Genomic DNA, 144,179 nt, shown 5'->3' on the forward strand with positions numbered 1-144,179 from the left:
AAAGATCTTCGAAGCATGACCTACACTATGGAGTACCTCAAGCTCTGTATTGGGATCGCTTCTTTATGTTCTCTATACATCACCTCTGGGAGACATCATGCGGAAGCACGGCTTTTCATTCCACCTGTACGCTGATGATTCTCAAATATACTTGTCCTTCACGTTTTCGGTTGTTACTGATGTTGAATCTTCAAAACGCATAGTTGAAGAGTGTGTTAAAGACATTAACCTTTGGATGTCCAGTAATAAACTGAAACTCAACAACGATAAAACTGATTTTCTCGTCTTATACGCTCACCACCGACCTTCGCCAACTTTGGATTCAATTCTTTTTGGTGACGAATTAATTCAAGTTAAGGACAGTTCCCGGAACATTGGTATCATCTTTGATAACACCTCGACTTTATACAGGCAGATTACTGCTATTTGTCAATCATGCTTTTTTTCACGTTAGAAATATTGCGCGTGTGAGGAGATTTCTTAGTTGTGATGGTACTAAGCTTTTGATTCACACTTTGTCAGTGTCTATACTTGACCAAGGAACATCCGTACTTCGTGCACATTTTGGGGTGGCGGCATGTATTGTATAGCTTTCACCTTGTCTGGATCTACTTCTATGCCTTCCGAACTGAGTATGTGACCAAGGAATTTGATTCTGGGTACACTGAACACACACTTTTCTTTGTTGAGTGTCATGATGCCTGTTTTCTATATGCGCTGGAGAACTACTTCTAGCCTGTCGTCATGCTGCTTTAGGCTTGCGGCGTGTACTAGCACGTCGTCGATGCTGCACTCTACTCCTTCTGCACCTTCAAGGATTTATCGTTCATGGTCTTTTGGAACTTTTCTGAGCCAGAGCGGATGCCATATGGCAACACGTTAAACATATATCGGCCCCATGGTGTAATGAATGTGGTTAAGGGTCTGGATTCCTCTGACAATGGTATCCGCCAAAATCCAGAGTTCGCGTCCAATTTCGTGAAGACTTTTGCTCCGGAAAGTCTTGCGAGTGTTGTTTCTTCTGCTGGTAGGGGGTGGTTTTCTCTCTCCACAAATTGGTTCAGGACTGCTAGGTCCACACACAATCTTACTTTGCCGTTAGTCTTCGGGTTCACTACCATCATGGGAGCGCACCATTGGGTCGGTCTCTCGACTTTCGACATGACTCCTGTTTCCTTATCTTCTCCAGTTCTTTTTTTGTTTTTGTTTCCTTGTACAGGGGGAGGGGTACCTTTCTCGGCACTGTTACAGCGAACGGCTTGACGTCTTCTTTCAGGCTTATGCTGTAGCTGTGTTCGTCCTTCATTCTTCCAAGGCCGGTGAACAGTTCTGGGTATTTTTCAAATACTCTGGCGTTCTTGTTCACATTGTCTACTTGCATTATTAGCTTCAGTACCATTGCTGCTTTTCGTCCTAACAGACTTCTCTCTAGATTTTTCACTACGTATATTTCTTCATTCGCTGTCTTTCCCATGGATGAAGCGTGGAGCTGTGCTTTAAATTTCCCTGGACATTTCATTCCGTGCTTGCACGGTCCCGCCCTCAGAACTTTGTTGGTTGTTTCTAACTTCCCCAGGAGTTGCAGTTCTTCAAACTTCTCTTCTGGTATGACGGTGACGTCAGCAACTGTGTCTATCTTGAACCGGCTCTAACGCTTTCTTGCCATTGAATTGAAGCATGGTTTTCATCGGGTCTTTGCTTGTATTTATTTTGTCAATATCCACTATTTCTCCAAAGTCGAATGATTCTTTGATGTCGCTGTCTGAGGATACGCTCCTTGTGTTGGCGGGCTTGGTTGTTACTGATAGTCAATGAACGTAGGACAGGCGTGATGTGATTGTATTTTGGCGTGTTCGTTACTAATAAAAAAGGGAGCCGCCGCTTTGTTCTTTCTTTGGCAATAATTACATTCATTACGTCAATTTGAATAATACGCAGAGAATTTAAAAAACATTTCCTTTTCGGCTTGTCAAAGTAACTCAAAATAAAGTTCTGCGATTATGTTTTGTCTTTGTTGTATGTGGATATAACTGTTCACAAGTGAAAACCGCTAAAACAGAGCGAAAAATGTTCTCAGTGATTAAACCTCCACCTGAAACAATTAGAACTTTGGACAACAAATCCTTTCATGAAGAAAAAGTAAAAAAAATCTTTATAGAACTGACTTTTCGTTTTGCCAAACAACGGAATGACGTCACATTCAGTATTTGCATTTCAATAGACATTTCTAGCTTGGACGTGTCCTTGGACGTAATATTTTCCCGTTCATTCATTCATGGGATCCCACAACTAGATAGTGTTGACCAATTCTGCAAGAAACTCTCTTGAATGTTCACCTTATGAACTAACAAATCCTGTTTGCGTGATTTACTTGCTTACAAATGCTTTACTGGAGAAGCCAAAGATATTGTTCACAACTTCTGCTATTATCAATGACTTTTAGATTGAAGTACTGATTGCAAAGACTGATGCAGCAGAACTTTGAAAGAAGAAAGCATACGAGACTAATATTTTGTCATTAGAAAGCTTTAGGAGGAAGCCGTGTTGACAAATGCTGTTTGTGATTATCCATAATTTAAAGGGCCACTTGGACGAAAATCGCTCCAAAATTAAAACTCTTTCATTCGAACTGGAACTTTGCTGAAATAATCTTGAATACATTAAGAACCACCCACTGGAATATCTTTCTGATATTCGAAAGGAAAGGGCCAAAATTTTACGATTTATTTTCGTCCGTCATTAATTTCTTTGAATCACAGAATTCGACTCAAGAAGACTGGCACGAGTACTTATGACGTCATTTACTCAACCCAAACCAAAACATTGGTGGGTAATGTATGTGCCATGTTCGTAAAACTCGGTTTATTTGGTTTATTCAGAAAATATATAATGTTTCATTCGGTTTCCTAACTACTATATGACCAAACAATGTCTAGGCGCTGAAATTTTTCAGTTTCAATAATACTGACGATCATAATTCGAAAATTTCAATACATCTCGGCACGCCAAGAATCACAACAAAGTAGGACGCATGGACGAGATTCTAGCGGTTCCATCGCGCGAAGTGACTGAGATATTCGGGATTTATTCGAATCATTTTAAGGATAACAATTTTTCAAGGTATATTTACATACAAGGGCAAAGAGCAACCCCACAATTTGGGTCCGCGAGACATCCGACACAATGAAAGAAAAATCTACGAGCTGAGTGACAGACGCCGCTGTCACGCGAGTAATAAATAAGAAACCTTTGACATGTTCTATTACAAAGATGATATTAGATAATCGTATGTTTGTACCTATTCAATGCATAATAAACATTTTGAAGCAAATAATAACCGTTCTGTAGTAAATCAGCTAAGGAAGTGGCTGACGATATAAAGTCCTCAAATAAATCAAATATAACTTACCAGACTTATGAGTCAGATCTTAACTTCGTCTTGACAAGATGTTGAATAGCGAACAAAATAACTTGCGTCATCCCTTTCTCAGGGAAGTTTACCCTGGCTGATTTGGCTGATTTTTTATCGTGCAATGTGATTGGCCTGACGGTGCCGTGACCTTAGCGGGACATTGTCCGCGTCGTGTTTATGCCATCAATGTTCCGGGTATTTGATGTTACTTCAGACCGTGAAACAGTTACCACAAATAATATGAGTTATGGGAAAAATGCAAGCTCGCAGTAGGGGGAGCAAATAACTACGTAATTTGTAAACTTTAAAGTGTATGTCAAGTAAAAAATTATATTTTCAAAATCACTTACATGTGAACAGTGTAGTAGTGTGGTTGCAGTATTTTTGTATGGGGTCTTCTCTTTTCAGAGATATAAACATTTGAAATATCAATATGCAAATGAGATGACGAAAATTCCATAATGTGTTAAGACCGGTTTATACGGTATGATTTTCGCCTACAGCTATCGCATACAACACGCTCGCGCCATCCTACAAGCTCAAGTCGTAGCGTGTAAATCAGGCCTACAACTCGCCTACGACAGACGTGAGCTTGTTTTATACGATGGTTGTAGGCGAGAATCGGCCTTTACATTTTGCAGTGTAATTTACGACAAGTGTTCTGAAGTGAAATAACCTAAGCGTGTACAAAACCCTATATTTCAGTTATAAGGATGAATTGCAAGCATTTCAAGTCACGAGTGAGCCATGGCACGGAATATCCACGAACTCTGCACACGGGAGCGTGCTTATCAACAACGGTTAAGAATAAATCAGGTCATTGTTCAAATCATTTTAAAATTATGATGGGTCGTAATTTTTATAATTTCTTGCTTCAATAAGTAAGTAAGCAAAAATATATTGAGACGAATTTCCATATTAATGTACTTGAGCACGGATTTACAACTATCAGAAAACCCGATTGGAATAACTCCCAAAATATAAAGTTCCGGTCTTGAAGTGAAAAATAAATCTATCAAAGTCCTTGAACTTTGAGTTATTCTTGTAAATCCAGTTGTGGCAAAGTAGGTGTGATATGTTCGAGCGGCATTTCCTGTCAAGTTTACGATCGTGGAGTAGCTAGCCTGGTCTTGCCTCCACTGTCCATTTACTCATGGGCTTATCACCGCGTACCTTCCATGGCGCCAGCTGATTGAAAGGTCAGCACGATCCGAGTATTAGGAAAGTGGTGTATTCCCCAACCAGATTTCTTCTAGTCATGAACATTAGTTCATTAAGAAGTGTAAATTTGTATCTGCGAACTGCGTGGTTCTAAGAATATTCAACTCATTATATGTAGCACTGAAAATAAACAGAAAAAAACCTTGAACTAATATCAGGGCAGATTTAAAGACAATTTTCAAAGCACTTAGTTATAGACAAGGACTTAAAACCGTAGGCCCCGTCTGTCTTTACTATACGACCCTGTATAAGGCGAACGTAAAAGACCCACTGAAGACGCTGATGACGACCATCATGGGGAAAAGCTAATAAATAAAATAAATAAAAAATAAAAAAGTAGTCCTTCACTACAGCATACAATAGCACTGTGACCCATGGTTCCCTATTTTTATAGTCACTTTGTCATTTCCAAGAAAAGTAATCAAGAAAGTTGTTCACAAATAACAACATTAATCTCAAGCTTTATAGTCAACGATTCGATCCCGGAATTAGCTGATTTGTGACAATGTGATTCGATTTTCAAGTTGCTTCTCTCCTGTGCTTCGAAGCCCGGAAACTCAAGTTTTTTCCCTCTGAAAAAATCCACTTCTAAATTCCATTTCGATCATGGAACGAGGGTCCCAAGCCTAGGTTTGAATAAAATACGAAAAAAAGTCTAGGTTTGTTAGCGACTAGCTATTAAGGATTTGAGGTCTTCCCATCGATTAAGATCTTCAGCCTTTTCGTTTACTGTTTTAGAAAGCTTCTCAATATCTTTTTTCAAGGTTGCAACTTTGTAACTCCTTATGGGAGTGAAGTAGCCGGGAAGGAATTTCTTGTAGAACTCAGCTTGTATTTGTAGCCACATTAGTAATATGAAAGTACCAGTGCTGCATCAGGATCATGCGGATTCATTGTGGATAATCAATTAGATCCGGATTTTTCCCTCGGTCGCCTTCGGATTTCGGATTCATGGGGGTTTTGATATCATATTCTACATTTATTTTTGGGGCTCTTCATACAGAGAGAAATTTCAAAGTGTTTTTCTAGATTTCGCTTGATCATTTGATCTGCGTGATTGCCAGCTGGATTCGCCTCAGTGTAACTGCCGCTACGATATGCAAATAATGAATAAACGTCATGCATCATGAGGAGTTTGATTATATTATATTCATTTCGATCTCGTATTTAAGAGAAATGTTTGACAATATTTTAGTTATACTCTAAATTTTCTAAGTCGCCCAAAATCGTAAATTATGTTCTCGATTACGCAGTTTGCGGTTTCTCTGGTCGGGTAGAAGATCATGCAGACAATGATTATCATCAGACGTGAATTTGTTAAAACTTGCTTTATTGTTCATCATATTATGTGTAACATATTGTCGAGGTTCGCTGAACGCAGTAAATATTGACCACAAGTGCTTTTCACTCAAGTTTCTTTATTTTGTGCTGGACAAACAACCGGTGAAAATCCCTATCGTCTCCTTCAAACCGAAAGCTACAAGACCAATCACTAGTTTCGCGTGAAAGCTGTAACAAACGATTTCCAAAAATTTCACAAAAGGTGACATCAATCTCGTTGACCAAGTGCCGACACCGCGTTCCTCCAAACTGACCAAGAGGAACGTGGGCTCTGGGTACGAGGTTGGTCATATATAAGCACAAGTGGCGATCCACTGGGGATAGGAGAGGATAATTTTGATTTTTGTCGTGGCTGTTTTGTTATGTTCAATTCCTTGATCTTGTAAGGAGGAACGAAATAAACACTTTCAATTATTAACACGCTTCGAGGAAAAAGCCAATCGGAAAAATATCTGTCAATGTTCCAAGAAACGGCCTTCTGAAATGAATCCCCTGGCCACCCCCCGAGTGGATACTCAATACTAAGAAGTATACCTACCCGTTTCTCAGTGCTGACCAAAACGTAGCCTTTGGTTACGAGTTTGGAAATGTTATAGCAGTTCCGCTTCGGCTTATTGATGTCAAATATCGAAGTACGTTTACACTGATTGCAGTTAAAAAATATCAAAATGTATATTTACATAATCTTGAATTAAGATATTGTTATCATGATATTGCAAATTATGTTACCCGAAAAGATTTAGCTGAACCTTATATAAACCTTCACTACTTCCGCCGTCCCTGCTAACCAATGATGATTTTGAAAAAGAAACAACGAGACTTTCTACAGGTCGGCAAACTATTGTTTTTTCAAGAAAACGAATGTGAAAAATCCAACTTCCCTCGTAGGCACTTCGATAATATACTTGTCCAAAATCAAAGCGCTTGTTCGAAATTGGATAAAATCACTACGTACAATCGTCCTTCGATCACTGATATCTTTATTCGACGAATTCCAAGACAAGATACTCGATTAGACTCCGTTCTGAGAAACTACACTCCTTTTGAAAGACTTCAATGTAATGAAAGCTAAACTCCGTGACTTGAAATTTAATGAAAGCTTAACTCCGTATAACTTGAAATTACTTGATTTTTTTTGCGAACGACCTTGTGCTATTACAGTAGAACTCTCACTTCTCTCACCTGACTTCTCTCTCTCTCTTGAGCCTTATCGCGTGACTCTAAATTTACATATCTGTTTTTACAACAGCGCTACTGAAAATGGTCACTTTGGTTTTGGAGTGATCGAATATCGAGCCACAAGAAGTAATGCACTAAACTCCTGTTGTGCGCGATCAAAGAAGGACGTTTCATGATTTGGCACTTTTGACTCTTCAACGGCGAGTGTAATCTTATATCACCAGAGCATGCGCTACCTGTGGTCTGTGCCTTTTCGACAAAACGTAGGACATACATTGGACTGCCTACAAGTTAACTTAATTACTTATGCCTCTGATAAGAGTGATTTTTCTCAGTCGACCGTGAAACAGTTTCTAGTACTGAGTTAGTGTATGATAGTCAAAGAGACATAAAAGAAGACAATAGAAATAAGATCTAACAACCTAGCTCTATTTAGCTGCTTTGCAGACTCGATTCTTTTTACACTCGGTGATCTCGCCAAAATCCAGCATCTCCTGAGCCGAACTACTAATTAATTGCCATTATGCACGAGCTTTTGCCTGAACCAGCCAATCAGAGCGAATTTTCCATATCCAGGGAAGTAGCTTCTGATTGGTTAGTCGCAGTCGAAATTCCAAATGGCGTTCGACGAAGCATTAAAGCCATGAAAATGTAAGAGCTGTGGCTGTGGATGAAGCCCATATTGGTAATAAGTTTAAACATTTTTAAAACTAGTTAAATAGCCCTCAGGCTCTAACAACAACTAAAACGATAATTCTGTAATATGTATAAAGTTAAATGTAAAATATGTTCAGCAAAATAAATTGATTGTGTTTAAAGTGCACATAACTTATTAAATAAATACATACATGTATAAATTGATAATTTCACCCCGGATTTCTTTGAATTAAGGTGGCTCGACCCCCTCACGCTTGACCGCTACCTTCCACTTTTGGAACGCTAGTGCATAAACGTCTTTTATTCGATTGCAAATCTTTTTTGCACAGAAGTCACATAAAGATTGAATTAATATTTGATGCAATTTTTTGTGAGATCGGACGTCATAACACGTGATTATGATGAAATATTTGTTTTCGTTTAGAAAATAATTTTAGCCTTGCAGAGCGTTCAACACTAAAATGCTTCGTACCACATAATTATATACTAGATGCCTCCATTTGTGGGGATTTTTGAAAAAATCTATTTAGCTAATAATGAGATATTTGAGATTATTTAAATATAGTGCATAATCTACTTCAAAACTAAACAATGGATTTCATACGGCCGAAATTAATATTTCAGAGCTATATATTCACAAAAGTTATTGCTCATTTAGTTTTACTCTGTATCTAGTTTTAAAACGAACATTTTGAAGGTAATCGACTTATGCGGTTTTGTGAAAACGTATAGTGCAGAAGACGGGGTAAACATTTGATGCGCACTTTTCATCGCTGTTTTCTAGTCAATCTTACTAGATCTTCCATTATTCTAAAATTCGCTGATCATTTCTCTCAAAATTACATCAGGATACAAATTTGAACTTAAACTAATATTACACAAAATTGCAAGACTATTGAACTCATTTAAAGCGATCTAAAGCGAACGAGAAATACAGAAAACATTGATCGTTTCCCAACGATTTGATGCTCTGGGAATTCTATTGTTTGCTAATAATCATAACATCAAATTATTTCGCACCATGCACGGTCTCATCTCGCTTGGCTGCTTTCCGATTTACTCCCGAAGTATGGTTCTTTATCTAAACTCAAAAGTCTTGCTCGCTTCTTTCTTGAAGTTTTAATTTGAGGCATGTTCGCCGATTCTATTCACTCACACTGACAAAGTACATCATGACCAACGTCCCACGTTTGAATAAAAAAAACAACTGTTTGTTACCAAGTAATCCAGTATATAATTATGTGGTACCAAGCATTTTAGTGTTGAACGCTCTGCAAGGCTAAATATATTTTCTAAACGAAAACAAATATTTCATCATAATCACGTGTTATGACGTCCGATCTCACAAAAAATTGCATCAAATATTAATTCAATCTTTATGTGACTTCTGTGCAAAAAAGATTTGCAATCGGATAAAAGACGTTTATGCACTAGCGTTCCAAAAGTGGAAGGTAGCGGTCAAGCGTGAGGGGGTCGAGCCACCTTAAAAGGCTGCTAAAACGCGACCTTCCTACATAGGATTCTCTGATTACTTTATCAGTCTAATAAAGATTAATTCATATTAATATTTTAGATAACTAATATTATCTATTGTAACCAAGTTGAAAACTGGTTGAAAACAAACTGGTTGAAAACAAACTGGTTGAAAACAAACTGGTTGAAAACATACTGTTTGAAGGTTTATTCGAGTATGTTGCGTTACGTTTGTACTAGCCATATTGGGAATGATGATGTAAGTGATCACGCAACAGTGTTCGTAATTTGAAGAATAAATCAGTTCTGCTCCAGATTTTGTGCTGTTTAGTTGTGTTTTTGTTTAGTTCAAGTTTTAGTTTTAGTTTCACTTATTTTCCTGCGATCTATCTTGGAAAAGACCTGCAATGAGTTTCATCATTCTTGCCGTTCAACATCCACTTGGTCACCCTATAATATATTATTACTTCTCACACCAGTGACGGCGTGTCTGTCACTGACGGGCGAAGAACAGACTACAGAGAACCGAGTCTATTCCTGCGAAGGAAAAACAAGCTAAAAGGAAAAAGAGAAACAATAAACAAGGAGGAAGTGGCTCAGGGAATGACAGTCTTGAGCGCCAGTAATCCGACTGGGAAATTAGACTCCCTTTCAAAATTGTCATCCTAGATCGGGAGGGCAAACACGTTTTAGACCCAATATCGAAATACAGCAATTTTTATCGCAGCTATACAAAAATGGAATGCTCCAAAGAGAGCCTTGCGTTCCTGGAAAACGAAAGAAAAACCCGTGCATAACTTGCACGAGGGACCGCGAAAGCTTAACGGTGCGCAAAGCAAACAAAAGGCCTTGAACAACTTAGGGTGCATGAATTACCACAACACAAATATTATTATTAAACTTACAAACGAAAAACATGTAAAATGCTTCACAACCGCGAAGAACATATCGAAAAAATATTCGCCCTAAGACCACTACCCCACTCAAGGGTTTAAAACACAACCACAGAGTCGAAAGGCAAAACTTTTCACAAACGCCACTCGAGGGTTTTGAAACACAATCACACGAGGCAAAAAGCAAAACTTATTTCCACAAACACCACTACGTACTCCGTTTTAAAACCCAACCACACGAAGGGAAAGGCCGTAAACACCTTTTTTTCTTGACCGGAGATTAATATATAAAAAATAATAATAATAATAAGAGGGAAAATATATTTGCCTTAACAAGCGCTGGAGAGTCTGCCCCTTCGGTCGGTGAAATCTTCCTGGGATGTCTTGAAGTGGTTCTTCATTTTGTTTGCCTCGGACAGCTCCAAGCGCTTCGACGACCCTGTCCTGCGGTACTTTCAGAGTATTAGACATTGTTCAAAGCCTCAGTAAAGCTCGAAGTCTTGGTAAAGCCTGAGCTAGAAGGAACACGTCCGAACCGTAGCAGGCTTGGAGTGGAATGATTGATATGCTAATCAATTCTCATACATTTATACCAGTGAGACCACTGACAATAGTAGAAACGGCTTCTACTTTCCGCAACAGCTTTTATAAAAATTTATGTGTGACATGCTCGTGCAGCTTGTCTCTGTCGCACGAGAAATTGTACCGTGTGACAGGGGCTTAAGATAGTACTGTATGATTCCCACTAACACGCTAACTATTCTTATGGGAAGTCATTTCAATATTACGGCATACCATAGACCGTGAACGTGCTTTAAGTCAGTACCAGCCAAAATTTTAGGGGAGGGGGGGGGGGGGAAGGCTAATTGAGTTTCTTTCGTCAACACAACGGAAAACAATATAAAAAAGCATCGTTTTTCTGCTGAAGGGGGACTTCAGCCTCCCTTTGCCCCCCCCCCCCCCCCCCCCCCACACCCTGGATCTGCCCTTGTCGTACGTTTCCCATACACACGATAGGGTGTTACTAAAACGAGTAACGGAGTAATGAGTAAAGAGTAAACAGAGTAACCAGAAAACGAGTAACATCAAATGTGTTATACATTGAAAAATCGTAAATAAATAATAATGTATAATAATTAATCATGATTTGTATTCTCGGTTGTGCTTTATGTACATGCTGTAAGTCAGTATGTTTCCCACCCATACGATAACCATTCTTATGGGAAGTCATTTCAATGTTACGGCATGTCGTACCGTGTTCGTGCTGTAACTCAGCTGTACCGTATGTTTCCCACTTATACGATAACCATTCTTATGGGAAGCCATTTCAAGCTGTAAGTCAGTACCGTATGTTTCCCACTCATGCGATAACTATTTCCATTTCTTTAATGTCGAGTCTAGAAATCAAATCCCTAGACCAAACAGCCGTATGTGAGAGGACAGTGCACTATCTGCTACGCTACCCTTGATTCCTAATAGCTCGTCACGTCACTTCTTACCCCTGCAACCTTAATTGTGGGGGAATAACTTTATTTTTCTTCACAAATGATAATATAATATAGTCGATAGTGCAAGAAAACACAGAACAGATTTCACAAGAAGACATGTGACTTTATTGCACTTCATTTGGTGATTCTTATTTATTTATAACGACTCTTTTTTCTGAGACAGGACGATCAAAACTATGAAAAATTACATGGCTTAATCTTATTGTGACTTGCACAAGAGGCTTACACTGATAGCTAACCTTTTTGTAAGACTGCTTTTTTTAGTCTTGTACTAGTAATTATTAAATAAAAACCTTAGAAACAACAATATACAGTTTGGTAGAGGGACGCACCCAGGAGGGAATTGAGGGGCAAACCCGCGAGATCTAGTGTTGAAATTTAAGTGTATTCGTATGTGTAACTCGTTCTTGAAGAAAATAGTTCTAGTAGTGTGGAAGGTACTGAAAATAGCACCGAATTTTCGTTTCTCATTTTAGGAAATTGGAATTTAAAATCTTACGAAATTTGTGTGTGTAACTGAATTAAAAGTCGAAATTAGGCTCTCGTAGTACAAGGGTCCCTTGCATAACCACATCTGAGTACGTCCCTGGTAAACCTATAGTCAAATATCTTATTAACAAATTAGATAAAAAATAAATGAAATAATAAATGAATAAGTTCTATAATTCTAATTCGATCTTTGGGCTTTCGCTACAGGTGTAGCTTAGGGCTCTGTTGTGATTATTGCCCCATGCTGTGATATAACAGCCGCAGTTTGCATCAAAAAGCTATGAAATTATTACCATGATCCTTAAAGATCCATTTTAGGTTTCGGCTACCGGCTTTTTTTCTGACTAACTATATTAAGCTGTTTAATATTCATAATTTGATTTGTAAAACACATATAAGCATGCATACGTAGAAAATGAAATCAAAAATGGAATTGACGAATTTGTTTAGAGAGGGTGACACGTGACAGTTTAACTGATAAACTTGTGGCCCTCTTATGTTTAACGTCTCTGAATGAGACGGGACCGCCATTTTTATCCGATCCACGGCAAAGGTTTAATCATTTGCAGATATTTTTAGTGCTAACGGGCAGCACCTTATTGAGCTTCTACTCAAATATTTTAAGACCCTGAGCGTTGGTCTCGTATAGTACAACAAACTAACTGAGCTAACTCAGTCATAATTATTACTAAAAATGGAAGCTGCCATTCTTAATATATCCTCTCGGACTATTTTAGTGCAGCCTTCCTGTGTATATAAAATCTAAAAATTAAACCATATCTAAAAATATTATCTTTACAAAGCTTTTAAGTGACGGTCAATCACGTATGGAAAAAGACTTCCGTGTCCAAATAGAAGTAGAAAGATTTTAACGAAAGATAAACATTACCAAGAGAAATGAACTAAGAGAAGGAAACTCTGTTATTCATGATTGTCACCAACATTGGCACCGTTTGATGCTATCTTTTTTTTCTGCACGCGCATACTGAGCGCGCTCTATTCTGTTTTTTTTTGTTTTTGTTTTTTTTGTTTTTTTCGAAAAGCACAAGAAAACATGAGAAAACACCATAGAGCGCAAGCAGTACGGGTTCGCAGAAAAGCGAATAATGAATGATTCTAAAAATAACAGAAATAATCCTAAAATAGCATCAAAGAGTGCTGATGATGGGGAGCTGGGATTCCTTCTTTCAGTTCATTTTCTCTTTACGTTACTCAGAAGAGGATCCAGGGTTATCCCATCATGCATTGCGAGCGAGATATTACTTTTTTCCATTTCAACAGCTAAAATTTATATTTTCGAAATTTTAAATAGAGTGCATTTTATACTTTTTAGCGTTATTTATTTTCTAAATTCTTCAAGACATTTAGAGAGATACTTGTTAAAATACTGGAGTACTCATTTTAGAGTATTTCAGGTTCAGCATAGATCCTACAACTGACTACTCGTCAGATTTTTAAAGGCTCTTGGGATAGCCCTGGATGCTCCTATTAATAGTTACACGCGAAGGCACCGTCCGCGGTGCTATTGTCAAGCGCAAGGTCTAATGGCAAACAAAAATGACAAAAGTTGTATCTATTAATTATTTTAAAGTGCATGATTCAACAATTGTAATGATTGAATTTAAAATTAAGAATTTGAAGACGTGGTTGTTGAGTTTTGTGGCAACGCATTTTTGCATTGTGTGTTATCGGTTGAATGCTTAATGATCACCGAAGTAAAATTGAAATAAGAGCTGATAATTAGATAAAAATTGATGAATGATAGAAATATTGATAAAAACTTATACACTCAATTGAAGAATCGTTGTCGGGTTCAGAAACAAAGAACATAAAAGCTGAGACCGAAATGGCACATGGGAAATGACATATTGATATTATAATGTATTCATTTGCGCCATCCATGCAGTCGGTTTGGAAAGCCGTTTGGCTTCGCAATTTTATAGGTTGCAGCGTAGACGAAACCGCTTATTTACTTGCGTTATCTCGTATCTATCAAACGTATTCTTGTTTTCCTGTTTTAGTACCTTCAGCACAACGTTAAAGTGCTAGTCTTACGAAAATGACACCATCCCTGGAAATTGTACCATATAAAACTAGATATGTAATATATCTTACTGTCCAAATTCTTTTTCGATACGAGACTGTGAAGATGTTGCATTTAGCCGGTAAAGTTTGGCCGTTTGAGTCCGCCATTAAGCGATTGCGTTCCTGGCAACTTTTAGTGATTCGAAGGAAGTGACGTCATACGCGCCACCCTCCAAAATTCCCGACTTTTCACAATGTGTAATTACAACCAAATTTCGACTATTTTTGATTTAAAAACAAGCCTTACTTAAACCAAGTCATGCCTTCTTACAGAGAATGCTGTAGAGTCAGTGTGGATAAAAAGGATGCCAGTTGCGCATATGACGTCACACAAATTAAAAATCGCTGCTCATAGAAATGGCGGACGAGCTTTTAACAATTTTCGGAAGAAGAATTCAAACGGGGAAAGTTTTTTTTTCGAGCCAATTATTACTCATTGGTGAACATTATAACCTATTTAAGCATATACAAAATCGGGGATTTTTTTTGCGTCATTAATATTTTCGTAAGACTAGCACTTTAACAACCTCCATGTTTTTAAAAACATCGGATGATGCCACGGGTCGCCGGTCACAGCATACATCTAATTAACGTATTTCCCATGTGCCATTTCGGTCTCAGCTTCTATGTTCTATGTTTCTGAACCCGACAACGATTCGTCAATTGAGTGATACGCAAACATTAAAAAAAGTCAGAGAAAACAAGTATAAAATTCATATACATGACTCCTGACTGCAGTATCAAGATAAGAGCTGAAAGTTTGTTTCTTTCACTCAATGCCATGGCAACTAAGTGTGTGAAAATGTAATTGCATCGCCTTTTTAAAAAGTGGCTGATCCTGAACTGGTAAATTACTTGCAATATCCTGTAATTCTTCTTCGTTCAATGGACAAGGATGGGCCTCTATGTTCCTCTCTTTCAACTTGTTTTCCATGAATTCAACTAACTTCTTAACCTTTTTTTCATCTGGATCAATCTTGTCAGCTTGCAATTTCGTCCACCTTTCTTGAGCTTCTTTTTGATCGTCTCTAGTTTCACACAGCTGTTCAATGTCTTTATCAATATATCTGAGATGTGGCTGTTTGTAATCATTTCCTTTCTTAAAGTAAACTGGCAAGACTTCCCAATATATTGCTTCCATCACATTCGCACACAACTGACCAATGTACAGCTTATTTCGAGATTTTTCAAGCTCATCAGTTTTAGCCATGTATCTGTTCAAGTCGTTTTCCTGCCTTACCACTTTGTTTTTCAACTGATCGGTTTCAACCATGTATTCTTTTAACTTTGCTTCCATTTTCTCAAATTTATTTCTAAATTCTTTACTGTCGTCATTCGGGTTTCGGCCACTCATCTTCAGCTCCTGCTATGGCTTCTCTTTTACTTATTTCTGCAATAAATAGAAAAATAAAATTAAACTCTTAGCTTTAAAGAGCATGTTTAATTTTAGATTTAAATAATGCTGTGCCACATGCAGTACGCGTCGTGTTTCTTCTAACACTTCACTCTCCAATCCGCCAATCAAAAACACGCTCGCCCTTTTCTATTCCTTGAATATTTCTGTAAAATTGATGTTTAAAATACAAGCATGTAATGCGCATGATAGACACTGTAGATTATTGCAACAAATTAGCTAGGACTGCGCGTTAAAGCTTAACATAACAACGAAGAGAGATTGCAGGCGTATCTCAGCAGCTTCATGCATATGTATCAAATCAGCTTTAGGCCTTGCATGGCTTTTGTTGAGTATTCAACTTTTGACAAATAAACAGACTGGAAACTATTTATTTGACACTTGTTGAGCAGACTATGTCATTTGTCTAAATCAGTGCAAGCTGCATGCTGAAGCTGTGATCAGCATCTCGGAAAATCAATACGAATTGAATAATCAATAATAATCTTTAATAATTATTTATAGCGCGCATGAAACATGTAAATATGATCACATGCGCGTAACAAGAATAAATAGAATAAGTCATAATACATACTCAAGATGTCGATACAATATTTAAAATGAATTAATAATATATCCACTACTATAAAATGTAAATCTATGATAAAAGTTATATACAACCTAGAAAGCCTCGAAAGCACGCTAACTACTAGTTACACAGGGAGCCCGGCTTAGTGATGCTAAATCGGTAAAACGATCACGTTTCATATGTTGATGACATTACATAATAATCGTAACTCAATACACACATATACAAACGGTCACTACGTAATAGAACACCAGTGTTTGTAACGCGTAACTTAATACCGTAATAAATTCAAATTCAAATTCTATTACGTAGTGACTGTTTGTATATGGGTGTATTGAGTTACGATTATTATGTAATGTCATCAACATATGAAACGTGATCGTTTTACCGATTTAGCATCACTAAGCCGGGCTCCCTGTGCTAGTTAGCGAAAGAACAGAAGATTTACGGGTCATTTAGGATGTTTTGTCACGCAGTTTACTTGTGCTATATAACTTTACTTTTAAGAACAACCTTTTGCTTTGGAAAGAGAGGAAAAAGACCGAAAAGAGCAAATATTCCAAATGTATGGGCAATTTTTTCCAATGATTTTTGATGAGAAAGAACGAGGCATTGAACTAAAATCTAAAAACATTCAAACGAGTGACTCGACAGAACATAAACTCATATGCTCATGTTATGTAAATTCATAAATTCAGCTTACTTCAAGTTTCGACAAGGGAGCACGTTAAAATATTGATTGTGTAATCAATGTGCATAGCAACCAAGAGCAATAACTTTCTTTACACAAGCACAATTTTAATGTGCTCCCTCGCACAGAGTATAGCATTTGCACAGAGTATGACATTCGACACAGAGTATAGCATTCAACACAGAGTATAGCATTCAAAACAGAGTATAGCATTCAACACAGAGTATAGCATTTGCACAGAGTATGACATTCGACACAGAGTATAGCATTCAACACAGAGTATAGCATTTGCACAGAGTATGACATTCGACACAGAGTATAGCATTCAAAACAGAGTATAGCATTCAAAACAGAGTATAGCATTCAACACAGAGTATAACATTCAAAAGTACATTCGACAGAGTATAGCATTCAAAACAGAGTATAGCATTCAACACAGAGTATAGCATTCAACACAGAGTATAGCATTTGCAAAGAGTATGACATTCGACACAGAGTATAGCATTCAAAACAGAGTATAGCATTCAAAACAGAGTATAGCATTCAACACAGAGTATAGCATTCAACACAGAGTATAGCATTTGCACAGAGTATGACATTCGACACAGAGTATAGCATTCAACACAGAGTATAGCATTCAAAACAGAGTATAGCATTCAACACAGAGTATAGCATTCAAAACAGGTATAGCATTCAAACAGAGTATAGCATTCAAAACAGAGTATAGCATTCAACACAGAGTATAGCATTCAACACAGAGTATAGCATTTGCAAAGAGTATGACATTCGACACAGAGTATAGCATTCAAAACAGAGTATAGCATTCAAAACAGAGTATAGCATTCAAAACAGAGTATAGCATTCAACACAGAGTATAGCATTTGCAAAGAGTATGACATTCGACACAGAGTATAGCATTCAACACAGAGTATAGCATTCAAAACAGAGTATAGCATTCAAAACAGAGTATAGCATTTGCAAAGAGTATAGCATTCAAAACAGAGTATAGCATTCAAAACAGAGTATAGCATTCAACACAGAGTATAGCATTCAACACAGAGTATAGCATTCAACACAGAGTATAGCATTCAACACAGAGTATAGCATTTGCACAGAATATGACATTCACACAGAGTATAGCATTTAACACGAAACCATTGGCATTCAACTCGGAATGCAGCATCTTTAAACAGAAGGAAAAAGGAGTGTAAGATTCTTACCAAGACGATTCAATAAAGTAACAGCGGAAGAAAACGAGTATAGGTATCTTTATAACTATTTTCGAACATGCAAAATCGGGTGGGGGGGAATGACGATGGGATCTTTTTGCCTATGAACGTCCTTAAGAGCAGGAGAAAAGATAAATTTTAATTTATAGATCTATCTCGGCTAGCTCTTGCTGGTATACCAAACCAGGTTTTATACTGTTTTATAGTTAATTTTTCAATTCTAAGAAATAATCCTGGAAATAATTTGAAAAGAGATTTTTTCCATTCCACAAATGCTGTAGTAATCTTAAAGGGACTCTGAGGTGCCAGACACATCATAGCTTAAAATGTACATCAAACCTTGTTGATTTTGAAAATCGAAATGAAAATTCCATGAAATGCGTTTTTTGGGGTGATATCGTCCGTCAAAGTTGCGAAATGACTTAAGCTGGGCTCCCTGTGGAATATCACGGATTCTTATCGTTTATTCGAATCATGCAAATGTTTGTCGAACCACGCTATAGAATATAACGTTGACCCTCATGATTATCCAAACGCGTTATAGATTGTCAATGAGTATGCTAATAGCACTAATGAATTTTCACTTTTGGGTAAATGATTGTCTATAAATGCAATTGTTTGTCATTTGGTATTATTGAAGTTGAATTTCGCGCACAAGAAAATACATTCCGCGCATATGAATGTACGAACGCGCTATTGATTGTCCATTGACGCCTATGAATGTACACGTATATTCAATTGTCGTTATTGAAAGTTGATCCGCGCTAATGATGTTACTTGTGGTGTTGATGAAAGTACATTACACGTTATTGATACATAACTATTGGCACAAATGAATGTACATTTTCTGTTAATGAACGGCAAAAGGTGTATTTTATTTTTAATCATGATTATGAAAAAGTTATCTCAATAAAGATTATTATCTTTTTTTTTTTTTTTTTTTTTTTTTTTGTACTAGGAAGTATTTTTGTACTGGGAAATATTTTTGTACTGGGAAGTATTTTTGTACTGGGAAATATTTTTGTACTGGGAAATATTTTTGTACTGAGAAATATTTTTGTACTGGGAAATATTTTTGAACTCAGTAATATTTTTGAACTCGGTAATATTTTTGCACTCGGTAATATTTTTGCACTTGGAAATATTTTTGTTTTGGGAAATATTTTTGTTTTGGGAAATATTTTTACTGTCTGGCATACATATATCTGTGTGCTTAAATACACATTCTTGTACTGACATTAATACATTTGTACAGTACTGTATTTGATATTTTTGTATTGCCCCGTTGTGGGCTACCGTACAAAACAGTTAAAATAAATACATAAATATAGGCTATAACAATTCTTGGTTTTCACCTACGTCATTATAAATTTCAAAAGCGTAAATTCGCACTATAATGAAATAGAAGTTTTATATTCTTGTAAAGCGGTCCAAACTACATATACTGGCCAAATTTTAAGGCTGTAAAGCATTTCGTTACGGAACTATAGGCGAGTAAACATAACGCAATTTTTGGTTAATATGTATGGAGCGGCCATCTTGGCGGTTCCAAGTTGGTACATCATCATGGCGTGACATTGATTGACATCTGGTACATGACAATTGATTGGACTATAGACGGGAACCCTATAGCAACTAAGTTCCTGAAGACCCCTGGGTACTGTTGCGCAACTTGTTCAATTTGTGGAGCAGGAATCAGAAGAAAAAAACACAAGACGCTCTGAGATCGTAAACTCGGCTGTCTGGGTGCATGAAGACATAATTTAAGACCGATAACTTCGCATACGTAACACTCTTGTGCGGAACAACTTTAATAGGTAGATCAGCATTTGTCACCATAATAGGTAATGATTATTTTTTGCCACAGTGGGCTAGCTGTGACACATCCGTAATTTTCTTCGTAGAAAATTCCGGATGTGACGCAGGCTACAGTGGGCAATCGGTGTGATATATTACGTGCGTAAATGATTGACTCTTTTGTTTCGTTTTTAGTTTCTGAGCTCTACCACAATAGGAGTGACTACTATCCCATAGTGCTTTGCGATTGCAAAGCATTTTCAATATGGGGGCAAGTTGACTGAAAGGCAACACGAAAATAGCTTTTATTCTACTAACAAGGGATGTTTCTACTTTGCTGCATTACTAGGTAAGTTCTAGAGATAATAATTTATCATTTGTGTAATTTTGGACTTGAATAGACGAGTTTAGAGTGTATAATTTTACATTTTCTTCAATGTTATTGTCATTCGGGAGATTTTTTATTTTTGATAGTTTGGTGTATGTTTCTCTATGTATAACTTAATAATTTGAGGGTCAATCTCATATGTTATGTGTTTCCTACTTTGTATGTCATTGTAGCTTTAAAGTGAACTTAGTTTGACCCAGATTGACCAAGGTTTTTAACAAGAAATGTTGCATTATATTTGACTATTTTTCACGTTTACTGACTGAAGATAGTTGTCGCGAAGCGTTTTGCTTCATGCTGATAACCACAGATCGCTCGCCATCGAAACTATTCCAATTTTAAGTAAGGAATCAATATCACTGGTCATGTGGTTGTTTTAGCCTCTGTATCTAACATAGATTTTAATTTTGTTTTTCAGAATAACCCAAGTCGAACAAACACAACTTGAATCAAATTTCTTTGACCGCCTCAGTCGGGCTTTGACCTTTAGTGGCGGACATTCCAGTTACAATCAGAAAATGTTAGGCTGTTAGAAACACAGCAAAGCTGAACGTTTATCATTTGAATGGCCTATAATTTTGCTAAATAAAAAACATAATTCTCTAATTCTATGTGATGCTTGGTTCTAGAATTCTCTTGAAATAAATATTTGTTTAGCGTGACTTTATAATTATAGTGTTACTTTGGGCAGCGCCATGTTCAAGTTAGACTAAAACAATAGCCCATGCAGAAAGCCTTACAGAAGAAAGTTGATGCTCAATAAGAGGCAAATATGCTTTAAAAACTCTTCTTTTTGAGCACAAAGGAGCAGAAATTTGAAACAGTCTTCAATTCTAAAGAATATTTTGAAAGAAATCTCTTGGTCTAAACGCTTCGGTGACTTGAACACAATGATCCGACGTGCTAAAAAATTCGATAATATACTTGCTTTCGCAATGCACTGTGGGATAGTACTCACTCCTCCTCTGACCAGAATAGGTAGATCAGCATTTGTAACCATAATAGGTAATGATTATTTTTGCCCGGTGGGTAATCAAATTGTTTTATGATAATGCGAACATTCCATAACCTCGATTTTGCTCACAGTTTTCATAGATACATTAAATATGTGGAACCAAGCAACGTAGTTTCAAAGTACACAGAAACGTCCATCGACTTTAGTTATGAACTGTAAACGTTTGATTGGAAATAATGTTTTAGTAGCTGAGTAATAATTTTTTACGTAGAGTTTTTCTTGCAAAATTATGACCAAAATTCGGACTTTTTGTTTATTTTCGAATTTCTTTGAATCGGCAAGATAACTTTTTTTTGAAAATTATGTAATAATTTATATAGGATGTACAAATCCTATGCGCAAAAGATGGGTTTGATTGATTGCTTCTAACATTTAAAAAAAGACCCGTCAAGTTAGGTGCATCGTAGTTTGTTTCGTTAACTTAATCTCCAAGAAATAGTGATGAACAATGTGTACGAAACAGTTTTCCCGCTTTACCGCGGTCAAGGAACTATATTTCGATATTTGGATTTGTCTCGCGAATTCTCGAATTCAAATTGAAAACTGCAAATTTTCTTAAACTTATACTGTGACTGTAATTTTAAGGGAACATATTAAATCTTAATATTTTTGAGCAAATTTATTGGTTTTACGAATTCCTTTTTCTAGCAGTTTTTTTTTAACCATTACTTATAAATTTTTAGAAAGACTTTGAAGAGAGACTTTACCCGGTTTCGCTCGAAAAGTTTCTCAAAATCATTAATTAACTATTCCATCTTTACCATATGAGATAGGTTACTAAACTTATTGTTAAGTTAGTTCAAACATTTTGTAAAGCTAAGGAAGTGGCTGACGACATAAAGTCCCCAAAATCAAAATAGCTTACCTTATTTTAGTCAGTTCTTAACTTCTTCAAACAAGCTGTTGATTAATACTGAACGAAATAACAGGCGTCACAACTTAAAAGCCCGTGTCAAATAAAAGCAAAGTTTTTTAAAAAAATTTTCGCCAATCAAATTTGTCAGCTTGCTAGGTGTACTTATCTTTTGTGGGTCGGCTCATCCAATCTTGCCAGTGCTAAATCACTAAAATTTATAACTTAGCGGGGGTGTAAATATAGCTTTCTTCTTAATTGAACTGAGCAAATATGCCTGAGCATGTCCTAAAATCCTATGTCCGATAGATATTTACTAGTTACCATTATTACCATCATCATCTTCCTCGTCACCACTACCACTACCACTACCACTACCACTACCACTACCACTACCACTACCACTACCACTACCACTACCACTACCACTACCACTACCACTACCACTACCACTACGACTACCACTACCACTACCACTACCACCATCGCATTTACTACCATCACCATCATCATCATCCGCCATTATATCATCATTATCATCGTCCTTGCCATATCATCACCTTTATCATAATGACATTCACCATCACCATCTATCCTATGATTTACTACTATCAATCCTTTTTTATGACGTTATTGCAAAAGCGGCATTGAGACTACGGTTACATAAGTCGCAAAAAAAAGGTTCCCTCACGTATTATTATTCCCTCAACCAGATTCTTCTACTCATCAACATTAGTTTAGTAAGAGGTGTTTCTGCGAACTGCGTGGTTCTAAGAATATTCAACTCATTATATGTAGCCCTGAAAATAAACAGAAAAAAGCCTTGAAATAATATCAGGGCAGATTTAAAGACAAAATTCAAAGCGCTTAGACATAATAATGCTTCACTACAGCACACAATAGCACTGTGGCCAATCATATGGCACGCCCTATTTAGTCACTTTGTCATTTTCCAAGAAAAGTAATCAAGAAAGTTGTCCCCCCACCCCCATTCACAAATAACAACAATAATCTCAAAATTAGTTCAACGTTTCCAGGACAAATTAGCTGATTTGTGAGAACGTGATTCGATTTTCAAGTTGCTTCTCTCCTGTGCTTCGAAGCCCGGAAACTCAAGTTTTTTCCCTCCGAAAAAATCAACTTCTAAATTCCATTTCGATCATGGAAAGAGGGTCACAAGCCTAGGTTTGTTAGCCACTAGCTATTAAGGGCTACCCCTTAATTTAAACTTTGAGCTCATTTTTCTGATATAGTCCTTTGTTTGGCCGGCTACCACTATGCTTTTCACCGTTAATAAACAGTTTATCCTAGTTCTATCTTAGCCTGTAAGGTTGCATTCTTGGATTCTTGGAGAAGTTTCATCTTCAAGAAGTAAAAAAGTTTTATTTATAAAAAAAAAAAAAAGCGGTTTCTTCTCAGCAGGAGTCCGCACCAAATTATCTATCTTCTTACATGTTTTAGGTTGGCTAAGAATGGACCTTTGAACTACTTTCATTATTCTAATACTGCCTTAAATAAACTAGTTCTGCAGATCACAAGTGGTATTTTATTCGAGAAATTCCCCTAAATCTACTAACGAAATATTGAAAACAGAATAGCATCATCAGCACAAATATAATAAGAGGCGCAGCTGTAGTTACAATTCTATAGTACGAATTTCTTGAAATCTAACCTGCTAAGACTTATAGTTAAAAACAAGAAACAGTCAAATAAAAATAAGTACGAATAACACGGAAGTCAAGCGTGAATAATCAACAAGCAGCCGTGAGCGAAAATAGTTGTGAGCGTACTTATTTTTATTTGACTGCCTTAAAACCCTTCAATGCATATGAAATTAAAGGAGAATATTTGTAAAAGATACATCTTTCAGTGACTTCATTTAGAAAAAAATCGTTCGACGATTTTTTGAATGCCGCTTTCATCGATATTTTTGACAACAAATGGGGTCGATCATTTAGCTTCATATCAAAAATTCCATAATGTTAGAAAGAAAGTCACAATTTGATTCATACTCAATAAGAACAGTGTCTATATCCGTACGTATATTCTAGCTACTAAAAATATTGAATCCACTAAATTAAAGTCTAGTTTTCGAGAAAATAAGCGGTAAACGATTTCTATGATGTCATCATTATGTCATAATGAAAAGGCCGCTTTAAACTAATTCATCATTTTTGAAACCTTTAATCCTTTCCTGACATTGTGTAAAAAGTGCTTACAGATCGAGGTATTCAAGACGAAGTTGTAGCCGTTTCAATGCGGCTAGGTGTGCCACACCAAAACTACCCAGAGCCTCCTTAAGAAGACGAAAAACATGAAGAATTAGAAATACGCCGTTCATCTACATGAAATAATGATTTTGCCTGAAATCATACGAAATGTATTCCTTATTTATACTTTTTATCCTATATGTATGTTCATTTCGCTATTTCGCTTTTCAGTTACCCGTACCCTTCGAGTTCATTGTCAAAGGGAATTTGACCGATTTATCTGAAATTTTGTGGAAGTCATCTCAGGTAGTTGTTCTTCAAAAATGATTGTGTCAAATTTTTGTTGTTTTTTTTCCCTGAGTTATCTTCAGTTTTGTATCGGATACAGCTATTTTAGCGGCGTTGTAACTTTAGGAACGCAGAACAAAGCAACAGAGCAAATTATCAAAAATAGGAGACACACTTTTGAAGAGTGATATCTCGTGATCTCGGCAAGGTAGTAAATACTGGCTTTCGATCAATAAAGAGACCAATGTGAAAATTTGAATACATCGCTCTAACTTAAAAACATTAATATATTTGACAAAAAGAAAGAAAGAAAGAGTTTCTGGATTTATTCAGCTTTCAGAAAATGTTTACTTTACTTTGGGTTTTTGTTAAGGTTTTGCGCTATACCCAGTTGAAAGCACACCGGTCGCTAGGAGTAGCCTGATACCTTAACTTCTTCAAAAGTAAAAATAACTTGCGTCGTCTAAAAATAATTTTCTTTGTAAGGTCTTCCAAACAAAATGTTTAAAATTTCGCTAATCAATTTTTCGCACCCCCTGTTGGCCCGAATTGCATGCCATGGTTCGTTTTGTTGGGTATGTAACCGGGCAGCATGGTCGATTTGTCATAGCGTCAAAACACTATATGTTTCTATTTCTTTATTTCAGTTTATTCATTCTTGTTAGAGCTTTGAAACTTTGTAGAATGCTTCTAATAAAGTATTATCATTATTATTAGTTATTGAGCGCTTTGAGTCTGGTAACCGAAACAAACACAAACTAGAATATTCTGAAACACAAACTGAAAATATTCTGAAACACTATTAACTAATTGCGATTTTGAGACGACAATACCAAGAAATAATGACGGCAGGTTTATGGTTATTACTCGATGGTTCCTCATAGTCACTTTGTCGAAATGGCATTTCCAAGAAAAGTAATAAAGAAAGTTGTTCACGAATAACATTAATACTAACTTCAATATCAAAGATACTAATAATAATTTCATTCAACGATTCCCGGAATTAGCTGATTCAAATAAGTATGGCTACACCTGGCCAAGTATGAGTTTTGCTCTTAATGTTCTCCAGCATTGTTCGTCAGTTGCTTTTTCTTTGCTTCTACTTTTCAAAATTGTATATTTTTGAAAAGCGTTTCTGTATTCGGAAATTATTTAGCCTCGATTTCGCTCGCGTACACTTCGCGTAGACTAACCGACGATTTCGAAAGGGACTTTCATTTTGAGGTCATGTGAGGAAATTTCAGAAGTGTTCTTTGAAAACTTTGACTTTGACCCAAACATTTGTAATAACATAATAGATAGCTAGCTGACTAGCTTGGTGTAGCCTGTACAGGTCATAATTCCAGTCAACTTACACCTTAATATACTAAACTATATATTATCGTACATTCTAACGTATTACGTCTTAAAGGCACCAAATAAAAAAGTGTCTATTCAGATTTCGAAAAATAATTTCCAACTTCAATATCATAAATAATTAGCGAATTCCGAAATTTATATCCCAATACGGAAAATAATTTTTAAATCCTGAAAATAATTCCCAAATTCAGAAATCCTGAAATGTAATTTCAGTTTGGCCAGGTGGTACACTGATCGATTGATGCCGGACCGATATGATGTAAGTAGAATGGTTCTCTCCTGTGCTTCGGTACACTTTTCTCCGGGTTCTGCTTTTCTCCTCTACCCCTGATGTGTCGATAAAACTTCCTTAACACGCACTTTTATAATGATAAATATTGATGAGCTTGCATTAATGTTAGGAAACCCGATCTTTTTTTAAGCTCTTACACTACATAAAATTCAAAGATAGGTATATTCATCATTTACAAAGACCGTTAGACTTTCTTTCCTATACGTGTCTTCACGCTTTCGTCCGCCATTCGGAATTAGGGCAAACAAATCGAGGCAAATCAGTGCTTTGACTTCTTGTAACTTCGCTCAGTTTAGTTGGATTCTCAGGATCATACCTTTTAATTTTTTTGAAAAGAGTTTGTTTTGATGTCTGTGACGCTTAATATACAATCAGAATTTTACGTTTAGTTTTCAAGATAAATCATTCGGAACGTGAATATGCAAATGAGCTCGAATTTTTAAAAAAGTCCATTTTTGTGAAAAGAAGATCGCCTTATAAAAGGTAGTTCAAAAACTTACATTATTGGTTATGTTTTCAGTCCAACAATTTGTATGCATTTTTGCTCAAAAAAGTTAGTGGCTGACGATATAAAGTTCCCAAATAAATCAAATGTAACTTACCAGACTTATAAGTCAGTTCTTAACTTCTTCAAACAAGCTGTTGATTAATAGTGAACGAAAATAACAGGCGTCACAACTTAAAAACTTCTAAGACTTCAAACCGTGTCAGTTAACGGAAATTATCATTTTAATTAATTTTCGCCAATCAATTGCCCAAATTGTTATCAAATAACATTAATATCAACTTCGATATCAAAGATACTGATTCCCCTAAAGTTACTAACAAAAAATTAAAACAGAATAGCACCATCAGCACAAATATAATTAGAGGCGCAGTATGTCTACCAAAACGAAAGGTTACTGGGACACGTTGAACTTTGGTAAACAAAATCTAATGAGTTCTAGAAAATAATGTAGAATTAGCATTTTGTCCATTTCCCCGCGCATGTTCTGTAAAACTTCGAGTACAATATTTCGAGATTCTAGTAAAGAATTTACAATATATTTAATGTAGCAAATCTAGTTATTGCATGATATAGTGAGTTAGATTTGTTCTGTTCAAGTTTATGGTATTAAACTTTCAGAAATTCCTAGTGTGATATGGATCACAATGAAAAACTGCCGGCAATCTACTAATCCCTAGCGTTATATATGTTGCTATAAAAGCGGTCTTGACCGTTTTCTTTTATCCCATCAGATTTCCAAAAGCAGCAGTAAGGGGGACTCGCGGTCAATGTCAAAGATTTACGGGTTTTACAGGCGGTTTAAGGAAGGCGCCGGCAGCGGGAAATACCCGCGCGACAAGTCCTTACTGCTGCTGTGTTGGGTACCGTAAACGGAGGTTAAGATATTCCTTACATATAGATGGACACCATCACGAGCATTCGTAACAAAACTGTGCGCCGACTGCGAACTCAGGTGTTGGATCGCCTGGATGCTGACTTTGCCTTCACGACATTTATGGAGGGAGATACGGACGAGACGATGACAGAAGAAAGGGCTGAAAGAATAATTAACTTAATACCCGAAGGTAACTACCGGTTGGAGCTAACGTTCATAAAGTATTTAGACGGCGAGTGGATGATAGAAAAGGGGCGCAATCCTATCAGGGCGTCTGGTAAGAAGGACCTGTTCGTCTTAAACGAAAACACACGCCCGGGAGCATTGGTAGGAATAGACATGCTGTTCTACGAGGTTGCTTACCCGGTTACCGTAGTCATTTACGGTGCGTACGAGATAAAGACGCCAGACGTTAAGAAGTTGAAACCGATGCGACATCCCGGTAACTGCGTAGGGAAGTTAGTAAGAGAGTTCTTTGAAGACTCCTCTCGGGGCGGTAAACTGACTTTAAAGAGAAGAGAAGCCATCAGGAAATGGGAAAAAGATACTAATAGGACCGGAGGGTCGATAGACAACATCAAGAAGTTAGAAACGGCGCTGGAGAGGCGAATCCATGTGAAAGATATCACCGACGGCTTTATTTACCTACCCCAAAAGAGTTCGGAGACATAGCCAAAGCCTGTGTAGAACACGGTCACGGTGGTCTGTGGAACATGGAGTACGGCGAAGATGAATACGTGTCGCTGGATATGAAACACTGTTACCCCGCCAGTTTCAAAGGCCTTGGAGATTGTAAGGAATATTACGACCGCTACGGACATCCAGACTCCCAATTCTTTAGGGTGTCACTACCGGGTCACTACGATGCCCCAGCAACGGGATTCGTCAGACTGACCACCTGGGAGCTAGCAAAAGACTTACATCCGATAATCTATGCGTGGTATGGAAAGCACCTGCAGGATAAAGAATGGATACCCGTGCCTCTACTGAAGTTCTTCGAAGAGCGCAAGCTTTTAAAATACACAGCGCATGAAGCCATACTCTGCCATAGCGCCCTTACACAATGGCTCCCAGAGCACAACCCCACAGCGCGGATTGTTATAGGTAAATTCACACAGGGCGCTAAAGAAGGAGAAAAACATATGCAGCGTCGCTTGATAACAGACGAAGGCGAACTAAGCTTCCTTATAAAGCGCGCACATGACCAAGGAACGATGGTGTCCGTGGAGAAATGGGATTATTTCATAGAAGCCGAGCAGAGAGAACGTAAGTGGAATGCTTTGTGTTACTACCAGGACCATCGACCGCAGTATTACCATCTGCGTGCCAGCATGTTAGCCTACGCGCACATTAACCTTCTCGCGATGCTGCTGCGGTTCGACAAAGAAGACATTCCGCGTGTAGCCACGGATTCTTTGTACGTGAAACCGCACGTCTTAGAAAAGATGAAAGAATTCTACACAGAAGACGAGTTAGCGGAAAGTGGCCAATGGCGCGTCAAAGACGAAGAGATCAAAGCTTGGAGAGGCCGCGTAGAATATCACGGCGAGCACGCCCAGGGCACCGTAACGCCTACCAAAGAGCCTCTACCTTCAGTTGCGGACCCAATCTCTTACCAACGCTTCTCTTACCTTTACGGTACGGGAGGCAGCGGTAAGACGACGCGCGTACTGCAGTTATTCCCAAAAGTAAAGGTGCTAACGCCAACGCATCGTTTGGAAAGAGAACTCTGCGAAATGGGTTACGACGCTCAAACGTACCACAGCTTCTTTCGTTGGAATGGCCAAAAGTGGGTACCGGAAGCTATCCACGACATACCACCGGTAATACTTTGGGATGAGATTTGCACCGTGCCTTTGGAAATCCTGCAGGAGTTCGTAGAATTCCTCCGTGGAAAGTGTCAAGTAATATTCGCCGGAGATCCATGCCAGCCTCCTCCAATAGCCGGAGAGATGCCCCACGAATGGCTAAAGGGGTTCGTAGACCATGCGGAGGAAATTAACACCGACTACCGCAGTAAGGATCAAGTAAGAAACCTGAAAGCGGAATTAAGGGGCCTTAGTGATGCCAAGCAATGCAAGACACTGCGCAAACGCGTACGAGCGAAGTCCTACGAGGACTTTCTATACGCCTGGCATCCCAAAGATTTGGTGCTGAGCAGCAAGCGCGCAGCACAGTCACGCATACAAAAGGATTTGCTAAATATACACCGAGAGCGCTTTCCTACGCATCCCGTACCCGTTTGTTATAAACCCCACGACACCCGCATGCAAAAAAGAGACGTCTGGGTACCTGGTACCGACATCCAACTGCAGAACGCAGTAACGCATGACAAAGCCTGGGTACCTATAGAAAAGGTGGAAAGAATTACCTCCCATCCAGACTGGCGCTTAGGCTATTGCATGACAGTCCACAGCGCGCAAGGGCTTACCATAAAAGAAACGCTGTGGATCATAGACCAGCGGCTGTGTTGGAGCAACCTTATCTACACCGCCGTAAGCCGCGTAGAATATGCCAAACAGTTAAAAAGAGCCTGGGGGCCGCAACTGCGCTACGACCGCACCCCAGAAGACATAGCAAAGGAGAACATTGCCAAGAAACTCCTTCGCTACAAGCGCCACGACGAAGAAAAGAGTACGGATCCCCGCTATGCGGGGGTCAAATTCGACTTATGTGTGGACGACGTCTATAAGAAAGGGGCAAGGTGTGCAAAGTGTAACATACCGCTACTATGGAGGTTTGACCCAAATGACGATCAGCAGTTCTCCGTGGATCGTATCAACAACAAACGCGGGCATTGCAGAGGCAACGTAAGACTGACATGCCTAGAGTGTAATCGGGCGCGTGGAGCAGCACTACTTTGAGTCTTTGGGAACTATGAGCAGCTCTTCCTTGACGAATCCGCGACTTGGGCCATCTAGGTAATACAACACGGGTTGCCCTTCCTTGGTGACGGACTTCGAAATCTCATACGTTTCCAGGGACCAGTTAGGATCCGTGGCTCTCTTACTGCCACCTTCGAGTTCCCCCGGCTGATAGAGGTATCTGACCACTATGTTGCGGGGGAGCTTTTTTTCCTTCAGTCCGACCGCCCTCGAACTTCTGACGTAGGATTTGTGCTCCACGTGTTTCTTTTTTATGGCATCCCTGGGTTTCATTCCCGTAGCCCTGGCCGCCTCGTTGTTCAAAGCCGCGACGACCTGGGGGAGCCTCTGAGTCCATTCCCTGTTGCGCTTGGAGGGATCTTCCAGCTCTTTCCAATACTGGTATCCAAAGAGACGCTCAGCCAGGGTTTTATTGAATCTTTCGACAATGCTCTGACCCCTGTGGTACTCAGCTTCGGCTCTCCTAATCTTAGTGCTGTGGTCTTTCAGGGTCTTAGTAACCACGCCCATGAACTCCGTCCCCGCATCCACTTGCAGCAGCTTAGGCCATTTCAAGACGCGCTTATAAATCCTACCTAGGGCTTCTGCGACTTCCCCAGAATCCTTGCTGGTTATGGGTTCGGCGTCCTTGTATCTGCTTGCGATATCAACTACGGTCAAAGCGTATCTATAGGTCTTCTTTCTCACCTTGTCGTGCGGCAAGAAAAGCAAATCCGCTTGATGAACTTCATTGGGGGCATTTACGGTGAAGCTGGGCCTGGGAATGTACTTGGGCACGGGAAGATAAACCTGCCAGAGGGTTTGTTTTCTTAGCCAGTTCTTGGCCGTTTCATCTGATACCCTGGCCGCGGTCGCGAGTTTCTTGATGGCCGACGCTCCTTTCCAATAGCCTTCAGGCCCATAGTAAATCCTTTTGAGTTTGTCCTCTACGCGGCCCATTATATGAATTCCAAAACAAGATTGATCTTGCGTCCGTTAAAATCCACCGTCTTTCCGTCCACCTTAATGGTGATGTTTATGCTTTCTACCAAATTAGACAAGTCATAGCTCAACGAAATGGGAGTGTATTCTACTGGGTCAAATGGATTACCTTTGGGCAGGAACTTAGACATAAGAGAAGACTTTTCTCCATTGTTGTAACTATGGACTAAATCGCAATAGACTTCGTAAGAGGATGCGACTTTCCATTTCACGGGTATGGCTGTGTCGGTAATTGTTTTGCCCGAGGCACATAATAAAGATCCCAATGGGTCAGACTTTCCAAAAGTTACGGAATAGTTTGGCATATTATGTTTGAGGGTCATTTCGTGCGGCAATCCTGTGGTGAGAGTATAACCGTGTTTTGCTAATTCCTTGGCCAGTGTGATTGGTGTATAATGTCCATCGGGCAGCAATACGGCTTGATAGTTAGATCCTCCTGTATGCTCAGTGACTATGCCCCTAATCAGGTTATACCAAGAATTGTACAAAGAGCAACTTATGAGCCGAACCTTATGGGCTTTAATGGGGGGATTTAAATAAGTGGTAAAGTTATTTTTATCGCTTTCCAAAAAGACGATCATTATATTAGATACGCCAAAGCTACGCCTCCCGCCAGCCCTGCGACTCCTACGAAGACCAACTCATTGTCTTTTTGTTTCTTAGAAGGCTGGTAGTAATTCTTGAACTGAGGCTTTCTTAACCCCGTTAATGCCGCGGGGTGCGCTTGCGCATAGAGCTTAAAGGCGTAGTCTGTATTTTCGAAGTTCTTGTCTGCCTGCATTTTGTCTTGGTAGTTCTTGTCCAACCAATCCCTATAAGCTTGTCTTTTTTCATTCCAAGCTGCAACGTCTCGCTGATATTTCTCCAGCGCTAAGTCGTGTCTCTTCCTTTCGGCGGCCAAATCTCCGCTGCGATCACCTCTAACTAATCTATCCAAATACTGACCACCATAATTAGCTCCAGTGAATGCTAAAGCTGCAATAACTCCACCTGCGACCACGCTAGCCATTATATATTAGAAAATCACACCGTAGGTAGGTACTTTTCCTTCCGTAGGTAATCCTTTACCATGATAGCCCCGCCTACGGCAGCGGTCATCTTAGCAAAATTAGCGAAGCTCTTGCTTGGGTCTTCAGTAAAGTCTTCTTTGAGCACTTTCTTACCTACCCAACCAATACCCGCAACGATGGAAGTAATGATAGCTGCTTCTTCAACAGTTTTCAATAACGCGGTTGACATTATATTACAAAGCGAGAAGGTTATCACTCCATTTCAGGGATTTTGCTTTTTCTCACGGGCGGCTCCGCAGGTGCGTAATGTGCTGGTTCCAATTTTACTTTTGGCTTCGTAGCCCGCCATTGTAAGTAGAGGCTGCCTGCTGCTATAGCGACTCCTAACGCGCCAATGACGTACCCAGGATTAATGAAGGATTCCTCTTCTCTTTCCTCCACCTTTTCCTCCTTCTTTGCTTTGTTCTTTTTATTCATCTCCGCGAGCTTCTTTCCGGCAGCGACTCTGCCCGGAGATTTAGCCTTGGTAATCTTGGTATCTTCTACGGGAGCCTTTTCTGGTTGTTCTTCGGTGCCACTCATCTTATATTAAGGGACTTGAAGGACTTGACAAGTAACTTGATGACGACTTGACAATGACTTGGCAATGACTTACGGACGACTTAATAATGACTTGGCAATGACTTAACGGCGACTTGACTAAGTACTTGACGACGACTTGACGACGACTTGACTAAGTACTTGACAACGACTTGACTAAGTACTTGAGGTGACTTGACAACGACTTGACTAAGTACTTGAGGCGACTTGATCAGGTACCTCAGCAAGTGCCGCCTGGAAGACCTTTTCGACTTCTCTGTCCTTCTTGAAGTCCTTCCAAGAGGCACCAAAGGTGCCCGCAAGTTCTTTCAAGTCGACGTGCTGAGCTACGTGAAGTGCCGCAGAGGCGACTGCCATTAACTTACCGCACTTCAAAGACAACCAGCCGCAGGTTATCTTAAGTTCTTGGGCGATGACATAGTCATCGCTTATGTCCTTCCGCAGTTGCTCCACGTCGTCTATGGGCAGTGCAAGTCCAAGTAATTTAGTCGCAAGTCGGATAGCGGAGTCTGCTACGGCGTCCGTGGTCTTACTTGCAAGGGCAGCCTCATACCTCTTATGGAACTTCTTAACTTCCTCTTCTGACAACTTATTAACCTGCTCATGGGTAAGTTCCTTGCCTATCATTTCTTTACACTTCCCAGAAGACACAAGGATGTTAAGTTGTTCCTTGAGGTTACTTTCATCTAGCTGCGTGGGGACTTCATCTAAGAGCTGCTCAATATCCATATATGTTAATGGAATACGGAAACCTCAAAGAGAAGATCATCTTGGAATGTTGGTGCGTTTTTAAATGCCGCATGTATTCGTGCAACTGTTCCTTGGATATCTCACCGCCGTAGTCGCTTAAGATGGTTTCCAGATCACTCCGGCTCGGAGTATAAAATACGACCAGGGAGCCTATGTTTTCCCTGAAGGGCTTAGAGACGCTGGTAAGCTGCTGCGAGAGCAACCAAACGCTGATATTGTCATGCCTGCCGCTAAAGGCGAGCTTAACGAGCTCGGAGGTGCGTCTTTTTACGTCGTCCCCGCAGGCGATGTCATCCAGTATGAGCAAGGTTTGCGTATCTTTAGGGAATTGCTTATGCCAGAACTTAAGATGGCTGGATAACTCGTTAGGATCCAGTATGTCCACAAAGAAGTCGTCGTCTTTCACTCCTATGCCCGTCCAGGTGCGGTTATTCACGTAGGTGGGGCATAATAGCACGATGTAGTCGAAGCGGTATCTAAAGGGTCCTAATAGCTGCTCCACGACGAACTGGGTCTTTCCGCAGCCGGTGGGTCCTACTATCAGAGCATTGCAGGGAATATGGTTCGGATCCATTATATATACGATGGACCCAGTGGACGCAGTAAGAAGGATTGCCACCGACGCAAAAGATAAAAGAGACACCATAGAAATGCAAAGGGAGGAGATCGATCGGCTGAAAGAGCGCGTGCAGGAATTGTACGATGAAATGTGCGGTCTGAAGCGCGCAGAACGGTTTGGTGCGCTGATAACGATGGCGGGCTGGGCAAAAGAGTCCATTAAGGACTTTATGCGGTATCCCATATAAGGGTTATTAAATCCTTATTATATATGGAGTGTGAGCGGTGTAACAAGGAGTTCAGCAGCAAGCAAATGTAAAAATACCATGTCGAAAAGAAGGTGTGCGCTAAGAAGGCACGCGAAAGACGTTGTAAGGAGTGTAATCGCCTCTTTAGCAGCGCGCAGATGTTGGATTACCACGTGGATAACCGCGTTTGCTTAAAGAACGTATGTGAGCGCTGCGAGGAGGACAAGAACGACGAATGGCATCGACATCGGTGCCGCGGCAATTACGACCTGCTAAGCGTGGCTTGCGAGGAGCACGGCGACGTTGCTGCACGATGTTGCCCAAAGGAAACCCAAAGGAAGTTAACGCGCCGGAAGAAGGAAATTGACCAGCGCTTTGCGGAGTTTGACTGCGTCGAAGGCGTAAGGTGGGAGGATAGAGAATATTGGGAGGCAACTTGTGAGCGCTGCGGCTGTCAAAGAAGTGACCAACATGTTTGGCAGTGCCTCTACGACGACCAAGGCGGTTTCAAGGAGTACTTAGATCGCTTCGAAGCTTGGCATGCCGGCAATGAGGCGGCAAGGAAAGCCCGTAATGATTAGTAGGCGGCTTAAGATAGTAAGGTAGGGTTTGCGCAAAGAGTCTCAAATCCCATCCTTATTTTTATTTATTATTATTAAGAATATTTAATAATAATAAATAAAAATAAAGACCCCTTTAAAGGGGCCTTGCAGAGTCCCCTAAGTATATGGTAGCCTACTTCATGGCATTCTTTGGAGGATTCCTAATTACCCTTTCAATATATGGACTGTATTACTTGCGAACTACCTGCCGACTGCATTACGACCCCCAAACCGCGTAAAAAATACACCTGCCTTCATTGCGACAGGGTATTCTCCGAAGGATCCTTTGTGGGGCATTGGTGCTCCGCGGATCCTAAAGCGCAGCGGACTTTAGCAGACGCGCTTAACTACAAAGAGGAGATGGAGTGACTCTTCTTTCAATGTCAAACTTCCATCGGCCATTTACCTTACCATAGCTGCGTAAGTGGGTGAATTCCTCGCCCTGAATTACGTACCGCACGCAATCCGGCGCCCAAAGGGAATATTCCTTGCCTTCTGAGTCTTTGAGGACTAACCGTAAACGGTCGATGTCTTCGAAGACGACGTAATTTTTTATTTCGTATGCTTTACCGCAAATCAGGTCACGCCAGTGTATTTGGTTGACGATCATTATATCTATGAAATATTCTTAAATGCGTTGCCCTTGTCTCCGTAGTCTTGAAGCGTTTGCAGCACCACCGACAGGGAATACGGATGCCTTCCGCGTAGTTGCTAAGGGCACGACAGATGACGTCATAATCGTTGCTAACCATGGTCAGGTAACCATTCGCGTCATACTGCGAAATTATCTTGCGTTGGTCTGCGGAGAGTATGCCATTTCCTTTCGGCGTCTTTAATTCGATGCAAAGCCCTTCGTACCTTAAATGCGCGTTCAGTATTAAGAGGTCGGGTTGACCCCTTTGATAACCCTTCTGCCAGCATTTTATGCGTTTGCTGTCAGAATCCTGCAATTCCCCTAAGCCGGGCGCTATGAGCATCTGTGGGTAGAAGCGGCGTATGTAGTCCACGACTTTCTTATGCAGGTCAAACTCATTTTCCATTTTGAAGACTAACTTGTTAGGACTATCGAACCGCCTTTCTATTTCATACTTACCTGTCTTTCTCAATGCGGGAAGAACGTCCTCGAGGACCCAATCCTGGAATGTCTCTGCCGTTGGCATCTTAGAGCTAAATATTAGTTGATACAACCCAGATTCGGTTACGTACAGGGAATTAGGCTGTGAATACGAGGGGAGGCGATTCACCTCCACTCTAAGTTCGCTAAGCTTTACCTTATACTTTTCACGAACATGCACCTTAATTGCATCTTTTGGGCGTTCGTAACCCAACGCAGCCGCCACTTCCTTTGCTTTGAAGTATAGTTTATCGCCTTGCACTATGCATTGCAGTTTGGTTTCGTTGTTTTCGAATACGCGAAGCATTATATACCAACGATATTTTTTTATCAAAAGGATGAGCTAGTGGATCAGTAGGCAACGCTCTTTAGCTGATTCATTTCTACGCTCAGTTGCGCGTCAGACACGACGAAAACGTAGCAGTTTATCTTATCACCGTCGCCGGCACTGGCGTTTTTGGTGCGCTTGATCTCCAATGTTATGCCATCCTGCGTATTTACTAGACGTAAACCCTGACCATGCAGGTCTTCGTCCTTAATGGTGCGCATATCAATCCACAGCGTGTACTTATCCTTAAAGAATTCCTCGGGGCTAATTTGGTCGCCAAACTTACGCTTTGCCTCCCTGTAAACGTCTGCGGGCTTTATTCCCTGGGAGTAAACCTTGTTTGGAACGCCGTTGACATTTACCCCCACGTTAGTAATGTTGGGGTTGTGAAAGGCCTCGGAGTCGCGCTTACCGGCCTCGTAGGGCTTAGCAAACACCAACATTAACCCCGTGAGACTTCTTCGGGGGAGGTTGATGCTTTGGTTGATAACCTCATCCGTCTTATCCAAGAAGCTAAATGTCTTATACATCACTACGTGGTCGTAAAGGAATGCCTTGCCAGAGCTGTACTCCATGCCAGCGCTACGGGCCAGCTCTTCGCTGTACACGGTCTCATACTGCAGCTCTAAGTTGGTGATAGAATAAGGATCAACAGCCCCGCTAATTGCGCTGTCCATTCCTCCTATGACGTTCGTGGTGTCCGCCAAGGTTACTTCAAACTGTAACTCGGATAACTGTCTGGGGTAATACGCGCCATGGTTCGTAATTACTTCGAAATCCAAAGGGATAACGTACTTGCTACCATAGGCGGTCTTTACCCTCGTTGCGTCTGCTACTGCGGTTGCTCCACTGGAGTCCGTAGGCGCGGGGTTAGTATCGCTGCGAAGCTTACGAAGAATAACGCTTCCAATTCCCTGCTCTATCTTTTGTGCACGGTCAAAGGCTGTTAGCCACAGATCCTTATACGTGGTGTACAAATCGTACCTATTCAAATCCAAGAGGGATTCCCCTGCGAACTTGATTCTCATCTTAGAAACGAGGTTCCTACCCACGTTATTGACGGTATAGCGCTTGTCCTTGGTGCTTGGCTGCACCGCTAGGTCAAACCTTAAAGCCAAGGTGCCAGGAACCAATACTAGGTTATCCGTTAGGCGGGGCACGCCTACGTACAGCGTCTCCCCTGGCTTTGCGCTAGAAGGTGTGAATGTGACCCGGTGAAAGGTGCGTTCTGCCTTTAGTCCGCCAACCTGCTTAGGTAATACGTTTGGGTTTAACTTTGAGCTTATCATATATAATGGAAGTAGAAGGAACGGATTTTGACCCCCTTACCGAAGAAGGCCAAGTCGATATTAACGACGAAGAATACGAGTCTTTACTTCCTAATGACAACGTTGACGGGCGGGGCCTCTTTACAAAATTAAGCAACAGGTATGGCAGCAGGGCCCGCGAGGCCTGGCGTTCCTTAGAGGATAAGTGGCAATCAAGGAACCCAGGGCGACCTATTCCAGAATATTTAGAATTGCAAAACTTGGATTCCACGGACCTAAGAACCGAAATGCTAAGGGGGCTTTTAGACGACGTAAGGGAGAAATTTCCAAATGTGGACTTGACCCGCCTTAATTTCCAAACCGGAGATAAGGGGCAAATTCAAATCCAGTATCAAGGAAGGGATAAGTGGTATAATCTCTACCAAAGGAGAGACTCCGACAGGCTCACCAGTAATCTCCCAAAAGAAATCAAAAACGCATTAGGAAGACCTAATTTGGTGGAAAGACTAAGAGAAAACGATGAAAACACCAGCGAAGCCTTTGAAAAGTACAAGACCCTAATGCAGCGGCAACAAAAGGGCGCTGAGGCGATAAGGGAAGTCGAAGGACTAAAGGAAACAATGGAGGAAAGGGAGGCAGAATACATGCGACAAAACCAACTACTTCTCGATGCTCAAAAGAGAGAACTTAACGATAAAAACCAAAGAATAATAGAAATGCGAGAACAAACAGACAAAGCCCTACGCGATAGGGACCAAGCCCAAAAGGCCTTCGAACTTGCCCTGCAAGACCTAGACATAAGCAAGGAAGAAGCTAAGAACTTACGTGCCACCATAGCTGGCTCTTTAGAGGAACGGCGGCAGTTGGTTGCCGAAATTAACACTAAGGAAGAACAAATCCGGCAAAGAGATCGGGCTATTGAAGACCTGGAGGGACAAATAGAGCGGCAGCAGGAAATAATTAATGACCAAACTCGTCCCGAAGAGGAAAGGGAGGCAGCACAAAAGGAATTAGAAGCCCTTCAGGAAAGAGTCGCGGAATTACAAGCGCAAAAGGACAACCTGGAAAAGGAGTTGGGGCTTACCACCAAGGAAAAGGTAAAAAGAGCTCTGGTGAAGTATGGTATTCCGCTGGCATTTGCGGTTGCTATTAGCACCGTAGTAGGAGTCATCCTATCCACGCTTAAGGCTACAGGCGCGGGCGTAAGCAAGTTAGGTAAGGGACTAACGGACTTGGGAAAAAAGATGGCAGCCGGTCTTCCTGGGCTGCTGGGTTCGGTTGTTTCCTTGGCACTTAGGGCCGGCGGAGAACTGTTAAAGTTCGTGGGGAATAACATTTGGATCCTCGTAGTAGCTATTGGGGTGGTCCTCCTGAAGAAGATGAAGGGTTAATCTTATCCTTGTGTATTACTGGTGGCTTATCGTCGTCGGGCATCCGAGGCGTTCTCGACTGGGGATAAGTAAAGATAGTATTCGCACCGCCTTGATAATTTGGCACCAGGGGTAGGGCAGTCATAGTAGAAATGGGCTTATGGCACCAGGCAGCATTAGGGGAACTAGAACCAAGGCCATTTATTCGAAGGTAGGCAACGTCATTGGGAAGAACCTGAAGCTTCGCATACTGGCAATTAGCTATCATATGAAAAGTTATCGACGTTATGTCCTCTGAGCTTTGCGGTGGGGGCTCCGACGAGAAATGGGTTGGGTTCCTATTGTTATCTTTTTTTCTGTAAGGCAGTAATGGATGGCCATTTTCATCGACGATCCTAAACCCAGCATTGCACGAATACCCCGTGTTAATGCTAATGGTACACATGATCAATCCCAGGCCCCCAACCTTCACCCACAGCCCGGTGTCATACCAATGCTGTTCTAAGTATTCCTTTTCCTCTAGATAATGAAGGAACCAATCTTCCTTTACATGTGGATTCATATATTTAAAGACTAATCACCGTAAGAGTGCTAATGGTCTTATGATTATAAATAGTATCCCTTTGATTTTCTATGCTATTTACCGTAACCTTTCCCGTATCGTCTACGCGCATTTGCAGCTTTACCTTTCCATGCATGGCAATCGGCGACAATGTGAAAAGTCCAAACGGAATGATTTTCGGCACTGCTGGGGTTGGGCTCTACGGAGAAATGCGCAGGCTCCCTGTTGTTTGTCTTATTTCTCATAGGCTGCAGTACGCCATTCTCATCCAGGAACCTAAAGCCGACGTTGGCGTGACTACTCGTACCAATGCAAATACTACAAAGGATCAATTTCTTTCCTGAGTAGTTCAAATTCACGGACATGCCCGTGACATCAACCCAAGACGCCTGGGTGTATTTTTTCTCGCCTGTGTAAGTCGTATAGACACAATCTACTCCAGCTACGTAGGGGTTGTTCATCGCCATATATAATAGCTCAGACCAATGCTTGCAGCTGCTAAGCCGGCCTTTAGTAAGTTATGGTCATATTCCTCACGTATCGCAGGCATAACCTTCTTTGATGGTTTCTTAACTACGGGTAGCTTCGTTTCATGCGACTTTTTTGACTTCTCCACGAAATGGGGAATGTTCCTAAGAGTGTCAGAGTTCACGTCGTTCACCCCAAACTTCATATCCTTAGTAGCTCGTTGAAGTTTGTTGTTGTATCCTACTACAGAACCAGTATTTATAGATAAATTACTAGGCATTAACCAACAACCCGGGGCTACTGCATAGTCCAACCTCGCCTTAGAATTTTGTATAGCTAGTTGGTAACGCTGTACGCCCTTGCTAATGTCGCCCTCCAAGATTGAACTTTCGAATAAGATCAAGGCTTCGGCTCGCGTTTCTTCTGCGGCGCCGGTATTCCCCACTATGCTTGATCGGGTATTTACTTGGGCTCCAAGGATAGAATACACGTAAGCTTCTATGCTGCGGTTCAAACGGGCAAGGCCGGCTTTGGTTAGTCCTTTACCTTCTGGGGGTATGAAATTAAAGTATTGCTTCGTTTGCTCGTCGTTGGTAATCTTAATAATCAGCGGGTTAGCCCCTGCATACTTACCGCCCTCGTCTTTGAACAGAGGTCCGTCTCTGACTTCCTTAGTGGTCTTAGCGTTTGGTTCAAAGAAGGTGCTACTGTCGTGAGTTTCCTTATGATATCCCGTGTTCCACCGTAGCCGCAATGCATGAACTTCCTTATCGCTTAGCTCGTGTCCACCAATCCCCCAATAAGCCCAAATGTGCCCTAGACCATTGTTAGCACCGACAGTGCATCTAAAATCCTTCCCTACAACACCGAACTCCTTACAAAGCCTGTCATAGGCTGGAACGTCGTATTTGTTATCTCTTGGATAGAACGCAGCATCTCCTGGTAATGCAGTAACGCCCATCTCATGCAGTATTCTTCTAACCGTGAAGTGAAAATGAAACATAAATATCGAATTCTTCATCAAGTTTGCGCTTACCCCACAGCCGCTAGTGGCACACCAAACCGCAAAGTTTAGTTGCTGCGGCCAATAACGCATGTTAGGACCACTTAACCATTCATGAGATTCCTTAGCGGTGGTATGAACAATGGGAACTTCTTTGAAGATATCTCGCACCTTTAACGGAAAGGAATGGTCGTTAGAGATCCGCATATTCAATGTCAAATCCAAACTTGGATGTTCATCAAATGAAACCGCGGGTATCGGATAAGTACCGGTACCAAGCAATAATTCCTTTGACCAACCTTGCACGGGCTTATGTTCGATATAACCAGAATTCTTCAGTTGATTGTCTATCTGATCGACCAGCGTAGGTTTCAAATCCTCGTTGCGGTACATCCTAGAGCCGTTATAGTAAATCCCATCGGGCCTTCTTTCGAACTTACTAGGGTCTGCATGCGGAAACATCTTCCTAAAGGCCCTCCAGTTGGCATAATCCCTGTTGTCGTGATGTGGCTGCTCCTCAATATCATTCCCAAAAGCGTCGTACATTAGTATATATAATGGATGTTATACCATCAGCACCTCCACTTTATCCTGATCTACCCAAGGAGGGACCTAACGAATTAAACGCGGAAAACTTTCGTCTGAATAAAGCGAACTTAATCTTGGCTTACTTGGAAGGGCAAACAAAACACTACGAAAAAGTTAGGAAGAAATACGTCAGAGCCCGGAGTACGCTACATAAGATTGCGATAACTTCAGGATCCATATCCGTTGTGTTAACGGGCTCCGGCGTTGCTACTTCGCTTACTGGGCCGGGAAAAATCGTTGGAGTTCCTTTGGCCGGCGTTGGGGCAGCTTGTGGTATTATTTCTGCTGTTGCTACGGGCATTATGAAACAGTTGCCAAGCAAAATATCCAAGCATGACACGACAATAGCTCTGTCAAGGGCTAAAGTAAATACAATTACCGATCTTGTCTCAAAGGCTTTGCGTGACAGAAAGATAGACGACGTAGAATTCTCGCTTATTCTGGCCGAAGAAGACAAATACGAGAAATTAAAGTCGAACATAAGGAATAAAAAAACAGTCGTAAAAGATCTTTCCGAGGAATCTCGCAAAAAGATCTACCAAGAAGCGAAAGAAGAGCTTCAAAGAAAGCTTGCTCAGTAAACATCTGCTTCGAAAAGAGCGTGACGGGATTCTATTTACATATCGAACGTCAGTCTAGAAAAGATGCAAATTAAATATAATAATTTTCACATACATAAGCGTCCAGATGTGTCTGGCGTTCGCTTGTGATCGTGGACTTTGGAGCTGGGGAGGCCTAAAGTCCCGAGTTCGAGCCTCGCTGTAGATGCATTTGGACCGGTTGCTGTGAGTGAAAAAAAAAGCCTCCCCACACTCACAGCAACCGTGGGGGGAGGGGTAGAAAGTGCGATTCAACCCCGCGATGGGGGGTTTCGCGATTGGAAAAGTCAGGGGGTGTCTCGGGACGCTGTCCGGAGTTCACCCTCTGGTGGAAAGATATATGTGTATGTACTAGAGGGCCTCTGGCGCGGGATGAAATAAGCCCCGTAAGCCCAAAATGCAAAAAACCCCACTGGGGATAGCTTGGTGTTCTGCGCGATGCATTCCCCAGTGGGGTTTCTGGCAACGCCAGTTTTGCATTTTTATTTTCTCGGAATCCATCCTAACAGGGGGTGGTTGGGGTCTATTTTGTAAAATATTTCGTAAATTACGTCAGGATAATAAGGAATATCCTTATCCAGCCGACAAAACATCCACTCGGCTCTGCTCATATCAGAAACCTCGGGAATAGACTTACCGGTAATTTCAGACAAAAGGTAAGAGATGTCTTTGTAATATTTTCCTAGCTTTAATTTTTTCAACGCTTTCCGTAGACTTTGCGGGGTTGGCTCTTCTAAGTGGTCTATGATTTTCTTCTTTACTTCGGTGTCTAAATATACCGGTCGTAAACCCTGGATATGACTCATCCAGTCCCTAAAGTATTTTATTCTCTTATAAGGTGTTTTCTTACGACCTCCATTGGCGTAATACTGCTCTCAGTAGCATTTGGTACGGCATTACGAATATTCTTACCACACTCGTAACACTGTGCTGACGTGTCGTCTTCTATTTGCATTTTCTTACCACAACACCAGAAACCTTGGGGCTTTGGTATGTTAACTCTGGGTCTTAGACAAATTATACAGAAGTCATTGGTGAACTTTTTACATTCATGCATATATAAGACAAATATTCCTAACATAGCAGCAACAAATAACGAGACGCGGGTATTTCCCGCTGCCGGCGCCTTCCTTAAACCGCCTGTAAAACCCGTAAATCTTTGACATTGACAGCGAGTCCCCCTTACTGCTGCTCCAAAGCAATATGCTTGAGATTTTGTAGTTTTTAAAAGGCTTACTACTTAGCAAAGTTTCAGTCAGATATTGCAATAATTGTTCCAAATATTTATCAGACCGTTGACTCGTTTCAGAGAGATCCATCCCTTCGAGATTTTTTTGCCTTTCCAATGACTCAGCCGATCCTTTTAGCACTTTTACATTTAGGTTTGGTGGTTTGAGTTGTGGCTTCGGTTGTATTCTTCCTGTAGAGCATCAAGAGCTTCTTCAAAATCTTCCTCCCTCAACTGTAGAGTGGATTTGAGGTCTTCCCATCGTTTAAGAGCTTCAGCCTTTTCTTTTACTGTTTTAGAAAGTTTTTCAATAATATCTTTTTTCAGAGTTGCAAATTTGTAACTCCTTATGGGAGTGAAGTAACCGGGAAGGGTTTTCTTGTACTCAGCATCATTAAGGCATGGCTCTCAGATGAAAAACTGTTTAGCTATATCATAGCCAGTTTTCTACGAATCTTATCCAAACTTGGCAAGTTAATGTCTTTTGTGAAAAGAAGGAACCTTAAAGCCTTGGTTGCCATGAAAACTAAGTCACGTGACAACCAGATCGCCATCTTGGATTTTTAAACAAGCCGTTTGTAAACGTACCGAAACATCTTTAAAAGTCATGAAAATGCAGATTACTATTCATATTTACAATGCCTATATGGATCTAATTGGATATCTTGGAAAATATTTTAAGTTTAATTTTTAGAATATTTTCTATTTTTTCCAAAAAATTAAAAATATTCTAAAAATTAAACTTAATATAATTTCCAAGATATCCAATTAGATCCACAAAGGCCATAACAAGCCGCAAGCCCGTTTTTTTTTGGCGATAAGCGGAATTGAAATCCGCATACTTGTGGTGGGCGAGGTGTTTGTGCCACAGAAGGGTATCCACCTTAGACCGAAGCAGTGTTTACTTTAAGATTGTATTACACATTAGAATGATTATGTTGCTCTGCTATCCTCTGCCGGTAACTCCATGGTTAACAGCCGATTTTAATGAATTCGATCGCTGTAGATCGTTACTAAATATACTGGACAGCTAATGGAATCTACACGATTCTATTCTGATCATGAAATTGATCTATGTTGTTCGAAATATGCCGTCGAATGGTCAGCGTTTGGTAAGGTACAACATGATTCCCGGCTCAAAGCTCACATTTTCGATCTAGCAGAAAATTCCAGGTAGATTATGGTACAGCAATGTTTCAAGAACCTTTACTTAGTGTTTGATGGTATTGATCCAGGAATTTAGAGTATAGTTGATGATATATGATCGTATTCTAGGCCAAACGTCTAAATATAAAATGGCGCGAAAACTGAAGTCTGGCAAAAAATTCGATGTCATATCCTATTTAGAGATGCTCTTTCTGTCGAATACGTCTAAATTATAGCTATAGAAGATCCTTCACACTCGTGCATGCCAATTTTGAATATATAGCCTTAGCTTTTATAATAAGATGTTCTTTAAATTTGACAATGAATGCTGCATTGTTGCTGCATATGTTCCCGCGCAAATTAATGTTATATTTCTGTAATAAATTTTTAATATATAGCTAGAAAATGGAACCCTCTCTCCTTGCTTTCTCAGGCGGCTCGCCCGAAAGCAACAGAATTGCTCAGGTGGCTCGCCCGTATTTCTGTGAGAGGCTACATTTTAAATTTATATTCGATCGTAGTCTAGTTTTAATTTTTTTTGTAGTAGTTAGAAAATGGAACCCTCTCTCTTTGCTTTCTCAGGCGGCTCGCCTGAAAGCAACGGAATTGCTCAGGTGGCTCGCCCGTAATTCTGTGAGAGCCTACATTTTAAATTTCTAATCTCTAATCGTAGTTATAAAACATTTCATAGTTAGAACAAAATACGAAGAGGTAAAGAGAATAACAGCACTACTATTTGATCATATTACGCTGCTTTGTATCGAAGTGTTAATCCAATTGACACGATACTAGAATTTGTGGTAGTAACCATAGTGATACTGGGAACATGCTGGCACAAATATTCACCAAAAAAACGGCCTTGCGGCTTGTTATGATGCAAATATAAAAAGGAATATGGATTTTCAGGACTTTTGAAGTAGTTTCAATAGGATTTCAAAAGGCTTGTTTAAAAAAATTAAGATGGCGGCCTTGTGGTCACGTTACATGGTTTCCATGGTAATAGATATGTGGTAATTGCTTGCCTTGAAGAATTACTACTACGAGCCAAAATTGGGAAAGATTCATTATAAACTGTCAAAGATATGAATAAATAACTGATTTTCCGTCACTTCCTCAAAAGAGCCATGCCTTAATGGTGCTGAGTAGAACCCAGCTTGAATCTGTAGGCACATTAGTAGTATGAAAGTACCAGTTCTGCATCAGGATCACGCGGATTCATTGCGGATAATCAATTAGATCCGGATTTTTCACTCGGTCGACTTCGGATTTTGGATTCATAGGGGTTTTGATATCCTATTCTTCGATTGCACGTTACGTCATCGCGGCATCTCGGGGGAGGGATGATGCCATTTAACAAAAGATTTCTTATTAGAATCCATTGTTAACGGCACCACGATGGCCAGAATGCTTTTGTCTTTTGACTCTCTTGGGAATGCTTGCAACCATCAATTCTACATTTATTTTGGGGCTCTTTATACAGAGAGAAATTTCAAAGTGTTTTTCTAGTTTTCGTTTGATCTTTGGATCTGCGTGATTACCAGCTGGATTCGCCTCAGTGCAACTGTCGCTGCGATATGCCAATAATGAATAAACGTCATGCATCATGAGAAGTTTGAATATATTATATTCATTTCGATCTCGTATTTGTGAGAAATGTTTGACAATATTTTAGTTATACTCTAAATTTTCTAAGTCGCCCAAAATCGTAAATTATGTTCTCGATTACGCAGTTTACGGTTTCTCTGGTCGGGTAGAAGATCATGCAGACAATGATTATCATCAGACGTGAATTTGTTAAAACTTGCTTTATTGTTCATCATATTATGTGTAACATATTGTCGAGGTTCGCTGAACGCAGTAAATATTGACCACAAGTGCTTTTCACTCAAGTTTCTTTATTTTGTGCTGGACAAACAACCGGTGAAAATCCCTATCGTCTCCTTCAAACCGAAAGCTACAAGACCAATCACTAGTTTCGCGTAAAAGCTGTAACAAACGATTTCCAAAAATTTCACAAAAGGTGACATCAATCTCGTTGACCAAGTGCCGACACCGCGTTCCTCCAAACTGACCAAGAGGAACGTGGGCTCTGGGTACGAGGTTGGTCATATATAAGCACAAGTGGCGATCCACTGGGGATAGGAGAGGATAATTTTGATTTTTGTCGTGGCTGTTTTGTTATGTTCAATTCCTTGATCTTGTAAGAAGGAACGAAATAAACACTTTCAATTATTAACACGCTTCAAGGAAAAAGCCAATCGGAAAAATATCTGTCAATGTTCCAAGAAACGGCCTTCTGAAATGAATCCCCTGGCCACCCCCCGAGTGGATACTCAATACTAAGAAGTATACCTACCCGTTTCTCAGTGCTGACCAAAACGTAGCCTTTGGTTACGAGTTTGGAAATGTTATAGCAGTTCCGCTTCGGCTTATTGATGTCAAATATCGAAGTACGTTTACTGATTGCAGTTAAAAAATATCAAAATGTATATTTACATAATCTTAAATTAAGATATTGTTATCATGATTTTGCAAATTATGTTACCCGAAAAGATTTAGCTGAACCTTATATAAACCTTCACTACTTCCGCCGTCCCTGCTAACCAATGATGATTTTGAAAAAGAAACAACGAGACTTTCTACAGGTCGGCAAACTATTGTTTTTTCAAGAAAACGAATGTGAAAAATCCAACTTCCCTCGTAGGCACTTCGATAATATACTTGTCCAACATCAAAGCGCTTGTTCGAAATTGGATAAAATCACTACGTACAATCGTCCTTCGATCACTGATATCTTTATTCGACGAATTCCAAGACAAGATACTCGATTAGACTCCGTTCTGAGAAACTACACTCCTTTTGAAAGACTTCAATGTAATGAAAGCTAAACTCCGTGACTTGAAATTTAATGAAAGCTTAACTCCGTATAACTTGAAATTACTTGATTTTTTTTGCGAACGACCTTGTGCTATTACAGTAGAACTCTCACTTCTCTCACCTGACTTCTCTCTCTCTCTCGAGCCTTATCGCGTGACTCTAAATTTACATATCTGTTTTTACAACAGCGCTACTGAAAATGGTCACTTTGGTTTTGGAGTGATCGAATATCGAGCCACAAGAAGTAATGCACTAAACTCCTGTTGTGCGCGATCAAAGAAGGACGTTTCATGATTTGGCACTTTTGACTCTTCAACGGCGAGTGTAATCTTATATCACCAGAGCATGCGCTACCTGTGGTCTGTGCCTTTTCGACAAAACGTAGGACATACATTGGACTGCCTACAAGTTAACTTAATTACTTATGCCTCTGATAAGAGTGATTTTTCTCAGTTGACCGTGAAACAGTTTCTAGTACTGAGTTAGTGTATGATAGTCAAAGAGACATAAAAGAAGACAATAGAAATAAGATCTAACAACCTAGCTCTATTTAGCTGCTTTGCAGACTCGATTCTTTTTACGCTCGGTGATCTCGCCAAAATCCAGCATCTCCTGAGCCGAACTACTAATTAATTGCCATTATGCACGAGCTTTTGCCTGAACCAGCCAATCAGAGCGAATTTTCCATATCCAGGGAAGTAGCTTATGATTGGTTAGTCGCAGTCGAAATTCCAAATGGCGTTCGACGAAGCATTAAAGCCATGAAAATGTAAGAGCTGTGGCTGTGGATGAAGCCCATATTGGTAATAAGTTTAAACATTTTTAAAACTAGTTAAATAGCCCTCAGGCTCTAACAACAACTAAAACGATAATTCTGTAATATGTATAAAGTTAAATGTAAAATATGTTGAGCAAAATAAATTGATTGTGTTTAAAGTGCACATAACTTATTAAATAAATACATACATGTATAAATTGATAATTTCACCCCGGATTTCTTTGAATTAAGGTGGCTCGACCCCCTCACGCTTGACCGCTACCTTCCACTTTTGGAACGCTAGTGCATAAACGTCTTTTATCCGATTGCAAATCTTTTTTGCACATAAGTCACATAAAGATTGAATTAATATTTGATGCAATTTTTTGTGAGATCGGACGTCATAACACGTGATTATGATGAAATATTGGATTTCGTTTAGAAAATAAATTTAGCCTTGCAGAGCGTTCAACACTAAAATGCTTCGTACCACATAATTATGTACTGGATGCCTCCATTTGTGGGGATTTTTGAAAAAATCTATCTAGCTAATAATGAGATATTTGAGATTATTTAAATATAGTGCATAATCTACTTCAAAACTAAACAATGGATTTCATACGGCCGAAATTAATATTTCAGAGCTATATATTCACAAAAGTTATTGCTCATTTAGTTTTACTCTGTACCTAGTTTTAAAACGAACATTTTGAAGGTAATCGACTTATGCGGTTTTGTGAAAACGTATAGTGCAGACGACGGGGTAAACATTTGATGCGCACTTTTCATCGCTGTTTTCTAGTCAATCTTACTAGATCTTCCATTATTCTAAAATTCGCTGATCATTTCTCTCAAAATTACATCAGGATACAAATTTGAACTTAAACTAATATTACACAAAATTGCAAGACTATTGAACTCATTTAAAGCGATCTAAAGCGAACGAGAAACACAGAAAACATTGATCGTTTCCCAACGATTTGATGCTCTGGGAATTCTATTGTTTGCTAATGATCATAACATCAAATTATTTCGCACCATGCACGGTCTCATCTCGCTTGGCTGCTTTCCGATTTACTCCCGAAGTATGGTTCTTTATCTAAACTCAAAAGTCTTGCTCGCTTCTTTCTTGAAGTTTTAATTTGAGGCATGTTCGCCGATTCTATTCACTCACACTGACAAAGTACATCATGACCAACGTCCCACGTTTGAATAAAAAAAACAACTGTTTGTTACCAAACTTCGGGGGTAAATGGGAAAGCAGCCAAGCGAGATGAGACCGTGCATGGTACGAAAGATTTTGATGTTATGATCATTAGCAAACAATAGAATTCCCAGAGCATCAAATCGTTGGGAAACGATCAATGTTTTCTGTGTTTCTCGTTCGCTTTAGATCGCTTTAAATGAGTTCAATAGTCTTGCAATTTTGTGTAATATTAGTTTAAGTTCAAATTTGTATCCTGATGTAATTTTGAGAGAAATGATCAGCGAATTTTAGAATAATGGAAGATCTAGTAAGATTGACTAGAAAACAGCGATGAAAAGTGCGCATCAAATGTTTACCCCGTCGTCTGCACTATACGTTTTCACAAAACCGCATAAGTCGATTACCTTCAAAATGTTCGTTTTAAAACTAGGTACAGAGTAAAACTAAATGAGCAATAACTTTTGTGAATATATAGCTCTGAAATATTAATTTCGGCCGTATGAAATCCATTGTTTAGTTTTGAAGTAGATTATGCACTATATTTAAATAATCTCAAATATCTCATTATTAGCTAGATAGATTTTTTCAAAAATCCCCACAAATGGAGGCATCCAGTACATAATTATGTGGTACGAAGCATTTTAGTGTTGAACGCTCTGCAAGGCTAAATTTATTTTCTAAACGAAATCCAATATTTCATCATAATCACGTGTTATGACGTCCGATCTCACAAAAAATTGCATCAAATATTAATTCAATCTTTATGTGACTTATGTGCAAAAAAGATTTGCAATCGAATAAAAGACGTTTATGCACTAGCGTTCCAAAAGTGGAAGGTAGCGGTCAAGCGTGAGGGGGTCGAGCCACCTTAAAAGGCTGCTAAAACGCGACCTTCCTACATAGGATTCTCTGATTACTTTATCAGTCTAATAAAGATTAATTCATATTAATATTTCAGATAACTAATATTATCTATTGTAACCAAGTTGAAAACTGGTTGAAAACAAACTGGTTGAAAACAAACTGGTTGAAAACATACTGTTTGAAGGTTTATTCGAGTATGTTGCGTTACGTTTGTACTAGCCATATTTGGAATGATGATGTAAGTGATCACGCAACAGTGTTCGTAATTTGAAGAATAAATCAGTTCTGCTCCAGATTTTGTGCTGTTTAGTTGTGTTTTTGTTTAGTTCAAGTTTTAGTTTTAGTTTCACTTATTTTCCTGCGATCTATCTTGGAAAAGACCTGCAATGAGTTTCATCATTCTTGCCGTTCAACATCCACTTGGTCACCCTATAATATATTATTACTTCTCACACCAGTGACGGCGTGTCTGTCACTGACGGGCGAAGAACAGACTACAGAGAACCGAGTCTATTCCTGCGAAGGAAAAACAAGCTAAAAAGAAAAAGAGAAACAATAAACAAGGAGGAAGTGGCTCAGGGAATGACAGTCTTGAGCGCCAGTAATCCGACTGGGAAATTAGACTCCCTTTCAAAATTGTCATCCTAGATCGGGAGGGCAAACACGTTTTAGACCCAATATCGAAATACAGCAATTTTTATCGCAGCTATACAAAAATGGAATGCTCCAAAGAGAGCCTTGTGTTCCTGGAAAACGAAAGAAAAACCCGTGCATAACTTGCACGAGGGTACGCGAAAGCTTAACGGTGCGCAAAGCAAACAAAAGGCCTTGAACAACTTAGGGTGCATGAATTACCACAACACAAATATTATTATTAAACTTACAAACGAAAAACATGTAAAATGCTTCACAACCGCGAAGAACATATCGAAAAAATATTCGCCCTAAGACCACTACCCCACTCAAGGGTTTAAAACACAACCACAGAGTCGAAAGGCAAAACTTTTCACAAACGCCACTCGAGGGTTTTGAAACACAATCACACGAGGCAAAAAGCAAAACTTATTTCCACAAACACCACTACGTACTCCGTTTTAAAACACAACCACACGAAGGGAAAGGCCGTAAACACCTTTTTTTCTTGACCGGAGATTAATATATAAAAAAAAATAATAATAATAAAAGGGAAAATATATTTGCCTTAACAAGCGCTGGAGAGTCTGCCCCTTCGGTCGGTGAAATCTTCCTGGGATGTCTTGAAGTGGTTCTTCATTTTGTTTGCCTCGGACAGCTCCAAGCGCTTCGACGACCCTGTCCTGCGGTACTTCCAGAGTATTAGACATTGTTCAAAGCCTCAGTAAAGCTCGAAGTCTTGGTAAAGCCTGAGCTAGAAGGAACACGTCCGAACCGTAGCAGGCTTGGAGTGGAATGATTGATATGCTAATCAATTCTCATACATTTATACCAGTGAGACCACTGACAATAGTAGAAACGGCTTCTACTTTCCGCAACAGCTTTTATAAAAATTTATGTGTGACATGCTCGTGCAGCTTGTCTCTGTCGCACGAGAAATTGTACCGTGTGACAGGGGCTTAAGATAGTACTGTATGATTCCCACTAACACGCTAACTATTCTTATGGGAAGCCATTTCAATATTACGGCATACCATAGACCGTGAACGTGCTTTAAGTCAGTACCAGCCAAAATTTTAGGGGGGGGGGGGGGAGGCTAATTGAGTTTCTTTCGTCAACACAACGGAAAACAATATAAAAAAGCATCGTTTTTCTGCTGAAGGGGGGCTTCAGCCTCCCTTTGCCCCCCCCCCCCCCCCCCCCCTGTATCCGCCCTTGCCGTACGTTTCCCATACACACGATAGGGTGTTACTAAAACGAGTAACGGAGTAATGAGTAAAGAGTAATCAGAGTAACCAGAAAACGAGTAACATCAAATGTATCCGCCCTTGCCGTACGTTTCCCATACACACGATAGGGTGTTACTAAAACGAGTAACGGAGTAATGAGTAAAGAGTAAACAGAGTAACCAGAAAACGAGTAACATCAAATGTGTTATACATTGAAAAATCGTAAATAAATAATAATGTATAATAATTAATCATGATTTGTATTCTCGGTTGTGCTTTATGTACATGCTGTAAGTCAGTATGTTTCCCACCCATACCATAACCATTCTTATGGGAAGCCATTTCAATGTTACGGCATGTCGTACCGTGTTCGTGCTGTAACTCAGCTGTACCGTATGTTTCCCACTTATACGATAACCATTCTTATGGGAAGCCATTTCAAGCTGTAAGTCAGTACCGTATGTTTCCCACTCATGCGATAACTATTTCCATTTCTTTATTGTCGAGTCTAGAAATCAAATCCCTAGACCAAACAGCCGTATGTGAGAGGACAGTGCACTATCTGCTACGCTACCCTTGATTCCTAATAGCTCGTCACGTCATTTCTTACCCCTGCAACCTTAATTGTGGGGGAATAACTTTATTTTTCTTCACAAATGATAATATAATAGTCGATAGTGCAAGAAAACACAGAACAGATTTCACAAGAAGACATGTGACTTTATTGCACTTCATTTGGTGATTCTTATTTATTTATAACGACTCTTTTTTCTGAGACAGACGATCAAAACTATGAAAAATTACATGGCTTAATCTTATTGTGACTTGCACAAGAGGCTTACACTGATAGCTAACCTTTTTGCAAGAGTGTCTTTTTTATAGTCTTGTACTAGTAATTATAAATAAAAACCTTAGAAACAACAATATACAGTTTGGTAGAGGGACGCACCCAGGAAGGAATTGAGGGGCAAACCCGCGAGATCTAGTGTTGAAATTTAAGTGTATTCGTATGTGTAACTCGTTCTTGAAGAAAAAAAGTTTTAGTAGTGTGGAAGGTACGGAAAATAGCACCGAATTTTTGTTTCTCATCTTACGAAATCTGTGTGTGTAACTGAATTAAAAGTCGAAATTAGGCCTACTACGAGGGTCCCATACATAGCCCCATCTAAGTTCGTCCCTGGTAAACCTATAGTCAAATATCTTATTAACAAATTAGATCCGGGTTCTAAGGTTATTCTCCCTCCTTGAAAATCAACTACTAAATTCTAATTCGATGTTTGGGCTTTCGCTACAGGTGTAGCTTAGGGCTCTGTTGTGATTATTGCTCCGTGCTGTGATATAACAGCCGCAGTTTGCATAAAAAAGCTATGAAATTATTACCCATGATCCTTAAAGATTCATTTTAGGTTTCGGCTACCGGCTTTTTTGCTGACTAACTATATTAAGCTGTTTGATATTCATAATTTGATTTGAAAAACATATGTAAGCATGCATTCGTAGAAAATGAAAGCAAAATTGAATTGACGAATTTGTTTAGAGAGGGTGACACGTGACAGTTGTAACTGATAAATTTGTAGCCCTCTTTTTTAACGTCTCTGAATGAGACGGGACCGCCATTTTACGTGGTCATCCGATCCACGGCAAAGGTCTAATCATTTGCAGACATTTTTAGTGCCAACGGGCAGCACCTTATTGAGCTTCTACTATTCTCAAATGTTTTAAGACCATGAGCGTTGGTCTCGTATAGTACAACAAACTAACTGAGCTAACTCAGTCATACTTATTACTCACTACTAAATATAAAAGCTGGAATACTTAAATATGCTCCCGGACTAATCTAGTGCTACCTACCTCTATCTAAAATCTAAAAATTAAACCCTATATAAAACTTATCTTCACAAAGTTTTTAAGTGTGAATCAGTCAATCACGTATGGAAAAATGAAAAATACTTCCGGGTCCAAATCGAAAAGCAGTTCCGAACTGCTAAAAAGTCTATAAAGATTTCTTCTTTTCTATCTTACTTTTAATCAATTATAAATGTTTGCGCATCCGATAAAAATCGTATCTATTATTTTTTGAAGTGCATGATTCACTGCAATTGTAAAATGAATATTAAATTACGAAATTTGAAGGTGTGATAATGTAGCTACGCACTTTTTCATTGTGTGTTGTCGGTGGAATGCGTAATGTTTATCAGAGTAAAATTGAATTAAAAAATGGAACTTTGGAAAACGTGATAAAAATTGATAAATGATAGAATGACGAAAATTGATAAAAACGTATACACCTATTTCAAAAAACGTTGTCATCGTTAAAGGCGATAGACGATAGGCCATTCCGACATGGAAATGGTTTCGTCAAGAGAAAATATTCAAATTCTCTTGTTTCGTTGAATACAAAGAACATCGAATCAGTCTCAACACTAAGGTCCATGTTCTTGACGAGAATAAGAAGCAGAAACACAAGTCATTCCAGCTATTTTTGGATCTTGGAATGACCTATCTCCTATCGCTTTTCACCTATCCCCTATCGCCTTTGGTGATGACTACGTTTATTGAATTAGGTGTATATACCTGAGAGCAAGAACATTGTCATATAAAGATAAAAAATAAAAAAGTAAAAAGTATTACTTTTTTAGCAAAACAGGAAAAGTTATTTTATTGTTTTAAAAGCATAGACTGACATTTTTGATATTACCTTGTCGTACGGAAACAGTTATATTTTCATTAATCTGGGGAGATTTAGACTGTCGAAATCAGTAAGACTTCCCGATACATTGCTTCCATTACTTTCGCACACAGCTGACCAATGTATAGCAGCTTTTGAGATTTTTCCAACTTATCAGTTTTAGCCACGTATTCATTCAACTTTTTTTCCTGATCTTGAGACTTCTTAGTAAAGAATTGTAATTCTTTTGCCATCTTTTCCAATTTTTTATCCATGGAATCGAATCGAGCGTCTCTTCCCTTTTGTTCATCTTCCAACAATTTTATCTTCTTCTTGAGCTCATCCACTTCATTTTCGAGAGTTTTTTTCTCATCTTCAAGCTCATTGGTTTTCTTAGTATAGCAGTCACGATCTCTCTGTAGCTGTTGTTCCAACTCTGCTATCTTTATCTCATTATTCCTTACTTTCTGTTGTAGTTCTTCAATGTCGTCATTTGGGTCTCGAGGACGGCCACTCATCTTCAGTATATCGGTAGTCTTGCTTTGGTTTCCCTTCTATGTATTTCTGCAATGAATGGAAAGATTCTTAGCTTCCAGTTTCCTTGTAAGAGCATTTAATTTAGATTTAAAATGATGCTGTGACTAGAAACACATGCAGTATGCGTCGTGTTTCTTCTAACTTCTTCATACTTCTCTCTTCAAGAACATGCGCGCCTTTTCTATTTCGTTAATATTTTAATTTCTGCAAAATTGATGTTTATAATTGTAATACGAGCGTGTAATGTGCATCATAGACACTGCAGATTATTACAACAAATTAGCTAGGACTGCGCGTTAAAGCTTACCAGAACGAGAGAAATTGCTGGCGTATCTCAGCAGCTTCATGCATATGTATCAAATCACCTTTAGGCCTTACATGGCGTTTGTTGAGAATTTAACTTTATAACACATACATGAACACTGGGAACTATTTTTTGACACTTATTCAGCAGGCTATGTCATTTGTTTAAATCAGTGCAAGCTGAAAGCTGAAGCTGTGATCAGCATCTCGGAAAAAAGGGGACGCCACTTTGTTCTTTTTTTTGGCAATGATTACATTCATTACGTCAATTTGAATAATATCCGCAGTGCAACACTACATGTTCCTCAAAGGTCAATAGTACCTTTGGCAGTTACACAGACAATTTAAATTCTCTGCGTAGTTTAAAAAACATTTCCTTTTCGGCTTGTCAAAGTAACTCAAAATATTGTTCTGCGATTATGTTTTGTCTTTGTAGTGTTTGTTGTATGTGCATGGATATAACTGCTCACAACTGAAAACCGCTAAAACAAAGCGAAAAATGTTCTCAGTGATTAAACCTCCAGCTGATATAATTAGAACTTTGGAAAACAAATCCTTTCATGAAGAAAAAGTAAGAAAAATCTTTATAGAGCTCACATTTCGTTTTGCCAAACAACGGAATGACGCACATTCGGTACTCGTATTTCAACAGACGGACATTTCTAGCTTGGACTTAATATTTTCCCGTTTCAGATCATGTGTCATTCGAGGGGAGGAGAAACTGGAGTTTGACATTCCTTAGAGTAGAATTTCTTTGTTTAACGGTTGTGCAGGAAAAAAACTGTTCTGAAATGGGGAATGCCCAAAGTAAACTGAAAAGGTCTAAATATATTCCAAGAATTTCAATTTCAATATGATGAAAGTGAAAAATGACAGTAGTTCTGAAAGCTGAATAAACATAGTTTATAAAGCAATCTTCAAAATACGATTTTTTAAATTGTTGTTCACGTTATTGTCCTCGAAGCGAAATTTGACCATGCCTCAGTAAAAACGTTAACGGACACGTACATTATAAACTATGTTTGCGAAAAATGTCTTAACATACTCAGGAGATAATAAGCTCAAAAAGAGTGTCCCAGATTTTTGATATCTGTTTTCTATCTCTCGCTATTTTTGATCAAAGTTCGACGATTGCTTTTGGAGTGTTGTTTAGAGTAAAAAGCGTCATAACTTTGGAAAGAAATTAAATTTCAAAAATCGGAGACACCCTTTTTTGGGTTATGAGTTTCTTTTTAAACTCTCCAAATTTTAGAAAAATCGAATGAAATCCAAGGGCCTTTTAGCTATTTCTCAATGATAGGGTAAAATTTCGAGGCTTTATTTCACGTTTTGATGATTTTATTGAAATTTTTGATGAATTCTCATACATTTCCTTATAACAGGACACCACAGAAACCAAGCTTGGGCTACCTGTGGTGGAATAGTGAATGAAAATACTGTGCTCCTGTCACGACTTTAATTACTCTTGGAAAGCCTCTTCCAACATGTTGAGGCAGATTATTTTTCATTAAAATGATATATGATATGCCTTAGCATGTCCCGACAAAACTCGAAAATAATTCTAGTCTACTTTTTTGAGTTTTTAAATACCATTATCAAAATAAATATATTTGATTTATATAACTATATTTAATTTTGGTTGAGGGGTGAGAAAAAAACTTGGTAAAAACTCCTTTTCTAGTCTAGTTATGCAGTTGCATTTATTTGAGAAATGCCTCGCTTAATTTCTTCCCCTTAAAATAGAAAAGAAAAATTTCATCCGTCACCACAAGTAAGAGCGCAGCTGCTTTCAACTTTTACAATTTGTTTCGATGTAGTTCTATATAAGAATCATAGAAAACTTGTCCTCCGTTCCTCTTTTACGCCGACGAAGGACTAGCGTCCGAAACGTCATTAAGTTTTTTCATCTTTCCACGATGTAAAATTTACCCTTACATGTATTACTGTTTTATTAGAAACACCGACGCAGCTAACACTAGTTTTTAGCTAGTTGGTATCTCTTCTTATTAGGGAATGTATAGGAGATATCATGAACATATTATAATAAAATGTTTCAATCGACAATTTGCTTTAAAACTTGATACAGTCGTTTCTTGTACATTGTTCAACAGTCTCGCGAAGTTTCAGCGCGATTTGAGTCCGTTTAGTGAGTTTTTTCGAAATCTGCTCTTCTCCTATTATTTAAAGAGAGAAACTGAAACTTCGCTAACAGCAAAATGCGGCAAAAGCTGAGCATTCGATGCGGAGATTTCTGGAATTGTTTTAAAAAACTAAATTATTCTCAGAATTAAATTTGATAGGGAAAATATATTTTACACGTATAAAATCTAAAATGAAACTGCGGAATTATTCTGGAAAAAGACATCTTATTTTGAAAGTTGTTTTAGTCGACTGATATATGATGGCATAACATAAGGCCTGCAATCTAAGAAAATCTAAGTAAAAAATGATAGCGTGTATGGCATCTCAGGCGATCTTAGGCGATCTAAAGCGTGGTAAGGATGCAGATTGAACCTTGTTTAGTTGATGCGATGAAATGACGATGGGGACACAAGAACAACTGATCATTGTGATGAAATGACGATGGGGTCACAAGAACAACTGATCATTGTGATGAAATGATGATGGGGACACAAGAACAACTGATCAGTGCGATGAAATGATGATGGGGACACAAGAACAACTGATCAGTCTGATGAAATGATGATGGGGACACAAGAACAACTGATCATTGTGATGAAATGATGATGGGGTCACAAGAACAACTGATCAGTGCGATGCAATGATGATGGGGACACAAGAACAACTGATCAGTGTGATGAAATGATGATGCGGTCACAAGAACAACTGATCAGTGTGATGAAATGATGATGGGGTCACAAGAACAACTGATCAGTGCGATGAAATGATGATGGGGTCACAAGAACAACTGATCAGTGCGATGAAATGATGATGGGGTCACAAGAACAACTGATCATTGTGATGAAATGATGATGGGGACACAAGAACAACTCATCAGTGTGATGAAATGATGATGGAGTCAAAAGAACAACTGATCAGTGCAATGAAATGATGATGGAGTCACAAGAACAACTGATCAGTGTGATGAAATGATGATGGGGTCACAAGAACAACAGATCAGTGTGATGAAATGATGATGGGGACACACGAACAACTGATCAGTGCGATGAAATGATGATGGGGACACACGAACAACTGATCAGTCTGATGAAATGATGATGGGGTCACAAGAACAACAGATCAGTGTGATGAAATGATGATGGGTTCATAAGAACAACTGATCATTGTGATGAAATGATGATGGGGTCACAAGAACAACTGATCATTGTGATGAAATGATGATGGGGTCGCAAGAACATCTGATCAGTGTGATGAAATGATGATGGGGTCACAAGAACAACTGATCAGTGCGATGAAATGATGATGGAGTCACAAGAACAACTGATCAGTGCGATGAAATGATGATGGAGTCACAAGAACAACTGATCAGTGCGATGAAATGATGATGGGGTCACAAGAACAACTGATCAGTGCGATGAAATGATGATGGGGACACAAGAACAACTGATCAGTGCGATGAAATGATGATGGGGTCACAAGAACAACTGATCAGTGTGATGAAATGATGATGGGGTCACAAGAACAACTGATCAGTGCGATGGAAGGATGATGGGGTCACAAGAACAACTGATCAGTGTGATGAAATGATGATGGGGACACAAGAACAACTAATCAGTGCGATGGAAGGATGATGGGGTCACAAGAACAACTGATCAGTGCGATGAAATGATGATGGGGTCACAAGAACGACTGATCAGTGTGATGAAATGATGATGGGGACACAAGAACAACTAATCAGTGCGATGGAAGGATGATGGAAATTTTTCGCGAAATTTGTTGCACTTTCTCACGCATAAAACTTCATTGCTTCACCTACGCAGCCGCTATAGCGCTCACTCTCGACGACACAGATAGCGGTTGCTAGGAGACTATAGAAACTTCAGCGATTCCAAGCAAAATATTTTGAGATTCTACTAAATGATTTATAAGGCATTTCACTAAGACCTTTGTATGAAATTATAATTAGTGGAAACTATCAGTCATTTCTAGTGTTTCTGGATAAGAATAAAAACTCGTATGAAGGCAGATTTATCGCTTAAAATCGAAAATCCCCCCCTCTCCCCAATAGGCTTAGTCTTGATGAGTTCTAGATACGACTAAATCAGTCCGAAAATCTATCGACCGTAAATAACACCACTAGTTAAATATCTCATGAAAAAGAGGGGGCGTGCTGCAGCCGCAAACAATACGGACAGAGTAAAGAAATTTTCTCGGGGTATTGATGAGATCATAGCAGATAATCGGAAACAGTGGGGCAAGATTGGGGGACTCTAGGCAGTCAACATTGGTGGACGAAGGTGGACAACATCTCACAGCGGAAAGCTAAGCCTCAGCTCACGATGGGCAGGGACTTCTTGGAAGGCTTGAATGATTACTTTGGAGATTTGTGTTATGACTACACCGAGCCTATACGCCGCTTTTGTTTGATAACAGTACTTTCACCCCTCCGAGGCTCGAAGAGCTGGATTTGCTAATCACGCTTCCGAAGATCGAAAAAACTGCCTCCGGACCAGGTCGCGGTAAATGGAAAGATTATCCAAATATACTTTAGAAATAGCATATTTCGTCGTTGCTGGTGGAGAATATTTCCTTTTCACAAGAGATTATAGAAAATACTTGACAAACAATGCATTGCGTGCAGAAATTTCAAATCACCTGTGCCCTATCTGATATTTAGAGAGGTCTTTACCGTTTCTAACTATGCCAGTTTTTTTCTATACGAGGAAGAGAGTCAGTGATAGACAGTTTTTGGTCCTAATAAAAGGCTTGTAAAATCGCAAAATTAAAGGGTCGTCGTACCGACTGTTTTTTGTTCCTTGAGCTTAAAAACAATTTTTTTTCATAAATACCAAAATGTTCCATTTGAGAAATTTTGAGAAATTTCGAATTTATTTCAATGTGCAGGCTATATGCAATAGTTACAAGCTCCACATCAGGCCATTTCCAAGAACAGATCGAACAGAAAACAATGAAGTGCGATCGCTTCTTTTGAAACTTGAAAGTCATTTTCATACGCAAGAAAAAAAAAGAATTTTAGTTGTCTTGACAATCTGGGACGACGTCAGTCGGTATATCGGAAAAAACAGACCTTCCAGACTCCCTTTAACTGTCCTCATTTCCTTAACTTAAACAAAATTGAATTAATCTCCAAGAAATAGTGATAAACGATGTGTACGAAACAGTTTCCCCGCTTTACCGTGTTCAAGGAACTAACTAGTTATATTCTTTATTTTCTTTTTTACATATTGTTTTTGACTTTACTTTTGTGTATTTCTTAAGGTATTAGGATACGAAAATGACGAATTGCTCGAAAAAAATTTTTTTTTTTAATTTCGTAATTTTAAACTGTTATCTTTCATATGTTTGTGAAACTTCTTGCAATTTCTGATTGGAAAAGCCAAAATTTTGAGAAAAATCGAAATCGTGACTTTATCAAGACCGGAAATGTACCGTCGCTTAATATATGCACATCTGTCATGCTCCTTTGTCATTGTAAAAAGATCCTACATTGCGATCGTCCAGAACACCAGATAATTTGACAAGTGATGACAAAATGGAAGGCACAAGGTGTTTTGGCCAACACCATCGTGGCTCCCTGCAGCTTCCGGCTCCAAACAAAGAAATGTGTTTTTCTCGAATCTTTTTTGCCGCTAAAACCTCAACTGCAAAAAGCTAAAAGTCCCTTGGATTTCATTCGATATTTTTAAAATTTGGAGGGTTTATAAAGTAACTCATGATCCAAAAAAGGGTGTCTCCGAATTTTGAAATTTAATTTCTTTCCAAAGTTATGACGCGTTTTACTCTAAACAACACTCCAAAAGCGATTGCTGAACTTTGATCAAAAATAGCGAGAGATAGAAAACAGATATCAAAAATCTGGGACACCCTTTTTGAGCTTATTATCTCCTGAGTATGTTAAGCCATTTTTCGCAAACATAGCTTAAAATGTACGTGTCCGTTAACGTTTTCACTGAGGCATGGTCAAATTTCGCTTCGAGGGCAATAATGTGAACAACAATAAAAAAAATCGTATTTTGAAAATTTCTTCATAAAGTATATTTACTCAGCTTTCAGAAAATGTATACTTTGTTTGTGTTATACTATGAAGCCAGCGCGTTATTTAAGTTTGCGCGCATAGTGGTCGTAAACGTATCCTAATACCTTAATGCAGTTCCCTATTGTAAATCACTAATGTGACATAGGTTTACTGTCGAAATATAATATATATCAATACTAGTTTTTTCTTCGTTTCGCACATCTAACTGGGTAGGGAGTTTTGGTCCTACATAAAGGCATTGTAGAATCGAAAAAAAGGACGCTGTTCCTTTTTTTTTTCTTTTTCCTTTTTGTTTGTGCTCAAGAGTCTTTACTCGTAATTTCTTTTTCTAGCAGTTTTTTTACAATAGGAATAAATTTTCAGCTAGACTGATGTGTGAAGAGAGATATAACCAGCACCTAATCGTGAGAGGATAGTGAGCCGTTTCGCTCGAAAAACTCCTCAAAATTAATTATTCCATCTTTACCATATGAGATAGGTTAGTAACACGTGGTTAAGGTATATACGTAGTTCAGACATTTCGTAAAGGAAGTAGCTGACGATATGAAGTTCCCAAATAAATCAAATGTAACTTACCAGACTGATGAGTCAGATCTTAACTTCTTTAAACAAGCTGTTGAATAGTGAATGAAAATACCGTGCGTCGCTTAAAAATCATTTTTCTGGCAAAGTCTTCTAAACATTTTTATAATTACGTCAATCGCACCCCAGTGGTGGGACAGCATACATAGGGGGTTTAGTGGTAGTTACATAGCATCGTTCTCGCAACTGCATTTTCTTATTATGTATTTAAATTCAAATTCACTGGTTTCTCGACCAAGCTTGAAAATAGCCAATTGGTTGGCCTCCTTGCCAGTTGTGATTCTCAAAATAGTCTTTATGCATAGACACTGAAAATAAACAGAAAAAACCTTGAAATAATGTGTTGTGGCCAGCTTTTCAAAGGTCTTAGTATGGTTTTAGCTATTCCTTCACTTAAATAAACAACAGTGCTGTGGTCAGTTTAAAGTTAGTCATATCCAAAAAAGATAATTTTTCAACAAAGTTCTTCACAAATAACATTAATATTTCATCAATATCAAAGATACTAATAATAGCCTTATTCAACAACGATTCCCGGAATTAGCTGATTGATGCCGGACCATTGTAAGTAGAGTTTTAAGCTGGTTCTCTCCTGTGCTTCGGTACACTTTTATCCGGGTTTTGTTTTCCTCCCTCCAACAAAAAAATCAACTTCTAAATTCTAATTTGATCATAAGAGTTGGCTATCCTCGTAAAACTAGGAGGAAGTCTTTTTAAATAAGTTACAACTTTGAACTCATCATTCTGGTATAGTCCTCCGTTTGGCTCCTAGTTGTAACCTCGTAGTTCTATCTTGGCCTGCAAGGTTGCATTTTTGGAGAAGTTTCATTTTCAAGAAGTAAACATTTTAAAATTTAAAAATAGGTTCGGTTATTCTCAGCAAGAGTCCGCATCATATCATAATATACCTTCTTACATGTCGAGTATTAGGTTTGCAGAAAATAACCCTTTGAATTACATTCATATTGCATTCAATAAACTAGTTCTGCAGATCACAAGTGGTATTTTATTCGAGAAATTCCCCTAAATCTACTGACAAAATATTGAAAACAGAATAGCATCATCAGCACAAATTAGAGGCGCAACTGCGCAGCGGTTACAATTCAATAATAAGAATTTCGATTCTAGAAATGGAACAGGCTGAGACTTATAACCATTAAAACATAACACTAATGAATCGAACGTTGTGTGTCTACCCAGACGAAGGATTACTCAGACAAGAGATGAACTTTGGTAAACAAAATCTAATGAGTTCTAGAAAATAATGTAGAATTTGCATTTTGTCCATTTTCCCGCACGTGTTCTGTAAAACTTCGAGTACAATATTTCGAGATTCTAATCAAGAATCTACAATAAATTTCTATGTAGGCAATCTAGCTATTGATATAGTGAGTTATGGTATTAAACTTTCAGACATTGCCAGTGTAATATGGATAACAATGAATAAACTGTCCAGCAATCTCCTATCCCTAGCGTTATATATGTTGCTAAAAGCGGTCTTTCCAGTTTTCTTTTATCCCATCAGATTTCCAAAGCAATATGCTTGAGATTTCGTAGATTTTAAAAGGCTTACTACTTAGCAAAGTTTTCAGATATTGCAATAAGTGTTCAGGCTTTTTCACCACAGTCCACGAGGCTTTTCCAAATATCTATTAGACCGTTGACTCGTTCCAGAGCCGGAGATCCATCCCTTCAAAAATATTTTTTGCCTTTCCAATGACTCAGCCGATTCTTTTAGAACTTTTACATTTAGGTTTTGTGGTTTTGTGTCGAGGCTTCGGTTGTATATATCCTGTAGAACATTAAGAGCTTCTTCAAAATCTTCCTCCTTCAACTGTAGCGTGGCTTTGAGGTCTTCCCAATAAAATAAAATCCCTATCGTCTCCTTCAAACCGAAAGCTACCAATCACCAGTTTTCGCCAGTGACAGCTGTAACAAACGATTTCCAAGAATTTCACAAAAGGCGACGTCAATCTCGTTGACAATGACAGTGACAATTTTATTTTGCACCCTTAATTACATATAATATACCTAATGATATACTTAAATACTATAATAATACAAAACGTTATAACCTTAAATTAGGTACCAGCAAACTGGCACAATATACAAAACAAAACATTACATATATACATATGCATATACATGCATAACCAGCCATCTGCAACGCAGCCGGCCGTATAAAATACAAGTATAAACATATCTAATATACTTATAACATATACAAGCAAAAAATAGATGAATTTATAAATAGATAATACTATACAATAGGATGAAAAAAGAAATTATGATGGATTTAATTACGTTTGATTATTGAAGATGTTTTTGTATGAGAAGATGAGAAGATGATTGCTTCTTTTAAATGTTTTTTAAACTGTGAAATGCTGGATGCCATTTTAATTTTTTCATCAGCAGAATTCCACGCTCTAGCACCAGCAAATCTTATATTGATTGATGACAACCTCGTTGACCAGCAGGGGGGAATTTTGCGAACGCTGGCCAAAAAACTCGCGGGCTTCCACATAAAAGCGCAAATTTGTTTGCTTTTCGAAGGATTGTAGTGAAAAGTGATTTTATTCAGATATTTTCCGTAGAAAACTTGCAGGAAATGGAGGATATTCGCTGAAATTAAATGTGAGGCATTAGTTCTACCCTATAAAAGGTACAAAAGGACTTTTTTCTCGCTGTAAGATTTGTTTTTAAACTTCGATCATTTCACTGGTGGCTTTGATGGAGCCTTAGCAGCACATGATCTTGGCCGTCAAACAACATCTAAAAAACGAAATCAAAACATTTTTGAAGGATTTCTTGAATTACATACTGATCAAGTACATCTAGCCTACCAAATGTCTTCGACGATGAAAAAAATCACGACGATGTTTAGATGTCCCAACGCTTATCAATGCATTTTACCTGGTCATGGAGACTAAGTTTGGCTAAGCCTTGAAAAACTCGAAGTTTGGTCACTTTAAAAGAAGATGAAAGGTTAGTAACTGCATTGTATTAGCAAATGATGCTTTGATGTTCTTCAATGAATACATTTTGTTTGACATGTTTAAACAATTGTGTGAAAAAATTCATCAGAAAGATTCTAATCCTCGATTTTTTGACTCATTTAAGAAATTTTTTGAGAGCAGTGTAGCTCAAAATCTAACCGAACCTTCCAAAAAATTTCTTTCAATTTATTTTTCTTTACGTATTCAACCATTCATTTAACATAATTATAACATCGGAAAAATTCAAAAAACTTCCGATTTACGAGAGGTTGAGAGAACCTATATTTCTTTGTGCCCAGTTTTAATCATATATGAAAATTACCTTTGAGGTCCTGTCCTTCGACCTCCATTAAACAATTCTTTATAAAGTTAATTTGTGTAGCTTGTTTTTTTCACGAAACATTTGTTATCATTGCAGTGATTTAGAGCTTCGAAAGAGAAGCAATAAACCTTTCGATGTTTACTCGAAATCTAGCAGAACTCTCCAAAATAAAATTCACGTCAATAGAGCCTTTATTCACTGGGGAACCAAAATATTCTGAAATAAACTTTCTAAAAATTCGAAAAGCTACATTTTAGCTGATTGAAAACGCGTGACGAGAAACAATCTATATAGGCCGTCGTACCTAAATCCGAAACAACTTTTTACGTATTCCAGGTATAAAGGAAAAACACTTCTGGTAGAATTTATTTTTTCTTAATATTGACGTTTACAGACAATGCATTCTTTTTCTCTGAGAATTTTCTTGTACATGAAACAGCAGATGGTAGAAAAAGGGAGATATCTGTCAATGTTCCAAGAAAGCCTTCTGAGATGAATCCCCAGGCCACACCCCAAGTGGATACTTGTAATTAGAAATGAGAAGATCTCGTCTCCAGAGCCCACGTTCGTCTTGGTCAGCACCGAGAAACGAAAGTTTTTCTCAGTGTTGACCAAGCCAGAGGAACGTGGGCTTTGGTTACGAGTTTGGAAATGTTATAGCAGTTCCGCTTCGGCTTATTGATGACAAATATCGAAGTACGTTTACTGCTCTTAATTTAAGAAATTGTTTTATTTCTCTCTGCCAGCAGGGCCGCTGGAGGTCCTGAAGATGGTCCTGAAGGCGGTACAATGAATTCGTCTACCGCAGAACAAAGTCAAGACACCTATGCCAGCAGGGCCACTGGAGGTCCTGAAGATGATCCTGAAGGCGGTACAATGAATTTGTCTACCGCAGAACAAAGTCAAGACACCTATGCCAGCAGGGCCACTGGAGGTCCTGAAGATGATCCTGAAGGCGGCACAATGAATTTGTCTACCGCAGAACAAAGCCAAGACACCTATGCCAGCAGGGTCGCTGGAGGTCCTGAAGATGATCCTGAAGGCGGTTCAATGAATTTGTCTACCGCAGAACAAAAAAAACTTATAAAAACGCCATTTTTTAAAGCATTTTCCCAGGACGTACTTGCACATGTTTCTCTCCATGGTTTTGCCAATTTGTATAAGAATGAGCACACTATCATCTCGATCTTTGCTTGCTTTTATTTCTTGCAGTTGTTTGGCCAACTCTTTATTCTCATCTTCCAGGTCTTGTATTTTCTTTTTTAAAGCTTTGATCTCATCTTCATGTTTTTTTTCTTTCCTGAGACATACCCTCAACTGTTCCTTCAAATCTGCTATTCTTTCCTCATTCTTGCGGATTTTTTTCCCGTTGTTTGAGGCCATTGTGTTTTCTGATTGCTTTTCTGAAAATAGTGAAATTTCATGATACTAAGAGTGCTAAGAGTGCTAAGAGTGTGATAGAGTACTATATTGGTACATAACTATTCTTATTACATCAGGGACGTAGAAGCATAATTTTGATTGGGGGGCTAAAATGATAATTAGATTGTATTAAAAGAAAAAAGAAAAACAAAAAGAAAAAAGAAAGCGCGCGCCTGCTGGTATGCTTCGTGCTATAGCTACCTCTACTAAATATTTCATTATTTTTGATTATAAGAATTTAGTTTTATAATTGTGAGTATTTTAGCGGAGCACCATAGGAATAGAATGTGGTAAACTATTCAACTCAGTTTTCGTGGTCATCGCATGGGAACCCTGTGCGTAACGCTAAAAAGTGTCGCCCGCCAGGTGTACATCGCGTTTCTGATTGGTCGAGCTTTCAAATCACACGTCACTTGGAAAATGACGACTTTTTTAACGAGCTTTTTAACTGTATATATATATATATATATGTTGTTGTAAAAAATGTAAAAACGAAACAAAAAATCATGGAAGTAATCATGGAAAAAAAGGATTCGCCACAGTGTGAAGATAGAGCTTAGGACATTTTCTATTTAGTTTTATTTAGTGTAGATAACATAGCTACTGGGGGCTGGTGGTGAGTTGTGTACAAAATTTCTAAGTGGGAGAGTATTTCACTGAATGGGTTTTATTATGGGAGACATTATCTTCATCTGTAATTTAAAAAAATTGAAGATTTTTTCCCCGATTTTATTTTACCTTTTAGATTCATTAAAATTGAGCTCCATGTGACGTGCGTATCGGGAGCTCCGCTTTTAGGCTGTACTATAAATACATATATTATTCTACTTCATTCTGTAACTACTGACTGGTTTAAGAAAAATAGCAATTTTATTTTTTCGTAAAGCAATGTCGTGCTTCACGAGTAAAAATATCAATAATATCAATGATTTTCGCGAAGCAACGATCGCAGAATTCACTGGGGCGTACGATCGAAAATCGCCCGTTTTCCATATGATCAAAAAAGGTGTTCAAATTAGAGCTGGTCTCTCGATGTTTCATGTGTAATAACAATCTTTATTTTCCATTTTCCATTTCCATATTATAAACATTTGCATATATATAATATGCACATATATATATAAATACACAAAAGATTTTCAACACTCGAAGATAAAATTCCTATCTCCAAGCGGCCATGTAATATTCTGTTTTTATCATATAATTATCCATAAAATACCTATATTTCTCCTTTTCGAAAAACTGATATTTTCACATGTGAAAATAACATGTTATTAAACAGTAACTATCATGCAAATGTATTTTCTTTTTGATATTGACTGATGATTTATTCCGTGTTTAAATAAAGTCTGTATGTATGTATGTACATTCTAATACCTCATCACTTACCTAAGTTCTGCGCCGTGCTCGGTGTCGTATGTGAGTAAAGTTGTTTGTTGGTTCTTTCCTGTGATATGAGGGTTTTTCTCCGGGTTCTCTGGTTTTCCTCCCTCCACAAAAATTAACAAAAAAATTATTTGGAATTTCAGTGGATGAAGAACCGGCCGTTTTGATGTAAAGAGCCATTGTTAAATCTTATTTATTTTACTATTATCATCTTATTATTTCTTTCATTATATTGCATTGTGCAAATACGGCTGCAAGAACAATTATAGAACCATTCCGCTCCAATCAAATGCCTTGCCGCCCACACGATTGTTTCTGCGTTTCCACAGCTGTTTATTCACATTTATCCTGATTATTTTGAAAAATGCTATCATCAGCATAGGCAGAAACGTGCGTCATGCAAGTTGTTTTCCATTACTTGGGTTTTCCGGCTTAGAAACCTTATTTTAATTTTTAATGGCACTGGCGTCTGACACACAATGTCATCAGTGTTATCATGGAAAATTCAAGGAAAAATTAGTTTACCTTCTTTTGATCATAAGTAAAAGCTGACAATTAAAATTCCCAATTCAAATAATTAAAATGTAAATTACCATAAGTCGGTATATTCACAGTAGCCAGGTTCGTAGTCGTCGAAAAATAATTGCAATGCCGTTCGCCAAGTTAAAAGAAGGGTTTGCGGGACAAGTAAACCATGCACAGTAGGGACTGTTTCATTACTAACGTCGAAGATTTGTTTGTCGCCCCAGCCCATATCCGTGAGTCTTAGATTTACGAACACATCATGCAATATTGAAGGGAATTAAACCGTGAATTGTTGGCGCTCCTCGCCCCTTATCTACCATCCTTCTTCTTGCACAGAATACATGGAGCCTTGATATGGGGTCAGTGAAAAATCGACGTTTCCCCTTTGCACCTCAATTATATCGAGCCGGGGGGAACTGGTCAAAAATCCTGTATGCTGTTCATACATTGCCTTATAATTGCACTTCACTGGTATGGGAAGGACTAATCGAACAAAATCGTGACTTTCGTTCTTTGGCTGTACTTAACATACAGCCGTAATTTAGTGAGCTTCTTGAACTTAAAACATGCTATGCGAGCATCCCCTTCTTCTCTGCTACACAATTTGCTGATATCATGTGAGACAAATGAAAATTAAGTCCTTTGACTGTCATCTTTCTTGTTGGCTAAAGCAAAAAGAGACATACCAAGGAAAATTTAATTTCCATCAGATCGAAGACACCATGAAGGGATAAGAGGCGAAAAGTGAGGTCGATACCCCTAAACCATCTAGCTGATAATTCGCCCCCCCCCCTCCCCCCCCAGAGGGGAAAAGCCCAGAGGGAGTACGAATATCATGCGATATATTGAAGTTTGAGCACTTTGGCATGGTACAGCAAACCTTTTTAAAAAAACTGCTTGTTTCATATCCGAGGTTCGCCTCTGTTCTGCACTGATGAGCTCACAAAGAGCGAAAAAGTACTGTCTGCACACACGCGTAAAATACATATATACAAAACAATAGAAAATTGTATTTAAAATTTAAAAAGCCCACCACCACCAAATGACAACTAGAAACCCTCCAATTACTAAAACGTTTTTGCATCTTTTGCAAAAAGACTCATACTGATTGGCGGTTCAAGATCCCCGGTAGCCAAAATTCTGAATCCGTCCTTAAAATGTATTAAAATATATTACATACATTAAAATTTTGTATAATTTCGCGAGATCGTCCCTCATCCGGATTTTTCGACGCACTGTTTCTGAGCATCTAATTTTTTCGCTAAAGAGGTCCATCCTCTGACAAGAATGATTGCTGCTGGCCTGAGTAACTCTTCTAAACTTTCTTCAATACGTGCTTTCGTTTTTCGGCTCCCTGACCGACTTATCATTATGAATTCTTCTTATAAACGACGTAAGATCAATAACGTATACTACAAGCAATGCAAACAGCTACAATGTGTAAATACAAGGAATCGTAAACTGACACATGATACTTAAAAAATCCTAGTCAACCACGATACACTGCGCGCCTATATTATTATCGTTATCGAAGCTTTTCAAAGCTCTGGGGGAGCAACATTTCTGCAAATTCATTATGCGAAAGTTTTCAAGTTCCCAAAGTTTTCTTCCTTTCGTTCTACAACAAGTAAGTTCAAATTTTCAGAGAGATTATCTTTCTGACATTATGATTTTTCGGTCGTCCAACTGTTAGACATCACAACTTTTAAATCTATCTTCGTTGCCAAAATTCACGGAAAGCATAAAGTGACTGAGAAAATGCCGCTTTGCATAGCATTGCATTGTTTCCGGCGCGCAGTGCATCGTAGTTGACTAGGATTCTTTAATGCATCAGCAATTATCTATTTTATATTACATAATATTGTCAAGAACGTTGGAGACGTTTTTACCAACGAGAACATTGGAAACAAATAGCAAATAGATCCAAGAATGAAAAAGGAATTCACCGAATCCTTTTAGCCCTCTTAGTAGAAGAAAGACTCTCAATTCCACAAGCGGCCGTCCTTGAATACGCACCACGCTTTCGTCCTGTGGCAGGCGCAACCTTTGAACCACCTGGATCTCGACCCTCTTTGACTTTCCTGTAAGATAATTGTCATGATAAGGGAGAAGTAGGTTACATGATATCAACAAGAACCTTGGAATCTAAACAAAAGACGCTTTCCGTATCCCAGCAGAAAGGCATGTTCCAAACTTTTACGACATCATATACACCTATTTCAAAAAACGTTTTCGGTTGAATATCCGAAATCAGAAATCTGAGACCGATTCATAGAATTGTGGGGGACTGAGTGTTTTCTCGTTAAAAATTCAATATACGTACACTTACCCAGACAGTTTGACAGGTCTTCGCTCAAAGTTAGTATATCAAGATATCAACTTTTTGCGAACTATTTATTAAAACCACAAACAATTTACAGCTTACAACCCACAATTCCTTTCGGTCTCAGATTTCAGATCTCTGACCGACAACGTTTTTTGAAATAGGTGTATAGCTAATGGTAAATCAGTACTGTAGAATTCACCCATAACAAGTTCAATGAAAATCATAGCCGGCCAGATCAGAGACATTTTACCGGATTTCGAAGGCATTAATTTACGAAATGAAAACTTACTTTAACATTTCTTCGGAGGTTTCCCATTGTCCTTTCAGTTTGTTTAATATGACTACCAACTCGTCGTCCAACTCTCCTATCTCTCTCAAAACCTCTGTAGCTTTTTGGATCTTTTCACTGCTTAGCTCGGGATGAGCAATGCCGATTCTCGTTTGATTAAGGTTTTTAAGACTATCCACCAAATTTTGGTCCCAAGAAATCTTTTGGTTCAACCCCGTCAGCCGTTGTTTTGCCAAAATTTGGTCGGCCGGTTGCGCAACAAGTTCTTCAATGTAGGTGTTAATTTTTTTAAACTTGTAGAAACGCCAGGTTTCAAAGCATTTTCCCAGGACATACTTGCACATGTTTCTCTCCATGGTTTTGCCAATTCGTATAAGAATGAGCACACTGTCATCTCGATCTTTGCTTGCTTTTATTTCTTGCAGTTGTTTGGCCAACTCTTTATTCTCCTCTTCCAGGTCTTGTACTTTCTTTTTTAAAGCTTTGATCTCATCTTCATGTTTTTTTCTTTCCTGAGACATACCCTCAACTGTTCCTCCAAATCTGCTATTCTTTCCTCATTCTTGCGAATTTTTTTTTCGTTGTTTGAGGCCATTGTGTTTTCCGATTGCTTTTCTGAAAATAGTGAAATTTCATGATACTAAGAGTGCTAAGAGTGTGATAGAGTACTATATTGGTACATAACTATTCTTATTACATCAGGGACGTAGAAGCATAATTTTTATTGGAGGGCTAAAATGATAATTAGATTGTATTGAAGAAAGAAAGAAAGAAAGAAAGCGCCTGTTGGCATGTTTTGTGCTATAGCTACCTCTACTAAATTTTCATTATTTTTAATTATAAGAATTTAATTTTATAATTGTGAGTATTTTGTCATTTTTATATACGGCAACTTTTAAATCATTTCTCAAAAACAGGGGGGGGGGTATTTAAATCATTTCTCAAAAACAGGGGGGTATTCAGTTTCCGCCTTAGACAATTCATTACTTTAAGCTGAAGAAACTGGCGTAATAAGGTGGGTTCCCTAGAGTTTTCGGTAGTGTCAATCAATAGGACAAAGTAATCTATGGCTAATGCAGGCTCACACAGTGATACCTAACACGCCAACCATATTAATGTTCACGAGTTTAGGATTCAATCTTTATGGAGCTGATCACATATAAGGTTACCATTGTAACACTATACGTCAGCTGTAATGAAGGCCATTCTTTTCATTAAAAATTTAAAAACTCAAGTTTTTCACGGGGAATTTTTAAAAAACGTTTTATAATGAAAGTACGTCACCTCGCCTTTCATTTAACATTCGAATGAATGCAAAAAATCTTGAATTAGCCTAATAAAAAAAGTTCCACAGTACCGAATTTCTAAATATTTTGACAACTGTTTAACCTTGATATGATAATAAGAATATAGAATTTTGAAGACATTTTACCGTCTAGTTTTTGATTTATTTCAGAAAAGACATTACGCAAGGGATGAATATTTTTCGTGACCTCATCAAAATAAAAATTCTTCAAGTTCTGGTTTTGCGCATGCTCGTAAACAACATGGCGCGCGCGTACACAAACTATATGGAGCCATCTTGAAAATTGTGGCATCGAGAGACATTTTTACATTAGACGTGCTGGGCTGCACGAAGCACGCGATCGTCATTGGCGGCCAAACAAACACTTCGAGTCAAAGATCATTATTCGTTAAACATGCCTTCGGAAAACCTGAACATATCGGATATCTGATGATTCGCGGAATCGAATTGAATAAAATCTCGTTCAGAGTTCGACTATCGCTCTCTATCGCTAGCATCCAGCGAAAAGTATCATTCGATTTGAACTAACAATGTTTTGGGCTTCCTGTGGAGTTTACACACAAACTCATTCATTCCCATCGACCCGTTGACATAGGAAGCAGCAACCACAAAAAACTGAAATAAAAACATGAGGGAGTCACCGACTTTGTTTTAGAGCTATAAAAGTTTGAAGAAGTGAAAAAATTGTTTTCTTGTATACTAGAGTAAAATGAGCAAATACAAAATAAAACTATGGGGATGCCATGTTAATGAAAACAGTATATAAATTAGATGTCATACTAGGTCACACAAAAGTAGTCAAAAGGAAAACCTTTTTCTAAGAAAGTCCAAGTAGACAACGAAAGGCTTATTCAAAAGAGAGAAGAGAAGCAAATTCAAGTAAGAGTATATCATTCAACACAGGGTATAGCATTCACACGGAGTATAGCATTCCACACAGAGTATAGCATTCAACACAGAGTATAGCATTCAACACAGAGTATAGCATTCAACACAGAGTATAGCATTCAACACAGAGTATAGCATTCAACACAAAGTATAGCATTCACACAGAGTATAGCATTCAACACAGAGTATAGCATTCAACACAGAGTATAGCATTCAACACAGAGTATAGCATTCAACACAGAGTATAGCATTCAACACAGAGTATAGCATTTAACACGAAACCATTGGCATTCAACTCGGAGTGCAGCATCTTTAAACAGAAGGAAAAAGGAGTGTAAGATTCTTACGAAGTCGATTCAATAAAGTAACAGCGGAAGAAAACGAGTATAGGTATCTTTATAACCATTTTCGAACATGCAAAATAAATAAAAAAATAAGAAAATGACTTCATTAGAGTAGGAGAAAAGATAAATTTAAAATAATAGAAAATAGATCTCTCTCGGCTAGCTCTTGCTGGTATACCAACCAGGTTTTATAATACTCCATTTTACAGTTCCACTCAGTGACCACGAATAATAGTGGTAATATGGGAATGTGAAAGTAGAGAATTTCAGGAATCGTTGTCGCACCAAAAGCCTCAAGCAACAAGCCAAGACCGCAGAGAGCGCCGGTACTTTTAGCTGTAATTAGTTTATTCATGGTGCGTTTTCATTTTTTGACTTCACAAATTGCTCCTGGAACCTTGGCAAATTTTCAATTGGATCAAACAGGTCCACAAACAGCTAAAGCATCAAGAATAGGAAAAAGATATGAAAACTATATGTTTATAAATTGATAGAAGAGATGTTTGAGACTTTATTAAAATAATGATCTTAGCTATTTATTGAAAGCGGTCAGATGATATTTGGACTCGAGTGGTATTCACACATAGATCTGACCCTTGTTACGCCGAAAAAAAATTAATCAAGTGCCCCACGTTTTTTGTCAATGAAACTCACGCCATGAACTATTTAGATATGCTTCTAGAACATATCCAAAAATCAGTTTGGGTTATTGTATTTATGGCTAATTCGGAAAAACAAACTACACCACGTTTGTTTACTCGGTAATACCTTCCAGCAATTTTGATATTTGGATTTGTCTTGCGAATTCTCGAATGCTGTAACTGTAATTTTAAGGGAACATGTTAAATAGAGGATATTACATGGGCGCGCGCAGAGATACGAAATTTATCTTCGAGTGTTGAAAAAAAAATTTTTTTAAACAACAAAATAAAACAAAAAAATCAACAACAAAAATTTTTTTAGATGTTTTTTTTTTTCGTTCGCATTTAGATCTTCTACTACATTAAATTTATTATTCTGCACTATTTATTGTGTCTTTTTCTTGCGTATGATTACAAAAAGGATATGATTAAGTGGTAACTGAACTTCGTGTCGTGCAATTTTGGTCCAAATTGCACTCCACTCATTTCAATTACCATCATTAATTGTACTCCGTAGGAGTACCAAATTAAGTCGCTATGGCAACACGGCCAAAACAATGTCAAAACAATTATTTTCTATCATTTTGTGCTTAAAAAGCATAAATAAAATTTTAAAGCCGTAAGAACTAATCTTTTTTATATGCATTTCAGTTGCACGATGGACTGAAAATCGGCCGCCAAATAGACAAAGATGAACGGCGTCGCTTCGCATTTTTTACTGAAATTTTGTTGAGTGAACTACAAACAAAAAATCGCACGATCTTCTCGTACAATTTGGAATTAATAGACACTCGTAATGTTTTGAAAGTTCTTTAATTGTACTCGCCTAAAGATTCGTGCAATTTCAAGAACTTTCAAAACATTACTCACGTCTATTAATTTCCAAATTGTACTCGAGATCGTGCGATTTCCTATACTAGTTGCTTAATTACACATGGTAACGATATTTTCACATGTGAAAATAACAGTTTTTCGAAAAGGAGAAATATAGGTATTTTATGGATAATTATATGATAAATCGTAATATTCAGTTTTGAGCAAATTTATAGGTTTTATATTTGCGAATTTCTTTTTCTAACAGTTTTTTTTACCATTACTTATAAATGTTAAAAACTCGTCGGAGGAAGGACTAGCGTCCGAAACGTCAGTAAGTTTTTTTCATCTTTTCACGGAGTATAATTTACCTTTTTATCATTACTAAACTAATGGTTAAGTTAGTCCAGACATTTTGTAAAGCTAAGGTAGTGGCTGACGATATAAAGTTCCCAAATAAATCAAATGTAACTTACCAGACTTATGAGTCAGTTCTTAACTTCTTCAAACAAGTTCAATAGTGAAAGAAAATAATTTGCGTCACCACTTTAAAAATTCCTTCCGCCTTCGAACGTGTTGAGGCAGATAACTTTTAGTCATTTCCCCAATCGATTTTGTGTACTTATTTTGCGTACTTTAATGGTTTTGGTAATCTGGCACGTCTGTCGGCTGTCGGGAAAAACAATTACTCCTGACTTTTATGTTGGTCTAGACATTTCTTGTGCTCATATTAAATATTTGCCAAGCCGCGAGTCTAAAAATTAATAATTGTTTTAGTATGATTTTAGACTTGGATATCAGAGAAAAAATGAAATTCAGGATAAAAAAACGTTTTGGTATTATTTCCGCTATAGCAAACTTTGGAAAACCTCATAATCACCGCTCGAACAGTTATTAGGCACTTTACGCAACGACGACGGGAAAGCTGGACGACGGCATTTACACGACGTTGACGTCATAAAATGTTATTGCGCATGCGTAAGTCAAAGTCTGTCATACCTGGAATGCCGTCGTGTCTACGTCGACGACCTCTCAAGTCCATGTTTCACGTCGAGAGGTGAACGTCTATATTCCAAGGTAAATAAATCCTTATATACGTGTTTTTCAACATAAGTTTGGTGTTGACATCTTTCTTTATCGAATATTCTCCCGCGTAGTTGAAATGATAGCAATTTTAGTTCATTATCTTCCTTCCTATTTTATATTTTTGAAAGTGGTTCAGTCGAAATGCGAGTGTCAGCCATATTGAATTTTCAAAGCACATGGAAGTCTTTGAAGTAGATATAACTCTAAGTGTTTGAAGCTAGTAGATATAGAATTGAGAAATTACTTGTGTATAAATAGGTACATTTAATTAATGCAATAGAATCGAAGATACATTTGGCGAACCTTTGCTCTTCGATCAGTTTATACCCTTATGAGATACAAATTTGTATCGTTTCAGAATTGTAACATTTCCCAAATAAATTGAATCCAAGTACAAGCAAGGTACCTAACACAAAGAAAAGGTACGATATTATTCTAAACAAAAAATACATGTTATTGTTTTGCGAGTAAACTGTTTACAAAGTTGCCCTCCAAATGTGCTCTTATAAGCTACCCTACATAGGTAGACCTTGTAGGTTCAAAGGTTCAAAGATTTTTACTTGTACCACAAAATACATAATACATTGCCCTCCAAATGTGAAAAAATATGAAAAAATGGAAAGGTGGAGGGTGCAAGAGAGACAACCTAAGAGGGTTAGACAAGGCAGTCTTGCACCTTAACTTTATCTGGCTATATTCGTAACCTTAATTATAAACAATGTTAAATGCAATTTGATTCAATTTTAGGGCATCTCCAATGAAATGGAATAATGATCAAGATGAGGCACTCTGCAAACAAATCTTATTGATTGAACCTTTTCAGTACAGAGCAAGAACCATTAGAAGTGGAAGTGCTTGGTCAAAAATTGCTATAGAGTTTAACCAAATGACCTCTTTACATTTTGACAGACTCTTGGATAACAGGGCAGTGAGAGATAGATTCAATACAATTAAAGACAATTTCAAAGGAAAGGTGCGAGCAGAAGAAATTGCATCTGGGATATCCCCACCAGAGTTGACTCCCACAGAAAATGCAATAGAGGATATCATTGAAAGAGAGAAAGAAGCTGAATGTATGTTTTGTATAGAAGATGCTGAAAATAGCAAAAGTGTAGAAAAACAAATACAGACTGGAGAGGAAATGAGACTGCAATCATTGGAGACCTTTGCTGAAACGAGGAAGCAAAACACTGCAAATGATGAGGGTGGTGATGTGGAACCAACCAAAGCTAAGAAAAAGAGACGTACAGGCACAGATACCCTGATATACCTCCAAGAAAAGACAGAGAAAGAAATAGAGTTGAAAAAAAGAAGAGTTGGCTCTGAAAAAAGAAGAACAAGAGGAACATTTTGCAGGGCAAAAGGATATGAGGCAGCAGCAAAATCAAATATATCAGGGATTTAGTAAAATGCAAGAGACCATGCAAAGTCAAATGCAGAAGCAAGTTGAGCTTCAACAACAACAAATGCAACAGAACAATCAATTGATGATGATGATGATGCAAATGATGCAAAACTCAAAGAAAGGTTAATAACTTGAATTTACTCAGACGTGACTCAAATGTTGATGTTAAGAATAATTATTGTTCTGTTATCTGCCATTTACAATGATTTTAATTTTCAGATGCTGTAATTTATTTATTTTTATAATATACACCTATTCCAAGAAATGTTGTCCAGGCCAAAGTCAAGAAGCTCACAACCAAAATGAATGCTGGATTGGCAAGTGATATGTGAACATGCATGTGAAACTGTTCATGTCTGTATTTGTTCTCTCGAAACAAGTATGATTTGAATATATAAATAGATTACTGGACTACCTAGCATTTATTGCGGTGTCAGCTTCCCACATGGGCAAAGTTTTTTGGAATAGGTTTATGTTAGCGTGATGACATGTAATTTGTAAAACAAAAATCTAACAGTGGACTAATAGTCAATTGGAACATGCATCTTAAACTTGTATCTAATACACTAGGACCTATTTCATGGGTTAAATGTAACATCACTCATCATTTATGTTGCTGTTTGTCACTTGTCAGAGATGGCAGAACAGTTGGAGCTGGGGGGAGCTTTACCCCATTCACACACACACGAAAACAAAATCACACTGTTTTCCTTTTTTGCCTTAGTAAAAATTTTTTTAGGATGTGCAGCCAGAAAAAGAAATTCTAGCACTCCCCACTCCACACAGCCACAAATGTGCAAGCTCTGCCATCCTTGCTTTTGTTTCTATATACTAAGATACCCTTCAGTCTTTTAGCATGTAGAGATAGGGGGTCAAAAACTGAACAATACACTAATATAATAAAATCTAAGCAGTCAGATATATATTCATATTCCTTATATTTATATTAAAGCACTTATATCATTGTTTGTCACTTGTGTTTTTGTATATACAATCTTTAGTCTTCTAGTATGTTGAAATAAGGGACCTCGATCCCACTGATGCATGTAGCCATTTTAGCAGTTAATAAACCAGAACAAGTGAGGTCAAAACTGACTCTAAGTGTATGAAATGTCTTATTTAATTTCTAGAGAAAATACTCTTGTAATCCAGGTGGGTCTAAACCGAAAATAGGATGACGTTGTGGATTTGTAGAGGCATGTATGAGCATTACTTAGCAATGCACAAACAGAGTACATCTTCCCTACAGCACCAAGTCCAATCTTTAAGTTCTTTTTGAAGTCCAGAAAAGCAAAATAATTAGTAACATCTCCAAAAACCCATTCAACAGATGCTCTTGCACTACTCATTGCAGAATTATAATTTGTTTGAATTTGGGTTAGTCTTGGACCTTTAAATGGTGATTGAAGATGGACGCTAATAGGGTAGGCAAGGTCTCCATATAAACACAGTGGGTGGCCAAGGGGAGAGAAGGCATGTCCTTGCAAAACACCAAGTAAACCAGATTCCCCCAACATGCCACTGTCATGTCTCCTTCCGACAACTGGACCATGTAAGTTGGCTATTAAACCGTTTGGGGCAACAACGGACTGAAACTTGATTGCGTGAACTCGTTTGTGTCCGTTATAAAGGATTCTCTGATTCTTTCCTGGTCTCAAAATTGGTCTAACAGTCCCATCAATGAATCCCCAACAATTTTGAAGTGGAGCTCCTTTAGCGTGAACAAAGTCTGCATAGATTAGCAGATTAGCCTGAGAGAGCCATGGCTGATTAAAATTACGTAAACGGTGGTACTGGGTTTGGTAAACATGATTCATGACTTGGTTTGATATCATGCAAAGCTGTGGCACTGGTCTTGCAAACCTTGGCAGCATGTCTGAATATCTACAAGGGTATGCAAATCGTTTCAAGAAAATGCAAGTAGCTTCTATTCCATCAACAGCAACTCGATTATAGCATCTCAACACGTCTGGTATTTGCAAAACCTCAGCAAGTAAGTAAATATCGTTCTTCAAAAATCTAAATTTCGATTTGCATTCATCGTCTGTCAAAATATCAAGTTCAAACGGTTTGTGCGTCCAATATGGAAGTTCAAGGTTGTTGGAACTGTTCAAGTCATAAAGAAGAAGCAACTCTTCGTCGTTAATCAAATTGTCACCATGAGCAAACAGCAAAACATCTCGAACTTCTCGCAATGAAACCATCACGAACGGTACAATTTAAATTTCCCGCTAACATATATGAATCCCGTCTAGTCTGATGCGTAATTATGCTTACTCGACGTTGACACGTGGACGACGACGTTTTTCGACCTAGTCTTTTTCGGTCAAGAACACCGTCGTCTTGGTCTCCCGTCGTCGATGCGTAAAGTGCCTATTATCTTCTCAGAATCGTTGATCGCTTTCGACCAATCACTGCGCAAAAACCTTATTGTTTTTACAGGCCCCATTTAGGACTTAACTTAATTTTATGCCTCCTAATCTCTAAAGACTCTAAATTGATCATCCGAGCCACGTGAAGGTCTAACCATTTGCAGATGTAATTACAAAGGCAGCACCTTCTCCTCAGTTATTTTAAGACCCTGAGTGTTGGTCCGGCCGAGGCTTGAACAACGACCTCCCGCACAACAGACCGACACTCTTACCCATAGTTAATAGAGGGGAACTGGTTATGAAACCCGGCAAACTTCAAAGGGGCATGTTATTGTTATGGTTTTGGCTTGGTCACGTGGTCACGACCGTGCATACTATCATCTTTAAGTCACCTCATATGTATTCTCCGTCATGCCGGGAGATAATTGCGCTGTGGTAGGCTGTGGAACGTCAAGAAGGCAAAAAGGTATCGGGATATGGAAGCTTCCAGCTCCCAAGGACGATAAACACAAAGAATGGAGACAAAACTGGCCGGCTCAACGAAATAACGAAAACAAGGACAGTGGACGCGGAGTTCAAGAAAAGAATTCAGAATGATAGAGTGTTCACATGTGAAAAGCATTTCCATCATAAAGATATTGAAATATGTAAGTAAAGCTCACTTTCTTGCATGACCTTCGTCCAGCACCTCAGGTCAAGCTGGCTTCAAGCTCGCTAGTCTTTTTGAATAATATTAAATCTACCACGATAACTAAGAATTTATTTGCTTCTTTTTTATTTTTTAGTTCATTCTGAGAAAATGACGAAGAAAAGGCCACGATTTGGCGCTTTACCGTCACTAAATATGCCGAAGCGAAGCCATGATGTAGAGAAAATACATCCCAGACCAACTCGATCAGTAGTTAAAGATTCACCAGTAACAACGACTAAAGTACTGCAATATAAACCTTTAAGTGAACTGTGCAAACGTGTATCTTCACTTAAGAGCCTGAGTGGGTGGACATTGAAGGAAGCCAATGACAGATTACTGATGAAGAGAATGAAAGAAACATATATCTTGCCTGAAGTTGAGATTATCATCGATGATAGTCTAGGATTTACAATCAAGAAGTATGGTTGCTTTTTGCCAGAAAACCACGAACTATACACGTCGCATTTGAGGTCAACTACGAACATTTCAGTCACTGAACTTATCAAGGAAATTGACCACTTCTCTTTATGTTGTGGGGTTGAAATGTCTGGTGATTTGACAAGTAAAGTTATTCACCATGTGATTCCTATGGCAAGCGAAGATGATGAACAAATGTTTCCCCACCAGGGCTATTGGAGGACCAGATACTGCTTGCTGTTATGCAAAGAAAGCAACCGGTGTGATTCCTGTGCAGTTTTAACCTCATCTCAGTCCAAAGACTTGAAAGCAAAAGAGAAAAAGGTTATTCATTCCCGCAAACAAGAAAGCTCCTATTCCAAAAACTGATCCTGAGCGATTAAAACTAACCCTTCAGAACCGGAGACTGAGGTGTGCAGACCTTGAGAAACAATTGAATGACATGCAACGAGAAATTAGAAAGTCAAGTGTGGAAGTTGATCATGAATTAAGTAATGATTTCACTGCCATTCTTGATCAGTCAAATCACAAAATTACACCATTTATGAACTTATTTTGGCAGCAGCAAAAGAAACTTTTTGGAAGCAGCCCATCTGGTGTTAGGTATCACCCTATGCTGATCAGATTTTCTCTCTCTGTTACCAACTGAGCTAACCGGGTGGCGGTTTAAGATGTTAGCAGGTCGGTAATTAAACGTTTAGTGATCGTCTACGAACGTTACACGACACTAACAAGTACGAAACTCTTATAGACTACATTGGGTATTTATATAAGGAAATGAAGTGCTGGTGAAACATGTGGGATATTTCTAGCACTGTGGTCCCACTGTGCATGCGCAAACTCGCACATAGGTTTCTCTTCGGAATAATTATATTTAAAGATTCAAGGAAAGATGCAAGTTGAAGTAAAATAATACAATTAAAGCCTGAACTAAAATTTCAATGAGTTAAACCTTTTTTTTGCTGATGTATTAAAGCAAACAGAAACACTTATGTACATTCGTCAACATATTTAGATTTTTTCATAAGACTCGTGGGTCGAGCCGGATGCATCGAAAAAAGCACCTTTTATTAGAATTCAAAACGAGATTCAGATTTCAAGCTTTGGAGGAATTTATTCTCATTAGAGAAAGGTCGAAGTCACGCCGATATTCAGCAAAAAAATTTCAAAACTTCTCTCGAGTCTTGAAGAACATTCGGCCAGTTTTGTCATCCGCCAAATGAGCCGTTATGAATAAAAAGTAGACTGATCGCCGAAGCAATGTTCTTGTATGTTAATCTGCGAAGGTACAAATCTACACAATAGATGTCGATCGAGACAACTAACGAAAATTCGCTCCAATAAATAATCCGTAATTTACAGACTTGAATGGAGACAAAGTAGGTGTTAGAAGGAAAATAAAAGGACGACTTGTCATCATACCAGCTAAATTGAGCATTTAAAATATGAAATTCAGCGAAATACTTTGAAACCTTCGAATGTCAACAACTATAAGGACACAGGAAGCCCAATCTCTGCAACGTCAACTAGTATCCACGAGTTCGCCATAGGGCGGTTTGATTAGAATGTGTTGGACAAACAACCGGTAAAAATCCCTGACGTCTCTTCAAAACCGAAAGCTTTTTTTGAAAACCGATCACCAGTTTCGCGTGACTGCTGTCACGAAAAGATTTATCTGAACCTTATATTAAACCTTCACTACTTGCGCCGTCCCTGCTAACCAATAATAATATTTTGAAAATAACGAACAACAAGACTTTCTACAGGTCGGCAACCTATTATTTTTCTAAGAAAACGAATATGAAAAATCCAACTTCCCTCGTTGGCACCTCGAAAATACTTGTCCAAAATCAAAGCGCTTGTTCGAGATTGGATAAAATCACTACAATCGTCATTCGTTTACTGATGTCTTTATTCGATGAATTCCAATTACAAGATACTCGATTAGACTCCGTTCTGAGAAACTACACTCCTTTTGAAAGACTTGAATGTAATGAAAGCTAAACTCCGTGACTTGAAATTTAATGAAAGCTTAACTCCGTATAACTTGAAATTACTTGATTTTTTTGCGAACGACCTTGTGCTATTACAGTAGAACTCTCACTTCTCTCACCTGACTTCTCTCTCTCTCGAACCTTATATTATCGCGTGACTCTAAATTTAAATATCTGTTTTTACAACAGCGCTACTGAAAATGGTCACTTTGGTTTTGGAGTGATCGAATACCGAGCCGCAAGAAACAATGCACTAAACTCCTGTTGTGCGCGATCAAAGAAGGACGTTTCATGATTTGGCACTTTTGACACTTCTACGGCGAGTGTAATCTTATATCACTACTTGTGGTCTGCGCCTTTCCGACAAAACGTGCCTACAAGTTACTTATGCCTCTGATTAGAGTGATTCTTTCTCAGACCGTGATACAGTTTCTAGTACTGAGTTAGTGTATGATAGTCAAATAGACATGTACAAGAAGACAATGGAAATAAGATCTAACAACCTAGCTCTATTTAGCTGCTTTGCAGACTCGATTCTTTTTACGCTCGGTGATCTCGCCAAAATCCAGAATCTCCTGAGTCGAACTACTAATTAATTGCCATTATGCACGAGCTTTTGCCTGAACCAGCCAATCAGAGCGACTTTCCATATCCCGCGAAGTAGCTTCTGATTGGTTAGTCGCAGTCGAAATTCCAAATGGCGTTCGACGAAGGTTTAAAGCCATAAAAATGTTGGAGCTGTGGCTGTGGATGAAGCCCATATTGGTAATAAGTTTAAACACTTTTAAAACTAGTTACAAAGCCCTCAGGCTATAACAACAGCTAAAACGATAATTACGTAATATGTATAAAGTTAAATGTTGAGCAAAATAAATTGATTGTAGCATGGGTAGCATGGGTGTCGTTCGCGGCTAACGCGTCGTCTTTCACCGCTGTGAGTCCAACGGGTCGGGTCGCTGGTTCGAGCCCTGCGGTCGCCACATGTGAATTGAGTTTGTTTGATGTGTTGTACTCTCCCTTGCTACGAGGGTTTTCTCCGGGTTCTCCGGTTTCCTCCCTCCATAAAAATCAACATGTGAGTTGATCGTTGTGTGCATAGAATATTGAATGTAGTGGTAGGGCGTGTGAGTGAAAAGTGTCCCCAATTAGTGCGAAAGCGCTAGAACGACTAGACACTTAAATAAAAGTGATTTTAAAAAAGTGATTTTTGTGTTTAAAGTGCACATAAGCTATTGAATAAATACACGCATGTACAAATTGACAATTTCACCCCAGATTTCTTTGGATTAAAAGGCTGCTATAAAACGCGACCTTCCTACATCGGATTCTCTGATTACTTTATCGGTCTGATAAAGATTAATTCATATTAATATTTTAGATAACTAATATTATCTATAACATAATTCCTTCTCACACCAATGACGGCGTGTCTGTCACTGACGGGCGAAGAACAGACTACAGAGAACAGAGTCTATTCCTGCGAAGAAAAAACAAGCTAAAAAGAAAAAGAGAAACAATAAACAATAAATAAGGAGGGAGTGGCTCAGGAAATGACAGTCTTGAGCGCCAGTAATCCGACTGGGAAATTAGATTCCCTTTCAAAACTGTCAACCTAGATCGGGAAGGCAAACACGTTTTAGACCCAATATCGAAATACAGCAATTTTTATCGCAGCTATACAAAAATGGAATGCTCCAAGGAGACCCTTGTGCTCCTGGAAAACGAAAGAAAAACCCGTGCATAACTTGCACGAGGGACCGCGAAAGCTTAACGGTGCGCAAAGCAAACAAAAGGCCTTGAACAACTTAGGGTGCATGAATTACCACAACACAAATATTATTATTAAACTTACAAACGAAAAACATGTAAAATGCTTCACAACCGCAAAGAACATATCGAAAAAATATTCGCCCTAAGACCACACTACGCCGATCAAGGGTTTAAAACACAACCACAGAGGCGAATGACAGAACTTTTCACAAACGCCACTCGAGGGTTTTGAAACACAATCACACGAGGAAAAAAGCAAAACTTAGTTCCACAAACACCACTACTCCGTTTTAAAACACAACCACACGAAGCGAAAGGCCATAAACTACTTTTCTTCTTGACCATAGTTTAATATGAAAATAAAAAAATAAAAAGGAAAATATATTTGCCTTAAGAAGCGCTGGAGAGTCTGTCCCTTCGGTCGGTGAAATCTTCCTGGGATATCTTGAACTGGTTCTTCATTTTGTTTGCCTCGGACAGCTCCAAGCGCTTCGACGACCCTGTCCTGCGGTACTTCCAAAGTATTAGACATTGTTCAAAGCCTCAGTAAAGCTCGAAGTCTTGGTAAAGCCTGAGCTAGAAGGAACACGTCCTAGCCGTAGCAGGCTTGAAGTGGAATGATTGATATGCTAATCAGTTCTCATACATTTATATCAGTGAGACCACTGAGAATAGTAGAAACGGCGTCTCTTTTCCGCAACAGCTTTTGTAAAAAAATTAGGTGTGAAATGCTCGTGCAACTTGTCTCTGTTGCACGAGAAATTGTACCGTGTGACAGGGGCTTAAGTCAGTACCGTATGATTCCCACTAACACGCTAACTATTCTTATGGGAAGCCATTTCAATATTACGGCATACCATAGACCGTGAACGTGCTTTAAGTCAGTACCAGCCAAAATTTTAGGGGGGGGGGGGAGGCTAATTGAGTTTCTTTCGTCAACACAACGAAAAACAATATAAAAAGCATCGTTTTTCTGCTGAAGGGGGGCTTCAGCCTCCCTTTGCCCCCCCCCCCCCCCCCCCCCTGTATCCGCCCTTGCCGTACGTTTCCCATACACACGATAGGGTGTTACTAAAACGAGTAACGGAGTAATGAGTAAAGAGTAATCAGAGTAACCAGAAAACGAGTAACATCAAATGTGTTATACATTGAAAAATCGTAAATAAATAATAATGTATAATAATTAATCGTGATTTGTATTCTCTGTTGTGTTTTATGTACATGCTGTAAGTCAGTATGTTTCCCACCCATACGATAAATTCTCAGATGGGAAGCCATTTCAATGTTACGGCATACCGTACCCAGTACGTGCTGTAAGTCAGTACCGTAAGTTTCCCACCCACATGATAACCATTCTTATGGGAAGCCATTTCAATGTTTCGGCATGTCGTACCGTGTTCGTGCTGTAACTCAGCTGTACCGTATGTTTCCCACTTATACGATAAGCATTCTTATGGGAAGCCATTTCAAGCTGTAAGTCAGTACTGTATATTTCCCACTCATACGATAACTATTTCCATTTCTTTAACGAATGTCGAGTCTAGAAATCAAAAATTCCCAAGATCCAACCGAGCCGTATGTGAGAGGACAGTGCACTATCTGCTACGCTACCCTTGATTCCTAATAGCTCGTCACGTCATTTCTTACCCCTGCAACCTTAATTGTGGAAATAATTATATTTTTCTTCACAAATAAAAATACAATAGCTGATAGTGGAAGAAAACACAGAACAGATTTCACAAGAAGACGTGATTTTATTGGACTTCATTTGGTGATTCTTATATATTCATAACATGTCTCTTTTTTCTGAGACAGAGGATCAAAACTATGACAAATTACATGGCTTAATCTTATTGTGACTTGCACAAGGGGCTTACACTGCTAGCCAACCTTTTTGCAAGAGTGTCTTTTTTATAGTCTTGTACTAAGTAGTAATACGGAAGGTACGGAAAATAGCACCGAATTTTTGTTTCTCGTTTTAGAAAATTGGAATTTAAAATCTTACGAAATTTGTGTGTGTAAAAATTAAAAGTCGAAATTAGGCTCTTGTAGTACCAGGGGCAGCGGAAGCGGGGGGGCCGGTGGGGCACTGGCCCCCCCACTAGATTTTTTTGGGGGGGCTGGCCTCCCCAGAATATAATGCCTCACACACACAAAAAAAAAAACGCATGAGATTTGGTTATGATTACCATTATTTATTATTTTGATATTACATAATTTGCTGTATCTAAAAAATATACGATATATCTAGCGACGACTTGCATCATTTTTGTGTCTCTCAGCACAATTGCAAGTGGTTTAATGCGCCCAAAATGTTACTGATTGAAATATCACACATACACGTTTGTAATCAAGCTAAACAGGGAGGGGGGGGGGGTATTTTAAGGTACCGTGAAATACTGGAGTGCCCCCCCAAAATTTTTCAGCTTCCGCCGCCCCTGAGTACAAAGGTCCTTGCATAACCCCATCTGAGTACGTCCCTGGTAAACCTAGTCAAATATCTTATTAACAAATTTAGATAAAAAATAAATGAAATAATAAATGAATAAATTCTATAATTCTAATTCGATCTTTGGGCTTTCGCTACAGGTGTAGCTTAGGGCTCTGTTGTGATTATTGCCCCATGCTGTGATATAACAGCCGTAGTTTGCATCAAAATACTATGAAATTATTACCATGATCCTTAAAGATCCATTTTAGGTTTCAGCTACCGGCGTCTTTGCTGACTAACTATATTAAGCTGTTTAATATTCATAATTTGATTTGAAAAACATATATAAGCATGCATTCGTAGAAAATGAAAGCAAAATTGAATTGACGAATTTGTTTAGAGAGGGTGACACGTGACAGTTGTAACTGATAAATTTGTAGCCCTCTTTTTTAACGTCTCTGAATGAGACGGGACCGCCATTTTACGTGGTCATCCGATCCACGGCAAAGGTCTAATCATTTGCAGACATTTTTAGTGCCAACGGGCAGCACCTTATTGAGCTTCTACTATTCTCAAATGTTTTAAGACCATGAGCGTTTGTCTCGTATAGTACAACAAACTAACTGAGCTAACTCAGTCATAATTATTACTCACTACTAAATATAAAAGCTGGAATACTTAAATATGCTCCCGGACTAATCTAGTGCTACCTACCTCTATCTAAAATCTAAAAATTAAACCCTATATAAAACTTATCTTCACAAAGTTTTTAAGTGTGAATCAGTCAATCACGTATGGAAAAATGAAAAATACTTCCGGGTCCAAATCGAAAAGCAGTTCCGAACTGCTAAAAAGTCTATAAAGATTTCTTCTTTTCTATCTTACTTTTAATCAATTATAAATGTTTGCGCATCCGATAAAAATCGTATCTATTATTTTTTGAAGTGCATGATTCACTGCAATTGTAAAATGAATATTAAATTAAGAAATTTGAAGGTGTGATAATGTAGCTACGCACTTTTTCATCGTGTGTTGTCGGTTGAATGCGTAATGTTTATCAGAGTAAAATTGAATTAAAAAATGGAACTTTGGAAAACGTGATAACAATTGATAAAAATTCATAAATGATAGAATGATGAAAATTGATAAAAACGTATACACCTATTTCAAAAAACGTTGACATCGTCAAAGGCGATAGACGATAGGCCATTCCGACATGGAAATGGTTTCGTCAAGAGAAAATATTCATATTCTCTTGTTTCGTTGAATACAAAGAACATCGAATCAGTCTCAACACTAAGGTCTATGTTTTTGACGAGAATAAGAAGCAGAAACACAAGTCATTCCAGCTATTCTTGGATCTTGGAATGACATATATCCCATCGCTTTTCGCCTATTGTCTATTGCCTGTCGCCTTTGGCGATGACAACGTTTATTGAATTAGGCAGTATATACCTGAGAGCAAGAACATTGTCATATAAAGATAAAAAATAAAAAAATAAAAAATAGGGATTTATTATTTTTTGAGCAAAACAGGAAAAGTTATTTTATTGTTTTAAAAGCATAGACTGACATTTTTGATATTACCTTGTTGTACGAAAACAGTTATATTTTCATTAATCTGTGGAAATTTAGACTGAAATCAGTAAAAATTAATTCCTATTTGTTGTTGTTTTTTTCCTCATTTATATGACAACATTCTTGCAATTAGTCGTTATGTAAGCATTAAAAAAGTTCTGACTGCAGTTTTCAAGATAAGATCAGCTGTTTCGTGTTTCTAAAATGCAAGAAAAATTGTAGGCATCATTTCCTTTGAAATTTGAATCACTTTTTCGACAAGTTGCTGCTTCTGACCTGGTAGCTTACTTGCAATATCCTTTAATTCTTTTTCGTTTAATGGACAAGGATGAGCCACTTCGTTCCTCTCTGCCAACATTTCTTCCATGAAGTCAACTAATTCCTTAACATTATTTTCATCTGGATCAATCTTCTCGGTTTGCAATTTTTCCCACCTTCTTTGAGCTGCTCTTTGAGCGTCTCCAGTTTCACACAGCTGTTTAATTTTTGCATCAATATCTCTGAGATGTGGCTGCTTGTAATCATTTCCTCTTTCAAAGTAAACTGGCAAGACTTCCCGATACATTGCTTCCATTGCTTTCGCACACAGCTGACCAATGTATAGCAGCTTTTGAGATTTTTCCAACTTATCAGTTTTAGCCATGTATTTGTTCAAATCTTCCTCCTTCTCTTGAGACTTTTTAGTAAAATATTTTATATCTTCTTCCATCCTATTTCGAGATGTTTTCAACTCATCTGTTTCAGCCATGTATTTTTGAACCATTTTTTCCATAGTATCCAATCTTTTATCCTTTTCTGCCATTTGACACATAAAAGCGTTTAGTGTATGTTGAATGGAAACGATTTGGGTGTTTTTTTCCTCTATTTCTCCTCTAAGGTTTGTGATGGCGGGTTTGGTTGAAAAATATCGAACTTCATCTTCCAACCATTTTATCTTCTTCTTGTGTTCGTCCACTTCTTTTTCGAGAGCTTTTTTCTCATCTTCAAGCTCTTTGGTTTTCTCATCAGCTTTCTGTAGCTGTTGTTCCAACTCTGCTATCTTTATCTCATTATTCCTTACTTTCTGTCTTAATTCTTCAATGTCGTCATTTGGGTCTCGAGCTCGGCCACTCATCTTCAGTATATTGGTAGTTTTGCTTTGGTTTCCCTTCTATGTATTTCTGCAATGAATGGAAAGATTCTTAGCTTCCAGTTTCCTTGTAAGAGCATTTAATTTAGATTTAAAATGATGCTGTGACTAGAAACACATGCAGTACGCGTCGTGTTTCTTCTAACTTCTTCATACTTCTCTCTTCAAGAACATGCGCGCCTTTTCTATTTCGTTAATACTTTAATTTGTGCAAAATTGATGTTTATAATTTAAATACGAGCGTGTTATGTGCATGATAGACATTGCAGGTTATTGCAACATATTAGCTAGGACTGCGCGTTAAAGCTTACCAGAACGAGAGAAATTGTTGGCGTATCTCAGCAGCTTCATACATATGTATCAAATCACCTTTAGGCCCTACATGGCGTTTGTTGAGTGATTTAACTTTAAAACACATACATGAACACTGGGAACTATTTTTTGACACTTGTTCAGCAGGCTATGTCATTTGTCTAAATCAGTGTAAGCTGAAAGCTGAAGCTGTGATCAGCATCTCGGAAACTGAAAGGGGACGCCATTTTGTTCTTTTTTTGGCAATGATTACATTCATTACGTCAATTTGAATAATATCCGCAGTGCAACACTACATGTTCCTCAAAGGTCAATGTACCTTTATTTGTTAGACAGAGAATTTAAATTCTCTGCGTAGTTTAAAAAACATTTCCTTTTCGGCTTGTCAAAGTAACTCAAAATATTGTTCTGCGATTATGTTTTGTCTTTGTAGTGTTTGTTGTATGTGCATGGATATAACTGTTCACAACTGAAAACCGCTAAAACAAAGCGAAAAATGTTCTCAGTGATTAAACCTCCAGCTGATATAATTAGAACTTTGGACAACAAATCCTTTCATGAAGAAAAAGTAAGAAAAATCTTTATAGAGCTAACTTTTCGTTTTGCCAAACAACGGAATGACGTCACACTCGGTACTCGTATTTCAACGGACAATTCTAGATTGGACGCAATCATTTCCCGTTTCAGATCATGTGCCATTCGAGGGTAAGAGAAACTGAAGTTTGACATTCCCTAGAGTAGAATTTCTTTGATTAAGGGTTTTGCATGAGAAGACACAAGAATTTGGATACAATTCAAACAAAGAATCTTATTCTTAAGAGACTGTTCTGAAATGGGGAACATTACGCCTAAAGTAAACTGAAAAGGTCTAAATATATTCCAACGATTTCAATTTCAATTTGATGACAGTAACAAATGACAGAATGTCATCCGTCTGTTTGCTAAAATGTATATTAAGCAATTATCTAAACGAGAGTTCAAGAAAGCAATTCAGAAAAGAGATAGTAGACTTTTGAAACTTCAAATTATTATTGATGAGAAAGAACGAGGCGTCGAAATAAAATCTGAAGAACTCAGAAATGCTCAATTGACCGCAGAGCAACTGAATAGCGAGCTAAAAGCGATTTGGATTACGCTTGGAACAGAATCGAAAAACGTGAACGAAAGATCGAAAAACTTATCAATCAGTTAAACACTTTTCAGCAAATTCAGAGACCTTTTCCCATTCGATTAAAAACACTTGGACATTCTTTAATTAGACATTTTCTATTTACCCGACATGTTTTAGATAAGATGTGCACCAAGAGTTGCACTAATTTAAGAAGGGGCATTTAATCTTGTACTTAGTTGTGAACAAAGCTAAGGTTGTAGTTCGGGTTGACCAAAAGGACTTTCCTAAGTCGGTGTGGCTGTCACTTGGGATTCCTTACTCGGCCACTGTCCTTACTTAGGTACAACCCGAACTACAACCTTAGCCTTGTTCACAACTAAGTAAAAGATTGAATGCACAGAAATAGTTAAATTGCTCGTCCTTATCATAACCCGGTAATCTAATCTGAAAATCTATTAACGTCACGTATCTAGACAAGTTTAACCTTGGTTCTCCAAGTCAAAACAGTCTCGGTTACTAAACTAAACATGTAGACTTGCAGAATCATATACAAAAAGCATTATTCATGTGAACACATCACAGGCTTAACAGCTGCACCCTGTAGTGCTGGTATTTCGCTCGAAAAATTCCTCATGAAATTAACTATTCCATCTTTACCATATGAACCCGGAGTAGTCAATTGATAAAAATCGATATCGATTTTGCCAATCGATAAATCGATAACAATCGATACCGCTGATTTGATTGATATCGATTGTATCGATCAATCGTTAAAAATCGAACTCACACTAAATTTTTGTATCGATTTTTATCGATTGATTGATTATATACATACATGTATCGATTTTTTTCGATTTATGTTCTTGAACAATTTCTATCGATGATCGTATGAGGGTCGTGTGGCTACGGATTTACACCACCGGAAATTACTCTTTCGTAACCATAGCTTGACACAATTAACCAGGAGTATGTTATAGTGATCAGTGAACAGACAGCAAAAGTACTTGGATAATAAGCTGCCCGATCTACATATTATTACTCGTGAATTAATAGTTATAAAATCTATTACACCATCATCGATATTTTCGAATACTTTCCGTGAAATAAAGCTGATTATATGATTGTACTAATTATTGGATCGAATTAAAGCTGTCAAATCTTGATCGATAAAAATCGATTAAATCGATAAAAATCGAACTCACACCAATTTTTTTTATCGATTTTAAACGATTTCCCATAAAAATCGATACAAATCAGCTGATTTCTATCGATTTTTATCGATTGACTACTCCGGGTATGAACCATACTAATGGTTAAGTTAGTCCCGACATTTTGTAAAGCTAAGGAAGTGGCGCTGAAGATATAAAAATCCCAAATAAGTCAAATGTATCTTACCAGACTTGGTCAGTTCTTAACTTCTTCAAATAAGCGTGTGGAGTAGTGAATGAAAATACGCGTGCTCCTATCACCACTTTAAAGACTCTAGGAAAGCCGCTCTTCCAACGTGTTGAGGCAGATTATCTTTATTATTTGTATTAAAATAAAATGTGATCAAGTCTTATTTTAGTAAAAAATAATCTGCCTTAACACGTCTCCCCGATTAGTAGGGCACTTGTTCCCGGCTAGAATATTAGAGACATTAATAAAGTTATTATTATTATTATTATTATTATTATTATTATTATTATTATTTTTATTTTTATTATTATTATTATTATTACGTTTGGGACACTTTGCAAGAGTCTTTAAAGTGCTGGCATATACGGTATATTTCCGTTATCTTACAATGAAGTAAGGGGAAATTTGAAGTAGAGAGAGTAAGAGAAAAATATCAAATGCCCTTGGCAGGATTCGAACCCACGTCTTCGGTATTCTAGTCCGATGTTCTAGTCCGACTAGAATACCGAAGACGTGGGTTCGAATCCTGCCAAGGGCATTTGATATTTTTCTCTTACTCTCTCTACTTCATTATATACACACCGAACGCATAATTTATTACTACTATACTATGTCTATTCTTTGCGTACATATTTACGGTGTTCAACTTACCTATAGAGAAATAATATCGCTCTGGGATCCTCACGAATACCCTACATTTCATATTCTGGCTGCGTTACCAGCGTGGTTGGTCCTTGTAGTGTAGTGGTTAACACATCGGACTAGAATACCGAAGACGTGGGTTCGAATCCTGCCAAGGGCATTTGATATTTTTCTCTTACTCTCTCTACTTCATTATATACACACCGAACGCATAATTTATTACTACTATACTAAGGGGAAATTTCATGATTCGATACCATTTTGGCGTTGAATCTAACCAAAACGATTGAAGAAAGAGCCTAAATAAGTTATAACTTCCGTACGTCACGGGGTCAAATAAGGCCTTAATTCTTACCAATGACATATAATATGCCTGAGCATGTCCCGACAAAACTCTAAAATAATTCTAGTCTACTTTTTTGAGTTTTTAAATACCATTATCAAAATAAAAATATACAATTTTTTTTTAATATACTTTTTTCGCAGAATCGTGGAGCTCACTGGAGCGTACGATCGCAACAAACGATCGAAAAACGGCCGTTTCCATATGATCTGATAAAGGTCAAAATTCCAAATTAGAGCTGGTCTTTCGATGTTTGATGTATACAGACTGAGCCAGTCGAGATTTGAGTATTCCCTAGGTACAGCATCCATGCCAGAACCTGATGGAATATTTTTCATTCGTTTTAAGAAACGCCCATATGCTCTTCGGACGTTCAGGATATTTTTTTTCGGCTTGAGTTGGCCGAATCCCGAAAACTTCAGCTACTAGTTGTTACTTCCAGTGCCAGCGGACAGTTTGTAAACAAGAAAACCGTTGCTATGGCATTACATTATCGAAAAAAAAGTATTTCCATGATCGCAGACGATCGAAACGGATCGAGACGGATCGCAAAATTAGAACCCGCGGTTATAATTTTTCAATCGATTACGATCGTGATCCAAAACGATCGTACGATCGAAAAACTTTGTTTCCATATGATCGCGAACGATCGAAAAATTTCTTATTTCGATCGTTCCGATCGTTTTCGATGATATGGAAACCAGGCTTAATGTAGCAAATCCAAATATTTTTGCGAGCATTGTAATGCCGCTGTATTGCAGCAAGCTATTTCGAATATTTTTGTCGCTGTCGTGCGACACTACTACGAAAATTTTAATACTTGCAGCACAACAGTCTTAGCGAAAAGTTAAAATTGTGCATGCGTAAACTATCGAATCTTTATCATAAAAAAATCTTCAATCAAGGGAGAGACCTAAAACACTCTTAAGATCTACTTTCATGTGATGGTGAGGCAAGTTCTTCAACCATCCATGAGATGGTTACTGGCAAACAAGTGTTACAGTTGAGCTATAATGGTAAGACAAAACTTTTGAAGCTTAGTGCGGTCGCGACGATGACAATTTTCTTCTTTTTTTTTTACAGAAAAAATTTAAACACGCATCAATATCTTTGATCATTCTAATACCTCATTACTTACTTACTGCTCCCGGCTCGGTGTCGCACGTGAGTAAAGTTGTTTGTTGGTTCTTTCCTGTGATATGAGGGGTTTTTTTCCGGGTTTTCTGGTTTTCCTACCTCCATAAAATCAACAAAAAAATTCATTGGAATTTCAGTGGATGAAGAACCGGCTCTCTGATGTAAAGAGCCATTGTTAAATCTTATTTTATTATCTTATTATTTCTTTCATCATATTTCATTAAGAACATTTATAGAACCACACCGCTCCAATCAAATACCTTCCCGCTCACAAGATTGTTTCTGCGGTTCTATAGATGTCTATTCACATTTATCATTATTTTGAAAAATACTATCATCAGCATAGGCAGAAACTTAAGTTTTTTTTCCATTACTTGGGTTTTTTCTTAAAAAGAGATCTCCGGCTTTGAAAAATAGGTTAAATTCTTTTTAATGAAACTGATCACTATTCTTAACGAGAATCATAATAAATCAATAATGACATTATTCTTAGCCTTGCAGAAAATAATAAGACATTGAATTCATCATCGGCAAAAGTTAGGGCGCACTACAGTGGTTTTAAAATTTAGCTAGGGCTGCTGCTAGGAGACTATAGAAACTTCCGCTATTCCAAGAAAAATATATTGAGATTCTATTAAATGATTTGGCTCCTAGTTGTAACCTCCTAGTTCTATCTTGGCCTGCAAGGTTGCAATTTTGGAGAAGTTTCATTTTCAAGAAGTAAACATTTTAAAATATAAAAATAGGTTCAGTTATTGTCAGCAAGAGTTTCACAATCTATCTTCTTACATGTCTAGTATTAGGTTTGCAGAAAATGAATTACATTCATTATTCTACTAATATTGCCTTAAATAAACTAGTTCTGCAGATCACAAGTCGTATTTTATTCGAGAAATTCCCCTAAATCTACTGACAAAATATTGAAAACAGAATAGCATCATCAGCACAAATTAGAGGCGCAACTGCGCAGCGGTTACAATTCTATAATAAGAATTTCAATTCTAGAAATCGAACAGGCTGAGACTTATAACCATTAGAAAATAACACCAATGAATCGAACGTTGTGTGGCTACCGTGACGAAAGGTTACTCAGAAAAGATGAATTTTGGTAAACAAAATCTAATGAGTTCTAGAAAATAATGTAGAATTTGCATTTTGTCGATTTTCCCGCGCGTGTGCTATAAAACTTCAGCGATTCCGAGTACCATGTTGTCGAGATTCTAATACTAATTTACAAGGCATTTCTATTTAGTATCTCTATTCTAGTCAGTGAATATAGTGAATTAGAAATTGTGTGTTCAAGTTTATGGTTTTAACTACAGACATTCCTATTATTGTATTAAGGATCACAATGAAAACTGTCGCGGCAATCTACTAATCCCTAGCGTTAGCTAAAATTGGTCTTGCCCGTTTTCTTTTACCCCATCAGATTTCCAAAGCAATATGCTTGAGATTTCGTAGATTTTAAAAGCCTTACTACGTAGCAAAGTTTCAGTCCGATATTGCAATGACTGTTCAGGCTTTTTCACCACAGTCCACGAGGTTTTTCCAAATATCTATCAGACCGTTGACTCGCTCCAGAGAGATCCATCCCTTCAAGATTTTTTGCCTTTCCAATGACTCAGCTGATTCTTTTAGCACTTTTACATTTAGGTTTGGTGGTTTTAAATTGTGGCTTCGGTTGTATCCTTCCTGTAGAGCATCAAGAGCTTCTTCAAAATCTTCCTCCTTCAACTGTAGAGTGGATTTGAGGTCTTCCCATCGTTTACGAGCTTCAGCCTTTTCGTTTACTGTCTTAGAAAGCTTCTCAATATCTTTTTTTAGGGTTGCAACTTTGTAACTCCTTATGGGAGTGAAGTAGCCGGGAAGGATTTTCTTGTAGAACCCGGCTTGAATCTGTAGGCACATTTCTCCTAGATTTTTCAAAGCATTCGCGTCTTCACTCGCTGGTACAGACATTAGTGGAAGGGCACCGGGTTACATAGTGTGACTTGCAAAAGGGGCTTACACTGCTAGCTAACCTTTTTGCAGAGTGCATTTTTTTCAGTCTCGTACTTAGTAATAATTAGTAAATAAAAAACCTCAGAAACAATATACAGTTTGGTACAGGGACGCACCCAGGAAGGAATTGAGGGGAACAGAGGGGGGGGGGGGAGAAGGGATGGGGGTCGAGGGGGCATGAAGGTCGAGGGTGTTGAAATTTAAGTGTATTCGTATGTGTAACTCGTTCTTGAAGAAAATAGTTCCAGTAGTGCGGAACATACAGAAAATGCCACCGACGTTTCGTTTCTCGTTTTAGAAAATTGGAATTTAAAATCTTACGAAATTTGTGTGTGTAAAAATTAAAACTCGAAATTAGCCTCTTGTAGTACGAGTATCCCATGCATAACCCTATGTGAGTACGTCCCTGGTAAACCTATAGTCAAATATCTTATTAACAAATTAGATAAAAAATAAATAAAACAATAAATGAATAAATTCTATAATTCTAATTCGATGTTTCGTGGCTTTCGCTACAGGTGTAGCTTAGGGCTCTGTTGTGATTATTGTCCCATGCTGTGATACAACAGCCGTAGTTTGCATCAAAAAGCTATTAAATTATTACCATGATCCTTAAAGATCCATTTTAGGTTTCGGCTACCGGCGTTTTTGTTGACTAACCATATTTAGCTATTTAATATTCATAAGTTGATTTGAAAAACATATATAAGCATGCATACGTAGAAAATGAAATCAAAAATAGAATTGACGAAGTTATTTAGAGAGGGTAGCACGTGACTATTGTAACTGATAAACTTGTGGCCCTCTTTTTTAACGTCTCTGAGTGAGACGGGACCACCATTTCAAGTGGTCATGCAAGCCATGGCAAAGATCTAACTATTTGTAGATAGTTTTAAATGGCTATATCTATATCATTGAATATATATTTGATGCACGTTTGTGGTCAGCCTAAGCTTATTGGGATCTATATATTTTTAAAACTTTGAAAAAGTCTTACTTTGGTGCTTGAAATTGATAAGTGTTTAATTCCTAAGCTTGCTTTAATTCTTCGGAAAGTTTTTTTCTTTTGTCGAATTGAAAGACAAATATCACCTTAAAAATAGTAGATTATAGGATTTTAAAGTAAAATTATCATAGGTAAAATTTGTTGGAAGGACATATCCTTTCCAAAATAACTTCATTGTTTATAAGCTAAAAATGTTTGTATTTATGCAAAACCATCGATCATTCACAATCGGTAACTGGGATATGTATATGAGTAACTAGCACCCTATGCTTTGGTGTGAAGGTAATGTCCTCCAGTGGCCCTGCTGGCATAGGTGTTTTGGTTTTGTCGTCCCGCGGTAGACAAATTCATCGTACCGCCTTCAGGACCATCTTTAGGACCTCCAGCGGCCCTGCTGGCATAGGTGTCTTGGTTCTGTCGTCCTGCGGTAGACAAATTCATCGTACCGCCTTCAGGACCATCTTCAGAACCTCCAGCGGCCCTGCTGGCATAGGTGTCTTGGTTCTGTCGTCCTGCGGTAGACAAATTCATCGTACCGCCTTCAGGACCATCTTCAGAACCTCCAGCGGCCCTGCTGGCAGAGAGAGATAAAATATATGTAAATATAAATATCTAGTATAAATACACAGGTAATTATTGAAAATGGGGATGATGACACCCTTAATACTAAGAACTGTTTCGCATGGCTATAAGAGTGGATGACATGCCCAACTTATGTGGTGACTGGAATGTACGAGCTTTATGAACAGCTTCTACCTACAAAGATATATCAAGTGAAGAGGATTAAGACATCTCAGTCAAGCAACGTGACCTGTCGCATGTGTAATGAGAAACCAGATAGTGTTGCTCATGTGTTAGCGGGATGTTCAGCTCTTGCACAGAACAAGTACGTAACAAGACACAATAATGCGCTGAAAGTTTTATACTTTGAGCTGTTACGAGAACTTCAGCTGATCGACAGTGTTCCAGCATGGCACTCACCAATTAGACAGAAACTGGAGTATATTACCGATGACGTTCATGCATTCTGGGACATTCCAACTTACGGCGAGAACCACGAGTTAAAAGCCAACAGAATTGATGCTAAAATTGTAAATCACAAAAGCAAGGAAGTGGTGATTCTGGAGATGAGCTGCACACGGGTGGAGAATAGAGAAAAGAAAGATGAAGAGAAGAAGGTGAAGTACGGTCCGCTGCATTGGGAATTGCAAGGTCAATACCCTGGGTACAAAGTACATCAGTACAATCTCATTATGGACGTGTTAGGAGGATGGTCAAGGAGTATAGAGGAAGATCTGAGAAAATTATTGGGAAAAAAGACCAAAGATGTGCTACGGAATATGAAGAAAAGCAGTCTTATCAGGAACTTTACAATTTGAGCAGCACACAAAGCTCTCAAACTCGTCTTTCTTAACGTTATAATTCATTTGAGTGAAATACTTAATTTATACATTATGTAAAAACTTAAGTTAGCTAGATCGATGATAAAATACTAGACCCTGCCTAGCAGGATTCACTCGTGCCCTGTTTTTTTTTTGGAATCTGGTGGCTGACGGAACTTTGGACCTATAGTACCATTTTTGGAAAATTGACAATTTTGATCGCAGGAAACAAAAAATAAGTTGCAAAATGTCGAACGACAGTGTTGTAAGCCGTTTGAGGCAGAGCGTTTATGCCATACTTATGAAAGTCATCGAATAACTCAATTTGGAACTCCAATTCCAGTTCCGGTCTTCATTTTAGCATACTTAATTAGTTTTTTGTGCGTGTTTCATAAACATGCACATTCGCAGGGGAATTTTATAACTCGCTTTAAATCAAAATGCTTCATTTAAAACCAAAATACAGGCTAATATTTGCTCAAAACCTTTCTCATAATTGCTTTGACATTTTATAATTTATCGATATTTTTTAATGAACCACCATTTTTTTGAAGAAAAATTAAAGGAGATCATAACGCTTCGAACGGCAAAGATAAGTGTATGCGTTTATAAGTAAAGTGAGCGTCCCAAGGAGAAAAACCATGCAGTAGAAAAGTTGACAACTCGACGTAATCTTACGTCTCTTGACGTAATATTCTTTGCTTGTTTCGCTTAAATCCGCATGTTATTGGCATGTGATTCACTCATGAAAGGGATGACGTCATTACACATGAACTAATCAAAAACCCGACAACAAAACAGATAGATAGATAGATTTCTTACCGAAACTAAAACTCGTGCCCCTAGCCTCAAGGCCTGGGAAAGAGTAACAAGATGACTGTCTTGTAAACTGATGAAGTGTTAGATTTGTAGTTTTACTTTTGGTAAATTATTTGTCCAATCAGACGCGCGAATATGGATGCGCTGCCCAAGTTTCGAAAAGCATTGGAGTTAACCTCTCTCCCTTTCTTCGCCTCGCCTCACCCCCTTCCTTACTCAGGTTATAATAAAAAGCACTTTCTAAACCTTCAAAATAATATACCCTGACCATGCAATAGATTTTGTTGCTGCACTAGACTTCATTCAGAAATAGGTTTTGCAAATCATAACGCATTCAGAGATATTTTGATTTATGAAAGCATTAATTTATGTACAAAATGCAAACTTACTTTAACCATTCTTCGGATGTTTTCCATAGTTGTTTTAGTTCGTTAACATTGTCGACCATTCCTTTGTCCAAAATATTCTCCTTTTTCAAATAATCTGTTGCTTGTTGGATGTTTTCGCTGCTTAGGTCAGGATGAGCAATGCCGATTCTCGTTCGATTAAGTTTTTGAAGACTATCCACCAAACGTTGGTTCCAAGGAATCTTTTCCCTTATTTCCTTCAGCCGCTTTCTTGCTGACTCTTGGGCCTTCTTGTCATGTCTCAGATCTTGCTGCACGTATATGTCTATTTCTTTAAACGTATAGAAGTATCGTTCTTTGAAGCATTCTCCCAGGACGTACTTGCACAATTTTCTCTGTATGGCTGTGCCTATTTGCACAATAATCAACACAGCTTTCTGATGTTCATTTTCTTTCTCTAAAATCTCCATTCTCTTTTTCATTGATTCATTATCATCTTTCATTTCTTGCAGCTGTTTGTTCAACAATTCATTCTCATCTTTCAAGGTTTGTATTTCCTTTTCTAAAGCGTTGATCCTATCTTTAAGATCTTTATTGCTGCGCAAACTTTCTCTTAAATCTTTCTCCAAAGACGCTATCCTTTCCTTGTTTCTACGAATTTCGTCTTCGATGTTGTTTTGATCATGATTTCGGTCCATCGTGGTTCCCGGATTTTTTCTGAAAAAAGTAAAATACTGATACTTTAAAAAATACGCAGTCTACGACTACATGTAGCTACTGCCATTTTATATTGAACAATATGAAGGTTAACAAGTGCCCGCAAAATTTCTTCTTGTTTCAGCAATAGGTTGCTATCAATAGACGTCACTTCCAGTAATAGCTCTTTTTTGATGGCTTGTAGAATCCTGGAGGTTGTTTTGATCTCTTGTTTTCTGGTTTGATGTCGTGAAAATAGTCAAATACAAGAGTTTGAGGACTTATTTTGATATGTTTTGACTTAGCATCAACAAGTTGCCCCCCAGCAAACCGCTTGTTTGCCCCCCAGTCAACTCCAAAAAGTCACGTGATTGATAGTAAGCAATTTAAGACATAGATTGAATTGATTAATAGCCATTTTTGACGTTATCAAAGTGAAAATTGGAGATATTGACCTCTGAATCAAAATATATTACAGTATATTCAATTTTGGAAAAAGAAAATTCAAAAACTTATGAATAATTCACAAGCCTTTGGTCCAATTGGAGCCACCATACACGTCACGTGCATGGACCTTTATACCCGATAAAGTCCTCTTCATTAATATTCTTTATGTAAAGAATACTAATGAGGACGACCTCTGAGATAAAGGTGCATCCAAGTTTAGATGAAGACTTAGAGCCTCATCAAAGTCAGCCTCACGTTCGATCATCGACGACCCATAATTTATCGTCGACTAGTGCCCCTGTCTTGAGTTCGGCATGTTGTCTTCAACTTGTGGGAGCCTTTTTTGCACTTATTGCACATGGCAGTGACGTACAAAGCTCACTGCGCATGAAATTGCTGTACAAACGACTATCAAAGTATAAAAGTCAATGTTCGCGAGGTATATGGTGGCTCTACTTCAACTGAAAGGTTCGTGAATTATACTTAAAGTTTTTGAAGCCATTTTTCGCAGATCGTGATAATAGTTTATTGAGTTCTCTAACAGTATAAAACTGAATTAAAGAACTGTATACAAAGGTAAATAAAACTACGAGCAATTGCTATGAAACTAATAATAAAGCTAATAATCTCTATTGGACAAAATGTATGGACAAAATGTGCATAAAATATAGTATATCTTTATCGAAACGTATATGTATAACATATTAACTAAGACATTCGACAAATTAATATTAGTTAGAAATAATTGAACATGAAAAAGTCTGGCTTCTTTTTGTTCTATGGCTGCTATCATAGAAAAGATATCGTGTAAAACTGGACACCAAAGAAAAATGATCGATTGCTACGCCTTTTTGTTGCCATAGTAATCGAGTGGAGAAAAATCGGTGCACTTACGTGGCTCAGTTTTGACCGTCGTTCCTGCTGTTGTTCTAGTGGTCGACCTTATTGTCGTTCTGCTGACTGTGATGGATGGTTTACTGGTCTTTTGCTGATTTAATTGTCCATGTATTGAAAACATAATGAGGCTCTCCTGCTGGGTAAAGTTTCTAGCTTAGACTTCTTAAGAGACTCATCATAGCTACCTGCAGTTGGATATATTATACGCAGTGCTCTTTTCTGTATTAATTCAATTCTAGCAGATAGTGCATCAGAAATTGATTGCCAGACTGGGGTAGCATATTTCAGGACAGGTCGAATAGTACTCAAATTATAAGCCTTTGGGATGTTACAAGGGTCAACACCAGCTCACTATAGAAGTCGCAACGAGTACAGCCTTTTAAATGCTTTTTTCTCGATGTAGTCAATGTGACTATTCCACTTGAGGTTATGATCCATGTACACACCCAGTATCTTATAGCTTGATACACTGTCTACAACAGTATCACCTATATTAATTGGTCTTATTGTGAAGTTAGGATTTTTCATAAAGTAAATCAGCTTTTGCTTACACGATTCAGTTTCATATTGTGTGTTGTAGAGAATTGATGGATATCACGGACTGCCGTATTCAAATAGCTGATGGAATTCCTAGGTAGAATCTCAACGGCAGTAGTGTCGTCAACGAATTTGGACCTCAAGTGCCAACTATGGAGAAGACGATTGGTCATAACTGTGAACAAGATGACTCCTAACTTTGTGACTTGTGGTATTCCTCCATTAAGTAGTTTCCAGTCCGACAATGTTTCTCCGATTCTTACAGCTTGTGAACGCTCGGAGAGAATACCGACAACCCAGCTAATAAGTGTTGGAGATACTTCCAGACATTTCAGCTCGTCCATTAAGATGTTATGACCTATCAGATCAAAACCTTTAGAAAAGTCGGCAAAAAATATCCGAGCACCCGCATTACCACCATCTATTGCTTCATAAATGGCCTGCAAGATGTAGACCTAGCTTTGGGAATAGGCGTTACAATAGATGATGGCAGGAATGGAACCATCTATAAGAGACTGATCGTATAAGCCTTGGATGACTGTAGCTAATTCAGGTGCAAATTCCTTCAGTAGTCGATTAGGTAGGTTATCAGGACCGGTGGCTTTCAATGCATTCAGCGATGATAGAGAGTGAACTACTTCATCCACAGTTACATATAGGTCATGTGGAACAGGCTGTGAACACTGAGGGTGTACAATAAATGGAAAATCATCTGTTAGACTTACGAAGAAGTTGTTAATCTTGTATGCAAGAACTTTGACGTCCATGTTTTCGTCAAGAAACTGGTGGTGTCATTCAGACTGGGTGGACAGACCGGACATCTCCCTGATTGCTCTCCACCATGACTTCATAGGGTTGGTTCTCTGTACGTCGGCAACTTTGTTCTGATAGAACTGGCGCTTTGCTGATTTGATGTCGCGTTGCACTTTGTATCTCCAGGGCCCAGTTGTTCAAAGGTTGATTAGTGCTAATCCTGCATGGGTTAACTCTTAATAAGACCTATAGAGTTAATCCTGGATTAGCGCTATTCCAGCTTTGAACAACCCGGCCCAGAATTTATAGGTTAGCAAGTCTTTCCCATGGCGTAAGAATGCTGTTTGACGTTTACGAATCGCAGATTTGATTCCGTTAGTCATCCAAGGGCGGCCAGTTGGATGTCGCTTTATTCAGGTTCTCACTGCGTGGTAAAAATGTATCAATCGCTGTGTTGAGCTCTGACATCTAGATATCATATTTGTCCTTACATGTTGGAGCTTTTAGAACTTGCACTCAATCCTTTTGGGTGATCCAGCGGCCAAGGGCGCGCCATGCGCTATCACGTGTGTCACGAGCTTTGATTTTGTTGATGGTTGATTTGTGAGGTAATAATGTTGTTGGATTAGCGAGGATTGTATAATGATCAGATGATCCTATTTTAGGTAGTTATGATAGATTAAACAGCTTTGGTCTGTTAGTCAAAAACCAGTCTAAAGTCCAAGTATCTATTGTCTTGAAGGTGACTAGTGTTTTAAAGTGTTAGCTCGTGTAATGTTCTTAGGGCAGAGTCCAGTTGTGTTGGGATTGAAATCACCAGTAATTACTAAAAGAGCATTAGGCTGTTTAGTAAGCAATTTGTCAAGGTTGTTTTGTATGTGGTCTTTCAGAATGATATTTTCCAGGGTTGCCATAGGACGTTGAATGGTGGAAAACACCAAGTATGATGGAGGTAATATCTCTAGGTAAACTAAATTGTCGCATCGACAAACATAACGACTCAATGATGTTTTCATCGCATGACTGAAGTAGTTTGCATGGTATTCGATGGTCTAAATAAACACAAACTCCACGCCCAGTACGGTCAGTACCGTCCTTACGAAAAAGTTTAAATTCAGGAATAGCAACAGAAGAGACTGGAATACTTGATGACAGCCAGGTTTCTGTTATGCAAATCACACCAATATTGTTAAGCAATCTAAGTTCATGTAGTTCATCGGGAATATCATAAGTTTTCGGTTGGCGCTTGACTTTGGACTAACTCGACGTAATAATGTACTTGAATTCGATTTAATGTGTTCGTGTTTCTTACGTCGCTTCGTTCCACGTCAAAGTACTCAAGTGATGACGTCGCAAAAATTAATTTTCGCTTGATCATATTTTAGTGAACAAATTCGATAGACAATCAGAAAAGACGTTTACACACCAAATTTGATGAGAATGAGACAACTTTAAGCTGAGATATGACCATTTGAATATATAATTACTCCATACAAATCACTCTATTTTCGGCTCGTTTCTAAACATTCTATAAATTTTAATATAAATCAGGAAGACTGATATTTATATGTGAAGAGAAGCTTTACCCGGAAATCGTGAAACATCTATGGATTTAAAACGAAATATATTTTTCCCATTTTTGTTTATGCTTCGAAATAATATTCTTCTCCTTGGCCGCCATATATTCAATTTTTTCATTGTATCTTAAGTAATTTTTGAATATTTCAAAATTTGGAATTTTACCTCTTTTCCTTGCCTTATAAGTGCACATTTTACATAATGAAATAATCAATTAAACGTAACATTAACGTGACTACATGCTGGTAAATAGATGTTTGATCACTTCTAAAAACCAATTCCTGATGTCGAGAGAAAAAGTTTTGTATTCTAAGCATTCCAAAAAATAGTTGATCTATAGTTTCGGGATACACACAACAAAACGAACATGAAGGATTATCTATTATTATAAATCTATGGTCACGGTTTAAATATAAAATATTGTTTAGGATCTCATATTGAAAATATCTTGAATATGTATCGATTGAGGCAGTGTAAATTCTCTCTCGATATGGAAACCAAGATACTTAAGGAGGCTCTGGGTAGTTTTGGCCTGACACACCTAGCCGCATTGAAACGGCTACAATTTCGTCTTGAATAACTCGATGTGCAAGCACTTTTCACACAATGTCAGGAAAGGATTAAAGGTTTCGAAATCGCTTTTGACGACAAATGGGGTCATTTAGCTTCATATAAAAAAATCCATAACGTTAGAAAGAAAGTCACAATTTGATTTATACTCGATAAGGACAGTGTCTGTATCCGTACCTATATTGTAGCTACTAAAAATATTGAATCCACTAAATTAAAGTCCCGATTTTGAGGGTATAAAGTTGACAGGCTGGACTAATAGTAAAAGTCCATGAAAATATTCATCGCGTAATATTTGGTAAACGCTCTCATACATTTTTTTCATATTGCAATATGTTGGGTGCCTTGATAAATACTATCGACTGGCGCAAGTCGCTTCGAAAGTTTAGGTCTAGTTTCGAGAAAATAAGCGGTAAACGATTTCTATGATGTCATCATTACGTCATAATGAAAATGCCGCTTTAAACTAATTTATCATTTTTGAAACCTTTAATCCTTTCCTAGTCTCCCTCGCATCCGTTTTTAGTGTCGGACGCAACGCTCCCTCCCTTCCTTTGTGCTGTCATATATTATGATTCCATTGGGGTCCTTGTGCATTCAAAATGGCGCCACAACAACAGGAGTTGAAGGAGTTGAAGTATTTGAACATAGTTTGTAAATTTGTGGCTTTTGGTACATGGAAAGTTCTTCCCACTGAGATTTAAAGTAATCTCTAATTTAAGACATGGAGCTACACAGTTTTCATCTAATTTCGTGAGTAAGCTTACAGTTAAACATGGGATCGCAAAGACTCAGGTTACAGATCTGTAAAATGCGAAATGACGGTTTCGTATTTTAAAGGTCTGTAAAATGCGAAATCCTCGTTTCGCATTTTATTGTGTCGTTTCGTTTCGTTTCGTTTCGTGGTTTATGGTAAGCCTTTCTAACTCCCCCAGGAGTTGCAGTTCTTCAAACTTCTCTTCTGGTATGACGGTGACGTCAGCACCTGTGTATATCTTGAACCGGCTCTAACGCTTTCTTGCCATTGAATTGAAGCATGGTTTTCATCGAGTATTTGTTTGTATTTATTTTGTCGATATTAACTATTTCTCCGAAGTCGAATGATTCTTCGATGTCGCTGTCTGAGGATACGCTCACATTTCGTACCCTTTTCTGAATTTTGCATTCTGTGTTCTTGCTTCGACAAGCTTTACCCCAATGTCCTCCTTTGAACCATTTTAAGCATTTTGAATCCTTCGCTGGGCATTCTTTCTTGGGATGCTGTTTTGGTTTCTGTTCTGGAATGTTGTTTTGATTGGTTTCTGCGGCTCGTTTGTTGCAAATTTCACTTGTTTGGGCTGGAATCTTTTGCACTCTATCGACACTGGCGTTTTGGCTTTTGGCGCTGTTACGCAACACGCTCTGCTGCTTTTTTACCACTTCTGACTGCTTTACCGGTCTTACTGCGGTTTCTAGCGTCACTTTTGCATCCAGTCGATCATGAAGCTTTTCTGAGAGTTTTCGATCTCTAATTCCTCCCACGATCCCATCTCTAATTAGCTCGTCGCTCAGTGTCTGGAATTCACAGTGTTGTGAAAGTCGATATAGTAATCGTCCTTTTTATCGAGTCATGTGGCTTTTCGGAATCTTTCGAATCGACGAATCCACTTATGCCATTCCTCGGATTTTTAAAGCTAAATATTTTCAGGTGGTGTGGAACTTGATAGTTCACACAGATATCTGTTTTGGCGGGCTTGGTTGTTCGACGTGTTCGGCGTCTCCCATCTTTTCCGAGTGCTTATAACTTCACTTTTTCTTCAAAATTCACGGATGACTGTTCTACGTTTTTTTTTTATTTTAATTTTCTTGGCTTTTCAATCCCGTTCTGACACCATATCGTCTTATTCAACCTCGTGTTGTTTAAAACTGTCGTGTGCTCCGTCACTAAATAATCACGTGTTATACTAATTTACATATATTAATAATAATGGTTTAATCGACAGAGGGTAAAGCCAGACTGTAATTCAGTATTAAACTCCTAGTGGAACCGCAGCCAATAACACAACGTTGCACATTGTCTACCAAGAAGAAACTTTACTCGAACACGATGAACTTTGGTAAACACAATTTATGAGTTCTGGAAAATAATGTAGTTGCCAGGAGTTTGTTGCATTTTCTCGTGCATAAAACTTCATAACCTCACCTACGCAGCCGCTATAGCGCTCACTCTCGACGACACTGAAAGCGCTGCTAGGAGACTATGCTATAGAAACTTTTGCTATTCCAAGAAAAATATATTGAGATTCTATTAAATAATTTACAAGGATTTTCACTAAGACCTTTTGTATGTACTTCTAATTAGTGGAAACTATCAGTCATGAGTGTTTCTGGATAAGAATAAAAACTCGTATGACTTACAGATTTATCGCTTAAAATCGGTCTTCCCTAAAAAAGTTTCTTTTTCTTTCTCTAACTATACCAGTTTTTTTTATACGAGGAAGAGGTTCAGTTATAGGCAGTTTTTGGTTCTAATAAAGGGCTTGTAAAATCGCAAGATTTAAGGATCCTGGTACCGACTTTTTTCGGTTGAGCTCAGGGAAAATTTCTTTTGCATAAATAGCTCACCAAAATATTCCATTTGATCAAATTTGGGAAATTTCGAATTTATTCCAATATTACAAGCTTCAAATCAGACCATTTCCAAGAACGGATCATTAGTAGAGTAGGGATGGCACTAAATTACAGCAATCAACAAATCTTAAATCTTCCAAACTCTTAAGATATCCCTCATCAAACTCAAGAAATACTTCGCGGAGTATTTGATGACTATTGTATCCAACACAATGCTGACTTTTGGTGTTTGGTTTTAAAAGAATTATGGAAGGTGTTATCGAGAATTCGCTCAACACATAAGATTGTTTCAAAAAAACATTTAATTTCATTAGTCCTTTGAATTCATTGACGGTAGCGTGATAGCCTCGAGATCCTAACTGGAATAACGTAGCCATTGCGTTTCTCAAAGTATAATTTTTTAGACCTTGCTTGCTTGTTTGCTTGGTTGAGTTTTAGAGTTAAAAATTCATCCCCGTCATTTTATGCTAATATGTGATGAATGATTGATGTCCCCGTCCCCTTCCCCGTCCAAAATCCGGCCCGTGCCATCCCTACACTACTACTCAGATCGAATCGGTTACTTGGCGTCTTCCAGCAGAAAACAATGAAGTGCGATCGCTTCTTTTGAAACTTGAAAGTCATTGTCATACGCAAGAAAAAATAAACTTTAGTTGTCTTGGAAGTCTGGGACGACGTCAGTCGGTATATCGGAAAACAGACTTTCCCGACTAACTTTAACCGCTGTCCTCATATCGTAAAATTAATCTCCAAGAAATAGTGATGAACGATGTGTACGAAACAGTTTCCCCGCTTTACAGTGGTCAAGGAACTATATTTTGATATTTGGATTTTTCTTGCGAATATTCGAATTTAAATTGAAAACTGAAAATTTTGTAAAACTTATGCTGTGACAGTAATTCTAACGAAACATATTAAATCTTGATATTTTTGAGCAAATTTATTGGTTTTACGAATTTCTTTTTCTAGCAGTTTTCTTTAACCATTACTTATAAATTTTTATTGATATTTATATGTGATCATGAAGAGAGACTTTACCCGGTCCGACATCGTGAAATCGATTCACAACTACTAGTACCCTGTATTGCGGAGTGTTTTGCTTGAAAAATTTCTCAAAATAATTAACTATTCCATTTTTACCATATGAGATAGGCTACTAAATTTATTGTTAAGATAGTCCAGATATTTCGCAAAGGTAAGGAAGTGGCTGACGACATAAAGTTCCCAAAATCAAAATAGCTTACCTTATTTTAGTCAGTTCTTAACTTCTTCAAACAAGCTGTTGATTAGTAGTGAACGAAATAACAGGCTTCACAACTTAAAAGATTCTTCTAAGACTTCCAACCGTGTCAGTATACGTACTGCGCTATCAATTTTGTCGGCTTCAGTAATGTGTACTTATCTTTTGTGACCCGGCCTATCGGGCTCTTCCAATTTTGTCAGTCCTAATATCATTGAAATTTATAACTTGACGGGGGTGTAAATATAACTTTCCTCTTAATTGAACTGAGCGAATATGCCTGAGCACGTCCTAAAATCCTTTGTCCGATAGATATTTACTAATTACCATCTGTATGCAAAATTCTCCTAGATTTTTCAAAGCATTCGCGTCTTCACTCACTTAGTGTACAGGCATTAGTGGTAGAGCACCGGGCACGTACCGAGACTGATGACGAATCTTCTTCTTTAGCACTTCATTCTCAGATTTAGTCGCCGCTAAATCTTTTTTGATCTCTTTTAAAGTGTAGTGAATCATTTTCATTTCTTCCTCCACCTTTGAGGACTTTTCTTCGTCGTCTTGCCTCAACTGTTGTAGGTTTCTCACGTCTTCTTCAATGCCCTTCAACTTGAACTGAACGGCAGCCAATTCCTCTTTAAGAATTATCTTTTTATCTTCGAGTTGTTGTATACGTTCCTTCAAAATCTTCACCTACTTGTATTTTGCTTCCAGTTTTATGAGAAGATTATTGTTGTTCTCTTCACGAGTTGCTTTACATTTTTTCGAAGCTCGACTATCTCGGCGTCTTTTTCAGTTCGCCGTGTTCTTTCAACTCTCTGGTTTCTCCTGTATGCCTTGTAATTGTGCTACCGATCTTGCGATAAGACCGACTGCCTGTTCATTAGGAGACACATTTCTTGCCGCATTACCAAGATCCAGTTGTTGCTTGTTGGTCATTTTTAGAATGTGTTCGACAAAAAAACGGTGAAAATCCCTATGTTCTCTTTCAAACCGAAAGCTACCAATCACCAGTTCCGGGCCAGTGACAGCTGTAACAAACGATTTCCAAGAATTTCACAAAAGGTGACATCAATCTCAATGACAGTGACATTTTTATTTTGCACTCTTAATTACATATAATATACGTATAACACAAAAAGTTATAACCTTAAACTAGGTACCAGCAAACTGGCACAATTTACAAAACAAAAAATTATACATACATACATATGCATATACATATGAATATATACACGCATAACCAGCAAACTGCAACGCAGCCGGCTGTATAAAATACAAGTATAAACATATCTTATATACTTATAACATATACAAGCAAAAAATAGATGAATTTATAAATAGATAATACTACTATACAATAGGATGATTACGATGATGACGTTTGATTATTGAAGATGTTTTTGTATGAGTAGATGATTGATTCTTTTAAATGTTTTTTAAACTGACAAATGCTGGATACCATTTTAATTTTTTCATCAGCAGAATTCCACGCTCTAGTACCAGCAAATCTTATATTAATTGATGACAATCTCGTTGACCAGCAGGGGGGAATTTTGCGAACGCTAGCCAAAAAATCGCGGGCTTCCACACAAATACGCCAATTTGTTTACTTTTCGAAGGATTTTTAGTGAAAAGTGATTTTATTCAGATATTTCCCGTAGAAAACTTGCAAGAATTGGAGGATTTTTGCTGAAATTAAATCTGAGGCATTAGTTCTACCCTCAGAAAAAGTACAAAAGGACTTTTTTCTCGCTGTAAGATTTTTTTAAAAACTTCGATCAAATCACTGGTGGCTTTGATGGAACCTTTAGCAGCACATGGTCTTGGCCCAAACGAAAAAAAAGAAATCAATCAAGGACGTTTCATGATTTGGCACTTTTGACTCTTCTACGGCGAGTGTAATCTTATATCACCAGAGCATGCGCTACTTGTGGTCTCGCCTTTCCGACAAAACGTGCCTACAAGTTATGATTAAAGGGATTTTTCTCAGACCGTGAAACAGTTTCTAGTACTGAGCTAGTGTATGATATTCAAATAGACATAAAAGAATACAATGGAAAGAAGATCTAACAACCTAGCTCTATTTAGCCTTCTCGGTGGTCTCGCCAAAATCTAGAGTCTGCTGAACCGAGCTGCTAATTAATTGCCATTAAACAGTAGGTTTAAAGCCATAAAAATGTTAGAGCTGTGGCTGTGGATGAAGCCCATATTGGTAATAAGTTTAAACACTTTTAAAACTAGTTAAATAGCCCTCAGGCTCTAACAACAACTAAAACGATAATTATGTAATATGTATAAAGTTAAATGTAAAATATGGTAGAGACTAGATAAACTAGTTAACCGCGTCGGTGTTTGGAATCGAACAGTAGGAGAATTGACTTAACTTAATCCGAAACGTCAGTTTCTCAACATCACTAACCATACGGTGTATTAAGTTAAATCAATTCATGTAAAAATTGAAAATTTCACTGGATATCCTTGGATTACTGATTAATTTATCAGTCTGATAAAGATTAATTCATATTAATATTTTAGATAACTAATATTATCTATAATAAAATTACTTCTCACACCAATGACGGCGTGTCTTTCACTGACGGGCGAAGAACAGACTACAGAGAACAGAGTCTATTCCTGTGGAGGAAAAACAAGCTAAAAAGAAAAAGAGAAATAATAAACAATAAATAAGGAGGAAGTGGCTCAGGGAATGACAGTCTTGAACGCCAGTAATCCGACTGGGAAATTAGACTCCCTTTCAAAACTGTCATCCTAGATCGGGAGGGCAAAATTTTTTTAGACCCAATATCAAAATACAGCAATTTTTATCGCAGCTATACAAAAATGGAAATACTTTAAAGAGAGCCTTGTGCTCCTGGAAAACGAAAGAAAAACCGTGCATAACTTACACGAGGGAACGCGAAAGCTCTTAACGACGCGCAAAGCAAACAAAAGGTTTTGAACAACTTAGGGTGCATGAATTACCAAAACAAATATTATTATTAAACTTACAAACGAAAAACATGTAAAATGCTTTACAACCGCAAAGAACATATCGAAAGAATATTTGCCCTAAGACCACTACGCCACTCAAGGGTTTAAAACACAACCACACGAGGCGAAAGGCAAAACTTTTCACAAACGCCACTCGAGGGTTTTGAAACAAAACCACATGAGGCAAAAGGCAAACCTTATTTCCACAAACGCTAATACTCCGTTTTAAAACACAACCACACGAAGCGAAAGGCCATAAACTACTTTTCTCTTTGAGCGGGGTTTAATATGAAAATAAAAAATAAATAAAAAAAAGAGAATATATATTGCCTTAAGAAGCGCTGGAGAGTCTGCCCCTTCGGTCGGTGAAATCTTCCTGTGATATCTTGAACTGGTTCTTCATTGTGTTTGCCTCGGACAGCTCCAAGCACTTCGACGACCCTGTCCTGCGGTACTTCCAAAGTATTAGACATTGCTCAAAGCCTCAGTAAAGCTCGAAGTCTTGGTAAAGCCTGGGCTAGAAGGAACATGCCATGTTCCGGGTAGTAATTGCTGCAGATCGTGAAAAAGTTAGCACAAATAATGAGTTATGGAAAAATGCGAGTTCGTTTGCAAACTTTAAGGTGAATATCGAGGAAAAAATTAATCAAAATATATTTTAGTTATAAGTATGATGTGCAAATGAAAAAATCACAGCAGTACTTCATCACAGATACCCTGCTGGCAGTCTCCTTTTAATGTCTCCCTAGTGAGAGAAAGAAAAGAAGTCGTGCACTAGTGATTGGTCTTGTAGCTTTCGGTTTGAAGGAGACTATAGGGATTTTTCACCTGTTGCTTGTCCAACACAAAATAAAGAAACTTGAGTGAAAAGCACTTGTGGTCAATATTTACTGCGTTCAGCGAACCTCGACAAATGTTACATGAGAACATAAAACCCCTATGAATCCGAAATCCGAAGTCTTACGTCACACGCGTGGGAAAATGGACAAAATGCTAATTCTAAATTCTTTTCTAGAACTCATCAGATTTTGTTTACCAAAGTTCATCGTGTCCCAGTAACCTTTCGTTTCGGTAGACACACAACGTTTCGATTTCACTGGTGTTGTTTTTAACTATAAGTCTCAGCATGTTTGGTTTCTGAACAAATCGTATTAAACGTCAACCGGAAGTGTAATTAATTTCTCTTTGGGGTTCTGTTCATTTGAAATTTCTTTCACAACATTGTCAGTGGCATCATCCACTGTTTTTAATACGCGTTAGGTATTCTAAACCGACTGCATGGATGACGCAAATGAGTAAATTATAATATAGTTATGTCATTTCCCATGTACCATTTCAGTCTCACCTTTTATGTTCTGCGTTTCTGAACCCGACAACGATTCTTCAATTAAATATAGAATAGGCAAAAATGATATGGCGCGGTAGTTATTTCTTTCACATTGCTGCCCACTTTGTGCAATGGAGTAACTTGACCAACTTTCCATTTGTTAGGAAAGGTATTTGTTGTTATATATAAGTTTAATAATCTGCATAGCGGGTTAATAAATGCTGGTACAATTAGTTTGAGCACTTTAGCGCTGATACCGCCATGGTCAGTGGCTTTGTTGACAGAGATGTTTCCAATAATATCAGTGACTCAGTGTTTAGTCTAGAGGAAATGAATTCTCTGAGCTTTGAATCATCAAAAACTGCATGATCAGACAGTTGGTTATTTCCAAGTTGCTTAAGAATGTTGGTAAAATAGCTGTTTAGTTTAGCTCATTCGCGATAGATTTCTCATCATTTATGCGCGAGAAAATGCAACAAACTCCTGGTAACTACGTTATTTTCCAGAACTCATAAATTTTGTTTACCACTAAGCTCATCGTGTCCGAGTAACCTTCCTCTCGGTAGACAACGTGCAACGATTCACTGGTGTTGTTTCTAACTATACGCCTAGGCACGTAGTGTTCTAGATATTCTATTTATTTTTTTAAACTACGGTTCTGTGTTCTAACTTGCAAGGCTATTCAGATAAGAGTATTTAAGGAGCCACATCATCACTAACAACACTTAATTTTTCAAATTTAATTTTCCTCTTCTTTGCCTTTGTCGAATATTCCCATCTCTATTATTTAATCTAGCTAATCATTCTCTTTCTGACTTCATTGTTTTCGTTCTTTCTTTGATTAACGGCAACAATGATTGTCGCAAGACCAAAGAAATGCGGCTTATTCACCTATTGGGCACTCTTAGTCCCAACAGGATTAATGAACGCTTTACTTTCAACTAACCCTTTCTTTTGTCTTTTAATTGTTTGTTTTTGTTTCCTTGCCTACCTTGTTCTCATTGGTTTCTTTTGTCTTATTCTATCATATATACACTCCTTTCTACCACCTCTTTCTCTTTTACTCCGACGAAGGACTAGCGTCCGAAAAATCAGTAAGTTTTTTCATCTTTTCACGGTGTATAATTTACCTTTTCATCATTACTGCTCTATTATGACGACGCATTTCCACTTAGTGCAATATCGTACACGAACTGTTCAAGGGTCTCTGGTAATTCGCCGGTATTAAGCCAAAACAAATATCTGTGACGATGGTACATGCTGAACACGTCACGCCCATGGAAGGGGAAATCAGGTTGAAATGGAAGGCGATTTATCAAAGGACTGTTGAATATGTGAACGGACAACCCAAGGAAATAAGAAGGAGTAGCAGAGGGACCAAACGTTGTAAAAAGTAGGAAGTAAACCTACGATGGATAAGGACGATAAAGGTATTTAAAATCAAGAGCTGAACAATTGATAAATACCCAAGTTTGCATTTGTAACAACAAATATTTTAATCTCGGTATTTTATACTACAGGTCCCGATCACATGCACAAAGACGTGTACGAATAACTGAACCAGAAAAAGCATTGGTTCTTCAGTGTTATGAAGAAAAAAGCGGATAAAGTTGGGAAAATGTTCTTCAACATGTTAAGAAGAATCTTAAATCGCTTCCATTGTCTTCTCCAGTTGTAAAGTTTTAACTTGAACAAGAGAGTCAGCAAGCAATTAATCGTATTCGCCGTATCGTAAGAAGTCAACTTAAAGCTGCTAGCGAATCTTCTATTCCTGTGTCAGGACCTATGTCGGAGATTCTGGCATCCAAAATGAGTTATGCGGAAAAGGTGAGTCCCGAAGATCGATGGAAGACCAAGTTGAGTCATATGTCTACTGATATAAGTAATGAAACAAGCTTAAATGAAGAAAGCGATGTACACTGAGGAAGTCGTAAAGAAAGCTGAGAGCAAAAGTCCAAAAGAAAAGCGAAAACGATTTAAAGGGAAACGAAAACGAAAGTCTGAAGATGCATATGTGGCAATATGTAACAAGGTAATGGCTACTTTGGATAAGATGAACGAGCTTCTGGACAAATATGCCGCAGACAGTTCGAGTTCAAGTGAATGACAATAGCCGATTGCGTATATCTGAGTCAGGCAATCCTGACGTTATATTAATGTTCTTTAGATAATTGGATAAGCCGATAACCAAGAGAAGTTTACTTTTGCCAAAGCCCTTAAATAAATGTCGAAAATTATATGCAAAGACTCACAAAGAAAAGAAAATGCAAGTATAATTAGAATTGATATCTCCAGTCGAATTGTAAGCCCTGTATAGAACTGTATATCTAGCGTTCATCGTTATGAAAAATAAAAACCGGGACTCGAAATTTAATGAAAGCTTAACTCCGTATAACTTAAAATTACTTGATTTTTTTTGCGAACGACCTTTTACAGTAGAACTCTCACTTCTCTCACCTGACTTCTCTCTCTCCGCCGAGCCTTATCACGTGACTCTAAATTTACATATCTGTTTTTACGACAGCGCTACTGAAATTGGTCACTTTGGTTTTTGGAGTGATCGAATATCGAGCCGCAAGAAACAATGCACTAAACTCCTGTTGAGCTGCTCATGCATTCACCCTAAAGCGCGATCAAAGAAGGACTTTTCATGATTTGACACTTTTGACTCTTCTACGGCGAGTGCCATCTTATATCACCAGAGCCTGCGCTTTTTGTGTCTGCGTCTTTCCGACAAAACGTATGACATACATTGGACTGCCTACAAGTTAACTTAATTATTTATGCCTCTGATAGTGATTTTTCGCGGCAGACCGTGAAACAGTTTCTAGTACTAAGTTAGTGTATGATAGTCAAATAGACATAAAAGAAGACAATGGAAATAAGGCCTAACAACCTAGCTCTATTTAGCTGCTTTGCAGACTCGATTTTATCTAGAGTGTGCTGAACCGAGCTGCAAATTAATTGCCATTATATGCCCGAGTTTTTGTCTGAACCAGCCAATCAGAGCGAACTTTCCATATCCTGGGAAGTAGCTTTTGATTGATAATTCGCAGTCGAAATTCCAAATGGTGTTCGACGAAGGATTAAAGCCATGAAAATGTTAGAGCTGTGGCTGTGGATGAAGCCCATATTGTTAATAAGTTTAAACACTTTTAAAACTAGTTAAATAGCCCTCAGACTCTAACAACAACTAAAACGATAATTACGTAATATGTATAAAGTTAAATGTAAAATATGTTCAGCAAAATAAATTGATTGTGCATTATCATTGAAGGCAGATCTGTTGAGTATGCCGAGTTATCTAATGTTTTCAGCTGGTCTGACCTGCAGAAACGGCGAGACTATTTGAAATCAATCTTAGTCTTTAAAGCAATCCATGGTTTAGCCCCTGAGTACCTCATCGGCGAATTCAAACATGCCAGGGAAATTCACAGTTATCGTACTAGACATCGTGACCTACTGCGCATATCATTAGCTAAGACATCCAAATATCAGGGCAGTTTTCGTATTAACGGAGCGCGTACTTTCAATCTACTGCCTTTAGATATTAGGAATAGTTCTACCTTCAAAGAGTTTAAGACCAAGGCAAAACGCCATTTCAAGCGCTAATTAATATTCTTTCGCGCATTACTATTTTTCTTCTTTTCTTTTTTCTCTATAATATTCTTGTAATTATATTTTTTTTATACATGACTCTATTTAAACTAGCCTAGCTAAACTAGATGTATAAATTGACGATTTCACCCTGGATTTCTTTGGATAAAAAGGCTGCTATTTAAAACGCGACCTTCCTACATCGGATTCTCTGGTTACTTTATCAGTCTGATAAAGATTAATTCATGTTAATATTTTAGATAACTAATATTATCTATTGTAACCAAGTTGAAAACTGGTTGAAAACAAACTGGTTGAAAACATACTGGTTGATAACATACTGGTTGAAAACAAACTGGTTGATAACATACTGGTTGAAAACATACTGGTTGATAACATACTGGTTGAAAACAAACTGGTTGAAAACAAACTGGTTGAAAACAAACTGGTTGATAACATACTGGTTGAAGGTTTAGAAGATAATATAGGTAAGTTGTAGTGCTTGTGAAGGTTTATTCGAGTTTGTTGCAGTACGTTTGTACTAGCAATATTTGGAATGATGATGTAACTCATCACGCAACTGTATTCGTAATTTGAAGTACATGTAACAAGGAGGAAGTGGCTCAGGAAATGACAGTCTTGAGCGCCAGTAATCCGACTGGGAAATTAGATTCCCCTTCAAAACTGTCATCCTAGATCGGGAGGGCAAACACTTTTTAGACCCAATATCAAAATACAGCAATTTTTATCGCAGCTATACAAAAATGGAAATACTCCAAAGAGAGCCTTGTGTTCCTGTAAAACGAAAGAAAGTCCCGTGCATAACTTGCACGAGGGACCGCGAAAGCTTAACGGTGCGCAAAGCAAACAAAAGGCCTTGAACAACTCAGGGTGCAATGAATTACCACAACACAAATACTATTAATAAACTTACAAACCAAAAACATGTAAAATGCTTCACAACCGCAAAGAACATATCAAAAGAATATTCGCCCTAAGACCACTACGCCACTCAAGGGTTTAAAACACAACCACAGAGGCGAAAGGCAAAACTTTTCACAAACGCCACTTGAGAGTTTTGAAACACAACCACACGAGGCAAAAGGCAAAACTTATTTTCACAAACGCCACTACGTTTTAAAACACCACCACACGAAGCGAAAGGCCATAAACTACTTTTTTTAATTCCTTGACCGGGGTTTAATATGAAAATAAAATATATTTAGAAAAAGGGAAAATATATTTGCCTCAAAAAGCACTGGAGGGTCTGCCCCTTCGGTCGGTGAAATCTTTCTAGGATATCTTGAACTGGTTCTTCGTTGTGTTTACCTTGGACAGCTCCAAGCGCTTCGACGACCCTGTCCTGCGGTAATTCCAGAGTATTAGACATTGTTCAAAGCCTCAGTAAAGCTCGAATTCTTGGTAAAGCCTGAGCTAGAAGGAACAAGTCTGAGCCGTGGCAGGCTTGAAGTGGAATGATTGATATGCTAATCAATTCTCTTACATTTACATACCAGTGAGACCACTGACAATAGTAGAAACGGCTTCTACTTTCCGCAACAGCTTTTATAAAAATTTATGTGTGACATGCTCGTGCAACGTGTCTCCGTAGCACGAGAAATTGTACCGTGTGACAGGGCTTAAGACAGTACCGTATGGTTCCCACTCATACGATAATCGTTCTTATGGGAAGCCATTTCAACGTTACTGCATGTCGTACCGTGTACGTGCTGAAGTCAGTACCGTTTATTTCCCACCCATACGATAACCATTCTTATGGGAAGCCATTTCAATGTTAAGGCATGTCGTACCATGTACGTGCTGTAAGTCAGTACCGTACGTTTCCCACCCATACGATAACCGTTCTTATGGGAAGCCATTTCAATGTTACGGCATGTCATACCGTGTACGTGCTGTAAGTCAGTACCGTATGTTTCCCACCCATACGATTACTATTTCCATTTCTTTAATGTCGAGTCTAGAAATCAAATCCCTAGAGCCAACAGCCGTATGTGAGAGGACAGTGCACTATCTGCTACGATACCCTTGATTCCTAATAGCTCGTCACGTCATTTCTTACCCCTGCAACTTTGTGGAAATAATTTTATTTTTCTTCACAAATGATAATATTATAGTTGATAGTGGAAGAAAAAACAGAACAAATTTCAAAAGAAGACATGTGATTTTATTAGACTTCATTTGGTGATTCTCATTTATTTACAATATGTCTCTTTTTTCTGAGAATCAAAACTATGAAAAATTACATAGCTTAAGCATAGTGTGACTTGCACAAGGGGCTTACACTGCTAGCTAACCTTTTTGCAGAGTGCATTTTTTACAGTCTTGTACTTAGTAATAATAATTAAATAAAAACCTTAGAAAAAATATACAGTTTGGTACAGAGACGCAGCCAGGAAGAAATTGAGGGGAAGGGAGGGGGGAGAAGGGATAGGGGTCGAGGGGGCAAACCCGCGAGATCTAGTGTTGAAATTTAAGTGTATTCGTGTGTGTAAACTCGTTCTTGAAGAAAATAGTTCTAGTAGTGTGGAAGGTACGGAAAATAGCACCGACTTTTCGTTTCTCCTTTTAGAAAATTGGAATTTAAAATCTTACGAAATTTGCGTGTGTAAAAATTAAAACTCGAAATTAGGCTATTGTAGTACGAGGATCCCATGCATAACCCCATCTGAGTACGTCCCTGGTAAACCTTGCCAAATATCTTATTAACAAATTAGATCCGAATCTCCGGTTATTCTCCCGCCTCAAAAATCAACTACTAAATTCTAATTCGATGTTTGGGCTTTCGCTACAGGTGTAGCTTAGGGCTCTGTTGTGATTATTGCCCCATGCTGTGATATAACAGCCGCAGTTTGCAACAAAAAGCTATGAAATTATAACCATGATCCTTAAAGATCCATTTTAGGTTTCGGCTACCGGCGTTTTTGTTGACTAACCATATTTAGCTATTTAATATTCATAAGTTGATTTGAAAAACATATATAAGCATGCATACGTAGAAAATGAAAGCAAAAATAGAATTGACGAAGTTATTTAGAGAGGGTAGCACGTGACAGTTGTAACTGATAAACTTGTGGCGCCCTCTATGTTTAACGTCTCTAAGTGCGACGGGACCACCATTTTACGTGGTCATGCGAGCCATGGCAAGCAGATCTAACTATTTGCAGCTAGTTTTAAATGGCTATATCTATATCATTGAATATATTTGATGCACGTTTGTGGTCAGCCTGAGCTTATTGTGATCTATATATTTTTAAAACTTTTGAAATGTCTTACTTTAGTGAAATTGATAAGTGTTAAATTCGTAAGCTTGCAGAATGCTGTTTTTTTTTTGTCGAATTGAAAGACAAATATTCCTTTAAAAATACCAGATTATAGGATTTTAAAGTAAAGTTATTATAGGTAAAATTTGTTTGTGTGTGTGCGTGTGAATTGGAAAAGACATATCCTTTCCAAAATAATTGCATTGAGATCTTATTACTTTAGTTTACGTGTTTGTTTATACTGACGCCAAACAATTAGACACAAACATATTTTCAATAGGTGTGAAGTCGCACCTATTCAGTCGAAAACAAATTAAAAGTCATTCCCAAAAACCTTAGGATACCGGAATCCCCGCTAAACCGGTATAGAGGAGTTTTACTGTATAAGCTACAAATGTTTGTATTTATGCAAAACCATCGATCATTCACAATCGATCGATGGTTTTGGTAACTGAGCTATGTACATGAGTAACTATCACCCTATGCTTTGGTGTGAAGGTAATGTCCTCCAGTGGCTCCTCTGGCAAAGGTGTCTTGGTTTTGTCGTCCTGCGGTAGACAAATCCATTGTACCGCCTTCAGGATCATCTTCAGGACCTCCAGTGCTCCTGCTGACATAGGTGTCTTGGCTTTGTTCTGTTGTAGACAAATCCATTGTACCGCCTTCAGGACCATCTTCAGAACCTCCAGCGGCCCTGCTGGCAGAGAGGAAAAAAATATATGTAAATATAAATATCTAGTATAAATACACAGGTGATTATTGAAAATCTCGAGCGCTGATTGGTCGAGAAACTCAGATTATCACACGATAATAACCTATAGCGATAATCCAAAATGGCGGACAGCCGCTTTGTTGCTGTTACCGGGGGATAATGTGTCTTTTATCTTCCTCTTTTTTTGAAAGAATCACTTGTGTATTTATACTAAAACAATTATTCGCTTCAGCTCAGTGAATATCGGGAATAATAACCTCAACTTCGTTTTGGTTATTATTCCCAGACATTCACTTCGCCTTCGGCGAAAAATTGTTAAATAAGGGAAAAATTATTATGGAAATATTATGGAATTGCTGTACGAACAAAAATGTTTTCAGTAAAGACTTTAATAGATTTAAAGAGTCAATTCTTCTTCTTGTGCTATCGGGCAAAGAGTTCCAAAGTATTGGACCAGCAACAGAGAAGAAGCGATGATAAAGAGCGAGTTGATAATTTTCATTGAAAAGGTAACGTTAGTTTTATATAGTATAAACACAAAGATAGTTTTCATTTTGAGTAAAATACTTAATTTATACATTATGTAAAAACTTTAGTCAGCTAGATCGATGATAAAATACAAGATGACTGTCTCATAAACTGATGAGGTGTTAGATTTGTAATTTTACTTCTGCCAAATGTTTTTTTGTCCAATCAGACGCGTGTGTCCAGAATAGCATTGGAGTCAGACTCTCTTCCTTTCTCCGCCTCTCCTCTCCCCCCTCCCCACTCAGGTTATAATAAAAGCAATTTCCAAACTTTTATGATAATTTAAATCATTACAGTATTATCAACAACCCTGACCATGCAATAGGTTTCGTTGCTGCACTAGACTCAGAAAATAGGTTGTGCAAATCATAACGCATCCAGAGATATTTTGATTTATGAAAGAATTGATTTATGTACAAAATGCAAACTTACTTTAACAATTCTTCGGTTGTTTTCCATAGTCTTTTTAGTTCGTTAACATTGTGGACCATTCCCTCGTCCAAAATATTCTCCTTTTTCAAATAATCTGTTGCTTGTTGGATGTTTTCGCTGCTTAGGTCAGGATGAGCAATGCCATTTCTCGCTTGCTTAAGATTTTTAAGACTATCCACCAAACGTTGGTCCCAAGGAATCTTTTCCCTTATTTCCGCCAGCCGATTTCTTGCCGACTCTTGGGCCTTCCTGTCATGTCTCAGATCTTGCTGCACGTATTTGTCTATATCTTTAAACTTATAGAAGTTTTGTTCTTTGAAGCATTCTCCCAGGACGTACTTGCACAAATTTCTCTGTATGGCTGTTCCAATTTGCACAATAATCAACATAGCTTTGTGATAATCATTTTCTTTCTCTAAAATCTCCATTCTCTTTTTTATTGACTCATTATCATCTTTCATTTCTTGCAGCTGTTTGTTCAACAATTCATTCTTATCTTTCAAGTTTTGTATTTCCTCTTTTAAAGCGTTGATCCTATCTTTAAGATCCTCATTGCTGCGCAAACTTTCTTTTAAATCTCTCTCCAAAGAGGCTATCCTTTCCTTGTTTCTACGGATTTCGTCTTCGATGTTGTTTTGATCATGGTTTGGGTCCATTGTGGTTCCCGGATTTTTTTCTGAAAAAAGTAAAATACCATGATACTTGTAGCTACTGCCATTTTATATTGAACACTGTATATATTTATGGTAGTCACAGCACAAAAAACGAGATTTACCGCATTTTTTTCTTAGCGTAAAGCTGCTTAAAGTTGTTTTAAGAACTACGCCGTTGATAAAGCTACTTAAACTTCATCTTTACATCGCGTAAAGCTGATGTAAATGACACTTAAAGTGGTAACTTAATGGAGATTTACGTTCTCACGTTAATGTCAGGAAATAAGCTTCACTCACATTAAAAGAAAAGTGAACTTAAAGTTAAGCTATCCGCGACACCCTTAAATTTGTTGTAAAAATTCGAAGTAAACCATACATTTACAAACAATTTACGATTGCATTATTTTCAAGTTAAGTTCATTTAAGCAAAGATTTACGTATTACGCGTATTGTTTAAATAACCGCTAGTTCCGTAAAGTTATTATAGAATTTGTAATTAAGAAACAATAAGAATAATACATGTTATAATATTATGTTAAAAATAAATAAATATATTCCAAATAAAAAGAAATTCAAAAAATCGTCGGTTTTAAGGCAGTCAAATAAAAATAAGTACGCTCACAACTATTTTCTCTCACGGCTGCTTGTTGATTATTCAAGCTTGACTTCATTTAGAAAAAAATCGTATGCCGCTTTCATCGATATTTTCTATCGCTTTTGACAACAAATGGGGTCATTTACCTTCATATCAAATAATCCATAATCTTAGAAAGAAAGTCACAATTTGATTCATACTCAATAAGGACAGTGTCTATATCCGTACCTATATTCTAGCTACTAAAATTATTGAATCCACTAAATTAAAGTCCCGATTTTGAGGGTATAAAGTTGACACGCTGGAAATAATAGTAAAAGTCCATGAAAATATTCATCGCGTAATATTTGGAAAACGCTCTCATACATTTTTTTCATATTGCAATATGTTGGGTGCCTTGATGAATACTATCGACTGTTACAAGTCGCTTTGAAAGTTTAGGTCTAGTTTTGGAGAAAATAAGCGATAAACGATTTTTATGATGTCATCATTACGTCATAATGAAAAGGCCGCTCTAAACTAATTTATCATTTTTGAAACCTTAAACCTTTCTTGACATTGGGTGAAAAGTGCTTGCAGATCGGCTAGGTGTGCTAGACCAAAACTACCCAGAGCATCCTTAAACAACGCGTTTTATTGTTCCATTAAGTCTGTTTTACACTTGCCCTGAAAGCTAGCGTAAAGCTGTTCTTTAATTTACGTAAAAGTGACGTAAGTCCGTTTAAAATAGTTATAAGTGTAGGCATTCCATGACCATTAAACGCATGCAAATCTCTCTTTTTGTGCTGTGAGTGTTAATTAAAGCATTATGAAATAAGTCGAAAAGGTTTTTGTAGATTCATATTACGAAACTAAAGTTGACTCATCGACCCTAAAATAATTTTATATTTTCCTTTGCTTTCGACCGCTTTCGATTTTTCACTACGTATATTTCTTCATTCGCTGTCAGTTCCCATGGATGAAGCGTGGGGCTGTGCTTTAAATTTTCCTGCACATTTCATTCTGTGCTTGCACGGTCCCATCAGAACTTTGTTGGTTGTTTCTAACTCCCCCAGGAGTTGCAGTTCTTCAAACTTATATTCTGGTATGAAGGTGACTATGGCGTGCAATTTCCGCCAAAATTCGAGCTTCGTTTTTGGCATTGTCTTCTTGTCATTCTTGCTTATTTTAGACTTGAACATTGCAGTTTCTAACTTGCTTTCATATTTCATCAATGCAAAACGTAAATTTTACACTTCAACTTTGTACTTTACAGTATTCGACATTGTATTTTACGTAATGCGACATTCAAATTCATAACTTGCAAGTTTTCGATATCCAACCGCAACCCCGCCGTGGGCTCAGTCAGTATGCCTAATTGTCTCCCCAGTAGGGGAGATACACGTCGTTCTACCCTAAAAACTGAAACTTGTCGATCTTTTCTCTTAAATTTTAAGCTTATTTCTGATGGAAAACATATTACCACCATCACTTCATTAAGTTTTTCGTCTTTAAAGCTACGCGTGGAACGACAAAAACTACCTACCAGGGTAGGGTAGAACGACATGTATATCTCCCCTACTCCCCTGCTTTACCGGTCTTACTGCGGTTTCTAGCGTCACTTTTGCATCCAGTTGATCATGAAGCTTTTCTGAGAGTTTTCGATCTCTAATTCCGACCACGATCCCATCTCTAATTACCTCGTCGCTCAGTGTCTGGAATTCACAGTGTTGTAAAAGTCGATATAGTAATCGTCCTTTTTATCGAGTCCTGTGGCTTGTCGAAATCCGTTTCGAATCGACGAATCCACTTATGCCATTCCTCGGGTTTGAAGCTAAATTTTTTCAGGTGGTGTGGAACTTGATAGTTCACAGATATCTGTTTTGGCGGGCTTGGTTGTTCGACGTGTTCGGAGTGTTCGGCGTCTCCCATCTTTTCCGAGTGTTTATAACTTCACTTTTTCTTCAAAATTCACGGATGACTGTTCTACGTTTTTTCCCCTTAGTTTTAATTTTCTTGGCTTTTCAATCCCGTTCTGACACCATATCGTGTTATTCAACCTCGTGTTGTTTAAAACTGTGGTGTGCTCCGTCACGACTTTCTTTATTAACTGAATAATCACGTGTTATATAATTTAGATATATAATTAATAATAATGGTTTAAATCGACAGAGGGTAAAGCCAGACTGTAATTCAGTATTAAACTCCTAGTGGAACCGCAGCCAATAACACAACGTTGCACATTGTCTACCAAGAAGAAAAATTTCACAGATTTAAAGATAATGTTAAAAAACGTTTTTCAACAATCAAGTCCATACACATTTTTGCAAAGGCACTCTAAGTTGGATGATATTTTGGCTCTCTCAGAGGGTCAATTATGCACAAATTGGTTTTCTTCGTTTTTCTCGGAAATAAAGCGATATTTTGGCAAATGAAGTATACCACGGTTTATATCGCATCAAGGTCTTCCTAATACCAAAATATGAACAACTGAAATTCGATTTTTCGACTTTTAGTGTTGCCGGCGTATGTTCGATTTTTGCTGACATCCTTAGTCTCTTAAAAATCTTAATATTGTTGAGCAAATTTATTGGTTTTACGAATTCTTTTTTATCTAGCGGTGTTTTTTTACCATTACTTATGAATTTTTATTGATATTTATATGTGATCATGAAGAGAGACTTTACCCAGTCCGACATCGTGAAATCGATTCACAACTATAGCCTGTAGGAGTACTGGTGTTCCGCTTGAAAAGCTTCTCCTCAAAATTAATATTAACTATTCCATCTTTTACCATATGAGATAGGCTACTAAAATTATTAGAAGACATAACTAGCTAAAAACTAGTGTGAGCTGCGTCGGTGTTTCTAATGAAACAGTAATGATGAAAAGGTAAATTATACACCGTGAAAAAGATGAAAAAACTTACTGACTAGCGTCCGAAACTTCAGTAAGTTTTTTCATCTTTTTCACGGTGTATAATTTACCTTTTCATCATTACTAAAATTATTGTTAAGTTAGTTTAAACATTTTGTAAAACAAAGGAAGTGGCTGACGACATAAAGTCCCCAAAAACAAAATAACTTACCTTGATTTTAGTCAGTTCTTAACCAGTTCTTCAAACGAGCTTTTGACTACTAGTGAACGAAACTGAATTGCGCCACAACTTAAAACATTCTTCTCGGTCTAACAACCGTGTGTCAGTAGTTAAGGCAATGTTTTAAAAATTGTTTTTCGCCAATCAATTATATCGGCTTGTTTTGTACATGTGTACTTATATTTTGGGACTCGGCCTATCGGGTTCTTCCAGTTTTAGCGGGGTGTAAATATATAACTTTCGTCTCGAACTGAGCGAATATGCCTGAGCACGTCCTAAAATTAATCTAGTTTGCTTGTCCGATAGATTTTACTAGTTTTTTGTGTGACAACTGTCATCTATCTTCTTACATGCATTAGGATCGCAAAAAAAGGAACCTTTAAATTATTATTATTATTCTAATATTGCCTTCAATAAGCTGTGCCTAGTTCTGCAGATCACTACTGAGTCGCATTTTAAAGGCTTCAAAACAGTTCATTGGGTGCAAATTAACCCCTCCTCCCTCGACCCCCCCACCCCCCACCCCCATCTCCGGCTGGTACCTTGGATTGTTTATATTTTTTTACATAAATGAAAGTATGGTAGGTCCACTTTTTGATGGATAGGTTATCCTTATCAGTAGCGCCCCTAGGCCAGTGATGTGCCTCATAGGAAAAATGATGATGCAAGAGAACGTTATTGTTGTGCCGAGACTTGCAAAAATGAACCCCACTTCTTAAAGTCCTGGATCCGCCACTGTTCGAGATTCTACTGAGTCAAAATAATTTACAATAAATTTTAGCCAATATAGCTATTGATATATAGAGAATGCTACACGGTGGCGCGAAAATATGAAATTTATCTTCGAGTATTTTCTTTATTCCCCATCAGATTTCCAAAGCAATATGCTCGAGATTTCTTAGATTTTTGCAAAGTAGCAATGTTATAGCTTATGCATAATAGAAGCGGGTTCCCTGTGGAAGAGAGAGAGAAGGAGCTCGTGGGAATGGTACAGAGTTGTTATAGGGAAGAGTAGACAAGTTGTTGTTGTTCTTAAAAAATGAATCCGGAATTCGAATGATTTTAGAATATTTTTCAGAATATATTCTCATATAAGGTTTTGCAATTGTCATTCTAGCGAATCGTGAAAACCTGAACTCGTGAAATTAATCCTGTAACGTGGAATTGTGAAATCATTGACTGACTGAACTCTGAATAAACTGATAACCTAGAACTTGAACGTCACACATCTTGACTATAGTCCTCGAGATAATCTAGAACCTTTACGAGCAAATTTCTGCTTGTTAGACCCTTCAAGTTTTTTTTCTTCTGTGAATCAGCTCAACTAATGCAATCTTCTGGTAAGAAAATTTTTTTCTTTTTTTTGTGTGTGTTTTTTGTTTTTTGATTTTTCTTCACAGCAAGAGTCGGCCGCATCATAATATCTATATTTTAGGTTGACTAAGCATGACCTTTGAATTACTTTCATTATTCTAATATTGCCTTGAATAAACTAGTTCTGCTTATCATAAGTCGTATTTTATGTCAAAAATTCCCCTAAATTACTAACAAAATATTAAAAACAGAATAGCATCATCAGCATAAATATAATTAGAAGTGCAGCTGCGCAGGTGCACTGAGTAAGTCTACCGAAACGAAAGGTTACTAACTGGGACACGATTAACTTTGGTAAACAAAATCTAGTGAGTTCTAGAAAATAATGTAGAATTTGCATTTTGTCTATTTCCCCGCGCGTATGCTGTAAAACTTCGAAGAATTTACAATAAACTTGATGTAGCAAATCTAGTTATTGAATGATAAAGTGAGTTAGATTTGTTCTGTTTAAGTTTATACGGTACTAAACGTTCGGAAATTCCTAGTGTGATATGATTACATTGAAAACCTGCCGGCAATCTCCTATCCCTAGCGTTATATATGTTGCTAAAAGCGGTCTAACCCGTTTTCTTTTATCCCAGATATCCAAAGCAATATGCTTGAGATTTCGTAGATTTTAAAAGGCGTGCTACTTAGCAAATGTTTCAGATTGTTCAGGCTTCAATTATTGTTCAGGCTTTTCCACCAGCACAGTCCACGAGGTTTTTCCAAATATCTATCAGACGGTTGACTCGCTTCAGAGAGATCCATCCCTTCAAAATGTTTTGCCTTTCCAATGTCTTGGCCGATTCTTTTAGCACTCTTATACTCAGGTTTGGTGGTTTTGTGTCGAGGCTTCGGTTGTATATATCCTGTAGAACATTAAGAGCTTCAAAATCGTCCTCCCTCAACTGTAGCGTGGCTTTGAGGTCTTCCCATCGTTTAAGAGCTTGGGTCTTCTCGGCGTCTGTTTCACAAAGCTTGTCGATATCTTTTTTCAGAGTTGCGATTGTGTAGCTTCTTATTGGAGTGAAGAAGTCGGGAAGGATTTTCTCGTAGAACCCAGCTTGTATTTGTAGGCACATTTCTCCTAGATTTGCAAAGGCCTTCGTGTCTTCACTGGCTGGTACAGGCATTAACACGGGGGCACCAGCCACATACCGAGACTGATGGCGAACTTGTTTTATTTCAAGATTCAACTTCTTATTCTCATCTTTTGTCGTCTGCAAATCTTCTACTACATTATCCAGGGTGTATTGAATTGTTTTAAACTTTTCCTCAAGTTTCGTGTATTTTTCCTCGACAGATTCCCGAGATCTCACGAGTTTCTTCACATCATCTTCAACGGTCTTCAGCTTGTATTGAACGGAAGCCAATTCTTGTTCAAGAGATTTCTTCTCATCTTCTAGCGTTCGTATTCGTTCTTTCAAGTCCTTCACTTCACCATCCTTCGCTTCGAGTTTGATGTAAAGACTAATGTTCTTGTCTTCAAGGTATTTTACTTTCTTACGAAGTTTGTCCAACTGCAAGTTTTTTTCTTGAAGTTGTTCCTTCAAATCATCAATGTCGTCCTTGATGTGTCTCACGACTCTTACGTTCATACCACCTTGGATACTTTGATGCATCATACTCGCAATTTCAAAGCCTATAAGTTCTTCGGCTTCATCCAGACGGCTGGGAATGTCACCTTCCTGATGTTGACTCAAAGCACTCATACTATTAAAGCCAAGACAAAAATTTAAAAACTAAAAAACTAAATTAATGTCTACAATACTAAAATTTCCGCCGTCTTGTTGACCGGAACACTCTAGAGTTCTTAGAACCGCCGTCGGCAACAAAGCATGACGGTTCCAAGAAAAATCGCACGCAAAATAAACAAAAATTATCTCGTGCAGGGAGGCAGTGGGGATTTGAAAGTTTGCCAAACCAATTTTTCTCATTTTTGATATTTAAACTTGTTTCGGTATTTTTGGTTTTACTGGAAAAAAGCTCTAAGATTCCGAATTCATCGTGACACGACTAAATGTGCGAGAAAATATAACACTAAATTTGTAAATCCTAATTTAGTACAAATATCCTCCCCACCCCTACCCCTGATGTGTCGATAAAACTTCCTTAACACGCACTTTTATAATGATAAATAATGATGAGTTTGCATTAATGTTAGGAAACCTGATCTTTTTTTAGCTCTTTTACACTACATAAAATTCAAAGATAGTTCAAAAATATTCAAATAGATATAGATATTCAAAAATTCATCATTTAAAAAGACCGTTAGACTTTCTTTCCTGTAAGTGTCTTCACGCTTTCGTCCGCCATTTTGAATTAGGGCAAACAAATCGAGTCAAATGAGTACTTTGACTTCTTGTAACTTCGCTCAGTTTAGTTGGATTCTCAGGATCATACCTTTTAAGTTTTTGTGAAAAGAACTTTGTTTTGATGTCTGTGACAATCAGAATTTTGAGTTTAGTTTTCAAGATAAATCATTCGGAACATGAATATGCAAATGAGCTCGAATTCTTTAAAAAAAATGCATTTTGTGAAAAGAAGATCGCCTCGTAAAAGGTAGTTCAAAAACTTACATTATTGGTTATGTTTTCAGTCCAACAATTTGTTTTTGCTCAAAAAAAAAAAAAAAAAAAAAAAAAAAAAAAAAATTGAGCGGAGTTAAGGAGTCAACATTTCCCTTTGATTTCCCATTTCAGACCATGTGTCGTTCTCTACAGCAGCATTTCTTCGTTGAACGGTTACGAAATAGAACACGGAAAACACGGAAAAATATGGATACAACTCAAACAGAACTTAATAATATGGAGCCTCGCTCTTTTGTGTGTCCCTCACCATGCTTTTTTTAGCTTTTTTTTGTTACTATTATTTATCATGGTGAAAGTTATTAAGACTTTATTTTCAAGAGTGACGCAGGGTCTGGTATGGGAAAACATTACCAGAGGAAACAGATGACTCTCAGGTGGTCCATTTCTTTTCCTTGTAGGGACTAAATTTGTTTCGCGCCAAAAAATGCCAAAAACGTTGACTCATTGCCGATTGACCGACTGAAAAATTCACAAATATCACAATGGCGGACGGAATACTTTTCAAAAGCCTAAATAAATTAATAATAATAATAAACACCCTTGTTTTTACGATAGCATTAATAGCCATTGGCTAAGAAATCTGCACTCAGTCCACGATCGAATTAAAATATATTAGAAATTTTTGCATGCATTTAAAGGTTTTTTTTCGCATGAGGTCATAGTGAAAAATTCAATCCTACAGTTTCACATCACATAATCTAGCCTCTCGTATCTTTTTAAAATCACGGTTTGTACAAATACTTTTTATTGAAAAAAATATATTAATTTAGCAAAATATCAAAAGGTATTCTACAGATAAGCGGCTTAATAATTATTGTAACCACCATTTCAGCCAATCACAGCGAGTCATCTAAGGTAAACAACTCAGTTAAATTTTACCGCCATTTTTGAATTGGCACGCAAAAGGATTTTAAATTTCCCAAGATCCTTTGCAGGCAGAACAAGATGGCGTTTTAGTAGTGTGCATACCATATATCCATGAAAAAGTTAACTAACAAAAGCGTACAAATTAGTGCAAAGTTTTATAGGTCTACGGTATACCGAGGTCAATTACTAATTTGTGCAAATTTTTACAAAGTATTTCACGGAAATATGTTATGCACTCTAGCTTATGTTTGGTTTATCAACAGTTAGTTGATTAATTTAGGAATTCTCCCAGAAATTTAAAATTTGTAAAACTCTTATAGGGGAGCAAGGGAGAATATATCATATACAACTATTTATATATATACTATTTACAGTATATTTACAATATCATATAGGTATTTAAATATTTCGCGTTACCCAAGATTCTTTGCGTAACTAAAATTAAAACGCGTGACGGCAAGGCGCATAGATTTGTTTGCGATACCGCTGACTTACTTGATCGCGACGGAGAAAAATGAAGTAATTTAAGTCTAAAAATTGTCAGGAATAAAAACATTTTAAAATACGAAGCATTTGGATATAAAAGAAGGCTTAAAGCGGTATTCGAAGTCAAAAACAATTCTCATTCAAATCAAAAATCAATGAATAAACTCGACAGGCAAAACGAATCATGGAGAAAATAGACAACAAAATTAAAAACTTCACGGCAAAGGTTCTTGGGTAATGCAGCAATAATCAAAGAATCCGTAGAATTCGTTCCGGGTGAAGTTTGGTGTTTCGCTAGTTAACGTAACGCAACGCAACTAAAACCATGGAAATGGCATTGACTTTTAGAAAGGCACAGAAAAAACTGGCTTAGAGGAGATAATCCTAAAGCCAACCACTTCTCTGCCCCAGATTATTTAGAAACCTTTTTTGTCTCCCTTTAGGACAGTCCCAACCCCCACGCAGCCTACCAGTCACGTGATTCGCTATTCGTCACGTGATAAGTCAATTTGATCACGTGGACAATTTGACTGAGGATTGCTTTGCTTTATAAGGCTACTAAAACGCGACCTTCCTACATCGGATTCTCTGATTACTTTATCGGTCTGATAAAGATTAATTCATATTAATATTTTAGATAACTAATATTATCTATAACATAATTACTTCTCACACCAATGACGGCGTGTCTGTCACGGGCGATGGGGGAGGGGGGTAAGGATGAAAATAGCTCCTTTCTGTTATAGTCGGCGACGGAGGGCATTCGTTTTCCGAGAAATGAGTCGCCTCGGATAAGTAGTTCGTATTTGGTGTCGGGGGAGGAGCGAATAAGTCCGAGTCGTACGCCACGTCGGTACAATTCGAGTCCGGGTATCGGTTAAATTTTTTGCTCCGTACATTATGTGATCTCCGATGATGCCGATGAAGCGGATGATTGACAGATGATTCCGCATCAGTAGAGACTGGCGTGGGTGGCGGCGGCATGTGCGCACGGTAGTAACGATGACTCGGACAAGTAGAAGGAGTCATGACGGAATCACAATACCCACGTGACCTAGACGAGAATAACGACCGCTCCGTCACGGGTGACGGAGGGGGATTGAGCGTCTCCCTCGGATAAGCGCTTATAACTGTACATGCAGACGACGACGATGACGCTCCTGTCAAATGTTCACGATCGTACGCCGTATGTAGCGTCCCAGAATTAGTGATGTTAGATATGATATTGAGTCTCTTGCTCGACGCTACGGACGACGCTACGCCATTTCGTTTCGTATAAAGACTTGCGTGTGATAAACTCGAACAAGTCGAAGAAGTTATCCTATTATTGGTTGGGGTGACTACGAGACCAATATCGTGGGGTATGTTACTGTCAGGAGTGTGCTTCAGTCGACGCCAGACAAGTAACGATATCGCGAACAGCAGAAGACAAACGACTATTGACGATACAATTCCGCCAACCATTTTGGCGCTGAGTTGAGAATTGAGCTTGCGGAGAGCTGCTTTGTCAGTAACATTTCCTAGAAAAATTGAAAAACGTTAGTTTACACCATAACTTGTTTAGGAAGAAAATGACTTTATCCATAGGTTTCCCATTAAGGACACGTGTCATTCCCTAGAGTATTATTTCTTTGTTTGATGGTTTAGAGTCGGGGTATTAGTTTTACTTACTTGCTTCACAATTTATTTCATCAGAGCCATCCCCGCAGTCACTGAGACCATCGCATTGCCATTCAGCACTGATGCAACCTCCAATCTTACATTGAAAGTGGTTGGGCTCACAGGTAGCTGCAGATCACAAAAACTGCTCGTTAATAATATTCAATAAACACGAATTGCTCTTGCGTGGCAAGTCCTCTTATTTACCACGGCCCTCGACCAATCAGAAAGCAAGAAAATTTACACTTGTGATAAAGATATACATATACTATAAAAGATACAGTTAACACACACACAAAAAAAACCCCGTGATTTTCTGTGATAGGCTGAAATGTTTACACCTACTTCAGTGATCTTCTTTTGTTTTTTAATATAATTCCTATCCCACTAAATCACCAATGCTCTATTTTCGTATGACAACGTTCTTGCAAGTAGGTGTATATATAGAGGATGCATAATGAGAAATCAGCCCGAGTTATTTCAGCCTAAAGGTTCTTAATTAGTTCGCAGTTGTTTACTGTAAGTTTGATGATTAATTGGAATATTTTTGTCCAACTTACTGCATCCTTTTTCATCGCTGCCATCAGAACAGTTCTTGTGGTTATCACATTTTGGATTACCATCAATACACTGACCATTTTCGCAGCGAAACTGGTTGGGAGCGCACGGAGCTGAAACGAAAGGAAGATAATAAGTTAAATTGAAAACCTGGTCCATCTATGCTATCTCAGAGATCCCTAAATATATCCAATAGAGGTTTTGCACCATCACGTGACGGCAGCCATGTTAGATGGCAGGAACAATACAATCGTTTTACATGAGAAAGAATTCAATTGCCAAGAGCAAAGGGATTTTATTGTTCTGCCATCCAAACAAAGGAAGCCCAAGCTGTATTATAGCGCCGACACGTGATGATGCAAAACCCTTTTTACTTTGGCTGTAATGTTTCCCATTTCAGACCATGTGTCATTCTCTTGAGAATAAGATTCTTTGTTTGAGTTGTATCCATATTTATGTGTCTTCTCATGCACGACCGTTAAAAAAAGATATGATACTCTAGGGAATGACACGTGGTCTGAAAAGGGCAAAACATCACGCTCAAGGTAAAGAGTTCTATTGGTGGCTTCCTTACGTTCACTACGATCTACTCATCCACACCTTTCCACCCACTCGCCCATCCATCCACCCACCCACCCATCCATCCATCCATCCATCCATCCACCCATGCATGCATCCACCCACCCATCCATCCACCCATCCATCCATCCATCTATCCACCCACCCACCCATCCATCCATCTATCCAACCACCCACCCACCCCTCCCTCCCTCCCTCCCTCGTATATTCTGATATTACTTACGACAGTTCTCTTCATCTGAACCCTTAGCGCAGTCGTTCATGCCATCACAACGCCACAAGAATGGAATACAGTTACCCCTTTCTTCCACACAAGTGAATTTATCTGCAGGGCATGTCGATGGTTCTAAGAAAAAAGGTGGTAAAGAAGCTATTAAAAGTTAATGGAGCTTGAAAACTTTCTTTAACAGATATGAAGTCAAAACCATGCAAAGTAAACACAGGATAGAATGATTGGATGTTCGTGTGACATCCACAGGGCAAAAGAAGAAGCTTTGTTAAGCTGCACATACCTCCACAAGTTCGGTTGTCCTCTTTTCTGACCATGGCACCAGTGCACGAACACTTTGCAGTGTTATCTCGACCAATCAGACATATATGCGTGCATAAGTTATTGATACAAGGATGATTGGCTGGTGAAAAAAAACAATGCAATACATTATACACTGAGAATTTATATAAATTATATATTTGTACTGCGGTTGTAATGTATCTAATTGAGCTGATCCTCGCAGTATATCGAGCAACTTATGCAGCTGCAAATTTTAAGACTTTGCACCATCTTGAAAGGTAGCCATGCCTTTGCATCGAAGCGAGACGAACGGTGAGCTTGCAATGATAGAGACATGTGAATAATTGTCCAAGGTGTTAAAAAAAGGTCTCTATCATTGCAAGCTCACCGTTCGTCTCGCTTCGATGCGAAGGCATGGCTACCTTTCAAGATGGCGCAGGAAACTGTGAAGGGGACTATTGGAACATTAAACATTATTTTACGTTATAAATTATTGTCTGGAACATTATATAATATTGCGCCATTTGTTTTTGTAACCGGAATACTCCAGTTTCGAGTTCTCTGTTGCTCAGGGTTGCCCTCGATTTTGTGCAGAATATTCATGAGTTCCAGTGAAAGTCGTCCGTGGAATTCCAAAGTGTTTGTATTGCTGGTGTTGTGCACCGATTCTTTACTTTATCGTTGGTACTTGTGAATATTTAGACACTGATTCGAGGCTAAGCCTGAGTAAATGAGTTGGTAATTAGGGAAAACAGCCGTAATTTGGAATTAGAAAAGGTCTCTTTTTCGGGTTTTTTTCCCGGGTGAATGGTGAATGAACATTTTACTTCTAGCTCTATTGATGGTTTTCACGGCGGCCATGTTGGAGGAACTTAACAAACGAATTGTCAATGAATTCTTTTGTTATATCCTCCAACATGGCCGCCCTGTCTTTTGTTATTTAATTCTCTTGGGAATGGTTGAAAACCATCAATAGACCCCTTAATTGCAGCAATTCCTAGAGCCGCTAAATTCAGAGGACAATTATTCTCATAATAATAATAAAATTTCATTGTTTAGTTCTCTAAACTGAGCTGCACTGGGAATATCCTTCAAGTTAGAAAAGTAGAATTGGGCTTCCTGTTTGTCAAATACCACAGGGAACCCACGACTTACCCATCTTCTTTCTTCGGTCTAACGCTACAAGATCAGTCAAGTCATCAATTCCAGCCTGGATTGTCCTCATCTCACTGCCACTTTCCTTCCTCACTCGTTTAATTACTCGCGCTTGGCTGTCGATCCAGTAAAGAAACTGTTCATAGACAGCGATGCCCACAGGTTTTAGAAGGTTCTTCTCGACCAGTACTGCACGATTGGCACCTATCAATCAAAATGGAGGGATTTGTTTAAATCAATAACGAACTAGAAGGCTGATACTGATGGTTCAAATGTTGGTGTCAGTCCCGTGCCGTGACTGCATCATTTCACCTTGACAAGAGGTCTAGTCAACAGAGAACAGGGCTATTGCTTAGGCTTTCTGTGGAAGAGCCCGAGCTATAAAATGGGCTTTGTTTTTCTATCCGTCTCCAGCCTGCAGCGCACGGCTTTATTTACCTGATAGATCAGAAACTTCAATCTTCTTCAGCGAAGTGTCCGTCCAGTAAAGCTTCTCGCCATCAATATCTACAGCTAGGCCTTCAGGCATCGTTATGGTAGAACTCACAATAACTTGTGGGTTGGTACCGTCCATCGAAGCACGAAGAATCGCTGGTCCATTTGAACCAAGGTCTGTCCAGAACATTAACCTGTGAGGAAAAAAAAAGTTAAAAATTCCGGTCTCGTTTGGAATTGTAAACGCCTAATGTCCCTAATGGCATTTTTTAAATGGATGACTGCGCATTGGAGTCAGTGTTTGGCCCTCACTAAAGGCTGGTAATGAGATTCATGAGATTCATTTAGCTGATTGATACCAAGCAAGAGAATACTCTCTGGATGATAGCAAATGACGGGCAGTGTTTGCCTGTCATTGAAGGCTGGTAATTAGATTCATGAGATTCATTCAGCTGATTGATACCAAGCAATAGAATACTCTCTGGTTGATAGCACATGACGGGCAGTGTTTGCCTGTCATTGTAGGCTGGTAATGGGATCCATAAGATTCATTTAGCTGTTTTATACCAAGCAATAGAATACTCTCTTATTGATAGCACATGACGGGTGCAGTGTTTACCTTAAATTCATTCATCCGATTGATACCAAACGATAAAGACACAGTAATACCACACCATTACTTACCCTTTCTCTGGAAACAAAACAATAGATCTTGGTTCCTCCCCCTTGTTAGCCATCACCACAACACCTAAAGGCTTCATCTTCCTCAAGCTGAACACATTGATATCGTTTCGTGCGCTGTCCGTCCAATACATCTGGTGCCCGTATGGATCGATCGCAAGATCATAAGGAGCAACATTTGGATCATCAATCACTATGCTGTCACCCGAACCGTTCTCGAACGCTCTACGAATGGTGTTCGTTTTGGCGTTGATCCAGTACACATACTGAGTGTTGATGTCATAGCTCGTAGCGATGACGTCATGGAGCTTACGCAGTGGTAAGCTGATTTCATGGAAATCGTTGGAGTCGAAGATGAACCGACGGACGGATTCGGTGGTACTGTACAACATGAACGCTTTAGGAGCTACGAATAGAAATATAAAAGATGAAAATCCGCGACGTTATTGGAGTAGATTTAGTGTGAATGTGGGTGCACGGGAACTGTGACGGTGCTACGTTCAAGAACTTTGATTGGGGGAGCAGTGAGGACGAGCTCGTTGTCAGCACAAGAACATCATTGTCGTGCGCTATTCAACGTCTTTGACGCTGGCGCTTCCATTGGAAGTATTTATATTTTTTTCGTATCTGGAAGTAAAGTGGTGAAGGAAACGGCGCGCACAAATATAGTAGTTTTTACATGGCTGTGAAAAGTTCAGTGCTGTTAGCGTGCTGTGCTGTAACCGCGATGTTTTCTAGAATCTTTATTGGCTTAATTTTCCTTGCGCATTGTGATTGGTCTGGCAGTGCCGTGTTTATGCCGTGTTCCAGGCATTTGATTGGATGGAGAGTAAATTCCCGAGCAATGTTAATGGTCTGGCGTATGCCTTGCCGTGTTCGTACGGTGAGCTTTTCACAGTCATACGAAAACTTCTCCATGCCGGGTAGTGTTTAATAAATAATAGACGGCCAGTTTTTAAATGTGGTCCCACCATCCGCTAAAGGAACAAGTTATAGTCCTCTTAAAGAATCTTAAAGCTGCAGGTACGCGCCACGTTTTTTACGCTCACAGCGCATTTTTAGTTTTTATTTGTGCAGTCTTAACAACAATGTTCGGTATCTTACCTTCACAAGTCTTGTTATCAGGTAACAGTTTAAAGTGCATCGGGCAGCTGCATGTTCTTTGCTGTCCTGGTCTTACTAGACACAGATGGCTACAGTCACCATTGTTCACGAAGCACACGTTCCATCCTGGGAGAGTAAACACAGTCAAAAAAGTCTGCGCAAATCTTACTGCAGCTTTCGATATTCTGCCAACTCCGACGTTTCAACGGCTTGTTGTGAAAATGTTTTTGATTCAAGGCCCTGTTACACGTAGAAAAGTTTAGCTGAAACTTGCTTGCAACGGCGTTGCGAGACAAGTTTCACGGGGGTGTTACACGGCGCGAGAAAGTTTCACGAAAAGCAGAACTGCTTTCTACTCGTGCAACCGAAACTTGTGGCGAGAACAAGTTTCAGAACGAAATTCAGCTCTAAAATTTTCTACTACGTAAAGCAACAGCCATCCACAACTTTAACGGTTAAAAATACCTAATAATTAATCGATAGTCTGCAAAATTACTCGATCCTATACAACTAAAGACGCCTGAATTTTTTCGCAGTATTACTAATGCATAGTGATAAATTCAGTCAATTTAACCAAAATTAGTGTTATAAAGAAGTTTTGATCGATTTGGGTCGTGTAATTGTGTTTCTCCGTGTTTACAGCGTTGTTTCTGGGCTTGATCCCTAGCAGTTAGCGATAAACCCGACGCTAAAGGTCTTTATAAAATACGTACTTTATCATGCGCGCGCCATCGTCTTTAAAGTTGTCGTCCTTAACATGACGTACAAAAGCACCAAATAACACCTTGATAAGGAAACGAGACAGGACGACGACAGTGCGCGCATGGGAATTAAGACAACGTGCTAGTTTAGTTTATTGACCCACCTTCTTGTCTGGTTGTGTGGAAAACTATGATATCGTTCACATAATCAACTGCACTTCGCACACGCGTCCTGTTCAATCCTGTTGTCTTATTGGCTCGTTCGATTGATTCTGTGTCCCAGTCTGTCCAGTAGATATAATCCTTGAATTGCGTCAAGGCGTAGGGTTTTGACAAGGACCTTGCGACGATTCTCCTATTTCCTCCTGAGTAGTCTGTACACTCGATGACAGAGCTGTCGGTATCGACCCAGAAAATAAGGTTTTCTTTGTAGTCAAGAGTGATATCGTTGGGTCGTTTGACTCCTGTTATGATGAGAGTTCTATTCGAGCCGTCCATGTTTGCTCTCTCGATGCTCGGGTTATCGCCACCATTAGCCCAAAACAGGTACCTAAATAGGTAAAAAATATTAGGAATGGAGAGTAATAGTGACTGGATCCCGAACCACGCGTTATCTTTCCCCCGAAATCCCGCGACATTTTGCCAACTTTTTTACATTCAACACGTTCAAAGGCGTTTGGATTTTTATTATATTTATGCATGTTTTCATGTCGTTTTTCTCAAAAATCAGAAAGCAAAATGTCACATCCGGGACATTGATTTTTTTCCTAGTTTCCCGCATCCCGCGCTATATTTTATTCGTTTCCCGGATCCCGCGAATACTCTTCCAGACCCTTTATTACTGATAAAAACTCAAGCAACCATACCCATTCACTGGATCCAGAGTAAGAGACCTAGGTTCCCAGACGTCCTTATAAAACAGTGTCCTTCGATGTTGACCGTCAACCCTTGCCACTTCAATCTTATGCTTCCTGGAATCCGTCCAATACAGATTCTTAGCGATCCAATCCACAGCAAGCCCATCTGGTGATTCGAGGTCGACGATGATTAAATTCTCAGGGTTGCTCCCATTGAGAAAAGCACGGTTGATGGTTTTGAGTGAGATGTCGGTCCAGTAGATACGCATGTCTTTAATGCTAAAGTCCAGCGCGTTGGCTTCTTTGACGCCGATGAGTGGGATCCCTTTGTCACCACTGTACGTGTCAAGAGAGATACGGTGGATGTCTTTACTGCCGGAGAAGAGTAGAAATGCCTCGGGAACTGAAACAGATCATATAGAAGTTTGAATTAAGATTCATGGTTCATGATTCGGCCTCTGAGCTGATCTGAGTCAGGGCATGGCTAATTCAAAGATTAAAGCCTGAAACAACCTCTGGGCTGATCTAAGTCAGGGCAGGGCTAACTCACGCACTTTCAGTGTCACTTTCGCATCATTCCTATCCAAAATAACGGTAATCGTAATTTGTCTTTTAGAAAAGAAATATAAGACTTGCTTGCTGGGCTGTGTGGAGTTATAAAGCACTTGGGGATTGACAGAACTCGCGAGAAGTGTCCAGAAGCACTCCGCTACGCGTCGTGCTTCTCCTAACACTTCTCTCGTGTTTTGCCAACCTCTGCGTGCTTTCTAACTACACACAGTACGCGTTTTCTATTTCTTAAAATAAACTCACTGATGCATTTTTTCTTGTCTTTGAGCAGTTCCATACCAGTAGGGCAGCCACATATATGACCCGTGGGTCGGTTCAAACATAGATGACTGCATCCACCATTATTCTTTTGACAAGAATTCGAACCTGAAATAAACATTATAAAATAAATAACTGTTTAAAACCTCTCGTTCTGAGTGGCTGGGAGGGCGTGCATTATAAGACCACACGGCATAGGCGTGTACTTTCTATTTCGTTATTATAAAATACCTGTTATGAATCTCGCGTTCTGATTGGATGAGAGCGCGTGCATTATAAGAGCACACGGCATACGCGTATACTTTCTATTTCATTATCATAAAATACCTGTTATGCATCTCGCGTTTTGATTGGATGAGAGCGCGTGCATTATAAGAGCACACAGCATACGCGTATACTTTCTATTTCGTTATTATAAAATACATGTTATGAATCTCGCGTTCTGATTGGATGGGAGAGCGTGCATTATAAGAGCACACAGCATACGCATTCACTTTTTATTTTATCATTTGTGTCCAAAATAGACGATACTCTAATCCATATTTTATTTTTTAAAAATGAAAAACTTGTCTGCTGTGCTGTGTGAAGTCATAAAGCAATTGGGGATTGGAAGAAAACCTATGAATCGTTTTTTACCTCTCTAAACACTTCTCATGCGTTCAAATAAAAGCGTCTAGTGACAGTCCCATACGACTTTGCGCGACAAAACTCTCCCAAGTCCACCACTCATTAATAGAATGAACGCTTTTTTAAGCGCAGACTGACTTACCATAAGCAATGGTCAAGTTGATTGCTTTCAGTCCCATCAAATCCGGCAGATTCTCAATCACGCTCTTTCTTCCTTTTCCCGTACGTTTATGGATCATATCCACATTCCTCCTCTGCCAGTCTGTCCAGTACAGATACTCGCCCAACACAGTAAGCCCAAACACGTGCGGCAGATTTTTATTCAAGACGACTCGACGATTCTTCCCACTGAAGTCCATAGCTTCTATTTTATCTAGCTTGGCATCGACCCAATAAAGTTTTTGTTCATCATAGTCAATGGCCAATCCATTTGGCCATATTATTGAAGTGTTGACTAGTACCAGTCTATTGCTGCCATCTAGGTCCGCTCGTTCTATTTTGGCGTTCTTGCCCCAGTCCGTCCAGAACATGTACCTGAAAAGTAACCACATTGAAATTGGAGGTTTTGCTTCAAGTTAAAAGTTTAAATGCGTAGTGGTTTCCAGCTATTCAGTTCCTTCAAGAAACTGCCTTGCCGAAGAAATCCTAATACCGCGCAGATAATTGAAATCTTTTTTGTTCACGAGTTTTCTTGTGATATCGCGAACGAGCGAGTCTGCGAGAGAGTGAGCGATATCATATGGGAGACGAGTGAATAAAAACGATATCAGGCTCTTAACATGTAATGATTTGTTTATTACACAAGTAGGCTCGATAAAACGACAAAATTTACAGTTTCCAGTTTACCGCGAAGTGATATCGTATCACTTCACTGCCGGATACGGTTTTTATTCACGGCTTTTTCACATTGATATTGAACCTAAATATGTAACAAGAATCTAAATGATTCGCACTTACCCTCTACCGGGGTCCACTACAATAGCTCTTGGTTCCCTCAACCCTTTAGAGATAAGAGCCGTACGAGATGACCCATCAAGTCTGCTAACTTCAATCCGATCCATACCCGTGTCTGTCCAGTATAGGTTACGAGCAATCCAGTCTACAGCTATACCGTCTGGATTCTGTAC

The 144,179-nt window shown here is 38.3% G+C and overlaps 9 protein-coding genes, 2 long non-coding RNA genes and 4 pseudogenes across 21 annotated transcripts in view; 3 read left to right on the top strand and 12 right to left on the bottom strand.

The window, feature by feature from the left end:
* The window catches only part of LOC116291779 (uncharacterized), a 9,535-nt gene extending 5,971 nt beyond the window's left edge, over positions 1-3,564 (bottom strand). The window contains exon 1 of the mRNA XM_089026739.1: positions 3,410-3,564. The gene's annotated coding sequence lies outside the window, so the exon portion shown is untranslated. The remainder of the gene's footprint in view (positions 1-3,409) is intronic.
* Positions 3,565-11,766: 8,202 nt separating this feature from the next.
* Positions 11,767-27,042, bottom strand: LOC116286349 (uncharacterized). 2 transcript variants are annotated; one of them, XM_031692824.2, is made up of 2 exons: positions 26,965-27,042; positions 11,767-15,648 (listed from the first exon to the last, which is right to left on the bottom strand). In XM_031692824.2, exon 2 carries the CDS (start codon positions 15,610-15,612, stop codon positions 15,028-15,030), a length of 585 nt encoding a protein of 194 aa, XP_031548684.1. In that variant the 5' UTR covers positions 15,613-15,648; positions 26,965-27,042; the 3' UTR covers positions 11,767-15,027. The 2 variants fall into 2 exon arrangements, with proteins under 2 accessions (XP_031548684.1, XP_088882556.1); XM_089026430.1 differs by lacking the exon at positions 26,965-27,042 and adding an exon at positions 22,226-22,563.
* A 15,734-nt stretch (positions 27,043-42,776) lies between these two features.
* Positions 42,777-48,865, top strand: LOC148912649 (uncharacterized). The gene is made up of 2 exons (XR_016119154.1): positions 42,777-43,334; positions 48,118-48,865. It is a non-coding gene; the product is annotated as an uncharacterized LOC148912649 (long non-coding RNA).
* A 4,453-nt stretch (positions 48,866-53,318) lies between these two features.
* Positions 53,319-63,104, bottom strand: LOC116304630 (uncharacterized). 2 transcript variants are annotated; one of them, XM_031714390.2, is made up of 2 exons: positions 62,903-63,104; positions 53,319-55,851 (listed from the first exon to the last, which is right to left on the bottom strand). In XM_031714390.2, the coding sequence occupies exon 2, from the start codon at positions 55,803-55,805 to the stop codon at positions 55,362-55,364; it is 444 nt and encodes a 147-aa protein (XP_031570250.2). In that variant the 5' UTR covers positions 55,806-55,851; positions 62,903-63,104; the 3' UTR covers positions 53,319-55,361. The 2 variants fall into 2 exon arrangements, with proteins under 2 accessions (XP_031570250.2, XP_088883019.1); XM_089026893.1 differs by lacking the exon at positions 62,903-63,104 and adding an exon at positions 56,132-56,289.
* Positions 63,105-70,549: 7,445 nt separating this feature from the next.
* Positions 70,550-76,673, bottom strand: LOC116304629 (uncharacterized). Its single transcript, XM_031714388.2, has 3 exons — positions 76,643-76,673; positions 72,175-72,789; positions 70,550-71,640 (listed from the first exon to the last, which is right to left on the bottom strand). Exons 2-3 carry the CDS (start codon positions 72,693-72,695, stop codon positions 71,502-71,504), a joined length of 660 nt encoding a protein of 219 aa, XP_031570248.2. The 5' UTR covers positions 72,696-72,789; positions 76,643-76,673; the 3' UTR covers positions 70,550-71,501.
* Positions 76,674-77,562: 889 nt separating this feature from the next.
* Positions 77,563-79,731, top strand: LOC116304628 (uncharacterized; annotated as a pseudogene). The gene is made up of 2 exons (XR_016119144.1): positions 77,563-77,674; positions 78,000-79,731. The product of XR_016119144.1 is annotated as an uncharacterized LOC116304628 (transcript).
* Positions 79,732-79,783: 52 nt separating this feature from the next.
* LOC148912650 (uncharacterized) lies at positions 79,784-80,861 on the bottom strand (annotated as a pseudogene).
* A 579-nt stretch (positions 80,862-81,440) lies between these two features.
* On the top strand, positions 81,441-82,799 carry LOC116304627 (uncharacterized; annotated as a pseudogene).
* Positions 82,800-87,635: 4,836 nt separating this feature from the next.
* LOC116304622 (uncharacterized) lies at positions 87,636-96,037 on the bottom strand. Of its 4 annotated transcripts, none has more exons than XM_089026640.1 (2): positions 95,984-96,037; positions 87,636-91,070 (listed from the first exon to the last, which is right to left on the bottom strand). In XM_089026640.1, the coding sequence occupies exon 2, from the start codon at positions 91,022-91,024 to the stop codon at positions 90,110-90,112; it is 915 nt and encodes a 304-aa protein (XP_088882766.1). In that variant the 5' UTR covers positions 91,025-91,070; positions 95,984-96,037; the 3' UTR covers positions 87,636-90,109. The 4 variants fall into 4 exon arrangements, with proteins under 4 accessions (XP_088882766.1, XP_088882764.1, XP_088882763.1 ...); XM_089026638.1 differs by lacking the exon at positions 95,984-96,037 and adding an exon at positions 94,512-94,799; XM_089026637.1 differs by lacking the exon at positions 95,984-96,037 and adding an exon at positions 93,858-93,969.
* An 805-nt stretch (positions 96,038-96,842) lies between these two features.
* LOC116304624 (uncharacterized) lies at positions 96,843-98,115 on the bottom strand. The gene has a single exon (XM_031714385.2). The coding sequence runs from the start codon at positions 97,939-97,941 to the stop codon at positions 97,498-97,500; it is 444 nt and encodes a 147-aa protein (XP_031570245.1). The 5' UTR covers positions 97,942-98,115; the 3' UTR covers positions 96,843-97,497.
* A 335-nt stretch (positions 98,116-98,450) lies between these two features.
* On the bottom strand, positions 98,451-111,877 carry LOC116304621 (uncharacterized). Of its 3 annotated transcripts, none has more exons than XM_089026658.1 (3): positions 111,287-111,877; positions 101,580-102,254; positions 98,451-99,560 (listed from the first exon to the last, which is right to left on the bottom strand). In XM_089026658.1, the coding sequence occupies exons 1-3, from the start codon at positions 111,385-111,387 to the stop codon at positions 99,254-99,256; spliced, it is 1,083 nt and encodes a 360-aa protein (XP_088882784.1). In that variant the 5' UTR covers positions 111,388-111,877; the 3' UTR covers positions 98,451-99,253. The 3 variants fall into 3 exon arrangements, with proteins under 3 accessions (XP_088882784.1, XP_088882783.1, XP_088882786.1); XM_089026657.1 differs by having other exon boundaries at positions 98,451-99,563; XM_089026660.1 differs by having other exon boundaries at positions 98,451-99,563; positions 110,870-111,877.
* A 72-nt stretch (positions 111,878-111,949) lies between these two features.
* Positions 111,950-114,846, bottom strand: LOC148912651 (uncharacterized). The gene is made up of 3 exons (XR_016119156.1): positions 114,685-114,846; positions 114,187-114,408; positions 111,950-113,517 (listed from the first exon to the last, which is right to left on the bottom strand). It is a non-coding gene; the product is annotated as an uncharacterized LOC148912651 (long non-coding RNA).
* Positions 114,847-120,943: 6,097 nt separating this feature from the next.
* Positions 120,944-128,209, bottom strand: LOC116304623 (uncharacterized). Of its 2 annotated transcripts, none has more exons than XM_031714381.1 (3): positions 128,049-128,209; positions 123,734-124,409; positions 120,944-122,758 (listed from the first exon to the last, which is right to left on the bottom strand). In XM_031714381.1, exons 2-3 carry the CDS (start codon positions 124,387-124,389, stop codon positions 122,542-122,544), a joined length of 873 nt encoding a protein of 290 aa, XP_031570241.1. In that variant the 5' UTR covers positions 124,390-124,409; positions 128,049-128,209; the 3' UTR covers positions 120,944-122,541. The 2 variants fall into 2 exon arrangements, with proteins under 2 accessions (XP_031570241.1, XP_031570242.1); XM_031714382.1 differs by having other exon boundaries at positions 120,944-122,755; positions 128,049-128,208.
* Positions 128,210-129,559: 1,350 nt separating this feature from the next.
* LOC148912652 (uncharacterized) lies at positions 129,560-131,233 on the bottom strand. Its single transcript, XM_089026432.1, has one exon. The coding sequence runs from the start codon at positions 131,123-131,125 to the stop codon at positions 130,103-130,105; it is 1,023 nt and encodes a 340-aa protein (XP_088882558.1). The 5' UTR covers positions 131,126-131,233; the 3' UTR covers positions 129,560-130,102.
* Positions 131,234-132,732: 1,499 nt separating this feature from the next.
* LOC148912653 (low-density lipoprotein receptor-related protein 6-like) overlaps positions 132,733-144,179 on the bottom strand; it is a 12,842-nt pseudogene continuing 1,395 nt past the window's right edge. The window contains exons 3-16 of the transcript XR_016119187.1: positions 144,010-144,179; positions 143,195-143,586; positions 142,411-142,533; positions 141,607-142,000; positions 140,905-141,290; positions 140,040-140,165; positions 138,939-139,341; positions 138,258-138,448; positions 137,820-138,023; positions 136,666-136,785; positions 136,377-136,499; positions 135,577-135,687; positions 135,029-135,145; positions 132,733-134,877 (exon numbers count right to left, since the gene is read on the bottom strand). The exon at positions 144,010-144,179 is cut by the window's right edge and continues 28 nt beyond it. The product of XR_016119187.1 is annotated as a low-density lipoprotein receptor-related protein 6-like (transcript). The remainder of the gene's footprint in view (positions 134,878-135,028; positions 135,146-135,576; positions 135,688-136,376; positions 136,500-136,665; positions 136,786-137,819; positions 138,024-138,257; positions 138,449-138,938; positions 139,342-140,039; positions 140,166-140,904; positions 141,291-141,606; positions 142,001-142,410; positions 142,534-143,194; positions 143,587-144,009) is intronic.

This window comes from Actinia tenebrosa, unplaced genomic scaffold (assembly GCF_029948245.1).
Source record: "Actinia tenebrosa isolate PJP-AT-01 unplaced genomic scaffold, QUT_ActTen_1.0 PGA_scaffold10__47_contigs__length_13832649, whole genome shotgun sequence".
In the NCBI taxonomy this organism is placed as follows: domain Eukaryota; kingdom Metazoa; phylum Cnidaria; class Anthozoa; order Actiniaria; family Actiniidae; genus Actinia; species Actinia tenebrosa.

Bases quoted from the DNA above. Each gene is read 5' to 3' on its own strand.
- LOC116286349 (XM_031692824.2), bottom strand. From the start codon at position 15,612: ATGAGTGGCCGAAACCCGAATGACGACAGTAAAGAATTTAGAAATAAA.
- LOC116304630 (XM_031714390.2), bottom strand. From the start codon at position 55,805: ATGAGTGGCCGTCCTCGAGACCCAAATGACGACATTGAAGAACTACAA.
- LOC116304622 (XM_089026640.1), bottom strand. From the start codon at position 91,024: ATGAGTGGCCGAGCTCGAGACCCAAATGACGACATTGAAGAATTAAGA.
- LOC116304624 (XM_031714385.2), bottom strand. From the start codon at position 97,941: ATGTCTGTACCAGCGAGTGAAGACGCGAATGCTTTGAAAAATCTAGGA.
- LOC116304623 (XM_031714381.1), bottom strand. From the start codon at position 124,389: ATGGACCCAAACCATGATCAAAACAACATCGAAGACGAAATCCGTAGA. The intron at 122,759-123,733 runs GTAAGTTTGCAT...CCTCTCTGCCAG, and splicing joins ACAACCGAAGAATTGTTAAA to CAGGGCCGCTGGAGGTTCTG.
- LOC116304621 (XM_089026657.1), bottom strand. From the start codon at position 111,387: ATGAAAATGATTCACTACACTTTAAAAGAGATCAAAAAAGATTTAGCG. The intron at 102,255-111,286 runs GTACGTGCCCGG...TACTTTTTTCAG, and splicing joins AAGATTCGTCATCAGTCTCG to AAAAAATCCGGGAACCACGA. The intron at 99,564-101,579 runs GTAAGTTTGCAT...TCTCTCTGCCAG, and splicing joins ACATCCGAAGAATGGTTAAA to CAGGGCCGCTGGAGGTTCTG.
- LOC116304629 (XM_031714388.2), bottom strand. From the start codon at position 72,695: ATGTCTCAGGAAAGAAAAAAACATGAAGATGAGATCAAAGCTTTAAAA. The intron at 71,641-72,174 runs GTAAGTTTTCAT...ATTATCTTACAG, and splicing joins ACCTCCGAAGAAATGTTAAA to GAAAGTCAAAGAGGGTCGAG.
- LOC148912652 (XM_089026432.1), bottom strand. From the start codon at position 131,125: ATGAGTGCTTTGAGTCAACATCAGGAAGGTGACATTCCCAGCCGTCTG.